This window comes from Panthera pardus, unplaced genomic scaffold, assembly GCF_024362965.1.
Source record: "Panthera pardus isolate Hobbes unplaced genomic scaffold, ASM2436296v1 HiC_scaffold_22, whole genome shotgun sequence".
Lineage (NCBI taxonomy): Eukaryota > Metazoa > Chordata > Mammalia > Carnivora > Felidae > Panthera > Panthera pardus.
Window position 1 is genome coordinate 48,817,585 of NW_026526788.1, and position 144,179 is coordinate 48,961,763.

Consider the following 144,179-nt stretch of genomic DNA (forward strand, 5'->3'; position numbering starts at 1 on the left):
TCTGTGTCTCCCTCTCTGTGACCCTCCCCCATTCATGCTCTGTCTCTCTCTGTCTCAAAAATAAATAAACGTGAAAAAAAAAGAAAAGTCTACTCTTTCCTTCAGCAAATCAAATGTCATCATTATCTTATGCCACACTATAGTGTCTCCCAAACAAAAGTTTGGGGGATTTCTTAATCTGTGCTGTTTTTCAGAAGCACAGGGCTCAGATAAACTTCAACACTCTATTAATAGGAAGCGGTTAAATAAGTTATAGTAAGTCCAAATGAAAGATTACTAGGCAACCATTAAAAATTTCAATGTGGATATAAACATATGTTACATAAATATGCTGACAAAATTGGGGGGGGCCTGGGGTTGTTTTAATTGAAGTAAAGTTGACACACAATGTTACATTCATTTCAGGTGTACAACACAGTGATTCAACAAGTCTACACATTATGCCATGCTCACCACAAGTAACTACCATCTGTCACCATACAACTATTATAATACCAATGACTATATTTCCTGTGCTGTACCTTTTACCCTCATGATTTATGGACGAAATATTGTGAGTGGAAAAAAAAAATCAGTTTCTAAAACAGCCTATGTAGCATAATCCCATTTGAGTATCACATAACAATGACATAATGCCAGAAACATGCTCAGCAAGGGCCTACTGTAAGGTATGACTCAACTCATGCCAAGAACCATGCTAAACCTTCTACTTGAATCATTTCATGTAATACTCAAAGCAACCCTATGAGGTAGGTGCTATTACTATTCTCAACAGAAAAAAACTTTTTGTTCTAGAAATTTCAAAATATGCACAACATGGGAATAATATAGCCTCCAAGTATCCATAACCCAGATTCACAAATATTGAGATCATGCCTGTTTTAGTTTATCTGTCAATCTCTCCTCGCCTTTTACTGAACTATTTAATCTATAAATAATCAAGTACATATCTTACCTAAGGGCATTTTAGTTTATTTTTTACATTGTATCATTATTACACTTAAAAAATAAATAATAATTTGAGAGATTGAATATACACATGGACAATAGAAAGACCATATATAAAAACAATCTGCGGCAACCAGCTCGGGAAACCAACCCATAATCTACGATAACGAGCCCAGGAAGCCAGTCTGCTTGTAGGCTGACTTGTAAGAAGTCAGAATATCATCTCTAGCAATCAGCCCGGGCAGCCAAACTATCAATCATCCCCAAACAGTCAGGCCTTGATTAATAACTGACAATATCCCTAAAGTTTGTCCCCACTTCCAATTTAGGACCAGAGAAAGCCAAATATGCTCCCCTAACCAATCACATAGGATGCCCTCTTCCACTTAGCCACCTCCAGTTTCCCTGCAATCAGGGCATACCCAAAGCCTTCCTTTTTTCCACTCTAAAGCGTTATCACTCCACTGCCTTTGAATCACTGCCAAAATGCAAGGGATGGTAGCTGACCACCTTGCCATAGCATGCTTATTCTCACTTGGTTGGTCTTCACTTTTTCCACAAATTCTTTATAGCTAATATCCAGTCCAAATTCAAATCTCTATAAGTGTCCCATAGATTTATTTTGTGTCTAGTTTGTTTGATTCAAACGGGAACCCTTCAAGTCAGGCCTGGGTCTTTACAACTTGATGGTAGTAGTCTTTGGAACTTTCTTGCTCTCTGGCAGACAAGTTGTTCCAGGCTTGCTCTATGCTTTGTCATGAACCAGCTGTTACTCCCAAGAGCCCTGGCTTGTTCAGCTTCCTGCAGTCTTTTGGAGTCACCTACAAACTGGAGCTTGTGAAAGAGCCTGTGGAACCTCAGGCCAGTTTCATTGGTATCCTCAGCTTCTTGCTGATGGTTCCGCTCAGAGTGGAGCTCTCTCTTGGAGGACTGTATTATTTGGTGGCATTTTCTGTGTTCTGGGTTCCAGAACTCTCACGATCTTGGAACAGCTGCTGAAGCCTGATGGTGATTCGACCCCCACTCTTCTAGGATCCGTGGGGATCCCCTGATCTTGGTTTTGTTGAAGATACTGTCCAACGGGATGTTTCTCCTGCTATCCTAGTGACTCAGTCCATTTTTGTGAGTGATTTGGGGAATTCAAAAACTGCGGCCAATAAGGATCTTGCCCTGCTCCTCGTTTAACAGATGAGAAATGTTTAGAGAAGCTAAATAATGTGGCCTCAGTGTGCTCATCTGCAAAAAACGTTAATAATCTCTGCTCGCCTACCTCCCAGGACTGTTATGAGAATTAAATGATATAAAAGAAGTGAAAAGTCAGAAATTCAAGGAGAGGGATGCCACAGAGCACAAGGGCAGAAATTCCTGGAGCAGCGCCTCCACCTGAAGGGCATGTCTCTAGTGTCTGGGGCCACCTAAAGGTCAAAACTGAGAGTAACAGTTACATTAACTTTTACCGCCTGCATTGTGATGCACACCTTCCATGCCTTATTCCATGTAGTTCTCACAACAGCCTGAAGGGGACAGGTTTCCTGAGCCTCATTTTACAGAGGAGGAAATCCGGGCTTGGTGACATTGATAAACTTGCTCGTGATGTCAGTTTTCTGGTGGCAGAGCCTGTATTTACACCCAGGCTATCTGATTCCACAGCCCCTGCCTTTAGCTACTCTGCTCTGGAGCCTGAAGGGGAGAAGGTGTGGGTTTTCACCGAAATGAGGGAAAGACAGAAGACAAAGGAGAAGGTGAGCCAGGTTATTGAGCTATTGAGAAGCCTGTGCAGCTATTCTCAATATCCTCTTTCACTGAGGTAGGTGACCAAGCTGAAAGCCAGGCTAACACATTTTTGGGGGTAGCCTCCCAGATTGCAATTGCCCCCTTAGAGTCTTTCAAGGCATTCTTGGAAATATGCCACTCTTCTAGGGTTTCCAGATAAAATTCAGGATGCCCAGCAGCGTCTGAATTTCAGACAAACATTACAAAGAACACACATCTAAACAAAAAAATAAGGCCATTCATTGTGTATCTGAAATTCAAATTGAGCTGGGCATCCTGTATTTTCATTTGCTAAATGTGGCAACCCAACTCTGCCCACCCCACACAGATTTTTTTCTTTTACATTTCTATCATCCTAATACAACATCTAAAAAGTCACAATTTTTTGGTTTAAAGATTTTTAGACCTTTAGGGATACCCTGTGATACATTTAACCTTAGTTTGGGGGGGGGGACGCTCCTTAAGATGTTATCTACTCATTAGTATCCTTAGTTGGCAGTGGCCGACATCTTAGAGAAAGTCAACGGGTAGAATCTGAAGAAAGGTGAAAGCACAGCAACAACAATCAAGATGAAGAAGCTGATGGGGGAGGAGAGAGGATTCATAATGCTGAAAACCACTAAAACCCTCACCCCCAGTGCTGGTGGAGCCCTGTGGAGAAACAGCATTGTATGTGACAAGGTACACAGAATATACTCACTGAATGCTTTTGAATGAGTAAGCGCAGGAATGATGCTGAGGTGCATCTAGTAGCAGGAACACTATAATGATAAGTGTCTACCCCTGGATCCCTAGCAAGGCAGCACCAAGAGCCCTTCAGTACTGGGCAGGACTAACTTCCCTCCTCTCCCCTCCCTGCTTGTCTGAGGGCACTTGACCAATTCTCTTCTTTTCTCTGGGCCTCAATTCCCAGTCTGAAAAGTGAAGAAGGCTGGATGAGACCCTCCTTATCACCCTCTTCATTTGTATGGTTCACATTTGAGCACATTCCAGGGACAGTCTGGGAAACAGAACTGGACATATTCTTAGAACTTGTAGGAATCTGGAAGGAGGCAGCTCTGTGTTCCCCTGTTCTAGCCAGGAGCCGACCTGGCTGGGCTCAAATCCACACAGGAGCCCTGACCTCCCTTTTCCAGCTCCTACAGTGATTTCTGCAGCTTTCCTAGGAGTCCACTATGACTGGACCTGCATCTACCACCATTTCTATGTTGGGTTGATCCCTCAGCAGGCTGAACTGGGAGGCAGGGCCCAAGGGGTCCAACAGAAGTTCCTTTCCTCATCTCTATTCTGGCCTATTCCATTTGTGATCCCCTGAAAAGATGAGGTGACAGACAAATGTGCTATAGTGAATGTGTGCCCAATTCAATATCCAAGGTGCTGAGTTTCAATCCCGGCTCTGCCATTTACCACCAGCAGGATCTTGGGCAAGTCACTGTCCCTTTCTCGCTCATCCTCTGTGCCTTCAATTTAAAAATAAGTGAGCAGGGGCACCTGAGTGGCTCAGTCAGTTGAGCATCCGACTTCGGCTCAGGTCATGATCTCACGGCTCATGAAATCGAGCCCTGCATCAGGCTCTGTGCTGACAGCTCAGAGCCTGGAGCCTGCTTCAGATTCTGTGTCTCCCTCTCTCCCTGCCTCTCCCCTGCTTGCACCGTGTCTCTGTCAAAAATAAATAAATATTAAAAATTTTTTTCTTAAATAATAAATAAAACAGGGTTGTTAACAGGCAATGATAAACATTGGGCCCTGAGCCCAGTGCAGGGCATCCTGGAGGAAATCAGTAAATGGAAGTCCCTCCACCTTTTTTTCTGTGTGTCTCCCAAGGGCTCTCCAGCTGAGGCCTACAGACTGATGTGCTCCCTGGCCAGTGCTCCTCCAGGTCCCAAGACCACAATAAGCAGAAGATGCAGACCCCAAATGAAGACCTCTCAAGTTTCTTCCCAGAGCATCTGGCCCTGGCCACATGGAGGACTTAGCTGGGCCTCAATGGCCTCAGGGGGCCATACCATAACTGCCCTTCTCTGGGGTCAGGGAAGGAATCAACTAAGAAGAGATGGCAAAAGGGTACTGGATAGGGGTGGGGCAAGACTAAAGTAAGATTGAAAAAAAAAAAAAAAAAAAAACAAGTACCATTAGATACATCCACACAGCAGATCGTTTGACTTGGAAAACAGATATGAACATTCCTGTGAGCCTCAGCCACACTATTTAGGTAAAAAAAACTCCTTACTATATTGTGAGTCCCCTAAACAGGGCTCAAGAAGGACTTCTACTAACAAGTCTGCATTCATAAATGTGACAACTTGGAAGCACTGAACAAGCTCCCTGAAAACCACAAACTACAAAAACAAAAACAAAAAAATAAAATGATCTGAAGAGTCATGTGACTATTAAAGAAACTTAACTTGTAATTTAAAATAAAAGGAAATCTCCAGGCTTACATTGTTTCACTGGAGAAGTCTATCAAACATTTAAAGAGGAATTAACATAAATTTTATGCAATCTCTTCCAAAAAATCAAACAAGAGAAACTATTATTTCCCACCTCACTTTGTGAGGCCATTATTAGCCTGATAACCAAAACCAGACAGCATCAAAACAAAACAAAACAAGGGCACCTAGGCTCAGTCAGGTAAGCATCCGACTTCGGCTAGGTCATGATCTCATGGTTTGTGAGATGATCTCATGGTCAGCACAGAGCCTCCTTTGGATCCTCTGTGTCCCTTCCTCTTTTTGCCCCTCCTCCACTTGCACTCTCTCAAAAATAAACAAACGTTAAAAAAAAAAAAACTACCAACCAATATCTCATTAATGTAGATGTAAAAATACTCAACGAAATATTATCAAATCAAATCCAGCAAAATAAAAAGAGGATTACACACCTCAGCCAAGTGGAATTTATTCTACATATGCAAGATTGGTTCAATACTTGAAAACCCATTAGTATATAATCTACCATATCAATACTAAAGAAGAAAAATATTAAGATCATATCAATTGATATAAGAAAAAGCATTACACAAAATCCAACAACTACTCATGGTAACAATGCTAAGCAAACTATGAATAGAAAGGAATTTCCTCAAATTGATAAAGACCTAAAGTAACACCAAAGTTAATGTTAAAAGTTCAAATGCTTTCTCCCTGGGCGGGGGGGTGGGGGGGGGGGTAACAAACAAGGATGTCTATTCTCATCAGCTTGTTCATCATAGTGCTGGAAATTCTAGTTCATGCAATAGGTCAGAAAAAACATAAAGGGAATATAGGTTGGAAATAAAGAAGGTAAACGATCTCTAATTGTAGATGGCATAATTCTCTATGTGAAAAATGTCAAAAAAGCATTTAAAAAAGAAAACCCTCTGGGGGCGCCTGGGTGGCTCAGTCGGTTGGGCCTCTGACTTCGGCTCAGGTCATGATCTCATGGTCCATGAGTTTGAGCCCCCTGTGGGGCTCTGTGTTGACAGCTCAGAGACTGGGGCCTGCTTGGGATTCTGTGTCTCCCTCTCTCTCTGCCCCTCCCCTGCTCACACTCTGTCTCTCTCTCTCAAAAATAAATAATGATTTAAAAAAAATTTTTTTTTAAAGAAAACCCTCTGATAACCACTAAGTTCAGCAGAGTCTTACACAAGATCAGCACACAAAAATTAATCAATTTTCTATATACTAAACAATAAATATGTGAAATCTGAAATTAAAAACACAATATCACTTATAGTACAAGAAAATTAAATATTAAGGTATAAACTTAACAAAACACATACAGGATCTATATCCTGATAATTACAAAATTTATTTACGTAAGATGCTGCCATTAGGAGAAACTAGGCGAAGGACACGGGGACTTCCCTGTACATTTTTTCCAACTTCCTGTGAATCTATAATTATTTCAAAATAAAAATTTTAAAAATACACGAACTGAAACAAATTGGGGAATAATAATGTGTTCTTGCAGACAATAATGGGTGAGTGTGAGCACATACTATGTATGAATGAGGTTGTGTGGGAACATGCTGTGAAGGGGTACAGATTGTGTGTATGCATATAGTTTGTGTGAATGAGTATGGGGTATATGTTTGTAGGCAGGCTGATCACTGTCAGCAGAATGCCGTTCAACACACATCCCAAGGTCCCAGCACCACCCTGGGAGGAAATTCTCCAGGGATCATTTCCAGGGATTCTAAACTGCACAGAACACAAGGTGAAGGTCTTTGTCCCCCTAACAACCCCACCTGAGGCCCCTCAACTCATCCCTACAAACACCTCCTGACATTTTCTAAGTATAATGCACGATAATTCGGTGATAGTTATCTTCAACCATCTAAAAGCCTGGAAAGCTTCTGAAACACTTTAACCCCCTTTGCCTTCCTGGGGGTTTCCTCGAAAAGGGCTGTGGTTACTGGGTCCCTTTCATAAATGAGAAAACCAAGTTTTCAAGGGGAAAATTATGTGGAAACACAGGGGAATAATAAAGGGAATCAAGTGTGAAGAACACGTGCTCTGGAATATTCAGAAAAAAAATCTGGACTTGAATCCATACTTTACCCTTATGATGAGACACTGAGTATGCTTCTTGAAACTTTTAAAATGTAAAAGCTGCAAAATGGGGCTACACCACCTACCCTCGACAGTTCCTGGAACATCGTAGGCCCTCATGTTTGCCATATGAATGAACTTTGGAGCCAAGACGGTGAGGCCAAATAGCATATATTCATTTCAGAATATTTTTAAGGGTAAAGACAAAATTACAGGTGATATCTTTACGTTCTTTTCACACCAGTAACACTTCAAAAACTAAGAACACTTCAATGGGTATTCCTAAAATAACTGACACACTTATAATAAAAAAATAATAATAATAAGGGGTGCCTGGGTGGCTCAGTCGGTTAGGCCTCAACTCCAGCTCAGGTTACACTCTCATCCTTTGTGAGCTGGAGCCTACGTAGGGCTCTCTGTGCTGGCAGCTCCAACCTTGGAGCCAACTTCGGATTCTTCTCTCCCTTTCTCTGTCCCTTCCCATCTCACGCTCTGTCTCTCTCTCTCTCTCAAAATAAATAAAAATTAAAAAGTTTTTTTTAAATAATAATAAGATAACTTAAACAAACTAGTCTCTGACCTCAAAGGACAGCTACCCGCTGAACCCCCGCAGCCGGGAACTGGCCCCGACCTTCGCCGGAAGTGTGCGCCGGAAGTGGGTACGACCGGCCCGCAGCTTTCTGGGATTTGTAGTTGGGGGCCCTTAGGCGCGGGCGCGGGTCAGTCTCGGGAATACTGCGCTTGCAGGTGTAGGATTCCACGTGGGAGGTGAGACGCGCAGGACAGGCGACGCTGCGGGCAGGGAGGCATTCTGTGGTTGGGATGTGGGAGTGACGCGGTGGTGGTGCAGGACCGCTGAGACCCGAAAGCCTGGCGGGGCGGCTGTGAGAGGGCTCGCGACCAAGAGGAGGTGCGGCCCGGGACCGCACGTGGGGGGGGGGGGGGGGAGTGGAGGGGTGGATGGGGGGGTGGGAGTCGCGACCGCCCCTGTGTCCGCCTGGCCGGACCGCGATCACCTGACACTAAACGGCCCCCAGCGCAGAAGCGGCTGCGGCTCCGAGGGGCCCATCTCTCTCGCCCGGCTTAGCTCTGGCATTGGCCGGCCTGGAGGCTTCGAAGTTGGCCGTACCGGCCATTTCTGTGCCGGTGACTGGCCTTATTCCAGGGTTTGCGGTGGATGTTAGGCGACCGAGAGGGGCCCCTTTCAGAGACCTAGGTTTCTGTCCCCACAGCACTGTCCTCACACCCCAGAAATGAGGCAGGTCGGGGAAAGCGCCTCGGGGAGTGGAAATCCATTCCGAGGCAAAGCATCCAAGCTGAGAGCTCCTACTGCTCTTTCTAGAACTTCAGGACAGAAATCAGAATCCCTGAGGAAAGGGACACATCCTAGTGTTGCTGGGAGCAGCGGGATTTACTTACCTTCGTGGGTTTGGGGGAGAGGCTTGGCCTGTTCAATCCAAAGCCGTGTGGAGAGAGGTGAGGGAGGGGCAGCACGGAGAGACTAGAAAGAAAGCTCGGGAGATGGCGTGGGAAGGGCTACTGAAAAGGGGTTAGTAGCAGGAGCTCAGTAACTTTTTTCCTACAGTCTTGCTGGACTGGCTGGTCTGTATCCTGCAAGGTGGACTTGATTTTCATGGCTGTTTCTCTTTCCCTGACGCCACTTTTCCAGGACGGTGACCTTCCAGAGAGGAGGAAATGACCTAGTGCCAGGTAGGTGAGTTGGGGTTTCTTCTCTGTGAAAATGCCATCTCTCTGAGAATGGACAGAACCTTTCTAGCTTGGAACAAAGAAAGAACATTAGCATGAATTGAGTGCTCATCTGGTGTCAGGTTCCTGTCTTTGTTCTGTACGATCTTTTTATTGTCAGACGTCGGTGTGAGACCTAAAATATTGTATACATATGGGTGTAAGAACATTAATATGCTAAGGGCATATAGCTACCAAATGATGTCGCCAGAGTCTGCACAGGTGGCCGCTTACTTTAAATTCCACATCAGTTTTCACTGAACCACCCTAGCTCCGTGAACTTGGCCCACTCCCCAGAGCACTGCGCTGTGCTCTCCCATTGAAAGAGTCCACACAGCGTCTTTGCCTGGTCCTCTCTCAAAGCCTCCCTTTTCCTGCCAAGGCATTTCACTCGCATTGAAAGTTATTCAGAGTTCTCACCTGTTCCAGCCAGTGCTAAGTGGGGTCAGGAGAACAAACAGAATTATAAATTGTGGTGCTTTTCTGCATGAGCACCTTCTGTGTGTGAAAGAATACACATCTTAATAATAACCATTTATTAAACATTAAAAAGTTTGCTAAATGCCAGCACCGTCATTACCAAATCACTCCCGGTAATACTTCTTAACCAAGCTGTTCATCAGAGTTACTGTGGTGGTTTTTAAGAATTCAGATTCATAGACACTACCCTCGCCCCAAACCTACTAAAAGGAGAGTTTCACTTTTTTTTTCTTTAATCTTATTGGCCTCTGTACATCCAAAGATTTGTTGGATTTGTTGTGAGATATATCTCTATAAACTTAATGTGAGCGTCATTAAGGTAGGTAAGATGGGTTATTTATCTTTTATGCTCTGGTTGTTTTGTTCCCTTCACCAACATACCTACATGTTTAATTGGTCCAATAAATTGTTAAATTACTGAGTAGTACTTTTGTAAAAACTGATTTCTCATTTGTCTCCATAAAACCATTCCTCGAAAGTTACCTCGAGGTTAACACTTAGAATCATAGAATGTTTGAAATGGAAGGGGTCCGCCAGCCCCCTCTCTGCCTTGGGACTGGCATTTTACAGAGAGCTCTAAATCTGAGGGAGCTGAAGGAAAGCACCATGTCCCCTGTTGCAGAAGCAGCAGAGGCAGAAGGAAACTCCGTGTCTTCTAACTCTATGCTCTTCCCTCTCCATAACTAAACAGGTGAATTATACCAGAAGTTACTTGAATAAAATATCAGGTTGGATTTTAAGGAAGAAGTTTTGCACCACCACCAGAAAGACCATCTTTTTGCTTGGCAAATACAGTTCTTAGATACATAGGAAGAGACCATGAGCTCTTATAAAGATCTGTTTAGAGGACAATAAGCTGCCCCAAGGTCCTAAGAGCATGCCATCTCTGTGCCTTGAAAAGGAATTGAGGGCTTCAAGGGAAATTAATGTGAATGAAACCCTGTGCTCTATATATTTTCCTTCCTTTTCCTCTACCTAGGCCCTGATGAAGATTATTTATCATGAAGTTGGGGATTGCTAATATAGTGGAATTTTGAAATTCTGGTATATATTAATAACTTTTGAATTTAAAGAAAGACTTTATTCCACCAATACTTATTGAGTGTTCTCTTATGTACCAGACATTGTCCTTGAGTCTGAAAGGCAGGAGTCCCAATTTAACCCCTCCCTCTGTGACCTTGAGTAAGTCACTTCACTATCATGAGCCTTGGTCTTCTCATCTGTAAAATTAGAGTGTTTACCTTGATGATCTCAAAGTTCACGTATACTTGTATCTTTTCATCATTCAAGTTGAATGTGAATTTGTAACTATCGTTTAGATCCCTAGTCAGTTGTGCTAGTTGCTGGGGATTTAAAGATTAGTTGAACATGGCCCCTATCCGTTAGAATCTTGTAGCCAATTTGGAAGACAGACTTTATAGCTATGGTAGAGATATGTGAAAAATACTATGAGATCTTGAAGGAAGAGGCATTTAACTTATCCTCACGCTTCAGAAAGGCAGTTGTTGATTGTCTTGAAACTGAAAGGAGTTGCAAGATGAATGGAAGAAATAAAAGTCAGGACAGAAGCAGCATGTAAAGGGCTATTCTAGATTACAGCGTGACATTTGGTTAACTGCAGGTAATCTAGTCTGACGACAGCACTTGTCTACCTCCTGACTTCTGCATTACTGTTTTCCTGCCTCTGAGTAAATTGTTGGATCCAGCAAGGATGGGCTCTGGAAAGGAAGTGGAAAGTTACATGATATAAATAGTTTTAAGGAGTTTGACATTTGTCAGGTGGGAACAGGAAACTGCTAGTCCCATGACCTTTCCCTTTGGTTAGCCTTCAGGATACTGAGTCTACCTTGGGTGTAATTCATTAGCTCCACTGATATCAGGGGAGACTGTTCATTATTCAGATTCCTTCCCCCAGCTTTGTCTTTGGCAGAACCACTATTTTCTTTACCTTTATCACACTGATACCTTTCATGTGGCCCACTGTCCTACCATTTCTTATCCCGGAATCTTTAGTCTGCTGCAGAGTTAGTAGTCCATCAACATATCCTTTCCATTCTTGGCATGGAATTCTCCCCACCACTTTATCTGTGGGATCTTAAAAAATTAGTAACTCAGTCTTTCAGTCTCTGGATTGAAAAATGACAAAACTGGTATTTTAAAGACTTGGTAAGGATTTATTGTGGTCTAGAATAAGAAACGGGGGCCTTACCTACGACGGTGGCAGTGAAATAAAGAAGAGGTAACACTTTGAAGGGAGATTTAGGAGAGAAGAGTTCACAAGATCTGAAGTGGTTTGAAATTACTGAGGTAGGGCGGGAGTCTTAGACCATCCAGATGACTGAGTGGAAGGAAGATGGTTAAAAAATGAAAGGGGAAAAAAGATAATTGATGGACTTGAATTTCAAAAGGAAGAAGATTGAATCTAGAATGCAACGAGAGAGGTTAGCCTCATACATAAAGAAACCTTGTTCTCTGAGGTTGAGAAGAAAGTCTGGTTGAAAGGAGTGGCTAATCCTAATGCTTGACGTTCCCCTGGCCCCTGTCCTCACGGGTGTATGTATGGCACCCTGAGGCAGCAACCTCCACTTCTGCCGCTTTTCTTTCCCACCTTCACGCAGGAACTTGCAGGCTTCTTGAGCCCAATCTCATCTCTCTCTCCTCAGATACAGTGGAGACCTGAGAGCTTGGGAGGAAACTGCTGCCTTCCCTCATCATTACCTTCCACTGGTGACAAGTAGGGTAGTCCTATCATTCCCGCAAGCGGCCTGGTTGTCTTCAGTTTCCTGAGGCGCGAGTGGGTAGAGCCCCTTCAGCCTCAGGCCTGAGGTGTTGGAGTTCTGAAAGTTAGCAGGTTCTTCCCTGGCCCAGAGTTGAGCTGCTTCTGTGGCTTCACTTCGTTCTCATCTTATGTATATTCTGTCAGTCTGCTTTTTAGGTGTCGCCTGTAGGCTGGTGGCAGCCCACAGACGGCTTGTTACCAGTCTGCAAAGACACAAGGAGAGACACTGAGAGTGTTTAAAATAATTCAATATTTTAATAATAATTTAATAATTTAAAAATGGCTTCGGCATTTTCTATGTCTGGGTTTTTATTTTCTAGTAACTCTTTTTTATTGTATTTTACAAAAATGTGACAAGTCTGACATATTGGAAACTTTTTAAAAGAAAGTATTCCTTCGCCAGAGGTAATTTGAGAAGTGTTGCTCCATCCACAGAACTCTGGAAGGAACCAGAGTCACTGTGAAGTTAACTAAATAAATGTTTGGACTCCTGTTAAGTGACAGGCATTGCTTGAGGATGCAAGGATCAGACACCTCTCTGTTCTTCAGTAACATATATCTTAGTGGGGAGAGATGGTAAATAAGAAAGCAAATGAATAAATAAGAAAATGAGATAAGGCATAAGTAGTGCAAAGAAATGAAAACAAAGAGAAGTGATAGTTTCTGGATGCTACTGTGGATTAGACAGGAAATTAAGACAGGAAATGCTTCCCTGACAGCGGTAGTTCAGCTGAGGCCTGAATGAAAAGGAACCAGGTGTGTGTGGGTGTGGGAAAAGAATGTTCTGGGCAGAGGGGACAGCCAGTTTAAAGGCCCTAAGTTGGGATAGGTTTGATGTTGTCAAGGACCTGCAAGGTCACTGCGGCCAAGTATGACACGTAGGGAGGAGTGACTTGAGTTGAGGTTGGAGAAGTGACAGGACCCCAGTCTGTTAAGCTTTGCAGACTAAGATGAAGGGTCTGGATTTTACTCGATGTCCGTTGCAAACCTTTGGAGGGTTTCCTGCCTGATGTGATGTTTTAAAAGATCACCCTGGCTACTATGTGGAAAATTCATTGTGTGCGGTAGCAAGTGTGGAAGCAGAGAGACAAATTGGGAGGTTGGTACAATTCAAACTTAATATGGCTGTGCTCATAATCATAATCTCCAAGGTGGAGAGAAGTGAGTAGATTCTGATGTGTTTTAGAGATAGAATCGATAGGACTTGGTATGGATAAAATGTGAGGAAGAGAGAGAATCAAAATGACTTCTAGGACTTTGACTTCAGCAACTGGGTGGGTTGTGTGGCCATTTACTAAAATGAGGACCCCTAGGCAAAAGCAGATATTGATGGAGATTTTTAGGAGCGAGAGTTCCACTGGGGCCTATTAAGTTTTAAGTGCCTTCTAGACATCCAAGTGCAGATGTTAAGTGGGATTTGGAGTGTAGAGGTAAGGGGAAACATTGCTGGAGGTAAATATTTGGGAATACCTAAGGATAGTATTTTATGGTATGTGTATATGTGCTATTTTCTTTTTTCCAGGAACGTTCAACTACTTAGTTTAGAAGTAGAAAGAACATGATTGATAGGACTAGGGAAAGACTTGAAATCAGAAGTATACTTTGGGGGGAAAAAAAGAAGTATACTTTGGCTGGGAGGGAAAAAAAAGGAGTTAGCAGGTGGTGCTCTTGATAAAAGAGGTGTGATGGAAGAGAAAGAGCAGAAAGAACAGGAAGATGTTTTTAAAGAGTAGGATAGTAAGAGATTAATATTTCAAAAGCAGGGTGGTCCATATAGCAAAATGGCCCTGGTTATGGTTATTGAGTTTGAAGAAATGAGACAGAGATGATTAGCACTAAAGTAGTTAAGAAACGTGAAGTTAGAGTGTTTAGCAAATTGTTCTCTTGGGTGTTGAGATTATCAGGATAATGATAGGAATGGGTGGAAAAGACAACTCTGCAATGTCATGAGATGACAGTGACAAGGAAAGATTAGTAACTGGACAGCTTAAGCTTGGGTGAGTTGTGGACAGGAAGGGAAGGATTTGGATAAAAATAGCAAAGTGGATGAGAAAAGAAAGTTGTTCCAACAAAATTTGACTTAAATGACTCATATCCCTGAACTATACTCTTCTGTACCCTTCTTACCTTGTCCAGTGCTACCAACCCCTCATTCCTTCCAAGGCATTTGTGCAAATGGTTGCCAGTTGAGGAGAAATGGGCTTAATGTTTCAGAAGCTAGTAACATTCAAGGATGTTTCTTGGGGCTTCACTGAGGAAGGGCAAGGCTGTCTGGACTCTGCTCAGAGGAAGCTGCACTGAGCTGTGATGCTGGAGAACCACAGTTGGTCTCCATAGGTAAGAACGTGAGCCTGGACACCTGCCTATTAGAATCTTTGTTTCTTCAAATTTAAATAGTGATGGGGCCCCAGGGGTGTAGTTTAGGAATTGATGTTTCCTTATTTATTTATTTATTTATTTATTTATTTATTTATTTTTTGGCACAAAGGATGTTTCTGATTATTCTATGCAGCCAAAGAATTTGGCTTGTTAAGAATTGGAGAATGTATGGGGCGCCTGGGTGGCTCAGTCGGTTGAGCGCCGACTTCGGCTCAGGTCACGATCTCGCGGTCCGTGAGTTCGAGCCCCGCATCGGGCCCCTGTGCTGACAGCTCAGAGCCCGGAGCCTGTTTCAGATTCTGTGTCTCCCTCTCTCTGACCCTCCCCCATTCATGCTCTGTCTCTCTCTGTGTCAAAAATGAATAAAAACGTTAAAAAAATTAAAAAAAAAAAAAAAGAATTGGAGAATGTAGGGGCGCTTGGGTGCTTCAGTTGGTTAAGCATCTGAATCTTGGCTTCAGCTCAGGTCATGATCTCACAGTTCATGAATTCGAGTCCACATTGGGCTCTCGTCTGACAGTATGGAGCCTGCTTGGGATTCTCTCCCTCTCTGCCCCTCTTCTGCTGACATGCGTGCTCGCTTGTTCTCTCTCTCTCAAAATAAATATATACACTTTAAATTAAAAAAAAGAATTGGAGAATGTAGCTTTACTGAGTCATCTTAAAAACCATATCCCTTATAAAATCATCTCTTGGGACTGAATTTGCTTTCTGTACAGTTACCCGATCCTTCTTGTCTCCCAGTTGTGATCTCTCAGACCAAGGTGAAGATCATTATATAATGGAAAATAAACTCCAAAGGAATCAGTTAGGCATCATGGCAGATTATAAGCCCAGGCTAATTCATGAAAGAGGAGTCCCTTTTTTAATATTCCCGGAGTTCTCTCTGAAGTTCTCTGGTCTGTGGAGAAAGCTAAGGCCTCAAAGGATAGTCTCCACATACTGATCTCCCTTTTTCTAGTCACTTACTCCCCCCCACTTCCTTTTCAGAAGTTTGTGGTCTTTCCCATTTACACTGACCTTCTTATCTGAACTCTTGTCTTTTCCCACGTTTTCCCCACATTGGCCTTGTACTACCTCTGCTTGACTTTATTTTCATTAAATATCCCCTGCCCTACAATGTCTAGTTTCCATTTCTTCTTTTCTTATACATTCAGGGATTTATCCATCTCCCCTTCTGAATAGAAGAAAATACTTTTGATGAGACAAAATTTCATACCATAAAGAAAAATATGGATATAACTGACAGTTCTTCTCAAAAAACATTTTGACTGCTTAAATCAAAGAAGTTAAACATTTTTGATATAATAATTCATTTTTAGGTATCTACTGTAAGGAAATAATCAGTACTCCAACCGAAAATCATGGAGAATGATAAGTCATTATAGAATTATTTAAAATACTGAAGGGGCACCTGGGTGACTCAGTCAGTTAAGCATTCATCTCTTGATTTTGGCTCAGGTCATGATCTCACGGCTCATGAGTTCAAGCCCTGCATCAGTCTCTGTGCTGGCAGTGCAGAACCTACTTGGGATTCTCTCTCTCCCTCTTTCTGTGACCCTCCCCCTCTCTCTCTCTCAAAATAAATAAATAGATAGATAGATAGATAGATAGATAACTAACTAAAATGAAATAGTGAAAAAATTACTCACCAAACGTATCAGAGGGTGTTGGTTATACAAATTATAGTGGAACATATAAGAGAAAAATGTGTACCCATTAAAAAATTCAATGATAAAAAATTTTTAGGGGTGCTTGGGTGGCTCAGTCAGTTGAGTATCTGACTCTTGATTTTGGTTCAGGTCATGGTCCTAGGGTCATGGAATTGAGTCCCATGTGGGGCTCCATGGAGCCTGCTTAGGCTTCTCTCTCCCTCTGTCCCTCTCTCCCACTTGTGTTCTGTCTCTAAAATAAAAAAAAATTTGTTTTAAATAATTTTAAATGTTTATTTATTTTGAGAGAGAGAGAGTGAGCATGGTGAGGCGGAGAGAGGGACAGAATCCCAAGCAGCCTCCACACTCAGCACTCGGTGTGGAGCCTGACACAAGGTTTGATCTCTTGAACTGCTAGATCATGACCTGAGCCAAAATCAAGAGTTGATGCTTAACTGACTGAGCCACCCAGGCGCCCCCACAAAAGGCTTTTTCACAGATGTAAGATACATATATACTTACTAGATTAAACCATGTGAAATTGCCATCCCGTAGTAAAAACAGACATTGTACAAAACCACCAAAAAGAAATAGCCTGTAATAATGGCTATCAGGGTTTTTTTCCTGCCTCTGTCCACGTGGTTCTCTTCCCTCAGTGACTATGGCTCTTGAACCATTATATTCAACTAAACCTGGGAGGTGAGGCAAGCACCACAGAGTGAAGAAGTCCCTGTAAGTAGTGAGAGGCCTGTGCTTTCATTTTCTTTATATAAACATAATGCCTGTGCTCTATGCTTCCAGTTTCAGTCTCAATGCTAGGTTTTCATTTTTCATTGATAAAACATTGAATGTGGATGTCCAACATTTTTTAATGCAAGTAAGTTATAAAAATCTCAAAAATTGGGGCACCTGGGTGGCTCAGTTAAGTGTCCAACTCTTGATCTCCGCTCAGGTCTTGATCTCAGGGCCCAGATTCAGGCTGCGCATTGGGCTCCATGGAACCCCCCTAAAAAAAGTTTCAAACTCCCTCTCTCTCTGCCCTTTCCTTCTTGCTGTTTCTCTTGCTCTCAAAAATAAATACACATTAAAAAAAAAAAAAAAAAAGTGGGGCACCTGAGTGGCTCAGTCTGTTAAGTGTCCAACTTTGGCTCAGGTCATGGTGTCATGGTTCGTGGGTTCGAGCCCTGTGTCAGGCTCTGTGCTGACAGTTCAGAGCCTGGAGTCTGCTTCGGATTCTGTGTCTCCCTCTCTCTCTGCCCCTCCCTTGCTCACACTCTGTCTCTGTCTCTCAAAAATAAATAAATGTAAGAAAAAAATTCTTTAATAAATAAGTAAATAAATTATTAAAGCTATACTACAAAAATAAAAAGGTGCACAGTGTAAACCTTCCTTCATGTCCCTAACTCCCCTCTACCCAGGTTGTGGTCATTTGCTGTCACAAGCCATCTGCAGTGACTAAATCTCCTGCAGTTATCATTTCACAAGTCTACCTGGAAATCTGAAGAATGAAACTCCCAAGCCGAAATGTGGAGTGCATACATTTGTGATTTTGATCATTGTCAAAATGTCCTTCTTGGGGGTGTTACAAATTTACACTCACAAGCAGTGTGTTTTCAGGCTTTTGGGTTTTGCCAGTGTAACAGGTGGAAAATGGTATCTCAGTATAGTTTTAATGTTTATTATAATATACTGCTAATTTTCAGTTTTTCAGTATTTTATATTTTATATTGACTTATTTAAATCATAAATGAGGATTTAGCTCTTTTACATTATTTTCCCCAACATTCATCCACGATTAATGCTTACATTGCTTTGACTTCATAATGCTTGTTCCCTGCAGGGTAAAGTAGTGTACTATAATTACAGTTCCTTTTTTTTTTTTTTTTTTCCTTTCCTAAAGCTAATGCTTGCTTTTTAAAGTATTTTATTTGGGGTGATTTTCCATGCTGTTTTATAGTGGTTTGGTTAATTATTATAGTTTTCTCTTATGTAACAACAGTCGATTCAACTTAACTATTTTATTGACTTCTTTGCTCACTGAGATTTCTTGTATTGTGTATCATCTTCTTCACAATCACTTTTCCTCCAAATGGAAGATAATGCTCAATTATTTCAGGCTTCCAGTATTGTTTATTGGTAGTTCTGTGTTAATATATTAATTCTCATTTATTTGCACACAACCTGCCATTTCTGTCTGGATGCTTTTGTGTTTTCTGGTATTTTTTTTTTTCCTTGAAGTCCTGAAGTTTCACATACAATTTTTAGCATTCAGTGAGCACTGAATTGTGAATTCTAAGAAATATTTTTATCTGTTACTGCTTTGATCATTTCTCTCCCTCCCTTCAGTCTTCACCATATTCACGGAACTACAAAATGGGCTTTTACTTTTATCTTTCCATCTGTCTCTTTTTTTTACTCTGCATCCTAGGAGAATCCCTCAATCTTCTGTCTTAGCCATGTGTTCATTTTGCTTCTTGACCCATTGAGATCGTAGACCTTAGGATCAGACAGCTTGACGGTAGCTGTGACACAAGTTACTTAACCTTTTCAACCTTGGGTTTCCTCATGTGTAGAATGGATGTCATAAGAGTTTCTCTTACATAAGATTGTGCAGCTAGTGCCTGAGTATTTCAAATGGGCATGACAGGGATAGTTGTAATCCTTTTCAGTCCTTTTATTAATTTGAAAGAATTCTGATTATTTTTCATAGCAATGTGTTTATATTTTATTAGATTATGTTGTTTTTCTAGATGCGATATCCTCTCAGATTTCTCTAGGATTTTAATTACGTACCTTTTAAATTCTGTTTCCTCTGGTCATTATTTCTTGAGTTTATGCCAGTCTTCATTTATGTTAGTTTTCTGCTTTTTTTTTTTTTTTGTCTGCTTATATTGTTTTTATTGTCTCATTTTTTTTTTCAAAAGGCTTATGTTCACAGTATGACACTGGAGTATGTATCCTCAGCTGATGCTTGGCCCTCTTTGGTGCATGCATGCTGTACTTATAGAGGACACCTCTGCTGATTGGGTTTGAGACAGATATAAGAATCCAGATGGTGGGTGGTTGTAAACCCCTTTTTTAAGGTTGCCTTTTCAGTGCAAAATTACCTGGGATGTGCCCTGCTTCTCAATCTCTAGCTCTGAGGTATCTCTCTTATCAGAAATCCCACTTCAAGGGTTACCTCGAGCCTTATTCTGGGCACATGTGGAGTCAGTTGCTTCTTTTTGTACTTTAATCAACCCTTTCATTGTGCAGGTTCAGTATTACCTCAACTTCTGCTTTTCTCTCCAGCCCAAATAATACTATTAGGAGTTTTTCTCTGGCAGACCATTTATTTTGTTCTTGAGGGTTTCTGTGGGGCCACTACCCTTAGCCACCCAATGTTTCATTTTTTTGTAGGGAAGAGGGTGCTTGGGAGAGTGGTGCTGCTAATGGCAACAACTTGTCCAGCCGTTAGAAATGCCTAACATTAGGGGCGCCTCGGTGGCTCAGTTGGTTAAGTGTCCGACTTCAGCTCAGGTCATGATCTCGCGGTCTGTGAGTTCGAGCCCCGCGTCAGGCTCTGTGCTGACATCTCAGAGCCTGGAGCCTGCTTCGGATTCTGTGTCTCCCTCTCTGGCCCTTCCCCTCTTGAACTCTGTCTCTCTCTCTCTCTCTCTGTCTCTCTCCAAAGTAGATAAACAAAACTAAAAAAAAAAAAAAGAAAAGAAAAGAAATGCCTAACATGAATTAATAAACATGTTTCCAGGGTAAACCTCTCTTTACAACTGTTGATTCTGAGTTTGGAATTTGAATTTCTAGGATTTGTTGAGATCTTAGTCTTTTGGAAGCCCTTTTCTCTGTATGTGATTTGAGCTGTGCATTTGGGTTTTGGGTTTTTTGTTTGTTTATTTGTTTTTGGTTTTTGTTTTGTTTTGCTTTGTTTTGTTTTTTGGTTTTTTTTTTTTGGATTCTCCATCAGTTCTCATTCATCTGCTCTTTATCATCTAGGAGCTTCTCAACATTTTTATTCTGCTAATTGTGGCCTATTTTTACAAGACTATTGTGGACTTCTTTTTTGTCACCTCAGTGTAATATTAAGATACTCACTCTAATTGTTTTGATGAACATACATACTAGTAAGTCTAAAATCTACATTCCTGGAACAGTTCTCTCTCAGGAGTTCCAGGCCCATATTACTGAACAGTACAAGAACAGCACCACAAATTAAACAAGGCAAAGTTTGTGTTTGTTATTGGTCCCCACTTTCCCATTCCAGCCTGTCTTACCAAGTACACCCCCATACCTGGTCAATTCAAGTAAGGAACTTAAGGATCCTGCTGGGTGCCTCCTTCCCCTCCTAAGTTTAGTCGGTCATCATGTGATTTACAATGAGTTTCTTCCTTTGTCTTGATAACCATCCTTATCACTTTGCTTCTGATTTGCTGCAGCAATTGTTTCTCTACCTAAAGTCTTGCTTATTTCTGATGGTGTTTAAAATCACAAAATCAGGTATTTTCTCCCCATTGAAGTCCTTTAAATCCCTGAGGGTTGTAATCCTAAATCCTTATAGTACACGCCAAGCCCTTTGTTCTGGCTCCTGCCTTCCTCTTCAGAGCACACTTTTTACCCCTGTCACCTGTTTTATATCCTCCACAAGGAGTTGTGTATAGTTTTCTGGAGCATGTCATATTTTCTCTGCATTTTCACTTTTTTTCCCCCCCTTCCATTTGCTCCCAGATATCTTCCCCAAGGTTTGGGTTGAATGCCTGTACTCTGCTCCCATGACTGGTTGTGCGTGCATCTGTTGTCATACTTACGGTTATCACTGTTGATACTGTCTTTCTTCCTAGTAGGCTCTAGCTTGTTAAGCAGAAGAATTTCTATTTTCTTCTTTGTATCCCCAGCACCTTTTAAAGTGGGTTACCAATTTAAATGCAAATTTAATTAAAGTACAATGAAGTAAAGTGAAATGAAATGTTATTTGTGACAAGGACACATTCATTGCCTATGCAAGGTTAGGGGAAGAACAGTTTTGTTTGTTTGTTTAAAAGCTGAGACAAGATTTCTGCCTTGTGTAGCTAAGCCTTCTCTCCTTCTGACATTAACCCAAAGGACATGACTATAAGGACAAGACTGAACCTTTTCCTAGTTACTAAATCTTCAAGCATTAGGCATTCTAGTTCCAAAATCTTGAAATCTACTCTTTGTATGTTCTTATCACTGAATTCTCTTTGTTCCCTAGGAGATTTGAATGAAAATTCTATGGAGAATCTTCAAGAAAAAAGACTTAGGGATCTATTACTTAGGGGCTTTTCTGCTGGCTAATTTTAGAAGATATGGCCAGCACAATTACAGAGTCAGGATTGTATTGTGAATCTTCCAGGAGAAGGGTACAGGAATCCTGAACTAGATTTTTCCCTTTGTCAGAAGTAGGGAAAAGCATCTTCTGTATTTCTAGAAACAAGAGCAGTATGGTGACTCTTCAAAGTGATGATTATAAAAACATGGCAAGTGAAGAATATTTGTCTTTGAAAGTCCCAAGCCAAGTGGCCACAAAGGGCTCCTCAGTGACTTTCTGCAAAAAGGAGCCCCAGGATCCTCAGAAAAGTAAAAGTCTGTTTATAACTGAAGAAGGCACTGAGAGAAAAGTCTTGGGAGGAGAAAGTCCTCCCATGGACCATTGTTCAGAGAACCTTCAAATTAAACTTTTGTCTGATGTAACAGAACTGGTCTCGCCATTGGTCAGTGGTGAGGCAACTTGCCAGAATGGCCAGTTGAGAGAATCTTTGGATCACTTTGACTGTAACTGCAAAGACATTTGTGGTTGGAAATCACAAGTGGTCGGTCGTAGTCATCGGAGAGCTCATACAGGGGAGAAACCCTGTAACCATTACAACTGCAGGAAAAGACATAACAGCTCAGGCAGTAATCCGTGTGAGAAAATCCACACTGCAGAGAAGCTACACAGATGTAGTCAGTGTGGTAAGGACTTCAGCGAGCGCTCAGAGCTGCTACTTCATCAAAGGCGCCACGCAGAAGAAAAGCCCTACAAATGTGAGCAGTGTGGGAAGGGCTTCACGAGGAGCTCCAGTCTCCTCATCCATCGAGCAGTCCACACGGATGAGAAACCCTATAAGTGTGACAAGTGCGGAAAAGGCTTCACAAGGAGTTCAAGTCTGCTCATTCATCACGCAGTCCATACAGGCGAGAAGCCTTATAAATGTGACAAGTGCGGGAAGGGCTTTAGTCAGAGCTCCAAACTGCACATTCATCAACGGGTGCACACTGGCGAGAAGCCCTATGAGTGTGGGGAGTGTGGTATGAGCTTCAGTCAGCGCTCCAACCTGCACATCCACCAGCGAGTCCACACTGGGGAGAGGCCCTACAAATGTGGGGAATGTGGGAAGGGCTTCAGTCAGAGTTCGAACCTTCACATTCACCGGTGCATACACACAGGTGAGAAGCCCTTCCAGTGCTACGAATGTGGGAAGGGCTTTAGCCAGAGCTCTGATCTCCGCATCCATCTCAGAGTCCACACTGGAGAGAAGCCCTACCACTGTGGCAAGTGTGGGAAGGGATTTAGCCAGAGCTCAAAACTCCTCATCCACCAGAGGGTGCATACTGGAGAGAAGCCCTATGAGTGCAGCAAGTGTGGGAAGGGCTTCAGCCAGAGCTCCAACCTCCACATCCACCAGCGGGTTCATAGGAAAGATCCTATTAAATAAGGTCTACAGTAAAGACTTAAACATTTTTAATATCGCTCTTCCCTTTACATTCTCAGGAGAGAGATCGTAGGTTATTCAGATATGTTCCCTCACTGAAATTTATTCATTCATTTAAAGTATTTAAGTACCAAGCACTTTGTCATGCTATACAGAGAACCGATTGTTCTGGTTCCTCGGACGGGTAGAGTGAAATACCTGTACTTTGCAGTTCAGCCGGTGTTATTAGAACTGTATATCCTACCCCGCATTTTTAAGTGCAAAAAACTTTATATTTGTGCAAGCAGAACATGTTTCCCTTTGTTCACATTCTGAGAAATTGAAACTCTGGTTTCTCTTCAAATCATGTGCCTTGTGTTTTTCCTATTTCCTTCCAGCCTTGATGAGCTGTCTCTGAACTGTGATTGCACGTGTTAGTTTTAGGTCAAGGGATGGTGGGAGATACTATGGGCATGAAATCTCTTGTGTTTATGAAAAAAATATACCAACAGGGTGTGGCCACGTGGCAGGTGGTAGAGAGGAGCTACTTGTGTGGTACACCCCATACACTGTTTTACAGAATATTGAACCCACCCCCCCTAAGGCAGCTGCCTAGGAACAGAAGTAGTTCTTTTTCCTGGGTGCGGCTGGTCTATTGGGGTTCTCCCAGATCTCACCACTTCAGATGACCCCCCGCCACCAAACTAAAGCCAAATAGGGTACATATACCATGTTGAAACATAGCAGAAATGAAATATATCTAAATGTATTTAATTCCTCACTACCTCATTTCCTTAATTTTCTTCAGCACTCATGTCTGTGCTAAGCAAAACAAAGGAGTCCAGAGAGAAAATTTCTAGTATTTTTCTCTTTGGGCTTATCTCTTGTTTTAATATTTGCTGTACCCCCCAAAAGCCATTTGTTTTCACAGAATCCCCAGCCTGTTTAGGTCTCGCTATAGATCTAGAAGTCTGATTTATAAAATTATTCTTATATTTGGCTGAAAGTACTTCACATAAAAATAGCTATATGGGGCACCTGGGTGGCTCAGTTGGTTAAGCCTCCGGCTCCACTCAGGTCATGATCTCACATTTTGTGAGTTTGAACCCCATGAGAGGCTGTGTGCTGACTGCTCAGAGCCTGGAACCTGTTTTCAGATTCTGTATCTCCCCCTCTCTCTGCCCCTCCCTGCTCACACTCTGTCTCTCTCAAAAATAAATAAATGTGAAAAAAAAAAGCTATATAAAAACATTTAACCTATTTGGAGAGTATGTTTGGGATGACCAGGCTTAAAATATGCAATGTATCACATATAATTCACTTGCAGTGTGAAGCTAGGACACTTCAAAGAGACATTTGTCCCCTAGAAGTTGATACAAGAAGCGGAAGCAACAGGTGAAAGAAAAGTGATTATGTACATAACTAAATTGAAATTTACTATACAATGAGCAGCCCTCATTTTCTCACTAATGGTTAATGATTCCTCAAGCAGTTCTCAGGTGGTTACCTAGTGTTTCATATCCCAGTTTTTCACCAATAACTAGTATCCATATATGAAAAATATGGATGCTTACTTATTAGCTTGAGAACATGGGGTTATAACTAATATATCCTGACCAAGGTAAGCTGAAGTAGTTAACTGGACATAGATAACAGGAAAAGTATACATTAATTTTGGGGAAACAGCTCATCTCTATTAAGGAATAAAGAAGAGAGATTAAGACATTTGCCTTTAAGAGATAGTTCCAGAATATTTGACTCCACCCTTGAGTAAACGTTCCATATGCAATGATTAGGGTGATGATTAAGCATCTGCCCTTTAGCCATTCCATAATGTCTCACTTGTTTGGGTACTCTAAGGCAACATCACAAATGATGTGATTCTGTTTCACCAATCTCTAGAATAATGAATGAATGCCTCTCATTCCTTCTACCCTCATAGATCATACCTGAGTATCTATTCAGGATTTCACTCTTTGTCACATATGTCTTCTAACTCCCTGATATATGGAATCTAACTGGGGTTTGGAGCCAAATATCACAAGAACCTGTGTGCTTTGAGGATAGAGGGAGGTCGGAAGTCCAAATCTCAAATGGTTATAAAATAGCTTATTTTTCCAAATTTCCTTTTATACATAACTTATGATATCAATGTTTTTAACTATGTTTAGCTTTTACTGTTTTAAGCATCATCTTCCTTAATACAATTGAAATATGATCAGAGTCCTTGGGAAGCATTTCACGGATTATGGGAAAGAAAAGAGGGATTTACACATGAAAATACAGGGGGAACAACAGGGGATATGTCACATTTCATCAGATCTTAAGAAACCATTGATTGTGAAAAAAGCACTTTGCTAAGATACATCCCAATTTCATGAAAAAAATATATGTGTGCTTTAGGATTGTTGAAGAAGAGTTTTTTCAGAGTTCAAGGGTTGCCCTAGGCTTGATACTTGATTTGAACAAAGACCTTTGGCTATTCTCAGTAATCATCAGTTATATTCAATTGATAATTCTGTCTCTATATAGGTTACAGATTATTTGTTGAGTACTTGGAACACTTTTACAATTCTTTAAATTCTTACCTATTCATTGGGTGCTGTTCCTTCTGTATGGGTTGTTTAATATCTTAAAGTCAAAATACTAGTGAATATGTGATCACTACTTGTCACATTTCCAAATTATAATCTGTTTAACTTTTTTAAGATTTTATTTTTAAGTAATCTCTACAACAAACATGAGGCTCAAATTCCCAACCCCGAGATCAAGAGTTGCATGTTCTACCAACTGAGCCAGCCAGGCACCCCTGATATTTTAATTTTTCCTTCCCACCCCCCACCCTGACAGCCAGAGTTAGGGGATAGAACGAAATATGGAAATTCCCATGGCTTTCCCATTGTACTTTCATTGATGAGAAAGCATCATGACTGGTCATGGAGTACAAGACTATACCCTAGGTAATGAAAGCAAACAAAAGTTCAAAGCAACATGCCCAAAGAAGTTGCAAGAGTAAAACTGACACCAGATTGGTACCTGAAGGCAGGTAATAACAACAAGTAGGTTCAAGAGTTAGATCTGGGAAAAGCTAATACATAGGAACATGTGGCAAGGGCCACAGAAATGTCAGTGTATGGTCAACCCGAGCAAAATGACTAGCAGAGAAAAGGCTAGAAAGTGCACTTTTTGTTAAACATCTCTCTGGACAGCATTAAAATGCTAAAAAGAAATTTTTTACATTTATAAAACCACAGCAATAAAGAGAACAGGAGGAAGACCATAACAAACAAATCTCAACAAAAATTTGAAAGATGGAAGGGGGGTGGCTATTGTATCAGAGCAGAAACAGGCACCATTTAAACTGCTTGCGTATGAAGATAAGGACAAAAAGTAACCAGTTTGGCTCCAGTCTCAGAAATGCTTAATACTGTGGAAGACAGGAGTGAGACATGAAGGGAAAGCAGTGAAATTAATGTCCAGGTGTATATGGAACATTCACTTAACCCCATACACCCATGCCCTCCTCTCCAACCCCTGTGCCCTTGCCAACCAGAGATTTACCCTCCAGCAAGAGGTGGGGAGTTCTTTGCAGAAATTGGCCCGGAGGGAGAGACCTGTATTCTGGCATTTGAGAATCCAACAGTAAAACAGTTATCTTCTCTCTCCAATACTTATAGCTTCAAAATGCATGAAATAAAAACTGATAAAATTGGGGCACGTGGGTGGCTCAGTCGGTTAAGTGTCTGACTTTGGCTCAGGTCATGATCTCACGACTCCTGAGTTCAAGCCCCGCATTGGGCTCTATGCTGACAGCTCAGAGCTTGGAGCCTGTTTTGGATTCTGTAACTCCCTCTCTCTCTGCCGCCCGCCCCCCCCCCCCCCCCCACACACACACATACTCATGCTCTGTCTCTGTCTCTCAAAAATAAAATAAAAACATTGAAAAAAAATTTTTGAATGATAAAATTGAAGGGTGCGTGGCTGACTCAGCCAGTGGAGCATGCGACACTTGATCTCAGAGTTGTGTGTTTGAGCCCTGTGTTGGGCTTAGAACCTACTTAAAAAAAAAAAAAAATCTGATAAAATTGAAATAAATGTAGACAAGTATGGTTATTTCAAGTATTTCAACACTTAAGTGATACCACAAATAGAAAATAAGTTAAGGGTGCTTAACCGAGTTACCCAGGTGAAGGGCAATCCAGTTTTAAACAAAGACATGCTGAAACTCTGCAAAATGTTCTTATGTTAGCTACTTGACTATTAAGATGCCCTTAAAGTTTTAAACTGTCAAAAAAAAAAAAAATCAGTTAAGGGTAAAAAAGACCATCAACTAATTTGATTAAATGACATACATAGAACACCACCCAACAACAGCATAATGTACATTCTTTTCAGGTGCAAATATTGTGAGCTATAAAACAAGTTTCAAATGATTTAAAAGAATGGAAACTATACAAGGTACGTATAACCAGAAAATAATTAAATTAAAAATCACTAACAGATATCTGAAGAACCCCAGATATTTGGAAATTAAATCACCCTCCTAAATGAGCCATGAAGAGGAGGTAAAAAGGAAAATTTGAAAATATTTTGAACTGAAAGTATATACCGAAATATTTGGATCTACTAAAGCAGTGTGGAATTTTAAACTTTATGCCAATAAATTCAACAACTTAGGTGAAATGTAAAAACTCCTTGACAAGCAAAAACTACCAAAACCCACTCAAGAAGAAAAGAAATGTGAGTAGCCCTAAAAGTTGAATTTGTAGCTGACAACCTTCCCCCACAAAAAAAAGTGCAGACCCAGATGGCACAAATGAATTCTAAAAATATTTAAGGGAGACAGAGCAACAATTCTATACAAATTCTCTTCTAGGAAGATACACTTAACAACCCATTTGTGAGCCAACATTACCCACGTACCAAAGCCAGGAAAAGACCTCACAAGAAAAGAAAATCATACATCAACATCTCTCATGAATACAGATGCAAAAATTCTTTTAAAAAATAGCAAATTGAAACTACTATCTATAAAAGATGGTAATACCTCATAGAGTTTATCCTAGGAATGCAAGTTTGCTGTATCATTCAGAATCAATGTATTTCATCATACTGACATACTAAAAAAAAAACCCTCTCTTATTTAAATGCAGAAAAAGTATTTGAAAAACATCAACATTCATGATTAAAAACTCTCAATTGGTAAGGAATTAAAGGGATCATCCCCAATCTAACAAAGAGTGTCTATGGAAGAACCAGCACCTGACATATTTAATGGTGAAATAAAACGCAGTTTCCTTCTAAAACTAGGAAGAAGGCAAAGATATCTACTCCCCTCTTCTAGTCATCATTGTCCCAGATGTAGCTGGTGCAACAAGGCAGTAAAGAGAAAAAGGAGGGGGGCCCACCATAAGTCTGAGCATGCACCGTATGCCAGGCTGCATTGGTTTGGGGACAATTGAGCTGGGCCTAAGTATTGGGACAGAGCACACCATTAAGGGCAGATAGAAAAGACACAGATGGGGGGGCACCTGGGTGGCTCAGTTAAACGTCTGACTGCGGCTCAGGTCACGATCTCACGGTTCGTAAGTTCGAGCCCACGTCAGGCTCTGTGCTGACAGCTCAGAGCCTGGAGCCTGCTTCGGATTCTGTGTCTCCCTCTCTCTCTACCCATCCCCCACTCATGCTCTGTGTCTCTCAAAAATAAACATTAAAAAAAAAAAAAAAAAGAGTCACAAAGACCCAGGCACATGAAGGGAGAATACCATATGACAGCAGAGACATTGGTGTACAGTTGCAAGCTAAAAAACACTGAGGACAGAGAGCCATTACCAGAAGCTAAGAGAAATGAGCAATGTAAACATAAACACTGTAAACATAAACACAAAACCCATAAAGTGCTATATAGAGAGAAAGAAAAAAATTAGATATGGTTTCAAGGAAGCCATGAGATGAGATAGTAACAAAAGAATAGTCAATAGTATTGAATCTTGCCCAAAACTGAGGGGCAAGAGAATATATTAGATTACAGAGTAAGGGGTATTGATTGGGAGGAGGAAGCATGGTCATGCAATGTGTGAAAAAGCCATACAGATGCCTCTGATAGTCCTTTCCCTTCTTCTCCCCACCCCTCCAACGTTAATCTAGGCAAATCCTAAGCAAAACCCGTTGTTAGTGTTCCTTTTTTCTATTCCCTATGCGTTATATAGATATCACTATCAAGGTTCAAGTTCAAGATGGCAACAAAGAGGGATCCTGAACTCACCTCTTTTCATGGACATACCAAATCTATAGCTACATACAGAACAATTTCCTCTGAAAAACACCAAACAGGTAAATCACTTTATTTTGTTAAGGTGTTTTTCTGAGGTTTTATTTTGTGCTTTCATTTGGAACGTATTCCTCTGTTTTTCCATTTTCCTTCACTTTGCAATGGTTTAATGCATTGTATAAAACAACCACCTCTCCCAGTCTTAAAGGAGTGTCCTTATATAGGAGATATACCTTATTGTTCAACCCAAACCTTTGTGATTGTCTAAGCATCTACCTTATTTTTAGTGGCTCCCAGTAGTTCAGGATGTGACAAGATCTGTCAGTGTCCCAAAGAGGAGAATCCCAGTCAGCATCTAAATTCAGACTGATTGAAACCCAGACCCTCAGGCAGCAGCTTTTAAAGTATGCAAATATATCTCTTCCAGAGAAAGACTGGGAAATCACTGTTTCTGTCTGCTCACTTTGCACTGGGCACTGGGGTGATAGCCAGTTAAGAACTGTTTCTTTCTTTGCTATCATCCCATAGAACCCATGAACACCAGCCCCACTGGCCACCACAGCCAGGCTATGAAGGATGTGTCCCCTGGGCAGCTAACACAAAATTGCAGGCACCAGACTTGTACACAGACTCCTCAGAGACACTGATGACCTGGGGCAGGGCAAAGAGATTGCATAAAGATGGTGCCCACTGACATCCCAAGTCTCTAGAAAGGATTGCAGTCCTTAGTACATCAGACTATATAGAGTTACATCTATTATGATGGTGACACAGCAGTGCAATGTCTTTTCAAACAAATAAAACCATGTCACTGTGATAACCATATGGTTAAGAAAAAGAATCACACTATTGAGTTGATGAATTGCAAGTCTAGATGTGAAAGTTTTTTTAAGGTTTTAGTAGAAAACAGATGAATAACTTCATGAGCTAGGAACAGGCAAAAAAATAGGACACAGCACTAACCACAAAGGAAGAGAATTGGAACACATTAAACTTAAGATTTTCTGTGCAAAAAAACAAAAAACAAAAAAAAAAAACTATTAACTAATTAAAAGGCAAGCCATGGTGGATGAAGATACTGCAATTCTTATATAGGACATGACCAAGACTTTAATTCAAGAATATATAAATAAAACCTACAAATTAATAAGACAAAAGCTGGCAACACAATAGAAAAATGAACAAAAGACTTAAGCACTTCACAAAGAGACAGCTTATCCAAATAGCCAGTGAACACATGGAAAAAATATTCTACTTTATTAGCCATCAAGGAAATGTAATAAAAACCATAAGGCAGGTTTGCCTGGCTGGCTCAGTTGGTAAAGCATGCAACTCCTGATATTAGGGTCATGAGATCAAGCCCCATGTTGGGTGTAGAGCTTACTTTAAAAAAACAAAACCCACAAGGCAGAACTACACATCCACCATAATGGCTAAAATGAAAAGGCAGACAATACCTGCATTAGTGAGGATGTGAAGAAACTGCAACTCTCATACACCTGCTGTGAAAAACTAAATTGAAGCAACCAGTTTGGAAAATGATGGCAGAATCGACTAAAGCTGACTATATGCATATCAAATGACTTAGGATTTTACTTTTGGTGTATGTTGAACAGAAATGCATTCATATATTCATCTAAAGTCACGCACTGAAATGTTAATAGCACTATTTGTCGGAGCCAAGAACTGAAAATTCTCCAGTTCTTGTAATAGAACAGGTAAAGTGTGGTATACTGACACAGGAGAATATTACACTACATTACTAATCACCAGACCCAGGGCACCTGGGTGGCTCAGTCGGTTGAGTGTACCAACTTCGGCTCCGGTCATGATCTCACCATTCATGAGTTTGAGCCCTGTATCTCTCTCTCTCTCTCTCTCTCTCTCTCTCTCTTTCTCTCTCTCTCTCTCTCAAAAATAAACAAAAAAAAAAGATTTAAAAACAATAATGAGCACACCACAATTACATGCAACTATAGGGATGAATCAAACAAAATGTTGAATGGAAGAAGTCAGACATGAAAAATGTATATTGAGTAATTTTATTTATACCAAATGAGTAGAATTAGTTCAAGATTGAAAGTAAAAAATCATCTGTTGCTTATAATATCTATTATCTGCTAATAGGCATAAAGCCAGCTGCAAAGTTAATAGAAAATATTTCTCCCAAGGTCATGCTGCAGATGTAAAATGTCCTAATGACCCCCTTCTTCAAGTCACTGCTGCCTTTTTACTAATGATGCCCCAGTCCTAACTTGCTGTTCCCATCTGCTGAGCAAACATTACTGAAATACCTAATTGCTAAGCTGCCTTATGACAGCTACCATTTTAGAGCTGATCCCAACTTCCCCTAACTCCTCAGAGTTATTCGACCTAAGCCCAGTGTTTCCCTGCTCCCTCTTCTCACCAGACGCACTCAAGTTGCTGAGATGCCCTCTCTTATTGCAGCAAGCCAATAAGCCTACACCTGAACTAAACTACCTTGCTGTTCCCATCTGCTGAACAGACATTACTGAGATACCTAATTGCTAAGCTGCCTTATGACAGCTACCAATTTAGAGCTGATCCCAACTTGCCCTAACTCCTCAGAATTATTCGACCTAAGCCCAGCCTTTCCCTGCTCCCTCTTCTTACCAGATGCACTCAAGTTGCTGAGATGCCCTCTTATTGTACCAAGCCTATAAGCCTACACCTGAACTTAGTTGTTGTTCTTGGTGGTATTTAGCTGGTTGGGCATTAAAAATACATCAAAAGCAGGAGAAAATAATGCATGAGGTTAGAAGTGAGAATAATAGCTAATACTGGAGGGGTAGGGACTACGAGGGGGCACAAGAGTGACATCTGTAGTATTGATAATACTGAATTTCTTGAACCAACTGGTGGTTATGCAAGTGTGTTCACTTTATGAAGATGAGTTGAGCTGTATACTTATAATTTGGGCACTTTTCTCTATGTTATACTTCAATAAAAAGTTTATTTTTTAAAAGAGCAGTCTCCCCATTTCTGTGTCTATCAAGTCTGTTCATAGGCTGTCCACTCACAGTCTGCCCTTTACTTCCTTACACCTACTTTTCATCTAATTATAGTCAGCAGGGTGACTAAAGGCTTCATTTCCTATGATCTAGAGAGTCTAGTCTTTGCTGTATATGCCCCTCTTGGGACTTTTGGGACTATATTGTCTGAAAACACATGGTTGGACTTTTTTATACCTAGCATTGTGTGTCCATCTATGCTAACAGTTATTCCTGTTGTTGGCACAGTTCTTAATTTTTCTGGAAAAATTCAAGTTAGTTTCCAGTGCATATCCTTCTTGACTTGCACAAGTAGAAACTGATCTATAATTTTAAGCACTGCATTTCCTTCACAATTCCTTGACAATTTCAGAGATTGCTAGTGCGACTACAAAGCCACAGCTGTGGCAGTGGGTGGAGATGCTCATGCATGGAGGTTTATGTATCTGGAGAGCAGTCTCCAAAAGGAGCACTAATTTAGGGACTATTGCTGAGGCAGCTGCGTCCCGTGCTCCAGGATCAGGCACTACTGAAGAATTGGCAGTCGCCTCTCCCCTTGTGCTTCTCCCTGGGATGGAGGTGATGGGGTTGCAGCCTCCCAAGACTGCTGGCCTTCTGAGATGAGCTGCTGCTGATTCTGGACCATGGGCAGACAGGGCCGCAGCATCTGCTCCTGCTGTTCTCTCCAGCCAGCCCACTGGCCATGGGGCGGCTGCTGATACCAGAATGGGGGCAGACCGGGCCACAGCATCTGCCCCTGCTGCTGTTGATACTGGACCATGGGCAGACAGGGCTGCAACATCTGCCTCTGTTGTTCTCTCCTGCCAGGCTGCTGGCCCAGCAGCAGCCTCTGATACCAGAATGGGGTCAGGTGGGCCTGAAGCATCTGGCCAGGCTGCTGACCCTGGGGCTGCTGCTGATACTGGACTATGGGCACACAGGGCTGTGGCATCTGCCCCTGCTGTTCTCTCCAGCCAGCCCGCTGGCTGTGGGGCTGCTGCTGATACCAGAATGGGGGCAGACACGGCCACGGCACCTGCCCCTGCCATTCTCCCCAGCCCAGCTGGGCTGCTGGCCCCAGGATGAAAGATATTGCTGAAGTATACTCTTGAGGCTCCCATCTACGAGCAAATGCCAAGAAGGAAAATCCTGAAGCATAACCTGTAACAGCTGTCTCATGTCTGATTGTGGATCTTTCATATCAAGAAGTAGCTCCTGGGGACTCTTTGGGTGTTGGAATTTCACAAAAGCTTGTAGAAGCATCTTGATCATTGGACTCAACGGTTCTTCCCTTTCTAGACATTCCTGCAATGATTTCTGCAGGAAGTGGTGGTCAAATTGCCCAGATAGCCCTAGGTCTTCCCCAGAGAAGCTAGTTAGTATCCTAAGGGACTGTCCTGGGATGGGATTTTGTCTGTGACTTCCTGATTCTCTAGACTTTCCCTTCGGAGAATATGTCAAAAGTGAGAGAGTGGTTTGAGGCCACTGTTGAGCTGCCTGTGGAAGAAGGGGAACTCTGCCAAGCCCCAGAAGGTCCTAAGCTTGCCATGACCATCACAGGGAAATGTGGGGCCACACCTACACTCCTGCCTCCACGGTTCCCGGAGTAAGACTTTTGTCCAGGAACATGCTCTGTCTTCCTAGAATCACTAGGTATAGTAAGCTTGTCATCAGGACCCTTGAGAACAGGATCTTGTCTGGGAGCCTGGTTCTGTCCCCAGTAGGCCATTGCTTCTTTCCTTGTTGGTGTCCAGCTCTTCAATTTAAGGCCAAAATCAAGTGGGAGAACAGAAAAACAGTGTTAATTCATTTATCCATTGCAGTGCCATCACTGCCTTAACATGAAATCAATATTTTCTTACTAAACTCAGTCTTAGCATTCTGGTCACCTAGCCAGTCACCTGTACTCTTAAAGAGCACATACGTAGCTCAGATCATTAGCCCAATATTCAGAGATGTTGGTGGTTCGACCCCATTCCAGCTTTCTATGATCTTTTCTTGGTATTCCCTTCCTTGTAGGCTCTCAGAATACTACTCTGTTTACCATGTTCTCATACCTGCAGGCCTTAACCAAGCCCTTCCACAGCCCAGAGAGCCCTTCCTGCACTATCTTCCCTATCTTGAAAACCCTTTTTACCTCCCAGGATGCATGGGAAGGGCAATCTTATGTTTGCTGAAATGATGACTTCTCTGATGATATGACTGCCTTCATCTAGACTTTTATCTGATTATCAGATTAGGTTGTGGGACAGCAGAGTCTAAAGCAGTGCTTCTTTAACTTGGCTTTTTATCAGAGTCAGCAGGGAGATAGCTACTGAAGCCCACAGAGCCCCAGGCTCACTGACACTGGGTAGCATTTTTAACAAGCTCCCCAGTTGATGCTGATGAAAACCAACGTTTGAGAACAGCCCAAAACCTTAAGACATTGATTAAAGTCCTGCTCTAACATTTGTCATCTATGTGGCTCTGGAGAGGTCTAGAATCTCCCAGAACCACACTTTCCTTGTAGGAAAAACTGGGGATAGCAAAACCATTTTACATTTCTTATAGACTTTCAAAGGTAAACTAAAGAGGGCTTTAGCCTGAATGGTACCATGCAAATATGTCCTTATCCAGGTGGGAGAAACTGACAAGTGTGACAGCTACAGTCAAGCCCCATGACGCTGCTCCTGCCCCAGTCAGCCATGTTCTTGTCCTCTTCCTCTCCAATATGAGATGTCCAGAAGGACTTTGCTAAGACAGCATCTAGGGCCAGAAAGAATTTGATACACACACACTGGTAAAGCTTTCTAAAATTGCCAGATGTACAATATGGTAGACAATTTCAAACAAATTCTTAAAATAATCCTGACACGGAATGTATCTTGCTAAGTATCTGATAGGTTAATTCATTGCGTACACGTCCCATGACAGTGGAGAAGTGGCAAAAACAGCCTCTCATAACCTGAGAATTGAGTGAGTATCTAATGTTTCAGGAGAGAAGGATAAGGAAGATACAAAACAGGCTACATGACACACTAAATAAATATGTGCAACAGTACTCCCATGATGCATTCCTTCTTCCCAGGGCATATGAGCCTCTCAAAGAGAACGAGGCAGCATATAAACCTAACACATTATCCCCCATGCAGGAAGCAGCACTCTGAGAATCTGGCCTCCAGGAATCCAAGCCTAGAAAATATCTGTAACTAGGCAACCAAGATGCCAGGGGTTTTCACACCTCTTTCAAAGCTACTAATATCAACCAGGGAGTCAGATGGCTTCCTTCTTAGAAGACTTGGGAATCACTGTGTCTGCTTTCCTTCCTGTAAATTTCATGACTTTTATTCACAGAGCACACATGCTTATGCCTAATCATCTTTGCATCTGATGGAGGCCCTAACTTCTCAGCACCTACCACTGACCCACCAGGGGCTGGACCAGCACCATGCTGTGGAATCTGCCTAGCTCAGAGATGCCACAACTATGCACAACACCTTATAGGGCCTTTATCTCTTCACCAGCCAGGGCTCCTCATTCCTGCTCTTATGAGAATTCCCTGGAGAACTCTTTAAACATTCAGTCTGAACTTCTAGAGATGAGTCTGATATAATATAAAAATTAAGAACACTACCTAGATGGCAATTACCCATTCTATCTGCACCCACCCTGAAGGTGCCAAATGGAGCAAGACAGAAATGTTTTCTGAAAAACACTGACCTTCAAAAAGAGTGTCTTCCTTCCTCACCACCACCAACTCCTATCTCCATGGCAAAGCCCTAGTGTTTTTATACCTTGAGTTTTAACAATAAACCATTTACATCACCTGATATTGCCTCTAGTGCATGAAGTGATATTCAAAATTGAACTATTTTCCAAATAACACCTCCTGGGGCGCCTGGGTGGCTCAGTTGGTTGAGCATCCGACGTCGGCTCAGGTCATGATCTCGCGGTCTGTGAGTTCAAGCCCCGCATCAGGCTCGTGCTGACAGCTCAGAGCCTGGAGCCTGTTTCAGATTCTGTGTCTCCCTCTCTCTCTGACCCTCCCCCGTTCATGCTGTCTCTCCCTGTCTCAAAAATAAATAAACGTTAAAAAACAAAACAAAAACAAAAACAAATAACACTTCCTGCCTATAAAATCTAAAAAATGTAAAACAACAATTATAATATATGTAAATATATTTTATAAAATATAAAAATTATGATATTGTAATTTCACAAGTGGTGAAGTAAAGCTAGTATAGTTATACATTGCTAACAATGTTATAAATTTGTGTGCCTTATCCAGAAAATAATGATTCAAGTCCTTTGTCAGAAAAATAGATACTATACCCTCTGTCCTTGTAAACTCTTGTAGGTAATCTGTCTTAAAGGAGTCATTCTCTACAAATCAATGGGGTCCACGGACCAGCAGCATCAGCATCAGCCTCACCTGGGGGCTAGTTAGAAATCACCTCCTCAAGCCTACTCCAGACCTCCTGAATCAGAAGCTCTGGGGGCAGGGCGCCACCCTGTGCTTTAATAAGCCCTCCAGGTGACTCTGATACCCACTCAAGTTTGAGAATCACTGCTGTAAAGCGACAGTTCTCAAATTTGACAGCACATTAACATCACAGCTTAAGAAAATCCCACCTGCGAGATTTTTGCTTTAATCGGCCTGGGGCGGGGCCTTGGCAAGGCTCCCCAAGTGATTCCAATGTTCAGTCATGTTTAAGAAGTAATTCAATAAAGGGGTGCCCGGGTGGCTCAGTCAGTTGAGCGTCCAGCTCTTGACTTTGGCTCAGGTCGTGATCTCACAGTTCGTGGATTTAAATCCCACATCGGCCTCTGTGCTGACAGAGCAGGGATTGGGACTCTCTCTCTCCCTCTCTGTCTGCCCCTCCTCCACCCCCCCCCCCCCATGCACACACTCTCTCTCAAAATAAATAAATAAATTTAAAAAAAAGTAATTAAAAAAAAAAAGTAATTCAATAAATCCATCACCAGCCTTCAGTGCTATATTTTGTTTTGTTTTGTCAAGTGGGAAAAATGTCAAGTGGATGTGACCTCAGTGTTCATATTTTTGAAGTTAATGTATATTCATTCAAAGTGGAAGTAATGAATATCACATATTTTTTTTTTTTTTAATTTTTTTTTTTTCCAACGTTCTTTATTTATTTTTGGGACAGAGAGAGACAGAGCATGAACGGGGGAGGGGCAGAGAGAGAGGGAGACACAGAATCGGAAACAGGCTCCAGGCTCCGAGCCATCAGCCCAGAGCCTGACGCGGGGCTCGAACTCACGGACCGCGAGATCGTGACCTGGCTGAAGTCGGACGCTTAACCGACTGCGCCACCCAGGCGCCCCGAATATCACATATTTTAAAAAGGAAAATTATTAAGATATAATTTACAAGCCAATTAATCATGCATTTTAAGAAACTGAGTATTACCTATAAAGAGAAAAAACAAAGGAACTACATGAAAATGTTAAATGTTTTTTTTATAAACAAATTTTTTTCTATTGATCTGTATTTCTCAAATGCATTTAAATGTGGAAGGGTTTTTATATAAAATTATTTTATTATTACTTTTTTTAGGGGCACCTGTGTGGCTTAGTTGGTTGAGCATCAGACTCTTGATTTTGGCTCAGGTCATGATCCCATGATTGTGGGATCGAGCCCCACATCAGGCTTTGTGCTGAGTATGGAGCCTGCTTGAGATTTTCTCTCTCCATTTGCCCCTCTCCCCCACTTGCTCTCTCTCTAAAATAAAAAAATTTTCAAAGAAAGTAGTATTTTTTTAAAAAAGTAATTGATGGATGATATCAGTGTTTTGTTGAAATAGCATGCCCTAACATATAAGCAGTAGATGAATAGGTAGAGATTTAAATCTCTTGAAAAGAGACTCAGGGACACTGAAACTCTATTAAGTTTGTTTTTCTTTTGAATGTGCCCCTTTTTAAGAAATTCTTAATTCCAATGTAGTTAACATACACTGTTATATTAGTTTCAGGTCTACATTATAGTAATTCAAGAGTTCCATATATTACTTAGTGCTCATCAAAATAAGTATACTCTTAATCCCCTTCACTTATTTCACCCATCCCCCCCACCAACCTCCCCTCTGGTAACTATCAGTTGTTCTCTATAATTAAGAGTTTGTTTCTTGATTTCTCACTTTGCTCTCTCTTATTTTTTTTTTCCTTTGCTTGTTTGTTTCTTAAATTCCACATATGAGTGAAATTATATGGTATTTTTCTTTATCTGACTTATTTCACTTAGCGTTATACACTCTAGATCCATTCATGTTGTTGTAAATGGCCAGATTTCCCTCTTTTAATGGCTGAATAATATTCCCTTGTGTGTATACACACCACATCTTCAGGATGTAAAGTATGACACCATATACCAAAAACATGAGGGGTGCCTGGGTAGCTCAGTCATTTAAGCGTCCAACTCTTGATTTCAGCTCAGGTCATGATCTCATCGTTCATGAGTTCAAGCCTTGCATCAGGCTGTGTGCTGACAGTGCGGACTCTGCTTGAGATTCTCTCTCTCTCTCTCTCTCTCTCTCTCTCTCTCTCTCTCTCTCTGCCCCTACCCTGCTCACTCTCTGTCTCTCTCAAAATAAATAAACATTAAAAAAAAAAAAACAAACATGAGCGGGGGAGGTGGGGAATAAAGAATGGGCTTAAACTTAAGCAACCATCAACTTAATATAGACTGCTGTATGTAGAAGATGTTATGCAAACCTAATGGTAACCACAAATCAAAAACCAGTAATATAGGGGCGCATGAGTGGCTTAGTTGATTAAGCATCCAAACCTTGGTTTCGGCTCAGGTCATAATCTCACAGTTTCAGAAGTTCGAGCCCCACATTGGGCTCCATGCTCACAGTGTGGACCCTGCTTGGGATGTTTCCCTCGCTCTCTGCCCCTCCCCACTCATGCTGTCTCTGTCTCTCTCAAAATAAATAAATAAACTTAAAAAAACAGTAATATATATGCAAAAAACAAAGAGGAAATCAAGTCTATCACTAAAGAAAGCCAGCAAACTATGATAGAAGAGAGCAAGAGAAGAAATGATCAGAGAAGAACTACAAAAACAACCATAAAACTAGTAACAGAATGGCAATAAATAACATACTTACCAAAAATTACTTTGAATGTAGATGGACTAAACTCTCTAATCAAAAGACATAGGGTGATGAAATGGATAAAATAACAAGACCCATCTATATGCTGCCTACAAGAGACTCACTTCAAACCTAAAAACACATGCAGATTGGAAGGGAAAGGATGGAAAAACATTTACCATACAAATAGAGATCCAAGAAAGCTGGGTGGCAACACTTATATCTGACAAAATAGACTTTAAAACAGACTGCAACAAAAGACAAAGAACACTATATAAGAATAAAGAGGACAATTGAACAAGAAGATATAACGATTGTAAATATTTATGTGCCCAACATGACAGCACCCAATATATAAAACAGTTAATAACAAACATAAAGGAATTAATCAATAGTAGTACAATAACAGCAGGAGACTTTAACATCCCACTTACATCAATGGATAGGTCATCCAAATAGAAAATCAACAAGGAAACAGTGGCTTTGAATGACACACTGGACCAGATGGATTTAACAGATATATTCAGATCATTCCATCCTAAAACTGTAGAATACACATTCTTTTCAAGTATACATGGAACATTCCCCAAAATAGATTACATATTAGGTCACAAAACAAGTCTCAACATATTCAAAAAGATCGAAGTCATACCATGCACATTTTCTGACCACAATGTTATGAAACTAGAAATGTCCCACATTTTGTGGAATGATTATGTCATTTAACTTTTTATTTTACATGGATATAAAAGAGGGAGTGGGAGAGAAGCTGCCAATAGCTAATTTAACAAGATGGACACAGAAAGTCACATGAGAGAAAAAATTAACTGACCCTTTCCTGAATATCTCGATTCTTCTTAGGTGTCTGTTCCAGAGCAAAGGGGAGAGGGGTGTGTGAATATGTGCATTGTGTGTGCATGAATGTGCATGTATGTTTTCTGATTAAGGTGACTTTTCCCAGGAGCTTTCTTTCAGAGGATGTAAGTCTGGGCACACTTGAATAATTAATTCAATAATTAAAATTAGCCACATGCAATTTTTATGAAGAATTTTTAATAATGTTTAATGATAATCTCTTCAAATTAGAGATGGTCACCACAGTGAGCTAGTTTTATTTTTTTTTAAGTTTTTATTTTAATTCCAGTTAGTTAACATACAGTGTTATATTCATTTCCGGTGTATAATATAATTCAACACTTCCATACATCACCCTGTATTCATCACAAGTGCACTCCTTAATTCCTATCACCTATTTTAGCCATCCCCGCATAACCATCAATTTGTTCTCCGTAATTAATTAAGAGGCTGTTTCCTGATTTCTCCCTCACTCTCTTATTTTTTCCCTTTGCTTGTTTCTGAAATTCTACATGTGAATGAGATCATATGATATTTGTCTTTCTCTGACTTATTTCACTTAGCATTATATTCTCAAGCTCCATCCGTATCGTTGCTAATGACCAGACTTCATTCTTTTTTATGGTTGAATAATATTCCATTGTATATATATATATATATATATTATATATTTATACCACATCTTCTTTGTCCATTCACTATTCCCCACCCCACAACCTTGCATCTATCAATGGACACTTGGACTGCTTCCATATCTTGGCTATTGTAAATAACCCTGTTATAAACATAGGGGTACATGTATCCCTTTGAATCAATGTTCTTGTATTATTTGGGTAAATACCCAGTAGTGCAAATACTGGATCCTAAGGTAGTTCTATTTTTAGTTTTTTGAGGAACTCCATACTGTTTTTTACAGTGGCTGCACCAGTTTGCATTCCCACCAAGAGTGCACGAGTGTTCCTTTTTCTCCACATTCTTGTCAACATCTACTGTTTCTTGTGTTGTTGCTTTTAGCCATTATGACAGGTGGGAAGTGATATCTCATTGTAGGTTTTTTGTGGGGGGTGGTTTTTTTAGAGAGACAGCATGAGGTGAGAAGAGGGGCAGAAGGAGAGAATCTTGAGCAGGCTCCGTGTTCAACACTCAGTGCAGAGCCCAACACAGGGCTCAATCTCACAACTGTGACATCATGATCTGAGCCCAAATCAAGAGGCAGATGCCCAACCAACTGAGCCAGCCAAGTGCCCCCCCCCCTTTTTTTTCTCATTGTAGTTTTGATTTGCATTTCCCTGGTGATAAGTGATGACGAGCATCTTTGCATGTGTCTGTTGCCATCTGTATCTCTTCTTTGGAGAAATGTCTGTTCATATCTTCTGCTCATTTTTTAATTGGATTATTTGTTTTTTGGGTGTTGAGTTTGATAAGTTCTTTATAGATTTTATATACTAACCCTTTATCAGATATGTCATTTGCAAATATCTTCCTTTCCGTAGGTTGCCTTTTGGTTTTGTTATTTCCTTCGCTGTGCAGAAGTATTTTATTTTGATGAAGTCCCAATAGGTTATTTTTGCTTTTGTTTTCCCTTACCTCAAGAGATACGTCTAGAAAAAAGTTGCTATGGTCAATGATAGAGAAGGTACTGCCTGTGCTCTCTTCTAGAATTTTTATGGTTTCAAGTCTCTAATTTATGTCTTCAATCCATTTTGAATTTATTTTTGTAGATAGCGTAAGAAAGTGACCCAGGTTCATTCTTTTGCATGTTGCTGTCCAGTTTTCCCAACACCATTTGTTGAAGAGATTGTCTTTATTCCCATTGCATATTCTTTCCTGTTTGTCAAAGATTAATTGACCATATAATTGTGGCTTTATTTCTGGGTTTTCTATTCTGTTCCAATTAACTATATGTCTGTTTTTGTGCCAGTAGCATATACAGTGAGCTAGATTTAAATTTTTTTTAATGTTTATTTTATTTTTGATAGAGAGAGACAGAGCATTAGCAAGGAGGGACAGAGAGAGAGGGAGACACAGAATCTGAAATAGGCTCCAGGCTCTGAGCTGTCAACACAGAGTCCAACACAGGGCTCAAACCCAAGAACCATGAGATCATGACCTGAGCCAAAGTCAGACGCTTAACCAACTGAGACACCCAGCGCCCCTTTTTTTAAAAAAAAATTTTTTGGGGGGCGCCTGGGTGGCCCAGTCGGTTGAGCGTCCGACTTCGGCTCAGGTCACGATCTCGAGGTCCGTGAGTTCGAGCCCCCCATCAGGCTCTGGGCTGATGGCTCAGAGCCTGGAGCCTGCTTCCGATTCTGTGTCTCCCTCTCTCTCTGCCCCTCCCCCGTTCATGCTCTGTCTCTCTCTGTCTCAAAAATAAATAAATGTTAAAAAAAATTTTTTTTAATTAAAAAAAAATTTTTTTAATATGAAATTTATTGTCAAATTGGTTTCCATACAACACCCAGTGCTCATCCCAACAGGTGCGCTCCTCAGTACCCATCACCCACCCTCCCCTCCCTCCCACCCCCCCCATCAACCCTTAGTTTATTCTTTTTTTTTTTTTTTAATTTTTTTTTAACGTTTACTTATTTTTTGAGACAGAGAGAGACAGAGCATGAACGGGGGAGGGGCAGAGAGAGAGGGAGACACAGAACTGGAAGCAGGCTCCAGGCTCTGAGCCATCAGCCCAGAGCCCGACGCGGGGCTCGAACTCACGGTCTGTGAGATCGTGACCTGAGCTGAAGTCGGACGCTCAACCGACTGAGCCACCCAGGCGCCCCTATTCTCAGTTTTTAAGAGTCTCTTATGGTTTGGCTCCCTCCCTCTCTAACTTTTTTTTTCCCCATTCCCTCCTCCATGGTCTTCTGTTAAGTTTCTCAGGATCCACATAAAAGTGAAAACATATGGTATCTGTCTTTCTCTGTGTGACTTATTTCACTTAGCATAACACTCTCCAGTTCCATCCACGTTGCTACAAAAGGCCATATTTCATTCTTTCTCATTGCCAAGTAGTATTCCATTGTGTATATAAACCATAAAAAGTAAACAAACATTAAAAATCTTTTTAATATTTATTTTTTGAGAGAGAGAGAGTGTGAGCAGGAGAGGGGCAGAGACAGAGGGAGATACAGAACTTGAAGCTGGCTCCAGGCTCCATGCTGTCAGCACAGAGCGTGACATGGGGCTCGAACTCACAAACTGAGATCATGACCTGAGTCCAAATCAGATGCTTAACTGACTGAGCCACCCAGGCGCCCCTCACAGTGAGATAGCTTTAAACATTTTACAACTATCTTACATTTGCAGCAGTTAAAGTTTGCATAAATACTCATATATCTTATTTTTCTTTCATGTATGTTAAAATTCCATGTCATGATGCAAATGGCTTTCAAATACAATCAAACTTTTTATCAGATATTAAAAAATAATGATGTTCTGGCACACCTGGGTGGCTCAGTTGGTTAAATATCGGATTCTTGATCAGCTCAGGTCACGATCTCACAATTCTCTGAGACTGAGCCCTGTGTCAGGCTGTTAGCGCAGAGCCTGCTTGGGATTCTCTGTCTGTCTGTCTGTCTGTCTCTCTCTCTCTGCTTCTCTTTCTCTCTCAAAATAAATATATAAACATTTTTTTAAGTAATAATGTTCTAATTTTCAGAACATAGATAGCAGTGTAGTATAATGGGTAAGACCATACATAGACTATGGAGACAAACTTCTTACATACAAATCCTGGTTCCACCATTTATTTACTAGCTGGAACTTGGAAAAATCCATCAAAAAAAGCACTAGGTCATGGGGTGCCTGGGTGCCTCAGTCAGTTAAGCATCTGACTTCGGCTCAGGTCATGATCCCACATCTGGGGGGTTCGAGCCCCGCATCAGGCTCTGTGCTGACAGCTCAGAGCCAGGAGCCTGCTTAAGATTCTGCGTCTCCCTCTCTCTCTCTGCCCCTCTCCTGCTCACACTCTGTGCCTCTGACTCTCAAAAATAAATAAAAACATTACAAAAAAAAATTTAAAACATATTGGAATAAAGACTGCACACAAAGGCAAAATTTTTTTAATTTAAAAAATAAATAAACTGTTCTACAGCATAAAGAAAAAGGAATACTTTCTGATTATTTTAATGAAGTAATTATTTTATTTATACAAAAATGACAAATATTGCATCACAAAGGAAAATTACAATTCCATAATTCTAATGAATTATTCATGAAGAATAAGTCTTAAAAAATATATCAACAGAGTCCAGGAACAAATTAAAAGAAGGACACCAGGGTAGCTCAGTCCGTTGGGCATCCAACTCTTGATCTTGGCTGAGGTCATGATCTTAGGGTTGTCATCTCAGGGTAGTGAATTTGGGCCCCACCTTGGGTTCCATGCTGGGCATGAAGCCTATTTAAAACAACAGCAACAAAAACAAAAAACACAAGATATCCAATTGCAGCTGACCCAAGGAAAGTGAGATGGTCCAACATTAGGAAAATATAATTACCTTCATCACAGACATGGAAAACACATTTGAAAAAAAATTTTTGCCTTTTCTTTCCTGACTTTGGTGCAAACATTTCTAGTATTTTCCTATTTATCATAACACTGTCTTTGAGGCTTATGTTAAGGAAGTATGCATCTCTTAATATTGTACAAAGGTTTTTAAAAACCAAATATCTTAAATGGAAAATGGTATGAAAACTTGCAAATATGTTATATAAAGCAGGACACAACACAGTGTTCTCTTAAACCAAAATACAGTTTCCAAAGTCTCAGGTGACTTTGCTTCTTAGGCCATTCTCAGGTATATCCTAGTGAATCAATAAGAAATTTTAAAACTTGGCCATTTTGAACTAAAACTGTTTTTCAGTGAAGCCAAACTACATGGAAGGAGACAGAAAGTAGAAATCCTCTGTTGAAATGAATCTTCCCCATTATCCAATAGCAAAAGTTCATGGTCCTATGTCAGAGATCGTCTGTCCACTATCTTGGAATTTCTGGAATAATCTCCTTTGCTTTCACTTTCTTTCCCTCCCTCAAATACCAGGGCCACTAGGATCTGGGGACTTTGCATCAATACAACTTCTGACTCCAATCTGCATTTCATATTCAGTGCAGTGATGTTATCAGGAAGGTCACGGGATTTACAGAAATACAGCAAGTTACAGAGAATGTAAAGATTCTTTATTGGCAATGTATATGGTAACTTATAAAGGCTGCTATGCAAATCAGGAAACAACAAAGAATTCCTTGAGAAGAATTTCCTAAAACCCCAAGGTTCCAGGTCCACAGGTATGAAGCTGTGAATTATACTACCCATATGAAGTAAGGACCCTTTCCATTGCAGAATCTCCCTTTGACATTCTCATTGGATTTTATATTTATACCATCTTGTCCTTCTGGCCCATTCCTGACTGTTTTGTAGATTTGGCTACATGTATCATATCAGAAGCAAATGACAAGTGAAAAGTAACTGTGACTTATTTCTAAAGATTTATTCTAAAATTGATTAAAATGAAGGTCAATTTCCCAGTACCTTCCAAGAGCAGGCATATCCCTAAGACCTTATCCAAGGCCCATGTCTGCAGAAGATTTTTATGAAATTTGACATGCTGATTCTTAAATTCATGTTTAAAAGAAAAGGGTCAAAAGCAGCTGAATTTGAAAAAAAGAATAAAGATAGCTACATTATATTGAGATTTATTTAAAAGTGATAGTTACAAAAGTGTCTAGTATTAGAGATAGGGATAGAGATAGACAAACCAGCAGAAGAAAATACAGAGCCTGAAAGTAGACCATCAAATAAATGGAATTTGGACTATAACAAAGATAGCATTAAAATAACCAGAGAGGGGCGCCTGGGTGGCTCAGTCGGTTGAGCGTCCGACTTAGGCTCAGGTCATGATCTCGCGGTCCGTGAGTTCGAACCCCATGTCAGGCTCTGTGCTGACAGCGCAGAGCCTGAAGCCTGTTTCAGATTCTGTGTCTCCCTCTCTCTCTGACCCTCCCCCATTCATGCTCTGTCTCTCTCTGTCTCAAAAACAAATAAATGTTAAAAATAATAAAAATAATAATAATAATTAATAAATAAAATAAAAATAAAATAACCAGAGAAAGCATAAGTATTTAATAAATGATATTGAGGCAACTGACTTTCCATTTGGAAGAAATCTAACATCCTAACTTATACATAACTGAAATATAAAAATAAGTTTTACATGAATTTAAGATGTAAATATGAAATGTAAAATATCCCTTCAGGGGGAAATATATACTTGTTTATAATTAGGGTTGGAAAGAATTTTATTTTTTAAAAAAGAGTTAAGAGGAAAAAACTCTAAGAAAAAATATACATTTTAATAATTTACAGTTAAAATTTTCTCAAAGAGGTGGCCCAGTCGGTTGAGCATCCAACTTTGACTCAGGTCATGATCTCGCGGTCTGTGAGTTCAAGCCCCGCATTGGGCTCTGTGCTGACAGCCCAGAGCCTGGAGCCTGCTTCAAACTCTGTGTCTCCCTCTCTCTCTGACCCTCCCATGCTCATGTTCTGTCTCTCTCTCTCTCTCAAAAATAAATAAACATTAAAAAAAATTTTTTTAACTTTCTCAATGACAAAATACCCGTAAATGAAATTAAATGCATTAGGCAGGGAATGGAAAAGCTTATTTGCAAAGCATATAGCAAACAAAGATTTTTATCCACAACATCTGTAAAGAACTCTCACAACTTCTTTCCTAGTGACTATCCTAGAAAAGCCTAAATTCTTACAATTTTTAAAAAATTTTTATTTGAGAGAGTGTGCATGCATAGGAGAGGGGCAAAGGGAAAGACACAGAATCCCAAGCATGGTCCACACTCAGTGCAGAGCGCTACATGTGGCTCAATCCCATGAGCCCCGGGACCATTACCCCAGCCAAAATCTGAAGAGTCTGATGCTCAACCTACCAAGCCACCCAGGCACCCCTCTCACAATTCTTAGAGAAAGCAATGAATGGAAGGAGAAAACAGAATGGCCTATTAACATAGGAAAAGATGCACAACATCAATACTATTCAGAAAAATGCAAATTAAAACAGCAAAAATGCCTTGCAAGAACATCAGGTAACAAAAAATCATAAGTCCAATAATTTCAAGTTTTGGCCATGATGCATGAAAACACGAATGCTCATATACTGCTTGGTAAGAACATAAAATCTGTACAATCCATTTAGAAAGCATTTTGGCATTATCCTGCAAGCTAGTGATTCCACTCCTAAGTGTGCTCCCTGGAGAAATTATCCACGATATGCAAACAGACACATGTACAAGAATGTTCATTGCAACCATTTCTGAAATTAAGGGACATTGGAAACAACAAAAATTTTCATCAATTTTGAAGCAGATAAAATATTATGATTTATGCATACACCAAAATATCACAAATAAATCATTTCTTTATGTAGCAATGTGAATGAATCACATAAAACTAATTTAAGTTTTAAAAAGCAAATTGCGGGGCAGCTGGGTGGCTCAGTCGGCTAAGCAGCCAACCCGATTTCAGCTCAGGTCATGATCTCACAGTTTGAGAGATGGAGGTCCCCAAGTGAGGCTCCGTGCTGCCAGCATGGAGCCTGCTTGTGGTTCTCTCCCTCTCTCTCTGCCCCTCCCCCCCAACACTCTTTCTGAAAATAACTTAAAAAAAAAAAGCAAACTGCATAAAGATAGACAGTTTGACAGCATTTATATAAACTTTTAAAACAGAAAACCTATGCCTTTATTTGACACACATCATTTTCTAGAGTGAACTTTTTACCATTATAAAATGTCCCTCTTTGTCTCTAGTAACATTTTTGTCTTAAAGTCTATTTTGTCTAAGAATAGTGTAGCCACTCCGCTCTTACATGATTACTGTTTTTAAAGTATATCTTTTCCATCTGTCTATGTCCAACCTATTTGTATCTTTGAATCTAAAGTGTGTTTTTTGCAGACAAACTATAGTTGGATATTAATGAGGTTTCCTTTCAGTCCAGTCTAACAATCTCTGGCTTTTTATCAGTAACATTAAATGCAAACAGATTATTAATATAGGAGAATTTATATCTGCTATTTTGCTCATTCTTTTCTCTATGTCTCATGTCTTGTTGTTGTGGTTCCTAAGTTCCTCCTCTACTACACTTTTAAAAATCAAGGAGCACCTGGGTGGCTCAGTCAGTTGAGTGCCCGACTCTTGATTTCTACTCAGGTCATGATCTCACAGTTTGTGAGATCGAGCCCCGCATCCGACTCTGTGCTGACAGCCTGGAGCCTGCTTGGGATTCTCTCTATCCCTCTCTCTCTCAAAATAAATAAAAGATGAATGACTACTCAAGTGTACATTTTAAAAAACAAATTAAAAATAAACTAACCAATACAGATTATTGGTTGATATCATCTTAGGACTTTTAAAGAAGTTAAGGGAGGGGTGCCTGGGTGGCTCAGTACACTAAGCATCCGACTTCAGCTCAGGTCATGATCTCGTGGTTTGTGGGTTCAAGCTGCACGTCAGGCTCTGTGCTGACAGCTCAGAGCCTGGAGCCTGTTTGGGATTCTGTGTCTCCCTCTCTCTCTGTCCCTCCCCCACTCATGCTCTCTCTCTCTCTATCTCAAAAATAAATAAACATTTTTAAAAATTTTTTTAATTTAAAGAAATTAAGGGGAAAAAAGGAAAGGAAAAACATTATAGACTCATATAGATTACACGTGATAAACCCAACAATCCAATTCTATAACTATTGTTAAACAACGATATTTTAAATCAACGTTAAAAACAGAAAAAATAGGAGCACCTGGGTGGCTCAGTCAGTTGAGCATCTGACTTAGGCTCAGGTCATGATCTCACTATTGATGAGTTCAAGCCTTGCATCAGGCTCTGTGGTGATGCTCAGAGTCTGGACCAGCCTGCTTCGGGTTCTGTGTCTACCACTCTCTTTCTGTCCCTTCCCCACTCGCTCTCTGTCTCTCTCTCTCTCAAAAATAAACATTAAAAAAATAGAAAAAAACATTTATACTGTCTTTTATATGTCTTTTTCCACTGTTCCTAATTTTGGGGGTAGATTCAAGTATCATCTGGTTTCACTTCCTTTCAATCCTAAGGACTTTCTTTTTTTTAAAAAAATTTTTTTTCAACGTTTTTTATTTATTTTTGGGACAGAGAGAGACAGAGCATGAACGGGGGAGGGGCAGAGAGAGAGGGAGACACAGAATCGGAAACAGGCTCCAGGCTCCGAGCCGTCAGCCCAGAGCCCGACGCGGGGCTCGAACTCACGGACCGCGAGATCGTGACCTGGCTGAAGTCGGACGCTTAACCGACTGCGCCACCCAGGCGCCCCTCCTAAGGACTTTCTTTAGTATTTTTTTGTGGAAATCTGCTAGCAACAAAAATTCTGTTTTTGTTAATCTAGAAATGTTACCTTGCCTTTATTGTTTTTAATAGACTTTACTTTTTAGAGAAGTTTTAGGTTCACAGCAGAAGTGAGCAGGAAGAAAGCTCCCAAACACCGTCCCACCCCCAACACATGCACAACCTCCCTCACTATCAACACTCTGTAGCAGAATAGTGCATTTGTTACAATTGAGTCTAATTGACACATCATTTCACCCAAAGCGCATAGTTTTTGTTAGGGTTCATTCTGTGTGTTTTATATTCTACGGATTTTGACAAATGTATAATGACATGTATCCACCATTATAGTATCATAAGAATAGTTTCACTGTTCTAAAAATCCTCTGTGCTTTTTTTTATCCCTCCCTCCCCCACCCCCTGGCAACCACTGATCTTGTTACTATATCCATAGTTTTGCCTTTTCTAGAATGTCATGTAGTTGGAACAAGCATAATGTTTGGCCTCATCAGATTAGTTTCTTTCACTTAGTATAATACGCATTTAAGGTTCCTGGGTGTCTTTTCACAGCATTTCTTTTTAGCACTAATATTACATTGTCTAGATGTACCACAGTTTATTTATCCTAATAAAAGACATTGTGATTGTTTCCAAGTTTTCACAATTACGGAAAAACCTGCTATAAACATCCATGCACATCCATACCTTTTTGTGGACCCAAGTTTCAAACCCCTTTGTGTAAATACTAATGTGACTGCTACATTGCATCGTAAGAGTATATTTCGTCACACACACTCCCCCAGTTTTATTGCAATATAATTGACATACATCACTGACATACATCACTGAACATACAAACCAAATGAGTTTCAGATGTACAGCATCATGGTTTGACTTACATACTGTGAAATGATTACCACAATAAGTTTAGTTAACATGTATCATCTAATATAGATACAATAAAAAGAATGGGGTAAAAAGAAAAAAATTCTGTTTTTAAGGAATGATTTTGTTGTTGTTTTCTTTTATTTTTTAAGTTTATTTATTTATTTTGAGAGAGAGAGAGCATGAGTGGGCTAGAGTCAGGGAGGAGGGAGAGACCATTCCAAGCAGGCTCCGCACTGTCAGCACAGAGCCTGATGTGGGGCTCAAACTCATGAGCTGTAAGATCATGACGTGAGCCGAGATGAAGAGTTGGATGCTTAACTGACTGAGCCACCCAGGTGCCCTGAAAAAATTCTCTTTGTAATAAGAACTCTTAGGATTTATACTCTTAATAATATAACACTCTTCATATATATCACACATTAGTGGTAACTATACTCATTATGTTGTACATTACATCCCTAATACCTATTATCTTGTAACTTGAAGTTTGTACCTTTTTTTTAAACTTTTGTTTTAAGGTATCACATAATCCATTTTCTTATAATAAATCAGAATATTTAATCATTTCTTTTTTTCTTACAGCATCTTTGATTTAGGCAGGAGTATTAAATCGAGCTTTTTGATATTGAGAGGTCAGTATTTTTTTTTTGTTTTAAAGGAAGCTTCATGCCCAGCGTGGAGCCCAACACAGGGCTTGAACTCAAAACCATGAGATCAAGACCTGAGTTGAGATCAAGAGTCAGATGCTTAACTGACTGAGCCACCCAGGTGCTCCAAAGTTTGTACCTTTTGACCACCTTCCTCCAATTCCCTTTCCTCCCACCCCTTCCTCCGGTAACCACAAATCTGATCTCTTTTTCTAGGAATTTAGTTTGTTGTTGTTGTTTTTAGATTTCACATATATGTACAGTATTTGTCTTTTCTCTGTCTGACCTATTTCACTTAGCATATGCCCTCAATTTCCATCTGTGTTGTCTCAAATGGAAGAATTTCGTTTTTTTATTAGTATGTTTAGTTTTATTTTAAAAAACTGCCAAAATGTGTTCGAATTGTAGTCCCACCAGCAGTGAATGAGAGTTCCCGTTGCTCCATATTCTCGCCAGCATTTAGTGTTGTCAGTGTTTTGGCTGTGTGCCATTCTAATAGGTGTGCAGGGGAATGCCATTATTTTATAACCTTCATTTTTTCATATAGTAACTTTGCTACATATAGAATTCTTGGTTTTACAGGGTAGTTTTTATCTTTCCTTTCAGCACTTCATTTTTCCTTTTTCTTCTTGAGATATAACTGATACATAACATTGCATAAGTTTAAAGTGTACAAAATATTGATATAACACTTTTATATATTACAATATGATTCCCACCACAAGGCAGACTTTCTTGACTCTTTTATTCTTCTCTGTTTGTTCTGCTCTGACTGGGTTGTTTCAAAATCCCTGTCCTCTATTCTGCCTTCCATTTGCAAATGCCCTCTACTTCTTTTTTTTTTTTTTTTTTCATTTCACGCATTGAATTCTTGAGTTCTAGAGATTCTGTTTGACTCTTTTTTATGATTTCGATCTCTTTTATAAGTACCTCATTTTGTTCATGTATGCTTTTCTTCGTTTCATTGGACTGAGTTTCCTTCTAGCTAATTGACTTTCTTCAAAAGAGCTATTTTGAATTCTTGGCCAGCTAGATCACTAAAGTCCATGCCTATTAGCTCAGTTATTAGAGAACTGTTCTCTTTTGGTGATGACATGCTTTCTTTATTCTTCATCTTCCTTGTGGTTTTGCACTGCTGCTTTCATATTTGAAGTCGCAGACACCTCAAATCACTACTAGTTGCCTTCAGATGGGGTATATTATTCATTGGTCCTGTTATATCTGGAGTTTCTCCACCTTTGTGTGGAAACTCCTGCTACACACTTCTCGTTCCCTCTTGTGGCAAAATTCTTAAGCTTTTGTGTCTTCCCTGATTTTTATAATTCACGAAGCTTGATTGCTCAAACCTCTCCTTTGATTTCCAGAAGGTGGTGCTATAGTTCAAGTTTGAGGATCATCCCACGTCCACAGACGTGGTCTGATTTTCTAATAGCACTCCATTTACTGTTTACTAGACTCACCTGGTGGCCATACTCAGGAGTGTGCACAAGGAGCCAGCCACAGAGTGGGAGATGTGGGTTTAGTGCTAAGGGTGTTCAGGGTGCTAAAGGTGTTCAGGGTCTCCAGGGAGAGATCCTTGGGTGAGGCTCTCACACAAGCTCATGGGCAGACTCCCTACAGAAGTCCTGAGGGTAGTCATCAGAAACGGTTTCCCTTTAATGCCTTTGATCATCTTAAATGCCTCTTTCCTGATCTTCTCTTTCCTTCACACCTCAGAGAAACTGGTTACTCTCTAGCAATGTCTCACAACTGGGGTAACGAGGCACTCACTCACTGCTTTCCTTTTCCCCTGCAAGAGAGGTTGCTGGAAGACAGTTCAGCTTCACTCTCGCCTTAGAGGATAGGCAGTGCTGGCAAAGCTCCTCTTACCTTCTCCACTGCATTCAATCTCATTTTTCCCCCCTCCAACGGCATGCTGGAATCTCCCCCTTAGGAAAACTGGACTTCAAAGTCTCTCTCGTCTGTGGGTATCTGCCCAGGTCAGCACTCCACATTTTCCCCAAACACAGCCAAGAGGGACTGGGGCAGGTTCATTGGCTCTCCTGGTTCTGCAGCTCCTACCAAGGTCTGTCTGCCTATTACTGAATAATTACATGTGGGCAAGACTCCTTTCGCATTCCTTAGCATATGGTACCGAATCCCACAAATCCTACACTTTTGTTCATGACACTTTTGTTCATGAATGGATGCCTAATTAAATGTAAAAGTAGAGAACGAGAAGGAAGAATGTCTGTCACACCATCATGCCGACTCTCCATTCAACTCTCCATTCAGCACTTGTAATTTCATTCTATTGCTTTTGGCCTCCATTGTTTCTGGTGAGAAATCAGCTGTTAATATTATTGTATATGGTAAATTCTTCTTTATTGCTGCTTTCAAAATGTTCTCTTTCTGCCTTGGGTATAATGTGTCTAGCTATGGGTCTGTTTGTATTTATACTACTTGGCATTTATTGGGGTTCATGAATGTGTAAATTAACATTTTCATCATATTTGGGTAGTTTTTGGACATTACTTACTATGTTTTCTATGCCTTTCTCTCCTCTCCTCCTGGGACTCCCATTATTATTTTGTTGATATGTCTGCTGGTGTTCCACAGGTCTCTGAGACTCTGTTCACTTTTCCTCATTCCTCTTGTGTTCTCTGGTGTCTAGGCTGTAAAATCCCTATTGCTTTATCTTCAAATTCACTGATTCTTTCCATTGCCGGCTCAAATCTGATTTTAAAAATCCTTCTACTGGGGTGCCTGGGTGGCCCAATTGGTTGAGCATCCAACTTCAGCTCAGGCCATAATCTCATGGTTCATGAGTTAGAGCCCCACATTGGGCTCGCTGCTGGGCAGAGCCCACTTAGGATCCTCTTTGTCCCCCTCTTCCCCTGCCCTTTCCCTGCTCTCACTCTGTCAAAAATAAATAAAACATTTTTTTTTAATTTTTTTTCAACGTTTTTTATTTATTTTTGGGACAGAGAGAGACACAGCATGAACGGGGGAGGGGCAGAGAGAGAGGGAGACACAGAATCGGAAACAGGCTCCAGGCTCCGAGCCATCAGCCCAGAGCCTGACGCGGGGCTCGAACTCACGGACCGCGAGATCGTGACCTGGCTGAAGTCGGACGCTTAACCGACTGCGCCACCCAGGCGCCCCTAAATAAAACATTTTAAAAGTGTTTTTAAATCCTTCTGCTAATTTTTTTTTTTTTTCATTTTACTTCATTGTACTTTACAAGTCTATACCTTCCATTTGGCTTTTTTAGATAATTTCTATCTTTTTATTGATGATCCCTATTTTTTTTAAGTTTTATTTATTTTTTGAGAATAAAAAGGAGATTGTGTGAGTGGGGAGGGGCAGAGAGAGAAGGAGAGAGGGAATCCCAAGTAGACTCCCTGCTGTCAGGGAGTATGTGGCTCAAGCTCACAAGCTGTGAGATCATAACCTGAACCGAAATCAAGAGTCAAACATTTAACCAACTGAGCCACTCAGGTGCCCCAGGCATTTTTTTTTTAAGATTTTATTTTTAAATAATCTATACCCAGTGTGGGGCTCGAACTCACAACCCCAAAATCAAGAGCTAAATGCTCCATCAACTGAATCAGCCAGGTGCCCCTCATTCAGCCATTTAAAAAAGTTACGTTTAAAGGGGGGCTTGGGTGGCTCAGTCAGTTAAGCATCCAACTTCAGCTCTGGTCATGATCTCGCAGTTCATGAGTTTAAGCCCCGCATCAGGCTCTGTGCTAACAACTCAGAGCCTGGAGCCTGCTTCAGATTCTGTGTCTCCCTCTCTCTCTCTGCCTCTCCCCTGCTCACAATCTGTCTCCCTCTCTCTCTCTCTCAAAATTAAACATTAAAAAAAATTTTTTTTCAAAGTTATGTTTAAAGACTTTTCAATCATAAGTGAAAGTACTCACTTACCAGCTGTTGAGCCTGGGATGAGTTACTTAACCTCTTTGTTGAAGTAATATTATTTATAACAGGGGGTTTGGGTGAAGATTAAATGAAATGACACAGCAGTTCTCAAAGTGTGGTCTCTGGACCAGCATTATCAGCATCAGTTGGAACTTGTCAGAAATGCAAATTATCTAGCCACCCCCCCAAATGACTTTGATGCATCATGCTAAAGTTTGTGAACCACTGGGATAAAGTATTCAAAACATCTAGCACATTGGGGCACCTGGGTGGCTTAGTCGCTTAAGTGTCTGACTTTGGCTCAGGTCATGATCTCATGGTTCATGACTTCAAGCCCCATGTCAGGCTCTATGTGGACAGCTCAGAGCCTGGAGCCTACTGTGGATTCTGTGTCTCCCTCTCTCTCTGCCATCCTCCACTCATGCTTTGTCTCTCTCTCTCAACAATAAATGAACATTAAATAAAAATAAAAATAAACATTTAAATAAACATCCAGCACATGGTAATAATCATAGCTATTAACTTGTAATATGTAGCATGTGAAAAGCATTATGCTAGGGTTTTACATGACTAATATTACTTAACCACCATAACAATCCAGTAAGGTTTCACTATATCCCTTTTATAAATGAGGAAACTGAGGCCCAGGGAAGATAAGGAGCTTAGAGTTGTTCTGTATTCAGGTTTCTTGTTTTGAAACATCAATGTGGTAAGCCACAGATTCACTCACCTCACTCAATCACATGCTTATCAGTCTTATTTATCACCCATTTTACAGATTTTTTTTTTTAAAAAGTGATGCCCAGGGGTGCCTGGGTGGCTCAGTTGTTTCAGCCTCCACCTCTGGATTTCTGCTCAGGTCACAATTTGTGAGTTTGAGCCCCATGTCGGGTTCTGTGTTGACAGTGCAGAGCCTGCTTGGGATTCTCTTCCTCCCTCTCTCTCTGCCCCTCCCTTGCTCATTCTCATACTCTCTCTCTCTCCGTCTCTCTCTCTCCCTCTCAAAATAAATAAATAAACTTTAAAAAAAAAAAGTGATTCTCAGAGAAGAAAAGTGACTTTCCGGGAGTCAAACAGTTAAAGGAAGAACCAAATAATAATAATAAATTTTTTAAATAAAAAAGAATACCTTATTAAAATAGCTAAAGAAATATATCCAGAGAAAATAAATTTGTGTATGACTATTAGCTTCTTGGTGAGAAGAGTTGCTCACAGAGTTGAGGATACTGGAAGCAACATCAATAGCCAACTAAAATACAAGGCATATAATCAAGTGGTTTTCTTTGCTCTGGATGAGCCAAAAGATGTTACTACTCAGTTATTATTATTTATTCAGAATGTCAGTAAAAAGTTTGACAAAGCAAAATCAGATCTATAAATACAGAGAACTGATGGCTGTCAGAGGGGAGGAAGGTGGGGGGATGGACAAAATAGGTGAAGCAGGATGGGAAATACTGGCTTCCAGTTATGTAATGAATTAGTTACAAGAATAAAAGGCACAGCGTAAGGAATGTAGTCAATAACACTGTCAATGATAGCACTGTATGGTGACAGATAGATGGCAGCTGCGCTTGTGGTGAGCAAGGCATTATGTATAAACTTGTCGAATCACTGTGTTGTACACCTGAAACTAAAGTAACATTGCATATCGGCTATACTCAAAAAAAAATTTTTTTTAATTTTTTTTAATGTTTATTTATTTTTGAGAGAAAGAGAGCACGAGCGAGGGAGGGGCAGAGAGAGAGGGAAACACAGAATCTGAAGCAGGCTCCAGGCTCCAAGCCATCAGCACAGAGCCCGACGTGGGGCTTGAACCCAGGAACCGTGAGATCATGACCTGAGCCAAAGTCAGATGCTTAACCGACTGAGCCACCCAAGTGCCCCTATACTCAAAAAAATTTTAACTAATAAGTTTGAAATCATTGGAGAATTAGTTCCTATGAAATACAGAAGAGAGTATTTTCAAATAGTTTGTGAAAACACTAATTCAGTACAACTTGATGTAAAATCTGCTAACATGTGTTACAACTGATAATAATGAAAATATAAAGCAGAAAAAGGTTGGCCGAAGTAAGAGAGAGGTCTTGGGCATGTTGTGTGTGCCTGAAGTATCTGTGGAACAAGCAGACAGACATCTTCAGGAGGCCGCTGGATGTATGGTTCTGAACTCAGGAGGGAAGCCCGAGATGAAAATTAATTTCACTTGTTTTTATCTTTTTATCTTTGGGTGCCTGTGGCTCAGTCAGTTAAGCATCCAACTCTCGATTTAGGCTCAGGTCATGATCTCATAGTTCGTGAGTTAGAGCTGCACATTGGGCTCTGCGGTGACTGTGCAGAGCCTGCTTGGGATTTTCTCTCTCCCTCTCTCTCTCCCTCTGAAAAATAAACATTAAAAAAAAAAGGGGGGCATAATGGTAAGAACTAAGATAATCAAAACCACAACATGGATAAAACAAAATCACAGCAAGAAATGGAAGAAAATCTGCTTTTAGTTCCAAATGGTGCTTTTACAGATTTTAGAAAACTGCCTAAGAACTGACTTCAATAACAAAGAACCATCAAACCTCAAGAAATAATTCTCGAAAATTGAAAAATTTGACTACTGAATTGTGAAAAACAAAATCAAAACTCTTAACGGGAGGCCTGAAATAGAATGGATAGACATAAATGACTAATTCTGCAAATATCCTAGAATGTAGACTAAAAGAGAGACTGCCAAATGCATATGGGAGGGAGGTCGAGCGTTCCTTCTTGATAATATGAAAAAGTAAGTTTTCCAGCTTATTAGTCATCACAAAAGTAGAAACTGACTTGCCCTCTACTATCTATTGAGTAGAGAGACATAACAGCCTGTCAAATTACTCAAGAAATACACAACCTAGATCAAGAAAAGGAAAATGACCACCCCATATAAGAGGAACCAGAATCCTGAGCAAAGAAGTCTAAGCAAAGTAATTTGTAGACAAAGACAATGATATTGGCTGACATATCCAGAAAAGTTAACATGTAAACAATAAGGATTCCAGTAAATGAAAGGAACAGATGGAAGAGAATTAATCATAAATAAGATACTTTCATAGTGAAAGCCTTTTTTTATGTTTCCTTTTTTTTAATTTAATTTTTTTTTAATTTACATCCAAATTAGTTAGCATATAGTGCAACAATGATTTCAGGAGTAGATTCCTTAGTGCCCCTGACCCATTTAGCCCATCCCCCTCTCACAACCCCTCCAGCAGCCCTCTGTTTGTTCTCCATATTTAAGAGTCTCTTCTGTTTTGTCCTCCTCCCTGTTTTTATATGATTTTTGTTTCCCTTCCCTTATGTTCATCTGTTTTATCTCTTAAAGTCCTCATATGAGTGAAGTCATATGATATTTGTCTTTCTCTGATTGACTAATTTCACTTAGCATAGTACTCTCCAGTTCCATCCATGTAGTTGCAAATGGCAAGATTTCATTTGTTTTGATTGCCCAGTAATACTCCATTGTATATATATACCACATCTTCTTTATCCATTCATCCATCAATGGACATTTGGGCTCTTTCCATACTTTAGCTATTACTGATAGTGCTGCTATAAACATTGGGGTGCATGTGTCCCTTTGAAACAGCACACCTGTATCCCTTGGATAGATACCTAGTAGAGCAATTGCTGGGTCTAGGGTAGTTCTATTTTTAGTTTTTTGAGGAATCTCCATACTGTTTTCCAGAGTGGCTGCACCAGCTTGCATTCCCACCAACAATGCAAAAGAGATCCTCTTTCTCTGCATCCTCGCCAACATCTATTGTTTCCTGAGTTGTTAATGTTAGCCATTCTGACAGTGTAAGGTGGTATCTCATTGTGGTTTTGATTTGTATTTCCCTGATGATGAGTGACGTTGAGCATTTTTTCATGTGTCGGTTGGCCATCTGGATGTCTTCTTTGGAGAAGTGTCTATTCATGTCTTTTGCCCATTTCTTCACTGGATTATTTATTTTTGGGGTGTTTAGTTTGATAAGTTCTTTATAGATTTTGGATACTAATCCTTCATCTGATATGTCATTTGCAAATATCTTCTCCCATTCTGTCGGTTGCATTTTAGTTTTGCTGATTGTTTCCTTCTCTGTGCAGAAAGCTTTTATTTTGATGAGGTCTCAGTAGTTCATTTTTGCTTTTGTTTCCCTTGCCTCCAAAGACGTGTTGAGTAAAAAGTTGCTGTGGCCAAGATCAAAGAGGTTTTTGCCTGCTTTCTCCTCAAGGATTTTGATGGCTTCCTGTTTACATTTAGGTCTTTCATCCATTTTGAGTTTATTTTTGTGTATGGTGTAAGAAAGTGGCCCAAGTTCAGTCTTCTGCATCTCACTGTCCAGTTTTCCCAGCACCACTTGCTGAAGAGACTGTCTTTATTCCATTGGATATTCTTTCCTGCTTTGTCAAAGATTAGTTGGTCATACATTTGAGGGTCCATTTCTTGGTTCTCTATTCTGTTCCATTGATCTGAGTGTCTGTTCTTGTGCCAGTACCATACTGTCTTGATTACAGCTTTGTAGTATAGCTTGAAGTCTGAGATGGTGATGCCTCCTGCTTTGGTTTTCTTTTTCAAGATCGCTTTGGCTATTCTGGGTCTTTTCTGGTTCCATAAAAATTTTAGGATTATTTTTTCTATCTCTGTGAAGAATGCTGGTGTTATTTTGATAGGGATTGCATTGAATATGTAGACTGCTTTGGGTAATATCGACATCTTAACAATATTTGTTCCTCCTATCCAGGAGCATGGAATCTTTTTCCATTTTTTTTGTGTCTTCTTCAATTTATTTCATAAGCTTTCTATAGTTTTCAGTGTATAGATTTTTCACCTCCTTGGTTAGATTTATTCCTAGGTATTTTATAGTTTTTTGTGCAACTGTAAATGGGATCGATTCCTTGATTTCTCTTTCTGTCGCTTCATTGTTGGTGTATAGGAATGCAACCGATTTCTGTGCATTGATTTTATATCCTGCAACTTTGCTGAATTCATGAATCAATTCCAGCAGGGTTTTTTTTGTGGAATCTTTTGGGTTTTCCATATAGAGTATCATGTTATCTGCGAAGAGTGTAAGTTTGACCTCCTGCTGGCTGATTTGGATGCCTTTTATTTCTTTGTGTTGTCTGATTGCAGAGGCTAAGACTTCCGATACTATGTTGAACAACAGTGGTGAACGTGGACATCCCTGTCTTGTTCCTGACCTTAGGGGGAAAGCTCTCAGTTTTTCCCCATTGAGGATGATATTAGTGTTGGGTCATTCATATATGGCTTTTATGATCTCGAGGTATGCTCCTTCTATCCCTACCTTCTTGAGACTTTTTATCAAGAAAGGATGCTGTATTTTGTCAAATGCTTTCTCTGCATCTATTGAGAGGATCATATGGTTCTTGTCCTTTCTTTTATTGATGTGATGAATCACGTTAATTGTTTTGCAGATATTGAACCAGCCCTGCATCTGAGGTATAAATCCCACTTGGTCGTGGTGAATAATTTTTGTAATGTACTGTTGGATCCGGTTGGCTAATATCTTGTTAGGGTTTTTTCATCCATGTTCATCAGGGAAATTGATCTATAGTTCTCCTTTTTAATGGGGTCCCTGTCTGGTTTTGGAATCAAGGTAATACTGGCCTCATAGAATGAGTTTGGAAGTTTTCCTTCCATTTCTATTTTTTGGAACAGCTTCAAGAGAATAGGTGTTAACTCTTCCTTAAATGTTTGGTAGAATTCCCCTGGAAAGCCTTTGTCCCTGGACCCTCGTTTTTTGGGAGACTTTTGATTACTTATTCGATTTCCTTACTGGTTATGGGTCTGTTCAAATATTCTATTCTTCCTGTTTCAGTTTTGGTAGTGTATATGTTTCTAGGAATTTGTCCATTTCTTCCAGATTGCCCCTTTTATTGGCATATAATTGCTCATAATATTCTCTTATTATTGCTTTTATTTCTGCTGTGTTGGTTGTGATCTCTCCTCTTTCATTCTTGATTTTATTTATTTAGGTCCTTTCCTTTTTCTTTTTGATCAAACTGGCTAGTGGTTTATCAATTTTGTTAATTCTTTCAAAGAACCAGCTTCTGGTTTCATTGATCTGTTCTACTGGTTTTGTTTTGTTCTTGGTTTTGTTTTTGTTTTTTTGGTTCCGATAGCATTAATTTCTGCTCTAATCTTTATTATTTCCTGTCTTCTGCTGGTTTCAGGTTTTATTTGCTGTTCTTTTTCCAGCTCCTCAAGGCGTAAGGTTAGGTTGTGTATCTGAGACCTTTCTTCCTTCTTTAGGAAGGCCTGGATTGCTATATACTTTCCTCTTATGACTGCCTTTGCTGCGTCCCAGAGGTTTGGGGTTGTGGTGTTATCATTTTCATTGACTTCCATATACTTTTTAGCTTCCTCTTTAACTGCTTGGTTAGCCCATTCATTCTTTAGTAGGATGTTCTTCAGTCTCCAAGTATTTGTTACCTTTCCAAATTTTTTCTTGTGGTCGATTTCGAGTTTCATCGTGTTGTGGTCTGAAAATATGCACGGTATGATCTCAATCTTTTTGCACTTGCTGAGGGCTGATTTGTGTCCCAGTATGTGGTCTATTCTGGAGAACATTCCATGTGCACTGGAGAAGAATGTGTATTCCGCTGCTTTAGGATGAAATGTTCTGAAAATATCTGTTAAGTCCATCTGGTCCAGTGTGTCATTCAAAGCCATTGTTTCCTTGTTGATTTCTTGATTAGATTATCTGTCCATTGCTGTGAATGGCATGTTGAAGTCTCCTACTATTATGGTATTATTATCGATGAGTTTCTTTATGTTTGTGGTTAATCGATTTATATTTGGGTGCTCTCACATTTGGAGCATAAATGTTTACAATTGTAGGGTCTTCTTGGTGGATAGACCCCTTAACTATGATATAATGCCTTTGTTCATCTCTTGATACAGTTTTCATTTTAAAGTCTACATTGTTAGATATATGGAGTATGGCTACTCCAGCTTTCTTTTGTTGACCATTAGCATGACAGATGGTTCTCCTTACTTTCTTTTTTAAATTTTTTAAAATGTTTTATTTTTTTGAAGAAGAGAGAGACAGAGCATGAGCGGGGGAGGAGCAAAGAGAGAGGGAGACATAGAATTTGAAGCAGGCTCCGGGCTCTAAGCTGTCAGCACAGAGCCCGATGCAGGGCTCAAACTCACAAACTGTGAGATCATCACCTGAGCCGAATCAGACACTTAACTGACTGAGGTACCCAGGCACCCCATCTATCGCCTTACTTTCAATCTGAAGGTGTCTTTAGGTCTAAAGTTGGTCTCTTGTAAACAGCATATAGATGAATCTTGTTTTCTTATCCATTCCGTTACCCTATGTCTTTTGATTGGAACATTGAGTCTATTGACATTTAGAGTGAGTACTGAAAGATACAAATTTATTGCCATTATGATGCTTGTAGAGTTGGAATTTCTTGTGGTGTCCTCTGGTCCTTTCTAATCTTTGTTGCTTTTGGTATTTCTCTTTCTTTCTTTCTTTCTTTCTTTCTTTCTTTCTTTCCTTCTTTCTTTCTTCCTTTCTATTTTCATCTTTTCTCCCCTCAGAGAGTCCCCCTTAAAATTTCTTGCAGGGCTGGTTTAGCGGTCACAAACTCCTTTAATTTTTGTCTGGGAAACTTTTTATCTCTCCTTCTATTTTGAATGACAGCCTTGCTGGATAAAGAATTCTTGGCTGCATATTTTTCTGATTCAGCACGTTGAATATATCCTGCCACTCCTTTCTGGCATGCCAAGTTTCTGTGGATAGGTCTGCTGCAAACCTGATCTGTCTTCCCTTGTAGGTTAAGGACTTTTTTTTCCCTTGCTGCTTTCATGATTCTCTCCTTGCCTGAGTATTTTGTGAATTTGACTATGATACACCTTGTTGATGGTTGGTTTTTGTTGAATCTAATGGGGGTCCTCTGTGCTTCCTGGATTTTGATGTCTGTGTCTTTCCCCAGGTTAGGAAAGTTTTCTGCTATGATTTGCTCACATAACCCTTCTACCCCTATTTCTCTCTTCCTCTTCTGGGAACCCTATGATTCTGATGTTTCTTTTTAATGAGTCACTGATTTCTCTAATTCTTAAATTGTACTCTTTTGCCTTAATCTCCCTCTTTTTTTCTGCTTCATTATTCTCCATAAGTTTGTCCTCTATTATTGCTGATTCTCTGTTCTGCCTCATCCATCCTTGCAGCTGCAGCATCCATCCGTGATTGCAGCTGAGTTATAGCATTTTTTATTTCATCCTGACTAGTTTTTACTTCTTTTATCTCCCATAGTCGAAAGCCTTTGAGTTTTCACATTGAAAGAGATATACTAAGAGAGTTAAGAAATAAAAAAAGACACACAAGCCTTTGGTTTCAACTCTGATATTTAAAGAGCTTGCAGGTTGTCACTCCCATCCTAAAATCCCCTAAAAATCAATGACTTTCCTTGAAACCATCAGAGAACTGAAGTCACAAGGCAAACTGTCACCCTGAAATCTAGACAGGTAGACACATGCAGAGTCACAGCTGCTCACAGCTGCTCCAAGTGAGCAGAAGCTGGCAGAGCCATAAGCTGGTAAATTTGCTAACTGCTGGGGGCTATGTTTAGAGAAGCATCAGAGTAAACCAGAGGGTACAGCAGTGGGGCTGCCACACTTTCATGGGCTTTCTGTCTCACAACTTCACCAGGTTCTCATGAAGAACATCCAGGAAAGATCCACTTAGACCTGGCAAGAGTAGGGCAACAGTAACTATTGTGGAAATATGTTCAGTATCTTCTTCATAACAAAGGCTTACTCTCTGAAATCTAATCCCAGCTGAAGGAAGGGAATTCTTCTCCACACTATCCATCTCTAGCCTTCCTGTCCCATTTAAGGCTGGAGGGCAGGGAACAGTTTTTGAAGGTTATTGTTTCAGGGGCGCCTGGGTGGCTCGGTCAGTTAAGTGTCCAACTCTTGATTCCAGCTCAGGTTATGATCTCATGGTTCATGAGGTCCGTGAGATCTCTCTCTCTCAAAATAAATGAATAAACATTTAAAAACAAATTTTTTTAAAGAATGAAATCTTGCCATTTGCAACTACATGGATGGAACTGGAGGGTATTATGCTAAGTGAAATTCGTCAGTCAGAGAAAGACAAAAATCATATGACTTCACTCATATGAGGACTTTAAGACACAAAACAGATTAACATAAGGGAAGGGAAACAAAAAAATATATAAAAACAAGGAGGGGGACAAGCAGAAGAGACTCATAAATATGGAGAACAAACAGAGGGTTACTGGAGGGTGTGTGGGAGGGGGGACGGGCTAAATGAGTAAGGGGCACTAAGGAATCTACTCCTGAAATCATTGTTGCACTATATGCTAACTAATTTGGATGTAAATTTCAAATAAATAAATAAATAAATAAATAAATAAATAAAACAAGTTAATAAAATAAATAAATAAATAAAGCATCATGTCACAGTGGGAGAGGAATGGTGGGATATCCGAGGAGTAAGAACAAGGTTAACAGGAATGATGTAAAACAGAAAGTTCTTGACACTGTGCTTATAATGTGCCAAATAAACACATGATTATGGAAAAAACAAAACAAAAAAAACAAACAAAAAATAAATAAATAAAAACAAAATTTTTAAAAAGTTATTGTTTCAAGGAATTGAGGAGAAACTCGGCCAAGAAAGGAAATAGAAGGCGGGAGGAGGGGTAGTTATACCACTGAAGAAACACTTGTGAAAATCGCAGCCCAGGGACACAGACCCACTAAAAGACTGAGATTTAATCATGAGATTTTAGAATGCTTTCCCTCCACACTTTATCGCCACACCAACAGGATTCCAGCATAACATCAATAGATTATAGCTAAAAAAGCTACAAGACACAGACTCTCCACTGAGGCAGAGTTCTTAAGGAATCTCAAAGTCTTCAAAGAAGGGAGACAAAAATAAGGACACCAGAGGAAGTGAAGCCCCGAAACCTACAACAAACATTAAACAAAGCTCATCTGCTAGCCAGAATAACACAAGTCCTCACACTAAAGGTCTACTTACCTCAGTTTCTATTACCAGATACCTGTTCAACTTTGAACAACAACAACAACAAAACTATGACGTAAGCCAATAAAAGAGAAAATACACCTAAAGAAAAAAGGAATAAGAACCACACTCAGCTATGAAACAGATGTTGGTATTATCACACAGATAGTTTAAAATAACTATGATTAATACGTAAGGACTCCCCTTCAGAGTTTTGTCAAAGGCAAATGGTTTTATTTTTTATGTTTTTCATTTTGTTTTGTTTTTTTAGTAATCTCTAACCCAACATGGGGCTCGAACTCACAGCCCTGAGATCAAGAGTAGCATGCTCTTCCGACTGAGCCAGCTAGGCACCCCCAAGCAAACGGTTTGAAAGACATTTTAAAAAATCCACTCAGTACATCACAATTGAGAATTTTATTAATAAATTTTTAGGAGTAAAATTATTAAATTTTATTAAAAATTTCTTTCGGGGCGCCTGGGTGGCGCAGTCGGTTAAGCGTCCGACTTCAGCCAGGTCACGATCTCGCGGTCCGTGAGTTTGAGCCCCGCGTCAGGCTCTGGGCTGATGGCTCAGAGCCTGGAGCCTGTTTCCGATTCTGTGTCTGCCTCTCTCTCTGCCCCTCCCCCGTTCATGCTCTGTCTCTCTCTGTCCCAAAAATAAATTAAAAAAAAAAAAAAAAAAAAAAAATTTCTTTCAAAGAAAGAAGTGAAAAAAAGTATTTGCAAGAAATAAATAAGAGAAAAACCTGCTTCAAATTCTGTGTCTCCCTCTCTCTCTGCCCCTCCCCCACTCTCTCTCTCTCTCTCTCTCTCTCTCTCAAAAATAAATAAATGTTCAAAAACAATTTTTTTAAGAAATAAATAAGAGAAAAAGGATTACTGTCCAAATTACATAAAGGATTTTTACAAGGTCATAAAAAATAGAGGAAAATGGGCAAATACATAGACAAGGCAATCCATTATCATATCATATATGAAACATCACAGTTAATCAATAATTCACGGTAAATAGTAGACCAGCCATGGCAGGTATTCAACAATAGGAAATAGGAAGTCACTGTATCAGCAGGGGCCTCCTGTGTCACAGGATCCTGGACTCTACCCTATTGATGGCTAGCAGCCAAGAAAGTAGAAGAAATACTAACTGATTAACATTTTAGACAAATTACTGAAAACAAACTTGAGATCTAGAAAAGAAGCATAAAGTCTAGAACAAAGAAGAGAAAATGAAACTGTGGTAGGCTACAAGGATAAGACAGAAAAGACAAATTTAAGAAATATTAACAATTTAAAAGAAACAAGAATGGGATAACTAACTAGAATGACAGGAGAACTGAGACAGAAAGTGGTTTAGGACTTCTATCACATGGATGACTGGCTAAGCAGTGTTAATATGTGACAGAGAATAAAGAAACACGAGTACTTTAATTATGGATCTGTTATTTTTGGATGCTCTTGAACAAGTTACACACAGGGGACTAGCAGAGAGGTACGCTGGAAAGACAGACTCCTACAGGTGCCCATCAGCTATGAACACAGAGAAGATGAATCTGTGAGGGCAATGAGAATAACAAGAAGCAGAGAGATGGGACATGCTCCTGAGGATGATAACGTTTAAGGGCAAAAGGATGGAAGAAAGCACCACAAAATACAAAATACAGACAAAGGCACATCCAGTGGGATGGTGTCAGAGAAACAAACAAGAAACTCTCAGGAGAGAACAGTCAACAGTGTCCATGAGACAGCAGGTACTGGTAATAGCCATCATTTTATTGTAATTAGATCACTGTGACCTTTACGAAAAGACGTTAAGACAACTGGAAAGGAAGAAGCAAGAATGGTCTGAAACGTAAAATAGAATTATGGACATAAGAGCCAGAGAGTATAACCCTGAACTATCTGTGCCACCACTAAATACGGCCTGATGGGGGCAAAAATCATTTACTGGAATAATCAGTAAAGAACATACACTTGATTCCTTCTTCCAAATACTCTACATTTTATCCCTGGATCATACAGGAACATCAGAAAATGGTCTAGAGCACTGCTGTCCAGTTTGGTAGCCACAAGCCACATGTGGCAACTAAGCACTTAAAAGTGTTGATATGTGAGTCGATACTACTGAAAGCAATCTACGTATTCAATGCAATCCCTATCAAAATAACACCAGCATTCTTCACAGAGCTAAACCAAAGAATCCTAAAATTTGTATGGAGCCAGAAAAGACCCTGAATAGCCAAAGCAAGCCTGAAAAAGAAAACCAAAGCTGGAGGTATCACAATCTCAGACTTCAAGCTGTATTACAAAGCTGTAATCATCAAGACAGTATGGTACTGGCACAGAAACAGACACATAGATCAATGGAACAGAATAGAAAAACCAGAAATGGACCCACAAACATATGGCCAACTAATCTTTGACAAAGCAGGAAAGAATATCCAATGGAATAAAGACAGACTCTTCAGCAAGTGGTGCTGGGAAAACTGGACAGCGACATGCAGAAGAATGAACCTGGACCACTTTCTTATGCCATACATAAAAATAAACTCAAAATGTATTAAAGACCTAAATATAAGACAGGAAGCAACCAAAATCCTAGAGGAGAAAACAGGCAACAACCTCTTTGACCTCAACAGCAGCAACTTACCTGACATGTCTCTGGAGTCAAGGGAAACAAAAGCAAAAATGAACTATTGGGACCTCATCAAGATAAAAAAAACAAAACAAAACAAAACTTCTGTACAGTGAAGGAAACAATCAGTAAAACTAAAAGGCAACCAATGGAATTGGAAAAGATATTTGCAAATGACATATCAGATAAAAGGTTAATATCCAGGGGCACCTGGGTGGCTCAGTCGGTTAAGTGGCCGACTTCGGCTCAGGTCACGATCTCGCAGTCTGTGAGTTCGAGCCCCGCATCGGGCTCCGTGCTGACGGTCAGAGCCTGGAGCCTGTTTCAGATTCTGTGTCTCCCTCTCTCTGACCCTCCCCCGTTCATGCTCTGTCTCTCTCTGTCTCAAAAATAAATAAACGTTAAAAAAATTAAAAAAAAAAAAAAAAAAAGGTTAATATCCAAAATCTATAAAGAACTTTTCAAACTCAACACCCCCAAAAAACAGTGAAGAAATGGGCAAAAGACATGAATAGACACTTTTCCAAAGAAGACATCCAGATGGCTAACAGACAGACACATGAAAAGATGCTCAACATCACTATCATCAGGGAAATACAGATCAAAACCACAATGGATATGACCTCACATCTGTCAGAATGGCTAAAATTAACAACTCAGGCAACAATAGATGTTGGCAAGGATGCAGAAAAAGAGGAACTCTTTTGCACTACTGGTAGGAATGCAAACTGGTGCAGCCACTCTGGATAACAGTATAGAGGTTCCTCAAAAAATTAAAAAATAGAACTACCCTATGACCCAATAATTGCACTACTAGGTATTTATGCAAAGAATACAGGAGTGCTGTTTTGAATGGGCACATTCACCCCAATGTTTATAGCAGCATTATCAACAAGAGCCGAAGTATGGAAAGAGCCCACATGTCTATCAACCAATGAGTGGATAAAGAAGATGTGGTACACACACACACACACACACACACACACACACACACACACACAATGGAATATTACTTGGTGGTCAAAAAGAATGAAATTTTGCTATTTGCAACAACGTGGATGGAACTAGAATGTATTATACCAAGCAAAATAAGTTAGTCAGAGAAAGACAAACATCATATAACTTCACTCATATGTGGAATTTAAGATTCAAAACAGATGAACATAAGGGAAGAGAAGCAAAAATAATATAAAAACAGAGAGGGAGATAAACCATAAGAGATTCTTTTTTTTTTTTTTTTTTTTTTTTTTAAGAGATTCTTAAATACAGAGAACAAACTGAGGGTTGCTGGAGAGTGTAGGGAGGGGGTGGCTAAATGGGCAAGGGGCATTAGGAGGGCACTTGTTGGGATGAGCACTGGGTGTTATACGTAAGTGATGAATCACTAAATTCTATTCCTGAAATCATTATTACACTATATGTTAACTTGGATTTAAATGAAAAAAAAAAAAGCTAATTAGAAAACAACAAGAACTAGCTAATTAGTAATTTTGCTAAGTCCAAATTAGAGTTATCATTGGGATATTAAAAAAAAAAAAAGACCAAAAAAGATGTTGATTTGTTATAGGAACCACATTGTAATTGCTTTAAATGAACTATCTACATGGGGCTAGTGGTTACTATACTGTACAGCATCCAGTACCAGACACGATATTCTGATTCTCTGAAAATCTATATCCACTGAGTTCTCCCTTAGCTCTAGAGTCCTCTGTTCCCATTGAAGAACTGCTCAGTGAAAGAGGCTGCATTTCTTCTAGGGAAGTTGTTAGAAGGTTGTACACTTCATCATCCATACAGAGTGCAAGAAAGGAACTTCTTTTAGACTTTAATGCTAGCAAGTCTTCATGCCCCATAAATAATCAATATGGTTTCTGTTTATGGAAAATGTAAATCATGTAACAGATTCTGCATGACTATCAGAAAGATTAGGAACAAATTTGCAGCTTATCTTTGATAACTCTGTAAGATCATAAGATCTGTCCATATCTATATATTACATACTTCTGTTCTTGATCTGCTACTGTATATTTTCCCTATTGTTGATTTATAATTTCTATATTTCCACTCTAATCTACTAACTCTTAAAAGTCTCACACAAGGCATTAGAAATAAACTGGGAATAACAAATAAACAACTCACCTGGGATCTGTTCATTTTCTGGTTTGGAAAAGTGTAGAGAAGTGTAAAGGTAGAGCTGGGAAGAAGGAAGCAAGAATAAAGTCAGGAAAATATGGCCTGCCTTGCAGTTCCTGGATTCACCTTTCTATTTATTTCTTTTTAATGTTTACTTATTTTTGAGAGAGAGAGAGAGAGAGAGTGAGAGAGCGAGCATGAGTGGGGGAGGGGCAGAGAGAGAGGGAGACACAGAATCCGAAGCAGGCTCCAGGTTCTGAGCTGTTAGCACAGAACCCTATTTGGGGCTCGAACTCACAAGCCATGAGATCATGACCTGAGCCTAAGTCTGCCACTTAACCAAATGAGCCACCCAGGTGGCCCTGGATTCACCTTTCTAAAATGCACCACAAAAGAGGCAATCTAAACAACATGGAAACATATCAGTGACTAGATCATATTCAGCTTTGACATGTAGTTTTTGAGTAGGTGAAAGTAAACATACACATCCCATTGATTATATTGATCATTTGCCTATGATTTAAGCACACAAAAAAACTTAAAATACAACCAATTCATACATTCAGAATACTAATATAGGAGTGTGTTCTTTAAACTCATGTGGTTAGAAATACTAAGATTGCATTATCTATTTTCCTACCAACATGATCCTGGAAGTATTGTTGAACAATTCACAGAAACTCTGAAAAAGAGAATCAGTATTCTAATAAGTTTTTTTTTTAAACTGTCCAAGTTAGTTGCAATTTCATAACCTTTTGATAAGAAACTTGTTTTAGCTGTGCAAAGGAGGCATCTTGGGAATCAAGAAACCAAGAAACTCTAATGTCTTGATCAGTAACACAGGAGTGATCTGAAACAATTCATTTACTTTCTCAGGCTCTATGTTTCCTTTCAAATGGGGCAGAAATAGATAATCTCGAATACCCTTCTTGCACTACTATTATGTGATTCTAAGTTCAGAATAAAAAAATAAAAATACCTAGATACTAAAAATACATGGATATACATCACATACAGGCTTAGGGTTTGGGAAAAGGAGAACAAAAGAAATGTGGGCTGTGTAAGGAGTTAAATAAAACTTCCTTGCTGGTGACCCTTCTCCCATGCTAATCATCCATAAGGAGGTGATGTTTCCATGCAGCTTGCCCCACTCATCACTTAAGACAGCACACCTCTCCAGTGAAACCTGGTCTCTGAAATCACAGAGCTGTGATGGTTTCAGTTGTGACACCTGAAGTTATGTTTATTTAGAGCAGGGAGATCAAAAATTGCTTCTGGCCTTGGATATCTAGAGTCTGTTCCTTTGGGGGGTCTCCTTCACTTCTGTTCTGAAGCTCTGGTGAGAGGTCTGAGGAGGGTCTCAGGATGTTTTCTTTGGATGTTTTTGTGCAGTTCCTTCCCTTTTATCTTCCTAGAATTGCTTTGTTGCGAGGGAAATGGAACTGAGCCCAGAGGACAAAATCATTCAACTTGAATTTTCGTACAAGACCCCCAATCTGACTCTCTGGACGGTTGCTCCCCAGACTAGACCTTCTACAGGCTCAAATCAGGACTGCTGGGCGCACAAAGCTGAGAAAGATGGGAGGGGCCCATATCCTGGATTATGGACTCTGACTTCAGAGTCCTTCTTGAGAGCCAGGAGGGCACCTGTGCCACTTAGGGACCGTGAAAGAACCCAATGGTGGTTTCCAGGTAGAGTGGCCTATTAATAACAGGAGGTTCGGACAACGGATCCGACCTTGAACCCAACCCCCTCACCTGCCGGCTGAGTGAACTTGGGTAAATAATTCACCTCTCCAAGACTGGTTCTCATTTGCTAAAACAAACGTTTGTGAAAATTCAAAGAAATAACAAACGAAAACAGCTGCTTTATCATTAACCACCACACACTAGGCTCAAAGCTTCACATGCCTTCGCTCTCAGCGCAGAGAAGCCCGCTGAAGAGCCGGGCCTCCCCCAGGGGGCGCTGCTGGGAGCCGACCTGGGCCGCTTTCCCAGGCTAGGTGCACAAGGCTGCAACCCTCAGAGGACGTGGCCAGGCGGCCGGCCACAGGGCTCCAGCGTCTGGACGCCGGGCCCCGCTCTCCCCGCGTTGGGATCGGGAGCCGATCCAACACGCACGGTCTCCGCCCACCACACACAGCCGCGGGCCTCACAGCCGTGTGGGTGCGCGGCTCCGCAAGACCATGCGGACGGAGACCATCTACCCCACGTATCAGAGTGGTGAGGCGGCCACCGCCGAACGCACATGCGTACCGGAGCCGCGCGGGTGTGTAACTTCCCATCAGCCCCGGCGGGGAACGTGTGCGCCTCTGCGGCGGGCCGGGCGGGGCGCGCAGGGTAAGTATGCGCCGGACAAGTTCCGGGAAACGCTGAGCTGTCCCGGAGACGGGCGGGGCCGGGGCAACAACGGAAGCGGGGGGCCAGAGACTCGCCCTTGTTGTGAAATACACCCGAACGGCAGGGTTCTCCCAATACAGGAAAATAATGATGAATGTTTCATTATCATGCTTTTTACAACGCTAGCCTCCAAAGACTACACGGTAATACATGAAAATTTTAGGAAAATCAGAAAATACGCACAAACAAATGAAAGAAAGGAACAGTGGACATAGCTTCACCTCCCGCTCCCTGAAATTTACCTGCTTAACCGTTAGACGCAGCCTTCTTACAGTTTGCAGAAATCTGATCATAACACGCATTTTTACCACTATCCTTGCAGAAAACAATTTCTTGTAATATATAACACCAATTCTTTTTTTTTTCCAATAATAAGTTCCACTCACAACAGCATCAAAAATTGTGCAAAATAATTGAGTTAATAACCTATTTTTAAAAAAGATATTTTGTGGTATATCACATTTAAAAGACCTGGATGAGTAGATATTCCTATGATTTTCCTAGAAAGGTTCAATCTTCAACAATACTCCAAACAGAATCTCAACAATTTTCTGTTTTTCTTTTTGCTTTTTATTTTGTATATCTTACTTGACTGGGCATTGTAACCCTACTCTAAGAGAAAAATAAGAAGAAAAAAAAGAAGAAAACCCCAGTACTGCTTAACATATATTAAAAGTATTCTATTATAACTTTTTTTTTAATTTGGAATTGGCACAAAAAGAAAAAGAATATTTAAGAATTCAGAGGCACCTGGGTGATTCAGTGAATTATGAATCCGACTTCAGCTCAGGTCCCTTCCTGGGTTTGAGCCCTGGGTCATGCTTTGTGCTGGCAGCTCAGAGCCTGGGGCCTGTTTCAGATTCTAGGTCTCCCTCTCTCTCTGCCCCTCCCCCACTCATGCTCTGTCTCTGTCTCTCTCAAAAAATGAATAAACATTTAAAAAATTATTTTAAAAAAATTTTTTAAAAAGAATTCATTACATGGTTACATGAGGAAAGAACTGAGTATTCAATTCATTTTGGACAAATAGATCCTTCAAACTGAATGAACTTGTACACCAGTTCAAGGCTCGTGCTCTGTCTCTCTCTGTCTCTCAAAAATAAATAGACATTAAAATAATTTTTTTAATTTTATATGTAAATCATTATATTCTTTTCATAATTTTTTTTAACAATGTGCCTCCCACCTCTGACCTGTCAAAGAGCCTAGATACAATGATCTCCCAGTAGCAATGAACACAGTTAGTACTCAGAAATTATCTGTGAAAAGTACATAATGACCTTTGGAAAAGTGATTGCAAGTCTGGCCAAGAAAAGCACAAGGTAAAACTAACAAAGCTTACTGTGCTAAAGAACAAAGAAGAACTTGCAGATCAATGGGGGTAAAAAACAGAAGCAAGTTTGAGGAGGTACTCATAGCAAAATCATGGGGTCAATTAAAGCACCTAAAAGCATAATTTTTAAAATTTTTTTAATGTTTATTTTTGAGAGAAACAGAACATGAGTGGGGGGAGGGGCAGAGAGAGAAGAAGACACAGAATCCGAAGCAGGCTCCAGGCCCTGAGCTGTCAACACAGAGCCTAATGTGGGATTCAAACCCATGAGCCCAGAAATCATGATCTGAGCTGAACACTTAACCGACTAAGCCAACCAGGTGCCCTAAAAGCATAATTTTTTTAAAGGGGAGAGGGAATATTCTCAGAAAGGCCAAGAAGGGAACTGGGACATTTGGCTCCATCCATTAGTAATGAGGCTGTTCCTACCTTAGTGTCAGTGGAGACCAACTGGGGTGCCAGAACTCCCAATCTCCCTCGAGAGTAACAAAGAGCCCCCAAGTCAGGTTTCAAACAAGGATGAATGGGAAACCTCGAATTCTACCTCCATCTATCAGTAAAGGGACACTGCCCCCAATTCTCCTGCTGGAGCAGTGTTAGAGAAAGCCGGTTAAAACAGATGTAAGTAAGATCTAGCATCTTCTAAGATAATATGAAAATATCCAGGTTCTAAGCAAAATTCACTCATAACACAAAGCAGGAAGATCTCAAACTGAATTAAAAAACAATAGATGCCAAGAGGACAGGATGTTAGAATTATCTGACAAAGACTTTAAAGCTGCCATGATGAAAATGCTTCAACAAGCAATTACAAAAGCACGCGAACCCCATTTCAAAACTGAAGAATAGCAGCAAAGAAATAGAAGATACAAAAAACCTTAAATGGAAATTTTTGTAATGAAAAATACACTAAGTGAAATTAAAAACAAAGTGGATGGGCTCAAAATAAAAAATAATGAAGAGGACAAAGGAAAGAATAGTGAACTGAAAGAGAAAACCATAGACACTGCTCAATGTGAAGAACAGAGAGAACAGACTAAAGAAAAAAAGCCCCAGGAACCTGACAGACTAAGTGTGAAAAAATTAACATTCACCTTCTCAGAGTCACAGGAGAGGATAAAGAGAGTAACACTGGACACGTACTTCAACAAATAATAGCTAAAAACTCTCCAAATTTGGTAAAAGACATAAACATTCAATAAAAGGAGTAAACCCAAACCAGATAAAGCCAAGGAAATTCCGTATTAAGACACACCTGATCAAACTTAGGAAAACTAAAGATTTTTTAAATCTTGAAAGCAGCAAGTCAGCAATGACATCTTACTTCTAGGAGCAAAATCTTCTGAATGACAGTGCATTTCTCTTTAGAAACTAGAGAGGCCAGAAATAAGTGGCACAAGATTTTTCATGTGCTGAAAGAAAAGAAATGTCAACCCCAAATGCTACATCTAGCCAAAATATCCTACAGTAATGAAGGGGAAATACAGTCAGTCTGAGGTGAATTCTCAGATAACAGAATTTGTCACCCTTAAACCTACCCTAATAAACGACTAGATAAAGTTCTTTAAACAGAATGGAAATGTCTAAGGAAGAAACCATGGAACACAGTAAACAAAAATATGAGTCAAAATTTTAGACTTTCCTTCTCTTAAATTTTCTAAGTTGTATTTTATCGTTGAAGCACAAATTATAATGTTGTCTGATAAGAATCTGAATGCATGTAAATTATGAATGTATGTGTGTAAACTATGAATGTATGTAAAATCTAAATATGTAAATGTAGGCACCTGGCTACCTCAGTCCTTAGAGCATGCAACTCTTGATCTCAGGGTTGTAAGTTCAAGCCCCACAGTGGGTATAGAGATTACTTAAAAATAAAAAAATCTTTATAAGCAGTAGAAGGATGGGGGCGCCTGGGTGGCTCAGTCGGTTAAGCGTCAGACTTCAGTTCAGGTCATGATCTCACAGTCCGTGAGTTCGAGGCCTGCGTCAGGCTCTGTGCTGACAGCTCAGAGCCTGGAGCCTGCTTCAGATTCTGTGTTTCCTCTCTCTCTGCCCCTCTCCTGCTCATGCTTGGTCTCTCTCTCTCTCAAAAATAAATAAACATTAAAAAAAAATTTTTTTTTAAGCAGTAGAAGGAAAAGGGATGTAAAGGGAGGTAAGATTTCTATTCTTCACTCAAATAAAATGAGAACACAGTTAATGGGTTACATATATATCAGAGAAACCACTAAAATAGCTACACAAAAAATATACTCAAAATCCTAGATACACTGGGGTGCCTAGGTGCCTCAGTCGGTTAAGCATCCGATTATTAATCTTGGTTCAGGTCACGATCTCACGGTTTGTGAGCTGGAGCCCCGCATCAGGCCCTGTACTGATAGTGCAGACCCTGCTTGGGATTTTCTTTCTCCCTCTCTCTCTGCCCCTCCCCGCTCTCAAAATAAACAAACTTTTATGTTTTTAATTTATTTTGACATTTATTTTTGAGAGACAGAGTGACAGAGCACTAATGGGGTGTGGGGGGGGGAGGGCAGGGGAGGCAGGGGACACAGAATCCAAAGCAGGCTCCAGGTTCTGAGCTGTAGGCACAGAGCCTGATGTGGGGCTGGAACTCACGGACCACGAGATCATGACCTGAGCCAAAGTCAGACACCTAACCGACTGAGCCAACCAGGCTCCCCAATAAACAAACTTAAAAAAAAAAAAACTATAAATACATCAAAATGGAATTCTAAGAAATGTGCAAGTAATCCACAGAGAGACAATACAAAGAAATAAGAAACAAAATCAACAAATATAAAACACAAACCAAAATGGCAAACTTAAATCCTAATATATCAATAATTACACTAAATCTAAGTGGTCTAAAAATGCCAATGAAAACCCAGAGGTTGGCAAAAAAAATTTTTTTTAAGATATATTCATTTATTTATTCTGGGAGAGACAGAGACAGCAAGTGGAGGAAGGGCAGAGAGAGAGGGAGAGAGAAAATCACAAGCAGTCTCCATGCTGTCAGTGCAGAGCCCAATGTGGGAGTCAAACTCACAAATCCATAAGATCATGACCTGAGCTGAAACCATGAGTCAGAGCTTAACCAGCTGGGCCACCCCGGCGCCCCAGCAAGTTGGATTTTTAAAATATAACCCAACTATGTACTGTCTAGAAGAAATTTAATTCAAATACAATCCTATAAGTAGGATGAAAGTAACAGAATAGAAAAATATATATCAAGCCAACATTAATTTTTAAAAACTTAATGTAAAAAAAAAAGCAAGAGTGGCTATATAAATATCAAATAAGGTAGACTTCAGAACATTGAAAATCACCAACAAACAGAATGACATTATATAATGAGAAAAGGGTTACTCCAAGAAGGCACAGCAGTCCTAAATGCGTATGTACCAGACAGAAGAGCCATATAATACGTGAAGCAAAAAACCAACTGAAAGGATACATAAATCCACACTTATAGCTAGTGACATCAACATACCTCTCTCAATAATTGATACAATAGCTACACAGAAAATTAGGAAGAATATAAAAGAACTCAGTAGCAACATCAACAAAATCTAACCGACATTTATAGAACACTTCACCCAACAACAGCAAATACACATTCTTTTCAAGTACCCAGGGAATGTGTACCATAATACAAACTTCAACAAATACAAAAGAACTGAAAACATACATAGTTCGTTCTCCAACCACAATAACCAAACTATAAATCAATTAAGAGAAAGAGAACAAGAAATTTTCCTAACCCTTGTAAACTCAACAATACACTTGTAGAAACATCTATGGGTCAAGGGGAGTCTCAGTGGAAATTTTTAAAAATACATCAAACCAAATTAAAGTGAAAATAAAACATATCAAAAATTGTGAGATACCAGCTAAAGGAAATATATAACACTACGTGCCCAACGCAAGGTTAACACAAATTAGGTATATACAGGCATTTATTGCTTTATTATGATATTTACTTTATTATGGTGTTCTGGAACTGAACCTGCAATATCTCTGAGGTATGCCTATAGTGGTAATGATTGCATAACTCTGTGAATATACTAAAAATCACTAATTTGCACACTTCAAAGTGGTACATTTTATACTAATTATATCTCAATAAATTTGTTCTAAGAAATGAGCACATAAAGTTTCCAAGAGGAATGAAGTATAACCAGTAAGTTAAAAAAAATATTAAACCAGGGGTACCTGGCTGGCTCAGTCAGTAGAACACATGAGTCTTGATCTTGGGGTTGTAAGTTCGAGCCTCACATTGGGTACAGAGTTTACTTAAAATAATAATAATAATGGGGCGCCTGGGTGGCCCAGTCAGTTAAGCATCCAACTCTTGATTTCAGCTCAGGTCATGATCTCACAGTTTGTGGGATGGAGCCCCACATTGGGCTCTCTGCTGACAGTGCAGAGCCTGGTTGGGATTCTCTCGCTCCCTCTCTCTCTCTGCCCCTCCCCTGCTTGCACTGGTGCTTGCTCTCTCTCTCTCTCTCTCAAAATAAATAAACATTCTTTACAAATTAATTATAATAACAATAATAATTAAAGCAGAGAAAGAATATAGTGACAACACCAAGTGCTGGTTGTGAGGGCAACACAGAAGAACACTACCATAAACACAGCTCCCAGTTCACTGGGCCCAGCAGTTTCTGAATGTGTACAATTCCTGACAACTTTGAAAATATGAGAAGGAATTGCATTGTTTTGAATTTAGTGCATTATGTAAAAATTTATTAGTATTATACAGTACTACTTATAATATGTAAAAATATTTAATGCTATAGTACTCTCTTATGCAAGACTCACACACACAGAGACAGACAGATATGCACAGTAAAAAGGTCAGAAAGGAGGGGCACCTGGGTGGCTCAGTCTGTCGAGCATCTGACTTCGGCTCAGGTCATGATTTCACAGTTCTTGAGTTCCAGCCCCACATCAAGCTCATTTGCTGTCGGCACAGAGCCTGCTTTGGATCCTCTGTCTGCCCCTCTCTCTGCCCCTCCCCTACTCTGACCCTCTCTCTCAAAAATAAACCAAACATTAAAAAATTATTTTTAAAAAAGTCAGAAAGGATAAACACTAAAATAATAACAAAAATAACCGCTATGTCAGTGACTAATATCAGTAGTGGTGCTGAAAGCAAACATTGCTCTGACGTATAAATCAGGGGTTCTCACACAAGGGCTTGTGGGCCAAATCCAGCCTGTTTTTACCTGGCCTGTGAGCTAAGAATGTTTTTATCTTTCTAAAGGGCCATTAAAAAATATGTTCTAGAAATATTATATGGCCCAGAAACCTAAAATATTTACTGTATGGGTTTTCAGAGAAAAAGGTTGCTGACCCTTGATCTAAACAGTTATTTTCTTGAGGCACCTGGTGGCTCAGTCGTCGGTTGAACGTCTGACTCTTAGATTTCATCTCTGCTCATGATGCCAGGGTCATGGGATCCAGCCCCACATCGGGCTCCAAGTGAAGCCTGCTGAAGATTCTCTCCCTCTTCCCCTCTCTCCCCGCTTGTGCGCTCTCTCTAAAAAAAATAATAAAGTAAAATAAATTTTAATAGAGAGAGAGCTGCCAGGGTAGTTTAGTCAGTTAAGCAGTTGACTTCGGCTCAGGTCATGATCTCATTGTTCATGAGTTCAAGCCCCACATTGTCTGCACTGACAGTGTGGAGCCTACTTGGGATTCTCTTGCTCTCCCTTTCTCTCTGCCCCTCCCCCATCTCTCTCAAAATAAAAAAATAAACTTTAAAAAATAAAAATAATTGGGAATGCAAGCTGTTGCAGCCACTCTGGAAAACACTATGGAGGTTCCTCAAAAAACTAAAAATAGAACTACCCTTCGGCCCAGCAATTGAACTACTAGGCATTTATCCACAGGATACAGGTGTGCTGTTTCGAAGGGACACATGCACCCCCATGTTTATAGCAGCACTATCCACAATAGCGAAAGCATGGAAAGAGCCCAAATGTCCGTCCATGGATGAATGGATAAAGAAGATGTGGTATATATCTATACAATGGAGTGTTACTCGGCAATCAAAAAGAATGAATTCTTGCCATTTGCAACTATGTGGATGGAACTGGAGGGTACTATGCTAAGTGAAATTAGTCAGTCAGAGAAAGACAAATATCATATGACTTCACTCATATGAGGACTTTAAGAGACAAAACAGATGAACATAAGGAAGGGAAACAAATATATAAAAACAGGGAGGGGGACAAAACAGAAGAGACTCTCAAATATGGAAAACAAACAGAGGGTTGCTGGAGGGATTGTGGGAGGGGGGATGGGCTAAATGGCTAAGGGGCCCTAAGGAATCTACTCCTGAAATCATTGTTGCACTATATGCTAACTAATTTGGATGTAAATTTATTTATTTTTTTTTAATTTTTTTTATTTTTTTTTTAAATTTTTTTTTAACATTTATTTATTTTTGAGACAGAGAGAGACAGAGCATGAACAGGGGAGGGGCAGAGAGAGAGGGAGACACAGAATCTGAAACAGGCTCCAGGCTCTGAGCTGTCAGCACAGAGCCCGACGCGGGGCTCGAACTCACGGACCGCAAGATCGTGACCTGAGCCGAAGTCGGCCGCTTAACCGACTGAGCCACCCAGGTGCCCCATAATTTGGATGTAAATTTAAAAAAAATAAAAAATAAAACAAGTTAAAAAAATACATCTTCTAGCTAAAAAAAAAATAAATAATAAATAAAAATAATAAAAATAAAAAATAAATAAAGAGAAGCCAGAATGTATGTAAAATCTTCTGGCTTAAAAAAAATAATTTTAAAAAGTTATTTTCTTAACAAAGATTATATTGTTAATTCTCTGTAAAATTAAAAACTAATAATATTTTATATACAGTATTAGTTTGCAGCAGCAACAGATTGTTTTACCTTAGTGTGAAAGGTTGTATGCCTAGATTTAGGGGCAGCTTTCGGAGGAAAGAGAATTTTGGGTAACAGGCTCAGAGATCAGAAAATTCAGGACTCCCTCAAATCTCATGGATATGAGGCAGGAGGTCCCTCTGGATTATCTGCCCTTTGGGCTATCCACTCACTTTCTCCATAAAAGGAAAATCATATGGGAAAGTCACCTTTTTCAGCAAGAGACAGGCTGCTTGGAGTGGGGTCAGCAAGATAACTCTGCAACCTTGGGGGAGTCTGCATTGACCTGGATTCCAAGCCAGCATTTTCTAGGGAAGTTCAAAAAAACACCACAAAAAAATAAACAAAAAACAAGCCTGACCAAAACAATATAAGCCTGACCAGCTATATATTTATTTAAAACTAAACACACACACACACACACACACCTCTTCATGGTAGGATGTATTACATAGCTGTAGGCCAATACTCCTTCGCCCATATAAACAACAAAAATATATTTAAAGGTATCCAACAGTTGTGAAAGCAACAAGGATAAGGGAAAACAAAACTTCAGAACAGAAAGAATCAGGAGGAGGTACAAAGCAACAGTACTTTAAGCAGTGGTATACTATCGCTGGAATCACAAATTCAAGAGCCTCTACTAAGAGGCTAATGAGATGAGGCCAAAAGGCAGAATGAAGTTTTTCTCAGTCTTGCAGTGCTTAGAAAATAAAGACTTTCTGGATGAGGTTACCTAAAAACAAAACAGGCAAGATATGAAAACCCTAGAGAAGGTAGTGAATTGTTCTTTGGGATCTAAACCCACTTTTAATCCAGGACCACTTACCAATTCTGGCACAAAGGTTGAAAATAAGGCTTGAGCCCCTGCAGAAAGCAGTTGTTGAGGACAGAGATTTAGCATTCATGAAGGGCTGGAGTTAAAAGCATGTCTTTAAATATATAAAATGTCTCAAGGTAAGTACCAAGTTTGAAACTCTATGAGAAGACTTAAAATGTGTTAAGGGCAAAATTGAATAATTAAACAAGACCACAAATAGGCACCAGAGGTTAGGACTTTATCATATCTCTTAGGGTAACTTTATTCAACCCATAACAATTGTAAATGACAAGAATCAGTCACTTGAGGACAGAGCAACAGAATTTGCCCATCTGAACCAGAGAGAAAATAGGCTGAAAGGGGGGAAAAAAAAAAAGAACAAAGCCTTAGGGCCCTCAGCTGTGTGTTTAAAAAAATAATGGCTAAAAACTTCCCCAAACTGACAAAGACAAATCTAAATGGAAGATGCTAATCAACCCCCCCAAAAATCTATGCTTGGACACATCACAATTAAACTTCTGAAAGGTAAAGAAAGAACCCTGAAAGCAGCCAGAAACAGTACTTCACCCACAGAACACCAATTTGAATGATGGTGGATTTCTTATCTGAGATCATGGAGGCCAGAAGGAATTGTCACATTATTCAAAAGTTCATAGGAAAATACATCGTAAATTCTTTATCTGCTTTGAAACCCTCCTTCAGGAACAAAAAAGAAATAAAGAAATTCTCACATGAAAGAAAACTGATAGAATTTGTTGTAAGGAGACCTACCATTAAAGAATGACTAAAGAAGGGGCACCTGGATGGCTCAGTCGGTTAAGTGTCCGACTTCGGCTCAAGTCATGATTTCACGGTTTGTGAGTTCAAGCCCCACATTGGGCTCCGTGCTGACAACTCAGAGCCTGGAGCCTGCTCCAGACTCCATGTCTCCTCTCTCTCTTCCCCTCCCATTTTCACACTCTGTCTCTCCCTCTCAAAAATAAACATTAAAAAAATTTTTTTTTTAAGAATGGCTAAAGAATAAACTATCCTTTACTCATAAGCTTTATAATTCATATCTCATGGTTGAAACAAGTTTAAATACCATGTTGAGGCAGGGAAATTGAAAAGATCACATGAAGGACTACATTTTGCTGCTTTTCCTGCTTCTATTCTTGCTAGGACCTGCACCTTTGCCCTACACATGCCTTATTGTACAATGTATGTCCTTATAAGGTCAAGGAGTTAATGATTTCTTTGGAGTCTTCCAGCACTATAGATAACATCTAAGGAGTGACCAGGAAGGGTCCTCATGTAGTTTTCCAGACCACTGACTCACGGAGACCCCTGGCCCCAGGGCATAAGTGACCTATGGAGAACATCTACACACTGTTTTAACCAGTTCCTGGAAGCCTGAGGAAGACAAGTACTACAGTCCTCAGCAAAAATCCCAGACCCCAAGCAAAGAAGAGATTCACTCTCCTTTCAATGTCTCCCAGACACTCTATCTGCTCTCTTTCTAGGTCTTCAATAAACTCTGTTCTCATCTCTTCTCAGCTCATGTTTGATTTCTATCCTGTGCAAAGCCAAGGACTGTCTTGGCTGGTCCATGTGAGATCCTCCTCTGGGTCCTTGGACTCAGCCTGCCTGCATCAAAGTGATCCTCAAGATAATAATATTTAAAAGTAGGGAAGGTAAAAAACAACTAAATGGAAGTAAGGTTTCCATATTTAACACTAAATGGTAAAATGCTGACATCAGTCAATGGTGATAAACATTCAGTTATGTATATATTGATATCAGGAGCAACTACTACAAAAATTGACACCTACAGCTGTTAGAAGCAGTTAGTTGGGTTCTAACAGGATGCCTGGAGCCCAGTGAAAAGGAAGTCATGGTCAGCCATCATGAAAGTCAGAGGCCTGTCCCTGCAGGGCCACAAGGCCACAAGAAGCTGGAGCAAACCAGACAGGCCTAAGATGGCAGGTGCCATGACAGTATGAGAAGTAAATGAGATGATTCATTTTCAGAAATACCAAATAAAAGCTGTGCTGTCTACTTTACAACAGGTTTACAACCTATTAGAAATATATACCAATCATCGCCCCCCAAAATGGAGTCCCAAACCCTTAGACACTTCACTTCCTGATTCTTCTTCCCTACCCATTTCTGGGGCTTATTTTCATAGGCTTTGCAATGAGCATGTGCCAGAGAACTGAAGTCTCTGCATCACCTCAAAGAATGTATTTTTTGCCTTACATGGTCATAGGCAAATTCCGGGTAAGGCTGTAACCTCTATAGTACTCAGCCAATGAGGAATCAGGGGAGGGATGTGCATGCTAGGAGATAAATTGCCTGCTGTAACTGCACACACACACATCCCCCACCGCCGCGCCCTGCAATGTGCCTGTCCATCAGACGCCCGCTCTTGCAAGAACATTGATTAAAGCCTTGCTTCACTGTGCTCTGAATCTCCGTTTCTCTCCTTTGATAGGGTCAGTGGGCTTCTCACAACAGGAACCCCTGATCAAATAAGGAAGAAAAGTGCAAAACCTTGTTTCCAAAATATCCCTACCTCAGGTAATGAATATTCCATCCCTTGTTGACAACTGTCAATAAAAGATAGAAACCCAAACCCCAGGGCGCACAGCTCTGTCTGTCTTGAACTTAGGTGCTCTCACATCTCAAGACTGTACTTTCACTTTAATAAACTTTTCCATTTGTGCCCCCTTGTCTGCTGTGTTGTGTCTGTCCTTGAATTCTTTCTCATGAGGAGACCAAGAGGATTTGGTGACATCTTTGGGATGGGCTGGGTTGGGGTCTCAGGACCCAGGATCTCCCCAGTTCACCCAGCAACACAGCTACAGCAAAGAGTAAATGCAACCTAACCCCTAGACAGATAAATGTTAAGACCATACACTAAAGGCCTATTTCCCTCAGCTCCTCAGTTGTGATGATTTTATGAAAACTTGACTCAGCTAAAGGATGCCCACACATATGGCAAAACATTATTTGTGGGTGTGTCTGTAAGAGTGTTCCAGAAGAGGGGCGCCTGGGTGGCTCCATCGGTTGGACTTCTGACTTTGGCTCAGGTCATGATCTCATGGTTCGTGAGTTTGAGCCCCGCATCGGGCTCTGTGCTGACAGCTTGGAGCCTGGAGCCTGCTTTGGATTCTGTGACTCCCTCTCTCTCTGCCCCTCCCCCGTTTGCACTCTGTCTCTGTCTCAAAAATAAATAAAACGTTTAAAAAAAATTTTTTTTAACTAAAAAAAAAAAAAAAAAAAATGTTCCAGAAGAGATTGTCATTTGAATAGGCAGACTGAGTAAAAGATCACCCTCACCAATGCAGGTGGGTATCACCCAATCCATTGAAGGCCTGAACAGAACAAAAAGGTGGAGGAAGGGTGCTCTTTTTGACTGAGCTGGGATATCCATCCTCTTCCCACCCTCAGACATCAGCACTCCCAGCTCTTAGGCCTTCAGACTTGGACAGAAATACACCACTGGCTTTCCTGATTCTCCAGCTTATAGATAGCAGATCATAGGACTTCTTGCCTCTGTAATTGTATGAGTCAACTCCTATAATAGATCTCCTCTTATATATACCTACCTATATCCTATTGGTTCTGTTTCTCTGGATAACTCTAATATACCAGTACATCATGTTCATATTTCAATAAAAAGAAGGTGGGGATAGCAGAGTCACTGGCATTTTGGTGGTAACTGAAACCAGCAATGAATCAGATGGCTTAAAGGAAAGACACTGAGGAGGTCAAAGGGCAAATACAAGATCTGAGAGAACTTCACTCAGAAGCCTGGAAGAACAGGTCATGAAAAATGAAAAAGAATTATCTGGAAGGTAAAAATAAAACTAGCAACCCACATTGAACACACAGTTCTTCACTTGTGGAAAATAAACACAAAATGAAAAAGCAGAGATATTTTATGGAAACCAAAGGCACAATAGTAAGAATTAAGATAATCTAAACAACTAAACATGAAAAAACCAAAATCACAACAAAAGGGGTGCCTGGGTGGCTCAGTCAGTTAAGCGTCCAACTTCAGCTCAGGTCATGATCTCACAGTCTGTGGGTTCAAGCCCCCCATTGGGCCCGGTGCTGACAGCTCAGACCCTGGAGCTTGCTTTGGATTCTGTCTCCCTCTCTCTCTGCCCCTGCCCTGCTCATTCTCTCTCTCTCTCAAAAATAAATAAACATTTAAAAAATCATGAAAAATGGAAGAAAATCTGCTTTTAATTCCAATGGCACTCAATATGATATAGATAGATACAAAAAAACCCTGTTTAAAGTAAGAATTGATTTCAATTACATGGAGTCATCAAAGAATGAGTTATCAAAAGTTAAAAATTGACAGGTAAATTATGAAAACTAAAACTCTCAACTGAAGGCTTGAAACAGTAAACATAACTGACCAGTCATACAAATCTCCTAGAGCATATGACAAAGGAAAGTGACTGCCAAGTACACATGGGAGGTCCTAAGAAGACTGAGCCTTCTTTCCCGGGCATTTAAAATAGTAACAGACTCTGGTCCAAATGGCGACATAGAAGGCTCCTGAAGTCACCTGCTCCAATCAACATGCTGAATCTACAGCAACGTACAATTCCTCTGAAAGAAATTCAGAACCTAGCTGAGTGACTCCTTCATAAGCAGTGAACAAGAAAATACCCACATCGAATTGGATAGGAAACACTCATACATAGCTCACCATAAACCCCATTCATGGTATGGTGCTAATATAATCAAGAGTGAACTCCCAACTCCAAGCTTTTCCATGAGGAGCAAAGGTTTAGACCCCACATCTAGTGCCTCAACTCTTAAGATTCCTACCTGGACAGGCCCCCAAAACACCAAGCTCTGAAAGCCAACAGTGCTTGCTTCCATAAGAGCTACAAAACTATAGGGATGCCTGAGTGGCTCAGTCAGTTGAGCGTCCAGCTTTGACTCATGTCATGATCTCACGGTTCGTGTGTTCGAGCCCCACATGGGCTTGCTGCTGGCAGTGCAAGGCCTGCTTCGGATCCTCTGTCCCTCTCTCTGTGTCCCTCCTCCGCTCATGCTCTCTCTCTCTCTCTCAAAAATAAATAAAAACGTTTAAAAAAAAGATTTTAAAAAAGAACCACAAGACTATAAAGCAAACAAAGAACAGTTCTTAACAGACTCCTGAGATGCTAAAGCTATCATCCCACGTCTCCATGCAGAAAGAACAAGATCTCCCAGTCTTTTTCCAAAAGAGGCCCATTTGCATACTTTTGCTACTTGAAGGCCAGGCATCTACTTTAGCAGGCAGTTAACTGGATCCTCCCAGAAAGCCAGAGAAACCATGACACCACCTCCACCTTCTCCCTAAAACCCACCACAAAGAGCCAGTATCTGCCTGGCAGGACCCTGGATATTATCTGGCACCCAAGCTTTCATGGTTACTGCCCAAGTGACAAGCCCCCAGATCACCTGGCTCTGACAGTCACCGGGACTTACATTCATGAGACTCACAGGACTATAGCAAACAAACAGCTCTAAACAGGTGTAGGACAATCCCATCCCCATGAGTATATACCCAAGCCTGGCACAGAGGGAGCATTAAAAAAAGCCCATCTCCAATTTCTCCCTGGAAAGGGCCTAACTACATATTTTCCCAGCTGCTGCCTGATGGTTCAGCTTCCAATAAGCCTGCATCTAGGTGCCAACTGAGATCCTTGCCTTTGGTACACTGACAGTTCTTGGCACGCCCTTAACTACCAGGAGCCACTGAAAACAAAGGCAGCTTAGACAACACAAAGGTCTAAGATACCTGAGTGCTGGTGAGGCTGCGGAGGAAAGGGAATCCTTGTGTACTATTGGTAGAAATATTAATTGGTGCAGCCTCTATGGAAAACAGCATGGAAGATGCTCAAAAAATTAAAAATATGGGAGCGCCTGGGTGACTCGGTCAGTTAAGCCTCCCAACTTCGGCTCAGGTCATGATCTCACGGCTTGTGAGTTTGAGTCCCGCGTCAGGTTTTGTGCAGACAGCTTGGAGCCGGGAACCTGCCTCAGATTCTTTGTCTCCCTTCCTCTGCCCCTCCATCGCTCGTGCTCTGTCTCTCTCTCAAAAATAAACATTAAAAAAACTTTTTTAAAAATTAAAAATATGATCCAGCAATCCCACTTCTGGGTACATATCCAAAGGGAAAGAACACAGGATATTGTAGAGATACCTATACTCCCATATCCACTGCAGCATTACCCACAATGGCCAAGATACAGAAACAACCTAAGTTGTCCATCAACAGATGAACGGACAAAGATGTGGGGTATACATACATACACTAAGGACTATGATTCAGCCATGAGAAAGAAGGAACTCTTCCTATTTGGGACAACATGGATAGATTCTGAAATCATTATCATGCTGGATGAAGTAAGTCAGACAGAGAAAGACAAATAAATATAGCCCAGCATCATGTATACGTGGAATCTTAAAAAAGTCAAACTCCAGAACAAAAGGTAGAAAAGTGACTGCCAGGGGCTGGCCGGTAGTGGAAACAGGGAGAGTTTGGTAAAAGGTTACAAATTTTCAGCTGTAAGATGAATGAAGTGAGGATCTAATGTACAACATGGTAACTATAGCTGGTAACACTATCCCATGTAATTGAAATTTGCTAAGAGAGGAAAACTTAAATGTTTTCACCAGAAAGTAAAACCAAATAAGTATGTGAGGGAACAGATGTAACAAACAATTAACTAGATGGGGGAATACTTTCACAATGTACATGTACATCGAATCACATTTTTTGTTGTTGTTAAAGTTTCTATTTTTCGGTAATCTCCACACCCAACATGGGGCTTGAACTCACAATCCTTGAGATCAAGAGTTTCACGCTCTTCCAACCAGGTGCCCCTCCACTTTAAATATCTTACAATTGTATTTGTCAATTATACCTCAAAAAAACAGAACACATTTAAACATAAAATAAATACAATTAAATAGTAACAGTGTTCCAGCTTATAAGAATACCAGGACCCTGGCCCAATACAAGACTGAAAGTTAATCGTAAGATTACAAAATGCTTCCCTCTCTACAACTTCCCACCACATCAACAGGCTCCAGGGCAGTAACAACAGATAACAGATGAAAAAGCTATACAGTTTCAAGACAGAGAAGGCCAAAGTCAAGAGGGGAATCAAAAACAAGGGCACTTAGGGGTGCCTGGGTGGCTTAGTTGGTTAAGCATCGGACTCTTGATTTTGACTCAGGCTATGATCTTATGAGAACAAGCCCCATGATGGCTCCTCGCTGTCAGCTTGGGATACTCTCTCCCTCTGTCTCTGGCCTTCCCTGCCCATGTATGTTCGTATGCACGTGTGCTCCAGGGCAAGCTCTTTCTCAAAATAAATAAATAAAAATTAAAAAAAAAAAAAAAAAAAAAGGACAGTAAAGACATTTGAAGACTCTGGTACCTACAGCTGTTTAAAAAACATTAAACATTGCCCATCTCCTAGCCAAATTAACATAAATCCTCACATTATAAACCCATTTATCTCAGTTCTGTTACAGGATACATGTCCAGCGTTCAAAAAAAATTGCAAAGCATATCAAAAAGCAACAAAAAAAGCACACAGAAGAGACAAAGTAGTCATCAGAACCAGACTCAGATACAACACAGATGTTGGAAGTACGACACAGGGAGTTTAAAATAACTATGATTAATATGTTAGAGAGTTGAATGAAAAAATTAGACAATATTCAAGAACAAACGAGTAATATAAGCAGAGAAATAGAAATTCCAAGAAAAAAAAGGAAATGCTAGAATTCAAAGCCACAGTAATAGAATTGAGGAATGCCTTTGATGGGCACATCACAAGGAAAAAACCAGTGAACTTAAAAATAGGTCAATAAAAACTACACAAACTGAAATGTGAACAGAAAGAGGATGAAAAAAATAGCACATCCAAGAACTGTGGGTCAACATCAAAAGGTATAATATATGCATAAGTAGAGTGCCAGAAGCAGAACAGAGGCAGTATCTGAAGTAACAATGACCAAAAAATTCCAAAATTAATGACAGATTCAGGAAGTTCAGACAATACCAAGTGGGAAAAATACCAAGAAAACCACATCTAGTCACATCATATTTAAACTGCAGAAAATCAAAGACAAAGGGGAAAATCCTGAAAGAAGCAAAGAAGTGGGAGGTGGGGGAAGGCTGGGGGGAGGGGGGTGCACCTTACCTACAAAGGAACAATGATAAGAATTACAATAGACTTCTCAGAATCCATGCAAGCAAGAAGAATGGAGTGAAATATCTAAAGCTTTGAAAGCAGATACAGCCAGGCACACCTGGGTGGCTCAGTTGGTTAAATGGTTAAGCATCTGACTCTTGATTTTGGCTCAGGTCCTGATCCCAGGGTCCTGAGATTGAGCCATCTGTGGAGCCTGCTTAAGATTCTCTCTCTCTTTCCCTCTGCCCCTCCCCCTGCTCATGTTCCCACGGGGCACACATATCCGAAGGAAGGAAGGAAGGAAGGAAGGAAGGAAGGAAGGAAGGAAGGAAGGAAGGAAGACAGCCACCAACCTAGAATAAAAAAGATGCACCGAGGCATACATTTATATAACACTGAATGACAAAGATAAACTCTTATAAGCTTCCAGATGAAAGAACACTGACTCACAAAGTAAAGAGATACATCCTAACTTTAGATTTCTCCTCTGCAGTGGTGAAAGCAAAAACACAATTAGATTATGAGAAAGAATTTCAATGCAGAAATGCTATACACAAATAAATTGCTTTTCATATGACAGGCCCCAAATCGGATATGTTCAAATGGGCAGGGCCTCAAAGAATAAATCACCTACGGGATCTCTGCAGAGAAAATGCTGAGGAGGTACAAATAAGATGCCAAACAAGTCTCAAGCAAGGGGAAGGTGAAGAGGAGGGGAAGGAGTGGGAAACAACAGATCTTTTGGTGATACACAGCTACAACTAGATGGATAATATTAACGTGATGTGAAATGTACCACGTAATGTTAAAGACCTGTTGAAACAGAAGAGACTCTCCGTAAGGAAGGACCAATGATACACTGATAAGTTAGCAAAATGTAGGAGTCTGGGTATGGGGTGCAGGAGACCAAAGCTTTCTAAGATCGTCTAAGAGGGGCTGGAGGAGGAAGGGTAGCAGTTGCTACACCACGGAGCAGCAGAAGAGCCATGAAGCTTAATCCTGATGTGTCAGTAGATATGCGCTCAGTTATAATATTCAGCAGTAAGTTGGTAACTGTGAGAATTAAGAATCAGAAGTCTACCAGATTAACAAAGAAGAAAAATTAAACATTAAGAAGTTTGAACAAGCCAGAAAAAGTAAAGTTTCTGAAAATGTACAATTAGTAGCATAAAATTGTGGTATATATTTGTGTTATGCTAAAATATAATATTTAGCAAACTAAGATGGATATATAAAACCAAATATATGGATTATTGCAGAAAATGTGAATGGATATATTTCTTATCCAAGACGGATTGACATGGTGATCAAAAAAACCAAAATGCTGACATTTGTTGTTTATAAAAAAATAAATCTGAAAGTGGTAAGGAATGGTGAAAAATGAAGGAATGAACAAAATGTTACCAAAAAATGCAAATAAAAGGGAGGCAAGCATGGCTTTATTTATATCAGATTAACTACAATTTACAGCCTTTACTTTCAGTAGGGCAAAGACAGACATCATGTAATGATGATAAATGACAAAAATTAATCAACATTTAAGTTAAATCTACATGCATCCAAACAGGTTTTTAAAAATTGCCATAATTACAGAATAATTTGGTTAAAGAAAACAAACAAACCACAATTACAGTGAGAGACAATGTATCTCTATCAATAAGAAAGGACAAGTATCAGGGCGCCTGGGTGGCTCAGTCAGTTAAGCGTCCGACCAGCTCAGGTCACGATCTCACAGTTTGTGAGTTCGAGCCCCGCATCGGGCTCTGTGCTGACAGCTCAGAGCCTGGAGCCTGCTTCACATTCTGTGTCTCCCTCTCTCTCTGCCCCTTCCGTGCTCATGCTGTGTCTCTCTCTGTCTCAAAATTAAATAAACATTAAAAAAAATTAAAAAAAAAAAAAAAGGACAAGTATCAAGTGGAGTTTATTTAACCCTTGTGTCAGGTAATAAATGACAGCTAAAATTCAACAGGCACTTACTTGGAAGAGTACCTTTCACAGAATATTTTAAATATATATTATTTCATATTCAGGGCAAACCTATAACATAGGTATTATTTCCCCCCAATTAACAGATAGGAACATTGAGACAGAAAAAAGTTATTGACTTTCTAAGGTCATCCTTAACTGGAATCGGGTCATCTGACGATAAAGATCCGCTTATAATTGTTCTGTTATACTGTGGTTTCAGAGAAAATATTATTAAATTCTATAAATTCTATAAAAGAGGTTTTATAACCTACTTTGTCTGATTATGACATATAAAACCGAAATGAAAAATATAATCTCTACCAAAAAGTCATTAACTCATGAGATGGTCTCCAAATTAAAAACTAGGTCAAAGAAAAGTAACCAACATCCAAATTACTAATTTCCTAGAAAAGAACAAAGTGGGCACTTCTTGTTTTGTTTAATGTTTATGTATTTATTTTGAGAGAGAGCACAGGAGCACAAGCAAGGAAGAGTGTGGGGCGGGGAGGGGTGGAGACAGAGAATCCCAAGCAGGCTCCATGCTGTCAGTGCAAAGCTCTGCATGGGGCTTGAACTCACAAACTGTCAGATCATGACCTGAGCTGAAAACAAAAATTGGACACTTAACCAACTGAGCCACACAGGTGGCTCACCCCATTTAATGATTTTCAACACTATGTGCCACTGTCCTAGGTACTTGGGATACAACAGTGAAAAACAAAATTCACCTCCTCTAGCCTTCAGGGGTTGGTGGGGGGGGGGGGGGTTACATTGATTCAGAAAGGGGAAAACAGAGGGTAAACTATATAATAATAAAGAAACCGTAGAGTAGGTTAGACGAAAAGTGCTATGTTAAAAATACAAAGTAGACCAGGGCACCTGGGTGGCTCAGTTGGTTAAACAACTGACTTCCCCTCAGGTCATGATCTCACAGTTTGTGAGTTCGAGACCCACGTAAAGCTCTGTGCTGACAGCTCAGAGCCTGGAGCCTACCTCAGATTCTGTGTCTTCCCCTCTCTATACCCCTCCCCTGCTCACAATCTGTGTCTCTCTGTCTCCCAATAATAAATAAATGTTAAAAAAAAAAAAAAGTGTTTTTTTAATTAAAAAAAACAAAAAACAAAGTAGACCAAAATTAGGCGATGCGAACACTGGGGGTTAGCGTAGCAATTTTAAGCTGGGAGTTTGCCTAGACCTCACTGAGCAGTGACCTTTGAGCCAAGCCCTGAGGAGGAATGGGAGTGCACCACCAGGCTCCCTGAGTAAAGCACATTTGGAAGTACATTTGGTACAAGGATGAAGGTGGCATTGCGCATGGTATGTTTCCAGAACAGCAAGAAAGCAAGCAGGGCTAGAGCACAGTGATCAAGGGGCTAAGGAAGTGAGATCAAAATGGATCAAAAATGAGCCACATAAGCCACTATAAGAACTTGGGCTTTTACTCAGAAAAATGTAGATGCTGAACAGAGGAGCGACCTAAAAGAACCTGACTCATATTCTACAAAGAGCACTGTGGATGCTGTGTGGAGGGGCCAGGATTGAGAAGCAGCAAGACCTGCTCTGCTCTGTAACTATTTCTATAATCTAGACAACAGCAGATCAATTATTCTGGCCTGGTGAGGGTAGCTGCAGCAGAGAAGATCAGAAGAGGTCACACTTTCGATACATGTTAGATACAGGGCCCAGTGGTTGTGCTGACAAAGAAGATATGGAGCACAAGAAAAATTAAAAAAAAAATTTTTAAAAGGTCAAGGATGATTCCAAAGAGTCTGCTATTAAACAAGGAGAAGGCACCAGAGGGGGCTGGTTTGGGAGGGGAAGCCCAGGAAGTCAATTTTAGTTACACTGACCTTGAGTCTATAAAACATTCAAGTGGAGACAGAGAGCAGTTAGATACATGCATCTCAAGTGCAGGAAGAGATCTGCAGGCCAGAGATTATCAGCAGATGAGAACAGACGAGACCGTCAAGGAGAGGGGGTGCTCAGACAGAGGAAGGACCAGGACCAAGGACTGAGCTCTAGGGCACACCAACATTCAGAGGTAGGAAGAAAAGGAGGAACGAGCAAATGAGAGAGAAGGAATATTAACAGAGTGTGAAAGCCAAGTGAATCAAGTGAAATCAGAAGGAAAAAGTAGCCAGTGGTGTCAAAAGTGACTAAAAGAGCACGTAAGAAGAAGCCTTTTACCACTGGATTCAGCAATGGAGGGCACTGCTGAGTTTGACTAAAAAAAAACGAAGGGAGAAGATAGGGTTTTAAGGTTTTTAGTTCATAGCAGGATGCTAAATTAACACCATTGTTGGCTCCCTCCCAGAAGATCAGTCCAGGGAGAAAGAGCTGGAAAGCAAAGCAAACTGTGAGTAACCCTTTGTGGGACTCTGGTTAACTGAACTGGTGTGTGTGAGCCATGCTTTTCGCTGGAACAAAAAGCACCTACTCCCACTTGGGGATGACAAGTGACAAACTGGGAAGAATCAACCACAACTTTTATCGTGTTCTAAAGGAAGATTTCCTTAATATAAAGAAGTTAAATCTATACTTTAAAATTTTCCAGAAAGAAGGGAGCCTGGGTGGCTCAGTCAGTTAAGTGTCTGACTTCAGCTCAGGTCATGATCTCACGGTTCATGAGTTCCAGCCCCATCAAACTCTGTGCTGACAGCTCTGAACCTGGAGCCTGCTTTGGATTCTGTGACTCCCTCTCTCTCTCTCTGCCCTTCTCCCACTTGCACTCTGTGTCTCTCTCTTAAAAATAAATATTTTTTCAAATTTCCATAAAGAAAATCCAGACCCTAGATAAATTCACTTAATTTTATAAATAAAAAATAAATAATACCAATCTTACGCAAACACTTCCAGAGATGAGGTAGTGAGGAAATCAGTAACAAGTTTTTTGAGGCCAGTATAAAATTGACATAAAACCTGACAAAGACATTATAAGAAAGGAAAATAACAGTCTCTCTCATGAACAAAGACAAAGACAAAAACTGTAGACAACTTATCATGAAACATATTTAAAGGTGATAGAATAAAAAGGCCAGGGGGGATTTTTTTCCTGGTTTAACATCTGAAAATCAAGCACTAATAGATTTACCTCAACCAACATGCTAATATCAATCATTAAAAGAACACAGGAGAAAACCGTATATAATCACCTCAGTAATCAACACCCATTGGATGATAAAAACGCTCAGCAAACTAGGAGCAGAAGGAAACTTCCCAAAGAATATCTACCAAAAAAACATACAGCACACATCAAACAAAGTGATAAAATATTAAAAACTTTCCCTTGAGACTGGAAAGAAAGCAAGGATGGACTAGTTCTATTCCATAGTACTTTATAGCTCCTAGCCACAGAAATAAAGAGACAAAATAAAAAAATATAAATTTTTAAATGAACAAAAATCTATTAAATGGGGGCACCCCAGTGGCTCAGTTAGTTGAGCATCCAACTCTTGATTTTGGCCCTAGTCATGATCTCAGAGACATGGGAGAGAGCCCCACATTGGGCTCTGTGCCGAGCATGGAGCCTGCTTAAGATTCTCTCTGTCTTTCTGTCTCTCTCTCTCCCTCGGCCCCTCTCCCCCCACTCGCAAGCTCTCTCTAAAATTTTTTTTTTTAATTTTAAAAAAAGACAAAAGAAAAAGTAAAAAATGTCCATACAACATAGTTGTGTAGGTAGAAAATCCAAAATAATTTACAGATGAAATATGAGTTAATAAATGGTAAGTGTAGAGGCCACATTTAGGCAACAGCCTTGAACAATGAATATAGAAAGGGCCCAGGGGGACCCCAATCCCCTGGCTGAATACAAACAGTCTCATTAGATGACACGCCTCAAAATATCCATAGGCCTTAACTAATCAGTGGGCTAGTTACAACCACGCAGAGTTACCAAGAAAGGGAAAATTCCATTTGTCCCCTACCTTCTCACTTTTCCCCTTTAAATACAGCCCCCACCACTGCCTTATTGCAGACAACCTCTGCTTTGCTGTCCTGCCCTCTACTCCCTTGGGGTGTATTTGATAAACTTCTATCTCCTTTGTTCTGCCTCTGGTGAATTCTTTCACCTCCATCCTATTGGGAGAGACATCACAGTAAGGTCACTAAAAAAAGTTCAATATACAAAAATTCACTATATTTCTATATATCAGCAGCACCCAAATAAGGAGAAAAATATTCAACTAAGGATAATTCTAATAAAAAAAAGGACAAGACGTATATATAGAATTTATCAAACAGTGCTGAGAAAAAGAGAGCCTAAATGAAGAAAAATGTCATGTTCATGAATTGAAAATTCAAGTCTTGGGGCACCTGGGTGGCTCAGTTGGTTGAGCATCTGACTTCAGCTCAGGTCATGATCTTGCAGTTTGTGAGCTTGAGCCCCGCGTCAGGCTCTGTGCTGACAACTCAGAGCCTGGAGCCTGCTTCCGAGTCTGTGTCTCCATCTCTCTCTGCCTCTCCCTTGTTCATTCTCTGCCTCTCTCTCTGTCAAAAATAAATAAACTTAAAAAAAAAAAAAAAAAAGAAAATTCAAGTCTTTATTAATATGACCAGTCTGCCAAATCAATCTATAGATTCAATGTCATACCAAATTCCAACAGATTGGCGCGGGGGGGGGGGGGGGGGGAGTTGACAAAGATTATTATAAAGTTTATATGGAAATACAAAGGACTTAAAGTAGCCAAGACAAATCTTGAAGAATGAAAGTAAAAAACATATTCCCACAGATATGAATACTTTTTATAAAGCTACAATAATAAGGGCAGGGTAGTATTGGCATGAGGCTAGATAAAGAGACAACTGAAGAGAAATAAGAATCCAAAAAGAGACACACACATACATGGTCACCTGATTTTCAACAAAATTCTCGTGGGAAAGGAAGTCTTTTTCATAAAAGGTACTACAGGAACGGGATAGCCATAGCTCATGACAAAAAAAGAGACAGGGAAAGATACATGTGTATGCATTTATATATAATAATTCAAAATGGATCATACACTTAAATGTGAAAGTAAAACAATTCGAGCTTTTAGAAGAAAGCACAGATGGATTCCCTTATGACTTCTGGACAGGCAAAGATTTTTTAAGCAGGACACAAAGAGCACTAACAATTAAAGATCGACAAACTGGACTTGATTAAATTCAGACAAAGTCTCAAAGAAGATATTTGCAGTACATGTATCCAACAAAGGACTCCTATAAAGAACATACAAGGAATTCCTACAAGTTAACACAGCAAAGACAAGCTACCAAAATTTTTAATGGACAAGACTGAAACACACTTCAACAAAAAGATATCAGAATGGTCAGTTAATATGGAAAGATGCTCAACATCATCAGCCTTCAGAGAAGTGCAAATTAAAATCACAATGAGATACCACTACATTCACTCACCAAATACTGAAAAGAAAAGAAAGAAAATGAAAACAAAAGAAACCTCACAAACAATATCAAATGCTGTCAAGGGTCAAGGATACAGTGCAACAGGACTGGGGGATGGCTGGTGGGAAGGTAGAGTAGTACAACTATTTTGTCGAACCACTGGCAAAATCTGTCAAAGCCAAACAGACATATGTTCTATGACCCATCAATTCCACTTCTAGGTTTATATTCCTCAGAATCAAGTGCATATGTACACCAAAAGACATATACAAAAGCCAGAATTAAAAACAGCCCAAATATCCATCTAGAGCAGAATGGATGAACTGTGGTAGAGTCATACAGTGGGAAAAAAACAAAACTAGTGCTACCCGCGGATGATGTTACAGACGTAACACTCAGTAAAAGAAGTCAGATGAGACACAAAAGAACATATATTGCATGATTCTATTTATATGAAGTTTAAAATAAGACAAAACTAATAAATGTTAATAGAAATCAAAATAATGGTTCCCCTCGAGTGAGAGTGGGCAAGTACTGTCTTGGAAAGAACACAAAGGAATTCTTCTGCATTGCAGAAAATGACCCTTATTCTGACCTGGGTGATAGCCACCCAGATGCATAGTGTACGAAAAATTCAAGTTGTACCCTTCCGATTTGTGCACTTAATTTCAATTTCAAAAAAAAAAAAAGAAGAAAGAAAGAAACATTAACAACTTGAAAGTAACAAAATTTATTTACCAACTGGATGTGTAGGTTGCAGGCAAAGGCCAGCACTTAGAACAAAAGCTATGTTTGTTACCTGGATGATGAGCTGGCTGGTAATAACATTTAGTAGGAAATAAAGAAGGGTGGCAGGGCAGCGGGGGGGATCTATAGAGTTTGAAGGGCCTTTAGACGAGCCATTCACAGTTGGCCATTAAGGTCTAAGATAGGGGAGAGGGCTGGACCAGAGAGCCAGATTCAAGCATCCCAGCAAATGGTACATCTCCAGAGAGAACAGATTAGTCAGCAAGACCAGGAGAGTGAGGACAATCACTGGAGAGTGAGGAGATCAATAACAGACACTGTGGGAGAAACAATAAGAGGCAAAAAGAGGAAGAAGACTCTACTGAGAGGACAGAAAAGAATTACAGAAGGAGGAATAGACCAGAAAACAACCAACAAGACTTTCTAGGAGAGACTGGACATGAACGTAAAAACTGGACAGAATGCTCAATTCACTGAGCATTACCTTAATTAAAGTAACTTCAGTACTAAAGTATCCATGACATTTGCCATAATAAGATCACTAATGTCCCTTACCAGACAGATCCAACAGTGATTTGGTTTGAAATACGGAAATGGGGAAACATTTGCCAGAAAATACCTTTAACCCATCTGTTGCACACTCTATACATAGCATTAAAGATTATCTGAAGGTGGTATAATCCATTCTTTTTGGAGACATCCCTGGTTCTATGCCTGGATTAGGCAGAAAAAGGTCGATGGGGGTGGGAGCATACCTGGGTGGCTCAGTGGGTCAGGCATCAAACTCTTGATTTCAGCTCAGGTCACCATCTCACAGTTCATGGGATCAAGTCCCGCGCTTTCCAGCCTACTTTGGATCCTCTCTCTCCCTCCCCTACTTGCGCATGCTCTATCAAAATAAATAAACAAACATTTTTTAAAAAAAGAAAGAGGTCTATGGCACCATGGTGTTTTGGCCTTTAGAAACCTGGACTGACTGAGTTCTCCTTTAGCACAAGTGTCCTGCTTCCCTTGAGGAGCAATTATAGGCAGCAGACTGCATTACTTCTCATAGTAACTGAAAGATTATTTACTATGTTACACAGGAAGAACAAGACAGGAACATTTTTAAGAACTCTTATGTCTTCTGAGGAATTAGCATGACAGTTTCTTCAGGGGCCAATTCAAACCATGCAACAGAAAATGTCTGCATTTTTGCTACGACTATCAGAAGAATCGGACAGATTTGGCTGTAATATAAAACCTGCACATTTCTGCACACCACTTTGTCCTCATATTGATGCGCTCCTGGCTATTTTCCCTGAAGCTGATTTTCATCTATTTCTATATTTCCATTCTAACCTATTGACCCTTAAAAGCCTCATACAGTCACAGTAAACAAAATAGGGAAAATAAACAACTCACCTGAGATCTATTCATTTTCTACGGAACTAGGAAACATGTAGGGAACTACAAAGGTGGAGCTAGGGGAGAAGAAAGAAAAAATAATCACAAGAGATCTGACCTACTTTGCACCTCCCTGGATTCTCTCACCTATAAAACTCCACTCACTAGCTGGATAAAATGTCCTCCTGTAGGAGAACATCCTTTGGTCCTTAACTACCTCGACAGTAGTTTCTGTCTTTTGATGGAAGCCCGTTTTGACTTAACTGTATCTGAAAATCCGACTATTGGTTAGACCGCACATGAACAGGAGGACCCTGACATTTACCCTCTCTGGCTCAGTGTTTTTCATCTTTCATTGTAGGCAGAAACAGGTAACCCAGAAGTTCTTTCCTGCACTACCTTCTGAGTCTGCGAAGTCAGAGGAGAGGATGCAACACATCTGTCAATGCCGCATGTGGCATAAGGGCCCCTCAGGATCTGAAAAGGGTGGAGCATTTGAAAGACATCAAAGTCTGTTAGAGAGGTCTCAGAATTTTCTTGGTGGGTTGAAAACCAGTGTCACCCACAGAGGGTAACTACACCTGCCGTGGTGAGAATTTTGTACCGTACACAATTGTCAAATTACTATATTGTACGCCTGAAACCAATATAATGTATGTCAACTATACTTCAATAAAAGAAAAATGCCGTCACCAACCCCCCCGCAAAAAAAAAAAAAAGAATTTTCTTGGTGGTAGGTGGTATTTCTTTCTCCCAGACCATCCTCTCTCAAACCTGCAAATGAAGTGACCTTTCCTTGGCAGGCTTGCCCTTTGGCCTTAGCCCTTACTCACCTCTCCTAAAACCTGGCTCAGACCTCAGATTGTCAAGGTTGAAGGGTGGCTTGCACAACACAAGGATCACATACTGCTACTAGCCCTGCAAATCTACAGTCTGCTCTTTCTCTGCCTCGCCCTCCTCTGCTCTGCAGCCCTGGTCCGGGATCGCCATTCAGACTGGCGATCTTACAGGTGGGATTCCTCTTTACAAGAGCTTGGTTCCTAGGAATCAGGACACGAATGTCAGGGACAAAATCATTTTAGTTGTAACCTACCATTAGGGTCTCAAATCTTGGAGCTCCCTGGGCCCCAGAATCTTGGGCTGGTCCTTCAAAAACCCCAAACTAGGACCACAGGCTGGACAGTTCGTTCAGACCAGGCCCAGAACTAACCATTATGAAGAGTGACCCAGGAAACCTCACGACACCAAGAATCCCCAAAATACCAGTGCCCCACAATAAAGCGGAGTCTACGTTATACTTGACAGCGATACCCTCTGGCTCAGTACTGGGTCGGACACAAAGCCGGATTTAGGCAGAATCATTTCTTAGGGAGGAGGCAGTTGTGGACGCGCCTCCTAGCGCCACCTCCCGCGGGGCTGCACGATCCGAGGCACTCGCGGGCCTGAGACTCCATTTCCTAATCTGTTACAGCAGAAGGGTGAGGATTCCCTGCATCGCCGAGCGCGCGGCGGCCTCAGAACAGGAGGGCCAACGCCATCGCGGCCTTTTTGAAAACCATCAGGCTCCGGTAAGCGTACAAAGATCTGATCCGGATCCGCCTGCACGGCCACTCCCGCGGGCACGGATCCGAGGCCCACGCCCCGCCCTTCCGCAGCCGCCGCTCCCCAACTGCGCTCCAGCCCCTGCCTCGCCCAGGGGCAGGCCGCGCGCGGGCGACGCATGCGCCAGAACTCCCGCCCTCCCCACCCCTTCCCCCCGGCTCCCGCGCGGTGCAAACCGCAGACCCGGAAAACGCTTCCCATCAGGCCCCGCGGCAGGAACCGCCCCCCCCGCCCGGCCCTAGAGGGGGAGGGGGGTGCCGAGCCGCGTAGGCTATAACCGCGAGGGGGCGTGAGGCCGACCTTCGGCCAGCCCAGACTCGTGGGCTAAAGTCTCGAGACGTTTCGAGCCGAGCGAGCGTTGCGGAGGAAAACAAGCCCTTGGCCGCAGAGTTTCCCACAGGAAGGCACGGCAGCTTGGAGCTGGGCGTGTTGGTTGTAGTAGTAATGATAAAATATGATGGTGCCAGCTTCTCAAAATTACTTGCAATACGCAAAAATTGTAGATGAATAAAAATACAAACCGAAAGAAAACGACTATCACACACAGCCTGATCTCCGTTAGATGGCTGTGCACCATCTTCTGACATTTTACAAAAATGGCATTTTAAGGACGTGACTATTCTAGCATGTTTTCGGTAAAGAAGGTAAACATTTTCTTGGTCAGTTTATGTCCCGGCTCTTTCTTATTGATACTTCCAAATAAATAGGACATTCGAAAGAATTTAATGAGCGGACACAATACAACTCTCATAGAGTCAACAGCTGTTAATATTTTGCCATGTTTGCTTTATCTAGATGTGTAGTCATTTATGATGACACCAGCCCTGAATATGTCATCATGTATCATCTAAGATTAAGGGCATATTCCTGCGAGATCACAATAACATTATCACACCTATACTATTTAACACTAATTCCATAAAAACCATTTAATATCAAGTCCATATTCAAATTTCCCCAACTGTTCCAAAATGTCTCTTATAAAAGTTTTGTTAAGTTTTTTTGAAACTATTTTTTTTAAACCAGGATTCAACAAAACCCAAAACAATGGAACCCACATATTGTGGGTGGTGTATTAGAATGTGTAAGTGAAAATAAGACAAGATTTACTCTCTAGATAATTGAGTACTAATTTTCCCATTGGAATAAGTGTAGTGAGTGCATTCTGAAAGAGCATAAATCTACCAATAGGATACAGAAATTTTGTTTTAATTCTACTTCATATTTTCTGAGCATTTAACAGAATTCAGCTACCAATTCAACTGCATAATCCATCAAACTTGAATTGTATTAAAATTCAAAATTTGGAGCAGCTGGGTGGCTCAGTGGGTTAAGCTCTGACTTGGTCTCTGGTCATGAACTCGCAATTTGTGAGTTCAAGCCCCGTGTGAGGCTCTGTGCTGACAGCTCAGAGCCCGGAGCCTGCTTTAGAGTCTGTGTCTCCCTCTCTCTTTGTTCCTCCCCTGCTCGAACTCTCTCTCCCTCTCTCTCTCTCTCTCAAAAATAAAGATTTAAACAAAAATTTTTTAATCAAAATTTTATTCCAAAGCTATCAATTTTCAGGCATGTTTTACAGCACAAGGTCGAATACTACTCCTAAGTAAATATTAGTTGGTTAAAAAAAGAAAGATTTTTAATTTTAACAACACTGAATATTAAAGTAGCGACACAAGTCTGGAGATCACAAAATGAATGTTTCAAAACACATACGCAACATTTACAGGAGACTTGACATGTGATAGAGTTAAATTTTGTGTGTTTAAGGTAAAGGGGATTTTGTATAGTAGTAAAACAAATATTGACCTCAATTTGCTGCTCAAGAGTTTTAAAAATCTATGACTCCCAACAATTTTTTTAAAATATTAAGAGAATTTCATTATTTTAAACTTTGTATATAACATATAACTTTGAAATATTTATTCACATTATTTTAAATTTGCAGAACTTAAATTCCCGTATGTGACAGCAATATCCTTAACCGGCAGTCTTTTGCACAGTTCAGGTATGTGTGAATTTCAGTCACTATGGTTTAGTTAAATAACACTGGCCCCACAACAATATGATTCCAATTTCAGCTACCACTTTATATTAACTGAGGAATTGCATGAAGTAGAATCTCAGCTGCTAGGTCTTCAGTCTACAAATCACTAATAACGGCTGCACATCATGATCAGTGACAAGTCACATCCCTTCTTTCAAAGTCTGCCGGTAATCCGTCACTAAATCTGTTACTCAGTTCACACTGAGAGAGCAACAGTTGGAGTTGTGTGGGCTCTTTGACTCCCATTGGTAAACTGTTTTGGTTACTGAGAATTGCAGAACTCTCAGCACATAGTAATTCCATCCGGACCTCTGCTGGGAGACAAACTCTAGTATGGCATCTACCGGCATCAGGCTGTGTCCCTGGGATGACCCCAGCCACTCCCATGCCCACCTCCCTACCCTGCCTGCCAGTCACACACACACACACACACACACACACACACACACACACACACACACACCATTAAAATGTTGGGCCAAAAAACTCAACTCTGCCAGAATTTGCTGTTTGTGCCAGCCAATAGCGATAGGCCCCTAACTTCCTTTTCTTAGAACATTTACTGATTAGGAATTCTTCCTCTGTCCCTTTGAGATGTACATGTACCACCAACTCAGAAGTGTCTCTTCAAGAACCTGAAAGCCATTTCCTTGAAGTGTATCCATCAGGAAGGATAGGGCCTCTGTCTCCCAGTCTCTGTGCGAGGATAGAATTCTAAATTAAATAATTACAGCTGCAGCTGACCTAATCGCATTTATACTTTTTAATATTTCACTTCTCTGACTCTACTTGAGCCTCTGCTTTCCCCCACCACATTCTCCTTTTAAAATATTCTATTACCTCCTGGCACATAGGTGGCTCTGTCAGTTAAGCATTCAACTCTTGATTTTGGCTTAGGTCATGATCTCACGGTTCATGAGATTGAGCCCCACATAGGGAGCTGCTCAGAGTCTGCTTGGGATGTTCTCTTTCCTCCCTCTCTGCCACTCCCAACTCTCTCCCTCTCTCTTTCAAAATAAATAAACTTTACAAAAATCCTATCACTTCTGCACAAATTAGAATAGAGCTCAACCCTTTCCTCTACTGTCAGTAACTACTGGATAAAGTCTATTTTCACCACCTTAACTAATGTCTGGCTGTATTTATCTTTTTTTTTTTAATGTTTGTTTTTTTTTTATTTTATTTTTGAGAGAGACAGAGCACGAGTGGGTTAGGGGCAGAGAGAGAGAGGGAGACACAGAATCTGAAGCAGGCTCCTGGCTCCGAGCCATCATCACAGAGCCCGTTGCAGGGCTCGAACTCATGAACCGTGAGATCATGACCTGAGCAGAAGTCAGACACTTAACCGACTGAGCCACCCAGGCACCCCAGCTGGGTTTATCTTTGACATTACCCAGAAGAAAGGAGATGGACTTCCCATTCAAAATTGGGTTTGGGTGTCAAAAGTGATGGCACCCCACATGCACAAAGAGGGTTTATCACTCATCTAATGAGGCTTTCTGGAGCGAACAGGGATAGTTTCCATGCAAGTCCCAAAACGGCTTAAGAGAGCCCTGAAAAGACTGGCTTAAGGGTTTTATTGGGCTTAAGGGGTGGGACTGACATGTGGGCTCATGGGCTTGTGTGACTTGAAATTCCCTCCAGAGTCAAAGGGGGGGGGGGATTACCTGGGCTTTCACATCAGCTTGCCCAGACGTAGGGCAGGAGGAGAAGGAAGACTGGTGGAGCTTAAAAGCTGTCATTGTTGCATCCACACGACTCCTGAAACAGAATGCTACGGGCACCGGTGACAGTCACAACAAAGTTTATTGCAATGAGAGGCAAGGCAAACCGATCAGTCGGGACCGACACTCTTGACCAGAGTGCAGTCTCGAACAGCCGGAGTGCAGAAATTTTTTTTTTTTTAACATTTATTTATTTTTGAGACAGAGAGAGACAGAGCATGAATGGGGGAGGGGCAGAGAGAGAGGGAGACACAGAATCGGAAGCAGGCTCCAGGCTCCGAGCCATCAGCCCGGAGCCCGACGCGGGGCTCGAACTCACGGACTCACAGACCGTGAGATCGTGACCTGAGCTGAAGTCGGACGCTCAACCGACTGAGCCACCCAGGAGCCCCAGAGTACAGAATTTTTATAGCCTACCACATCATCTTATTATCACCTGGGAACAGAACAAAGGAATAGTTCCCAGGTGGAAACAGTTCAAACAGGCCCTTGCCCCAATCCAATCAAGCGCTAATCCATCCCTTGATTGATAGGATAAGGCTGTTATCTCTTAACCTATGGTGTTAAAACAAAGATGTTATCTCTTAAGGCTACCGGTTAGCCCTACCCTTACAGTCATCAGTCAAAGGTCAAAAATGGGTCGGACTATTACACCAACCCGTGGCATTAAAAAAAATAATAGTAATTAAGAGGAAATTGGACAACAAGGATGAAATTGCAGCAAAGACAGCAAAAGTTATAATGCTGGAATGAAATTCAAGTTGAACATAGAGTTACAGAAGGAAGAGCTGGCCAGGGGGGCACCTGGGTGGCTCAGTCAGTTAAGTGTCTGACTTCGACTCAGGTCACAATCTTGCGGTTTGTGGGTCCGAGCCCTGCATTGGGCTCTCTGCTGTCAATGCAGAGCCTGCTTCGGATCCTCGGTCTCCCTGTCTCCCTGCCTCTCTGCCCTTCTCCCGCTCACACTCTCACTCTCTCTCTCTCTCTCAAAATAAATAAATAAACATTTAAAAAAAGAAAAGAAAGAGCTGCCAGGGAAATTTCGACACTGTCACCATTTAAGAGGCTCTAGATTTACAGCCAGAGGAACTTGCGGAAGGGGAACGCATCCACATAAATGAGGGAAGTGATAAAAGGGATGAAAATGTCCCAAGGAAGTGATGCTGTTTTTCTGGGTTTGTTTTTTCTAAGTAACTGTGTTAGACTTCTGTCTGCTCAATATGTGGATGTCCAGAATTTCAGAGGGTATCCAGCAAACTGCTTGTGCATAAATGAAAATAGTGGGACCAGTGCCCCTTCCCAATTCAGTTCTTCGGAAATTGCTACAGAGTCACACGCTTGCAGGCAGTTTATTATTTAGTGTTGCCTAGCAAATAACCCACAATTTGGTGGCTTCGAACAACAAATGTTTACTATCTCACACCATTTCTGAGCGTCAGGAGCAGCTCATGTGTGCACTTCTGGCTCAGGTTCTCTCTTGAGGTGGCACAGCAACTCTCAGCCAGGCCTCAGGCACCTGAAGGCTTGGCCAGGCCTGAAGCATCTGCTCCCAGGCAGACACACTCACATGGCTATTGGCAGGCGCCTCAATTCCTTGCAGGGTGAGCCTCTCAATGTGGCGACTGGCTTCCCTCAGGGCAACCAATCCAAGAGAGAGAGGCGGAAGCCACAGTGTCCTTTAGAACCTTGCCTCAGAAGTGACATGCCACTTTGTCTGCATCCTGTTGATCACATAGGCAACCCTCACTCGATGTGGGAGGGGACTATACAAAGATGTGAATATGGGGGCAGGATCACTGAAGGTGACAAATCACCCAGAAGGAAGATGACGGTGTGAGGGTGTCCTCTGTAGAATGCAATCAGGGCTCTGTGTGTGTGTGTGTGTGTGTGTGTGTGTGTGTGTGTGTGTTTGTGAAATCCTTTACTCCCATCCATGTTTCTCTTCTAGATGTTTTGCTGCATTTCTCTTTCATTTTTCAACTCTTCCCTTGAATTTTGGTTTTATTCTTTATAGTTTAAAAAACGGCCCAGATACATTTTTATGGTTGAATGTATATTTTATACAAGTTCAAGTTCCAGGCTTGGTGAGTTTTCCTAATTTTTTTCCCTCTTCCAGTGTGAGGGTTGCATTTTGTGAGAGATGGACTCAGGGAATGCTGCTTTTTTTTTTTTTTTTAATGTTTATTTATTTATTTTTTTTTTAACGTTTATTTTTATTTTTGAGACAGAGAGAGACAGAGCATGAACGGGGGAGGGTCAGAGAGAGGGAGACGCAGAATCTGAAACAGGCTCCAGGCTCTGAGCTGTCAGCACAGAGCCTGACGCGGAGCTTGAACTCACGGACCGCGAGATCGTGACCTGAGCCGAACTCGGCCGCTTAACCGACTGAGCCACCCAGGCGCCCCTAAATGTTTATTTTTGAGAGAGGGAGCAATTGGGGTAGGAGCAGAGAGAGAGGGAGACCGAGGATCAGAAGCAGGCTCCAGCTGACAGCAGAGAGCCCAATGCAGGGCTGGACCTCACAAACTTCAAGATCATGACCTGAGTCAAAGTTGGACACTTAACCAACTGAACCACCCAGGCGCCCAGTAAATTCTGCTTTTGAACTTGGTGGAGAGAAACACTGACATGTCACTGTGGGCAAAAGGGATGCGGGAGGAGAGAGGAAGGAATTACTTTTCCCAGTCACAGGATAAGAGACCACATGTTCCCTGCCCTCTGCTTTTAGAGGTCTTTTAAGGGACCATATGTTTTGGCTGGACAGCTGACTGGTAAACATGGATATTACTGCCTGACACAGCACAGAAGCCCATGCTTTCTATTATTTGAGATAATGGCCTCTAGTATATATTGAAGCAAATGCTTAAAATGGGAGGCTATGGTCCCTCGTCATCTGTAACTTGCATCTATTGAGAATCTGTACATTTCAGGCACTTTCCAAATGCCTCGTCCTGAATATGACTGAAAAAGATGAAGTTCAGGAGCAGGAAGGCCAATTGGGAGGCCATTACAATAATTCATGTACAAAATGATGATGGTTGCTCGAATCAGTACAGAGAGAAGTGGAGTGAAATATGTATTTTAGGGTACAGCTGATAGGATTTTCTGACAGTGTATGATGTGAGAGAAAGAGAGGAGTCAAAAATGACTTTGACCTTTTTGGGCCTGAGTAATTGGGCAGATGGAATTGTCATCATTATGGGGAAACTCTAAAGGTTTGGTTACCTGCTGAGAGTAGGATGATTTTGAACTTATCATCTAAATATGAACGCTTTTGAGAATGAATATGACTGCTATTAGTCACTAGGCCTAGATGATAGGAGCGGACTGAGACTGTCCCTTTCAGACCAGGGAGGATGGTTTCCTTACTCACAGGACAGGAGAAGGTACTGGATGTTGAAATAACTGATATATGAGATAAGTATAAATTAAAGCATCTGGAAGAATGGAAGATCTTTTTATTTCATTTTTTTTTAATTTTTTTTTTAACGTTTATTTATTTTTGAGACAGAGAGAGACAGAGCATGAACGGGGGAGGGGCAGAGAGAGAGGGAGACACAGAATCGGACGCGGGGCTCGAACTCACGGACTCACAGACCGTGAGATCGTGACCTGAGCTGAAGTCGGACGCTTAACCGACTGAGCCACCCAGGCGCCCCTGGAAGATCTTTTTAAATATTTATTTATTTCTTTAGAGAGAGTGGGGCAGTGTGAGCAGGGAGGAGCACAGAGAGAGGGAGAGAGAGAATCCCAAGCAGGCTCTGTGCTGTCAGTGCTGAGTCCCAAATGGGGCTCGATCCCACAAACTGTGAGATCATGACTTGAGCCAAAATCAAGAGTCAGACATTTAGCTGACTGAGCCCCCAGGCGCCCCCTGGAAGGATGGAAGATAAACTAGACTATAGTCACATGGTATGGTTGCTGAACACATGAAGAAATCAGGAAGATTAGTTGTTTCTGAATCTGAAGTGATCTGAATGACAGAATGGTCACCCAGGTCCAGCTACATGAGTGGAGGTACATGATAGGCAAAGTTAGCCAGGTACGGGGTTTGACCAAATGGTAAAGCAAGAATGGAGGGACTAATAATGATTGAGAATCAACATTAAGCTGGACAAGTAGGGAAGGGGGACACCACTGGGTGAGGGACATCTAGAAATGACAAAGTCTCAGACATGATCAGGTTCTGATTGTTCTCCATGCCCGACGGTGGAGATTACCAATGAGACTGTATGTAAATACTCTTCCTTCTTACCCTTTCACACTCTTGGTTATTTTTTAAAGGTGAGGGAGGGGGGTCTAACAAGAATAGGACATTGGCGGGGCACCTGGGTGGCTCAGTTGGTTGAGCAACTAACTTCAGTTCAGGTCATGATCTTGTGGTTCGTGAGTTTGAGCCCCGCGTCGGGCTCCATGCTGACAGCTCAGAGCCTGGAGCCTGCTTCGGATTCTGTGTCTCCCTCTCTCTCTACCCCTCCCCGGCTCATGCTCTGTCTCTCCCTCTCTCTCAAAGATAAACATTAAAAAAAAAAAATTAAAAAAAAAAAAAAGAATATGACATCGGGGTAAAACTAAATCTATACATTTATTCAGTAAACTAATTATCATATCAAGAATACCTCTTTCTCTTCTGTGAAATATTTTTTTCTTCCCTGATCTGATTCCCTTTCACCTAAAATGGTGAAATGGTCTAAAATGACCTGGCAGTGCTATCCAATAGAAATATAATGTGAACCATATATGTAATTTTAAATTTTGTAGGGGCCATGTTAAAAATGTAACAATAAACAGTTGAAATTTGGGGCACCTAGCTGGCTCAGTCAGAGGAACGTGAGACTCTTGATCTCGGGGTCATGAGCTCGAGCCCCATGTGGGGAGTAGAGATTACTTAAATAAATAAAACCCATTTTAAAAAAAGAAACAGGTGAAATTAACTTTAATAACAGATTTTATTTTTTTAAATATTCAAAATATTATTCCAATATATAACCAATATAAAAATTACCAAGATACTTCACATTTTTTATTGCAGTGTCATACTTCTAATATTTATTTCACATACTTTCTTCACTTTGGATTTCACAAGCCACTAACTCTTTGAGTCTCAGTTTCTTAATCTGTAAAATGGGAACACTAATATCCATTTTATCAGGCTGACCTGGGGTTTAAAAACAATATATGCAAATCAATTGCAGCAATGCATGCCCAGTAGAAGATGCTTATAAACAATAGTCGCCCCTTCTTCCATTAATCCTCTCATCTAGGCTGAGAGAAGAGTAATCATCCCTTACTTGCGAATGGGAAAACCGAAATGCAAGAATGATTGACAGACGTGTCCATATTACCACGGTGAGAAAGGATTGGAACCCAGTTACTCTGCTCCCGGCCCAATCTATTCACTCATTTACATCCAAACATTGTAGCTTCTGGGGATGAAGCAATAAACAAGACAAACTTTCTGCTCTCATAGAGCTTCCATTTTAATGGACAGAAAATCAACAATAAATATGCCGTGTGGTAGTGATGCAAAATAAAGCAGAGGGATGAAGGTTGATGTGTGGTGAGTGGCGGAGCCTTTTACGTAGGACTCAGAGGAAAGCCCATGTGATGAAGTCGCATTTGGGTAGAACTCTGAAGGAGGCAGGGGAGTGAAGCGTGTTGGCATCTGCGATCAGATCATTGTAAGCATGACTGGTGTGATCTGGAGACAGCAAGGAAGCCAGAGGGGCTGGAGGAAGGTAAAGTAGGAAGAAGAGATCAGACGGTGGGGTTGAGAAGTAGATCCTGTAGTGCCCCCGTAGTCCCTTGTTCTTAGCACACTGCTGTCCTGCTCCTCAGAGAACTCGTCCAGTTTTTACTCCGTGACCCAGGAATTCTTCTCTAGTACTCTACTCCCCTTCCATCCTACCATTCGTTAGTAGGCATCGTAAACGCTCTGATAATAAAAGGATGTAAAATTGAAAATTTGACAATTCTCCTCCAGATAGATTGCTGGTAGGATCATCACAGGGAAGGTGTTGTCAATCAGGTATCATAGATGAGGAAATGGACACAATACAATGAAGCTTTTTTTTGGTCCTGGGTCTTCAATATCTGCTGTGTATATGACACTTAAGAGCATCTGAATTCAGATGCTAAATTTTCATCAGAAAGACTTAAGGGGCAAAATACATACATACATACATACATACATACATACATACATACGAGAAATACTTGAGGGGCACCTGGGTGGCACATTGATTAAGGGTTCCACTCTTGGTTTTGGCTCAGGTCATGATCTCACAATTCATGGGTTCAAGCCCCACTTCGAGCTCAGTGCTGCTGGTGTGAGGCCTGCTTAGGATTCTCTCTCTCTCTCCCTCTCTCTGTGCCTCTCCCCTGCTCTCTCTCTCAAAATAAATAAACTTAAAAAAAAAAAAAAAGAAATGCTTGATCTATATTTAGATTTCATAAAATTTACTATTGAAAAAATAATTATATACCAAGTTATTCCAGGCCCACTTAAAAGCTTTCCAGTAACTGAATCAAATATCTGTGTTTAAACTTACATTAAAATTGAAAGGAGGGGCACCAGGGCGGCTCAGTCGGTTAAGCTTAAGCATCTGACTTTTGACCTCAGCTCAGGTTTTGGTCTCAGGTTTGTGAGTTCAAGCCTTGCATTGGGGAGTGACACACCCAGGATGGACATTACTTAAAAAGATAAAAAAAGAAGAAAGAAAGGAAAAGGAAAAGTTCCATTCTTTCGTCACAGTAGTCACATTTCAAGTGCTCAACAGCTCCATGTGGCTTTGTATCAGATAGGGCAGTTTTAGGCAGACACGATCTTTTTAAAAAAATTTTTTTTTCTTAATGTTTTTATTTATTTTTGAGACAGAGAGAGACAGAGCATGAGCAGGGAAGGGGCAGAGAGAGAGGGAGACACAGAATCCGAAGCAGGCTCCAGGCTCTGAGCCATCAGCACAGAGCCCGATATGGGGCTCGAACCCACAGACTGTGAGATCATGACCCGAGCTGAAGTCAGACGCCCAACTGACTGAGCCATCCAGGCGCCCAGACACGATCTTTTTAAGGAGTACCTTTGTGAGTTTCCTAATTTGTGTTTCCACAGGGTTTGTATTTATCTCTTCATTATACTTACATCTCATTATAAGGGCCTGAGGGTTTTTATATCTTTTCTTGGAATTATACTCTGTGATATTTAAAAAGGTATTCCTTAGTCATCTTTCTAGCTCCAGTGCCTGGCACCATTCCTGGCCAAAACCGGGGCTTGGGCAAGTTATTATATTTAGTAAACACATTGGTAGTATAGTGAGTTAAATAGCGGCCTCCCAAGAAGATATGCCCAAGTCCTAACTAATCCCTGGAACCTGTGAAGGTGACCTCATTTGGAATAAGGGTTTTTGTAGGCATAATTAAAGGATCTCAAGATGAGATCATCCTGGCTTAAGATGGGCCCTAAATCCAACGACAGGTGTCCTTATAAGACATAGGAAAGGAGAAGACACACAGAGAGCTTATGACATACAGAAGAGCTTACAGACATCCAGAGACACACAGAAGACATGCATACAGAGAGACAGGGAGAAAAGGCCATGTGAAGATGGTGGCAGAGACTGTAGGGCAGTCACGAGCCGAGGAATACCAAGGATTGCCAGCAGCCACCAGAAGGACAGAGGACTGGGATGGGCCCCTTTTCAGAACTTCCGGAAGGAGCCAATTCTGCCAACAGCTTGATGTCAGACTTCTGGCCTCTAGACCTGTGAGAGAATTTTCGTCTTAAGCCACCAGGGTTATGGCAATTTGTACAGCAGCCTTGGAAAGACAAGTAGCCTGTCTCCTTGCCACAGATCATGATCATGTCAGGAGGCAGAAAGTCTCAGAGGAGTGACTGAGATGGTAAATCACCTCCCTGGATTTTACTTTTTTTTTTTTTTTCAGTTTATATATTTATTTTGAGAGAGAGAGAGAGTACAAGCAGGGAAGGGGCAGAGAGAGGGAGAGACAGAATCCCAAGCAGGCTCATGAACCGAAATCATGACCTGAGCCAAGATCAAGAGTTGGACACTTCACTGACGGAGCCACCCAAATGCCCCATCCTGGATTTTATTAATAACCAAAAGAGGGCTGGAGTGGTGCCTGGGCGGCTTAGGCGGTTAAACCTCTGACTTCAGCTCAGGTCATGATCTCGCAGTTCGTGGGTTCGAGCCCCACATGGGGCTCTGTGCGGACAGCTCAGAGCCAGGAGCCTGCTTCAGATTCTCCCTCTCTCTCTGCCCCTTCCCTGCTCGTGCGCTCTCTCTCTCTCAAAATAAACAAACGTTAAAAAAATTAATAACCAAAAGAGGGATCTTGTGACTGGAATATAGATAAGATGCCATGAGACTCTGAAGGTGATTTTAGAAAAGGAGCATGGAGAGAATACAATCTTGTAACAGAACTAAAGGTTTCTGATAGCCCCCTGCAACATTTTAGCTAATGATGGAACACCAAAAGAACTCCAATTAAATCTGGTAACCAATCAAGGCTATTTACTATCACTATTGCTGATATTGTCCACAAATTTTTATCAATGCAATAATTCAAGAAACAAAAGTAGATTATCTATTTAAAAAGAATTAAGTTTTAGGGGCGCCTGGGTGGCTCAGTCGGTTAAGCGTCCGACTTCAGCTCAGGTCACGATCTCGCGGTCCGTGAGTTCGAGCCCCGCGTCGGGCTCTGGGCCGATGGCTCAGAGCCTGGAGCCTGCTTCCAATTCTGTGTCTCCCTCTCTCTCTGCCTCTCCCCCGTTCATGCTCTGTCTCTCTCTGTCTCAAAAATAAATAAACGTTAAAAAAAATTTTTTTAAAACAAATGAGGGGTGCCTGGCTGGCTCAGTCAGTAGGGCACCCGACTCTTAATCTTGGGGTGGTGAGTCTGAGCCCCATGTTGGGTGTAAAGATTACTTAAAAAAAAATAAAATATTTAAAAACAAATTGAAAACCAAACTAAGAAAAAAAAAAAAAAAACTACTGAAATACTAGCAAGATATTTGAACTATTTAATTACCCAAAAACTTTCCTATTCCCCAGTAATCTGATAAAATGTGACTAAATTCTAGTCGTATTGTAATAAATATAGAAGCATCGAGGTATTTGCTGAGAAGAGCATGACATTTATAAGGACAAACTCAAAACGGTGTGGAGAGATACAAAATAGAACTTGGTAAACGGGGTAAGGCAAGGACGTGGGTCGGGGTGGGGGTGCATCTGAGCACTGGACAGTCTAGCTGGGTCCAATCCCAGGACAGCTGACACAGGCCAGCAGAGGGTGAACCGCTTCACCTTTCCAGCCCATGGATCATGGTGTTTCCTTTGAGGCAGTAAGGCCAAGGAACAGAATAGGTAACACCATACAGATGCGCAGTTGTATGATTTATTAACAGAATCGGCAGGAAAAGCAACAAGTTTCCAATGTCCAGAGACGCTCTTCTCGAGAGCCTTCTAAGCCATTGCTTCCTACCTGTTTCTCCACCATCTTCACTTGTCACACAAATCCCTCATAAAACATTACTGCAAAACACATCTACGAGTTGGGTACCCTTAAGTTACTGATATTCCATTTGCTTCTGTTTCCCCATTTATAAAACAATAGCGGTGATATTACCATTACACAGACCATAAGGGAGGTGCTCATAGAATATATTTTAATTGCTGTTACTTCAACAGGGTCCCTAAGGAGGTTAAACTATAAATCATTTTATAGTTTTATATTTGGATCTGTGATCTGAGTTAAAATATAAGGCGTGAAGTTTCAATTAGGGTTTATTTTATCCATATATGGATATCCAATCATTCGGCACTGAATTATTAATTATTAATTAATTCACTGAATTAATTCACTGAATTATTAAAGACTATCCATTTTCCACTGAATTTCTGAAACTTTGTCAAAAATCAGTTGGCCATATTTGTGTCAATTTCTGGACTCTATTTTGTTCTACTAATCTATCCCTTCACTAATACCGTGCTATCTTAATTCTTATGGCTTTATAGGAAGCCTTAAAATTAGGTAGTATGATTCCTCCAACTTTATTCTTCTTTTTCAAAACAGTTTTGGCAAGGGGGTGCCTGGGTTGCTCAGTCGGTTAAGCACCTGACTTAATTTCAGCTGAGGTCATATCTCATAATTCCTGAGATCGAGCTCCAGGTCTGGCTCTGCACTGACAGCACAGAGCCTGCTTGGGATTCTCCCTGCCTTTCCCCTGCTCATCCTCTCTCTCTCTCAAAACAAATAAATAAACATTAAAAACAAAAGTTTTGGTGAGGCCCCTGGCTGGCTCAGTTGGTGGGGTGTGTGACCCTTGATCTCTGGGTCATCAGTTTGAGCCCCATGCTGGGCATAGAGCTCACTTAAAATAGTTTTGGCTATTCAGTTCTTTTTTCATTATATACTGTTTCTCTTTATCCCTGGTAATTTTCATTGTTCAGAAGTCTACTTTGTCTGATATTAATACAGTCACTTCAGATTTTTGTTTACTGTTCCATGTTATATCTTTTCCTATCCCTTTATCTAAAACTCCCTATACAGATTTTCTTGTAGATACTGGGTCTTTTTTAAAGCCATTCCAACAATTGCTGTTGTTTAATTGGTTTGTTTATGCCATTTATATTTCATGCCAAAGAGTTAACACAGCAGGCCTGAGCCTGCTAACTTTATCAAGGCCTGCTTGCAAGGCCAGCCCTTGGCTGGTATCTGAGAACATGCCTGGTAAATGGCTGCCTACACTCATAAAAAACTTTCCCTAAATGGTAAGAGTAGCTCACTGCACCTAAACAAACGTGTATGCTGACCACCTGCTTTCCTTCTGGACGTCTGGGATTTCACTGACTGCCCCGAGTAACACTGGTACTTTGTGCCTCCGTGATTGACTTCTGAGAAAGATCCCGAATTCCTAGCTCTGGTGAGCTTCCCTCATAACAACACTTCACACAACTTGTTGCTGGGAGAATTCAGAGCATCCTGCGTGACTCCACTAAGAGGACTCTGGGAAGCTCAGGCCTGGTTTCTTCCAGACGTCACCCCATGAACTTTTGCTGATTCTGTTTTGCATCCTCATAATGTAAATATATCTTAGCCACAAGTACGACTATATCCTGAGTCCTATGAACCTTTCTGTGAAAAATCGTTTATTTTAATTTGGTAATAGAAATTTTAGTTAAGTGTTTCACTCAGCAAAACACACCTAAGATAAACTAACAGTAAAAAGAAAGTTTTAAATTGAGGCTTCACAATTTCATATAATCACAAAGACCAAAACCCTACAGTATGAATATTATGTTTCAATTTTCAAATTTAATGTTATAAAACCTTAACTTACCTTAGAAGAAAAGATTAGGGGGCACCTGGCTGGCTCAGCTGGAAGGGCATGCGGCTCTTGATCTTGGGGTCATGAGTTTAAGCCCCGCGTTGGGTATAGAGATTACTTAAATAAAAATAAAACTTAAAATATATATATTAGAATGAAAAAAATCAAAATCTTAAAAGATTATGACTCTAATAGCTATAATTGAATTTTTCAAAAGCATGTCTCTTGACTGTGTCTAGAGCATCATGGCATAAAAGTTTTATTTCACATAATCATTTTAATATGCATATATAATTGCTGACTTACACTACCACAATATAAATTGAAATAAGCTCAAAATGCAAGAGACATTTTGAGGCATTACAAAATATTAAAAAAAAAATTTTTTTTAATGTTTTATTTATTTTTGAGACAGAGAGAGACAGAGCATGAGCAGGGGAGGGGCAGAGAGAGAGGGAGACACAGAATCCGAAGCAGGCTCCGGGCTCTGAGATAGCAGCACAGAGCCCGACGCGGGGCTCGAACTCACGGACCCTGAGATCATGACCTGAGCTGAAGTCGGACGCTTAACCGACTGAGCCACCCAGGCGCCCCGGCATTACAAAATATTAAAAAGGCAATTTTTAAAAAATACTGATTTCACAAGTTCATGGTGCAAATCTGTTACACAGCTTCCACTTCTGTAATAACAGCTGCTCATTGTATAAGCTTAGACTTCAGTCAGTGGAGATTTCCTATAAAACTAGCTATCTCAGGGGCAGCTGGGTGGCTCATTCAGTTGAGTGTCTGACTTCGGCTCAGGTCATGATTTCACAGTGCGCAGGTTCGAGCCCAGTGTTGGACCCTGTGCTGACACCCCAGAGCCTGGAGCCTGCTTTAGATTTTGTGTCTCCCTCTCTCTACCTCCCCCCCCCCCCCCCCCGCTTGCACTCTGTCTCTCAAAAACAAATAAACACTAATTTTTTTTTAAAGAATGCAGTGCATTTGAAAAATGAATTGTATTTTTTATACTAGCAATAAAATATGTGGAAATCTAATTAAAAAATATAATACTATTGGGACACCTGGGTGGCTCAGTCAGTTGAGCAGCCGACTCTCAGTTTCAGCTCCAGCCATGATCCCAGGGTGGTGAGACCGAACCTCCTATAGGGCTCCATGCTCTGCTTAGGATTCTCTCTCTCTGTCCCTCTACCCCTCTCCCCTGCTCACACTCTCTCTCTCAAATTAACAAAAATTGTTTTAAATAACAATACCATTTATGATAGCTCAGCAAAATCAAAATTACTTAGGTATTTAACAAACATAACAAAACATATGGAGGACTGGTATGCTAAAAACTACAAAAAACTTATGAAAGAAATCTAAGATCTAAGTAAATGAACAGACGTACTATGCTCAGAGATTGGAAGACTCAACATAGCAAAGACAGATGTCAATTCTCTCCCAAAATGATATATAGGTTTAACATATTTCCTATCAAAATCCCAGCAATATTTTTTATAAAATATAAACAACTGTTCTAAAATGTATATGAGGAGAGCCTGGGTGGCTCAGTCAGCCAAGCATCTGACTCTTGATTTCTGCTCAGGTCATGATCTCGCAAACCTTGGGATCAGTCTGAGTTGGGCTCCCCACTGATAGCCTGATAGCATGGGTCCTGTTCAGGATTCTCTCTCTCCTCTCTTTCTGTCCCTCCCCCTGCTCATGCGCAGTCTCTAAATACATGAACAAACAAATAAACATTTAAAAGGTGGGGGGGTGGCTCCTGTAAGTCAGCAGAACAGAGAAAAGAGTCCAGATCTAGACCCACACAGACAGGGCCATTTGATTTCTTACAATGGAGCAAAGGCAATTCAGTAGAGAAATAGTCTTTTCAACAATGGTGCTGGAACAATTGTATAGCCATTTTTCTGCATACCCATATCTATAAAGAAAAAAAAAAGATGGGGTGCCCAGCTGACTCAGTCAGTAGAGCAAGCAACTTTTGATCTTGGGATCCTGAGTTTGAGCCCCACGTGTAGGGTACAGTTTACTTAAAATTTAAAAAAGTGGTTTTTAATTAAAAAAAAAAAAAAAAAAACAGAGAGAACCTTGAACTAAATCTCACACCTCGTTAAAAACAAAAACAAAAAACTCAGAATGAAACTTAAATGTAAAATGTAAAGGTATAAAACTTTTAAAAGAAAATATAGGTGAAAAAATCAAGACCTAGTGTTATGCAAATAGATATAATACCAAAAGCAAGATCCATAAAAGAAAAAGTTGACAGACTTGACTTCATCAAAATTAAAAATTTTTTTGCTCTGGGGGCGCCTGGGTGGCTCAGTCGGTTAAACAACTACTTCTGCTTAGGTCATGATCTCGCGGTTTGTGGGTTGGAGCCCCATGTGGAGCCTGCTTTGGATTCTGTGTCTCCCTCTCTCTGCCCCTTCCCCAGTCGCACTATGTCTCTCTTTCAAAAATAAATAAACATTTAAAAAAAAAGACAACTTTTCTGCTCTGCAATACTGTGGGGGAGGAGCAGAGAGAGAGGGTGACAGAAAATCCCCATCAGGCTCCACACTGTCAGCGCAGAGCCCAATGTGGGACTCAAACCCACAAATCATGAGTTCATAACCTGAGCTGATATCAAGAGTTGGACACTTAACCAACAGCCACTCAGGCACCCCATACAATATTAAGAGAAGATGAACTATAAACTGGAAGAATTTTTTTTTTTTTTAAATTAGGCTTCATGCCCAGCACAGAGCCCAACATGGGGCTTGAACTCACAACCCTGAAATCAAGACCTGAGCTGAAATCAAGAGTCGGTTGCTTAACCAACTGATCCACCCAGGGGCCTCTGGAAGAAAATTTTGTAAATCACTCATCTGGACCTGTATTTAGAAAGTATAAGGAACTGTCAGATCTCAACAGGAAGGAAACAACCCAATTTTTTTTTTAATTTTTTTTTTTAACGTTTATTTATTTTTGAGACAGAGAGAGACAGAGCATGAACAGGGGAGGGGCAGAGAGAGAGGGAGACACAGAATCTGAAACAGGCTCCGGGCTCTGAGCTGTCAGCACAGAGCCCGATATGGGGCTCGAACTCACGGACCGTGAGATCATGACCTGAGCCGAAGTCGGACGCTTAACCGACCAAGCCACCCAGGTGCCCCTTCAACCCAATTTTTAAAAATGGGAAAAACACTTATTCAGATACATACAAAGGGATATGGGGATGACAAGTAAGTTCATGAAAAGATAATCATTAGCCATTAGTGAAATGCAAATTAAAGCCATGATAAAATATGGCCATATAGCCCATTAGAATGGCTAGAACAAATATTTTAAGTTTCTAAAATGACAATATCAAGTACTAGTGAAGATGTAAAGCAACTGGAACTCTCATGCATTGCTAATGGGAATGCAAAATGGTACACACACTGGAAAAGTTTAGTAATTGCTCATAAAGTTAAATACTTTATAATCTAGCAATCCCACTGGGGTTAGGGAGGTAAATTGGTACGACTATTTTAGAAAGTATCTTTATGGGGGTGCCTGACTGGCTCAGTCATTAAGCGACCGACCGACTCTTGATTTCAGCTCAGGTCATGATCTCAGGGTCGTGAGATTGAGCCCCGAGTCCAGATCTGTTTATAGCATGGAGCCTGCTTGGGATTCTCTCTCTCCCTCCCTCTCTGCTCCTCCCTGCGTACACACACACTCTCTCTCAAAAATAAACACACTAAAAAAAAAATAAAATAAAATGATAGTATCTTTATGTGACGAAGTTGAATGTGGGCAAACCCTATAACCCAGGAATTCCACTGCAGGTATAATCTAAAGTAAATCTGGCACATGTGCTCCAGAAGACATATGCTGGTTCAAAGTACCATTGTTTATCATATCCCAAAATGGAAATAACTTATATGTCCTTTAACAGAATAGTGAAGAAATAAGTTGTTGCCTGCTTATTAAACAGAATATCATAGGGCACCTGGGTGGCTCAGTTGGTTAAGCTTCCGACTCCAGCTCAGGTCATGATCCTGAGGTTCCTGAGTTTGAGCCCCTCACAGGGCTCTGTGCTGACAGCTCAAAATCTGGAGCCTGCTTCAGATTCTGTGTCTCCCCCTTTCTCTGCCCCTCCCTAACACCCCTGCCCTAAGGAAGGGATTCCTCACACTTGGTCCCTCTGGATCCTCCTGTCTCCATCTCCCCAGACAGAATAGCGATTCCCCCACTGGAGCCAAGAACCTTGGCTCGCTCTACAACGACCCCCCCCCCCCCCCACTCCAAACCCCAGTCCCATTGTCCCCACCCCCAGAGGGCCCAATTCTCTGCAGGTCTCCCTTGTACGACCCTCAGCCTCGGACCCGCCGCCCGTCCCGCCCCTCACATCGGACTCCGAGTCTCCACGCTCTCGCTCTTCTTCACATTCCGCACCTTGGTCGTCCCTCTGAGCACCCAGGGGAGGATGGAACACTGGGGACTAGGCATCTGTAGCTAAGGCAGTTGGCGCTTGTTTATTATCACCATGGAAACCCCTGGCATTGCTCCCCTGGCGGGGCCTCCGAAGGGTGGGGTCTGGCGTGCGGTAGCGCCCCCCCCCCCCCCCCGCCCTTCGGGCACACGCAGCGCTTCCGGCAGCCCCGCTGTTCTGGGCTTGCCGGGTCTCCGCTCCACCCTGCACGCCCAGCACCCGGGAGCACCAGCCCCGGGAGCCCGCGCCCCCGCTCCGCTTCCATATTCTCGCCAAACCCCACCTTCTTCCCCAGGAAGATGGAGCGGGAAGGACTTAGCGCGGCGGGGCAGGCCCTCAGTGGCTGGCTCCGGGGGCGGGGCCGCGAGGGCGCCATTGTGACGCGCCTGAAACGGAGCGGGGATTGGTCTGCCAAGCGTGGGCGGAGGCAGGGCCTGTGGGTGCGGACAGTGAGGTAGGGGAGTGGCGCCGCAGAACATTCCTGAGTCGCTGAGGCTGCCCACTGAGAAGCACTTCAAAGGGCGGGCCCCAAAGACGTCTAGATAGAAGACCACCGTGAGAGGAGATATGGAGTCGTTTCCTGTCGAGGGAGAAAGAGGGAACCAGGAACACCAGAGACATAAAGGCTGCTCAGAGGGCAGAGCATGAGGAGTGGGTGCAGGTTGTGCTCCCAGCTCTTGGGTTCCTACTCCGCCCTGTCAGGTAGCTTCACCTGGCTCTAGGTTCCTCTGGAGAACAGGGCTTTGGCTTCTGGCCCGGTTCTCAGAGACAAAGCGCTGGGGTAGAGGATGTCATCGCTAAGATCTTCATTGCTGGAGAAAAGCGCCAGTTCGATGTCATTTGAGTTCCTCCTACATCCAGGCCACCAGTGTTTTTGCTCTCAAGACAGACTGAATTTGTACACAGTCGTAATTAGCAGTATGGGGGGCCAAAAGTTGTCATATTTCTGTAGCAAAAGCTGCTAAGCAGTCTTCTTTTGCTTTCCATCTTTAAAAAAGATTTTTCTTCAATGTTTATTTTTGAGAGAGAGTGTGAGTGGGGGAGGGGCAGAGAGCGAGAAGGAGACAGGGAATCTGAAGCAGGCTCCAGGCTTTGAACTGTTAGCACAGAGCCGGACTTGGGGCTCGAACTCAGGAACCATGAGAACATGACCTGAGCCAAAGTTCAGGCTTAACCCACTGAGCCACCCAGGTGCCCCTGTTTTGTTTTGTTTTGTTTTGTTTTGTTTTGTTTTGTTTTAATCCTTCATTGTTTGATCATAACTATGCGTAGTCTTTGGTGGGCATCACCAATATGAATAAACTCCTATTTCAGAATTACACGTAAGCAGGGGCGCCTGAGTGGCTCAGTCGGTTGAGCCTCCGACTTCGACTTAGGTCATGATCTCACAATTCGTGGATTTGAGCCCTGCCTCAGGCTCTGTGCTGAGAGTCTAGAGCCTGGAACCTGCCTCAGATTCTGTGCCTCCCTTTCTCTCTGCCCCTCCCCTGCTTGCACTCTCTCAAAAGTGAATAAACGTTTCAAAAATGAAAAAAATTTAAAAAAAGAATTATACGTAAGCATACACAAAAAATAAAACCTTACAGGCTATAATGAGAAATCAAAACATTAAGGTGAATGGTAAAATGGGGCAAGGTCTTTGTATATAAAAAGCTTGCATGTGAAATGCAATGTGGCTTGTGTGTTGGGTTCTAGAATCATTGAAAGACATTAATGGTAAAACCAAATTAAAGTCTATAGATTAAGAGTATTCTACCAATGTGAATTTCTTAGTTTTGACAAAGGTGCCATGGTTATATCAGACATTAAATATAAGAGAAATAGTAAAGGGTATGCAGGAATTCCCTATACTATCTTTGCACCTTTTCTGTAGATTTAAAATTATCCCAGGGGTGCCTGGGTGGCTCAGTCGGCTAAGTGTCCTACTCTGGATTTCGGCTCAGGTCATGATCTTCACAGATTGTGAGTTCGAGCCTGACGTTGGGCTCTGCGCTGACAGTGCTGAGCCTGCTTGGGATTCTCCCTCTCGCTCTCTCTGCCCCTCTCCCGCTTGAATGTTTATTCATTCTTACTCTGTCTCCCTCTCTCAAAATAAATAAATAAGCTTTAAATAACCAAACTCTATCTTTGAAAAATAAAGTAATCCCATAATAAAAATTTTATTTTAAAAAAAGTATGAACAATTATCCTCCAGGAAAAGAGTTTTATTTTTGCACTCAGAGCGCTGGTGATAGTTATTATAACTTGAGTGATCTAGGTATGAGGGACAAAAATACAGTCAACAACTCTTTTGCCTCAATTCCGGCTTTTGGTTCTTCCCTACCCAACATTTCAGAGTTCCTTCCTCGGTCCCCACACACCCCTCTGGCGTGTAGCCATCAGTCACTGCAAGTGACCATACCTGGTCCAGGTACTGCCCCACTACTTTGCTGTGACATGGAAATAAGTCATTCCAGCATTCCTGACTGCTTCCTGAATGGAAACTGTAAGTGGTAAGAACCACAAAGTTATGGGAGAAGTTGTGTCAAGGCATTTTCAAATTAAAGAAGAAGGAAACTGCCGCTTTTACTCTGAAAACACATTAGCCTATCTCCTGAGCTTTCCTCAGTGAAGTGTTTATCATGTGGCCCCCAGCCTTCACCCCAGGCACAGGAGTTAATTGACACTGTAATGGAAGGCATAAGACTGTAATACACCAACAAAACATGGAAACCAGATAGTCACTGGGGAACTAGGTAGAACAGCCGAGCTTTTCGCTGTAAAGGTGACTAGAAGTTTTCATTCAGGGAATCCTCCCATAGTAAAAGAAAGATAGATATAAATATTAAGAGCAGAAGGTGTAAATATTAAAACAACCGGGACTCAGAGATAAGTTTATCTTCTGGAATCTGGCGATTTTCATTATGCTGTAGGAGTGGAGGCTCCCAGTATAGCAGTACTGTCCAATAGAAACATAATGTGAGCCACATATGTAATTTAAAATTTTTCTAGGAGGCGCATTTACAAAAGTAAGAAGAAACAAGTAAAATTAATTGTTTAATGTTTGTTTATTTTAAGAGAGATAATCCCAGGCAGGCTCCACACTGTCATCACAGAGGCTGATGTGGGACTCGAACTCACAAACTGTGAGATATGAACTGAGCCAAAATCAAGAGTCGGATACTCAGCCAACTGAGCCACCCAGGTGCCCCTCAGGTAAAATTAATATTAATGTTTTTATTTGTTTCAGTATATCTAAAATATTATATATTTTAGTCAATATATTTAGTCAATATATTTAGTCAATATATAAAATTATCAATGAGACATCTTATATTATTTTTTACTGGATTAGACCTTTGAAACCTGATGTGTTTTTTCCACTTACAGCACATGTCAATACAGATGTTAAATTTTTATTGGTAAAATTTACATTTATGGGGCGCCTGGGTGGCTCAGTGGGTTGAGCGACTGACTCCGTCTCAGGTCATGATCTCGTGGTCTGTGAGTTCCAGCCCCGCGTAGGGCTCTGTGCTGACAGCTCAGAGCCTGGAGCCTGCTTCGGACTCTGTGTCTCCCCCTCTCTCTGCCCCTCCCCCACTCATGCTCTGTCTCTCTCTGCCTCAGAAATAAATAAACATAAAAAATTTTTTAAAAATTTACATTTAAAAAAGTAGATTCGCATATCCATGTTGTTCCAAACATAGTTAAAAGTTTTCCACTAACTGAATTGAGTATCAGTATTTAAATTTATTTTTTAAATCAGTATTTAAATTTGAAATAAGGCAAGGATGTGAAAAAATTGGAACTCTTGTGTGTTGCCAACAGGAATGCAAAATGGTATAGCCACTATGGAAAGCAATATGGAAAATCCTCAACCATATAATCCCGCAATTACATTTCTGGATATACACTCAAAATAATTGAAAGCAAGGTCTGAAAGAGATATCTGTACACCAATGTTCATAGAAGCATTACTTAACAATAGTCAGAAGGTGATAGCAACCCAATTTATTGATAGATGAATGAATAAACAAAATTTGCTATATCCATACAATAGAATATTATCCCACTTCAAAAGAGAAGGAGATTCTGAGACATGCTACTATGTGGATGAAACTTTAGGACATCATACTACATGAAATAAGCCATCACAAGTTGAGTACTGCATGATTCCACTTACATCAGGTATCAAGAGTACTCAGATTTATACACCAGAAAGAAGAGCGGTGATGTTGCAAGGAACCGTGGGGAGGCAGGAAATGGGGGAATTGTTTAATATGTGTAGAGTTCCAGACTTTCAAGATGAAAAGAGTTATGGAGATTGGTTGCTCAACTTTATTACTATTTTTTTTTTAAGTTTTATTTTATTTTTGAGAGAAAGAGCATGAGCAGAGAAGGGGCAAAGAGAGAGGGAGAGAGAGGATCCCAAGCAGGCTCCGAGCTGCCAGCGCAGAGCCCAACAGGGGGTTCGATCTCACAAACAGCAAGATCATGACCTGAGCCAAACTGGACGCTCAACCAACTGAGCCACCCAGCCGCCCATGCACGACGTTAAATGTATTTAACAACACAGATCTTAGAAAATGGTTAAGATGGCCAAATTTTGATTGTATTTATTTAGAGACAGAGAGCACACATACACAGGAGGGGCAGAGAGGGAGAGAGAGAGAATCCCAGGCAGGCTCTGCTCTGTGAGCAAAGATCCCAATGCACGGCTCAGCTCACGAACCATGAGATCATGACCTAAGCCAAAGTCAGACGCTTAGCCAACTAAGCCACCCAGGAACTCCATAAGATGGCCAATTTTATGTTGTGTATTTTACCACAGCTAAAAAGTTAGAAGGGCGCTCTGTGCTGACAGCATGGAGCCTGCCTGGGATTCTCTGTCTCCCTCTCTCTCTGCCCCTCCCCTGTTCTTTCTCTCTTAAAATAATTAAAATAAAGTAAACATTAAAATAAAAAGTCAGGGGCATCTGGCTGGCTTAGTCAGTAGAGCATGTGACTCTTGATCTTGGGGTCATGAGTTGGAGCCCTATGTTGAGTGTAGAGATTACTTTTAAACATAAAAAATAAAAATATTAAAATATTAAAATAAAAAGTCATGTCGTCACACTAGCCACATTTCACATGCTCAATAGCCTTGTGTGGCTAAATGCCCCCCTTATCACACAGTGCAGCTTTAGACTAAGAAAGGAGGAACTGAAATGCTACTATCTTCAACTGCCACTTTGAAAGGGTTTCTCCAAGGCTGGCTCTGCTCTAAGCCACCGCCTTTCTCCCCTGTGCCTGGAGGGCTAGAACCTGTTACTTAAGTCTTGCCTGTGTTAAATACTCACACTAATTACTGCAGAATAAGCTTCGGTTTCCTTTAGGGAGTCTCACTTGAATACAGAGGGCAGGGCAGCCTTCTAATTATTGGCTATCCACTTTGACTCTGTGGGTGTAATATTTCTCAAAGAGAGGTGCAAGAGACTTCTGCTAACTCCAGTTGTCACCCTGTGAAATTGTATCCCAAAGTGGATTATTTAACACTGAAATCACTGTGATCCAACGAATAAGATTTGAGAGCAACTTGTATTAAGTCTCATTTGTGAATAGCACAGAGATTTGACCCCTTAGGGACAGAAAGAAGGGTGAAGGAGATATGAGATTTGCTCTCGACTTTCTCTCTAGGGCTTAAATGTGGTTGACTTTTATTTACAGTTGTTAATATACTTTAAGTTTCCTATCAGGTGCTTATATTTTAGACAAGGATTGATTAGAGTTGTTTTTATAGTAATTTTTGTATTTTATTACCATGTGATCTAATCACATTTTACAATTTCAAGGTCTTTTTAGTTAACTTGTAGCTCCTGAGAATTTTTATTTTCTGAAAGGGCATAATATGTGATAAGCCTGATAAGACACACATTGTGCCTTTTCAGAAAAGAATGAAAATCCCTTGGCTTGGTGATAAGCTCTCTAAATGCAAGGACAGAACAATTTAATTCTTTTTGTCTTCCATACCATTAAGCACAGGGCTCAAGTTCTCAGTAAGTATTTGCTAATGGCTAGACATACTTTTTCTGCAGGTGTTCATGTGTGTTTTAAATGAAAATACCTAGTTTTATTTAACAAGGTTTAAATGTCTTTGTTGCTCACCAGTAATCAAAGGCAGGCGCCAAGTTTAGCTTAGTTACTGAGTATCCAGGGCAGTTGGAATGGTCTCCAGCTTGAAGGAAGGGCCCAAGTAGTATTGAATAGATAAATAAATGAAACTAACTGCTTTTTAAAGTGAACTGCTCTAAAATGAGTCGAGGTGGTGCCTGCCTGACTCAGTCTGTAGAGCATGGGACTATTGGTCTCAGGGTTGTAAATTTAAGCCCCTTGTTGGGTGGAGAGATTACTTAAAAATAAAATCTTTTTTTTTTTTTAATTTTTTTTTTTTTTTTTTTTTTACGTTTATTTATTTTTGAGACAGAGAGAGACAGAGCATGAACAGGGGAGGGGCAGAGAGAGAGGGAGACACAGAATCTGAAACAGGCTCCAGCTCTGAGCTGTCAGCACAGAGCCCGATGCGGGGCTCGAACTCACGACTGCGAGATCATGACCTGAGCCGAAGTCGGTCGCCCAACCGACTGAGCCACCCAGGCGCCCCAAAAATAAAATCTTAAAAGAAAGAAAGATGTACATTATGGGGCACCTGGTTGACTCAGTGGGTAGAGCATGCAACTCTTGATCTCGGGGTTGTAAGTTCAAGCCCCATGTTGTGTGTAGAGGTTACTTAAAAACAAAATCTTTAACCAAATAAAAATAAATAAAATGAGCAGATAATCGCATGTATTAATCCTTAGGAAGAACTCTCCTATAAATATTTTAAGTGTTAAAAAGTACAGCAAAAGTGAGGTTTTTGACATCCTCTCGGATTTTATAAACATAAAGTCACATTTAAGGGGCACAATTGTCTGAGTACATTCAGCACCCAGAAGAGCCATGCTCACAGGAGCTCAGCCACGGAAATAGGGGCCTCTCTGTCAGCTGTGGTGAAGATGAATGAAAACCAACTTTGTGACTCAGCCAACGTCCCAATAGGAAATGAGGAGTTTATAGTTCACATTCTCAGGAAATACCAAAACGTTTTTCATTGTACTTACAGAATTCAGTAGATTTATTTATAGATTCAATATTCATGACTGCATTGTAAATTGAGTCAGGTTGCCCTCTCACTTAGAAGATAATACGAAGGCCTTTACCAATAGTAACTTGTTGGTTGTCAATTAACAGAAGTCAGACTGGCCAGGACAGAAGAGAGTCACTGGTAAGACCCCTTATTTCACTGTTCAGATTCAGCCCAGGGAAGTTAAATGACTTTTGCAAAGTCACCCAAATAGTAAATTATTGCACAGAACCCGGAAGGCTTGGGACCCATTCTAGCGATGTTCCTCTTAAGCCAGACTGATTCTTTGCTCTATGTGTAAGTGTGCTTGTGTGTTCCTCACTTTGTACAGTAGTGTGGGACTGTCAAGGTGGCCATGCAAGCTGAAATGATGCAAAGCGATCTTAGTGCTCAATGGGGAAAAATTATTATTATAAATTATTATAAATATTCTTATTTCTGTGATAAAAATTTTTGCCAAAACATTAAAAACTCTGACAGTAATAAGTGTACTGGAAAATGAAAACAACACTAAAACTAATATTTATTTTGTATTCTGGAACCTATTAGAAATATTGAGAATTAAAGTGTTTTATATGTAAAAACTTACCACGAGTAGTCTGAACAATGCTCGCTTCTTATGTTCATTGTATAGCTTATGACAGAAAGAGCATCTTTTTAATCCCTTGGCCAACTGTCATACTCCTTTATAGATTTGGATCACCTTCCAACATCTTATCATTTGCACTTTTAATGTCAAGAAATATCTCCAAGAATCCTCTAGCACAAAGTTATTTTTGCCAGCATCACTTCCTCTAGGACACCTTTAACCTTTTCATCACAAATACTTTTTTTTATGTTAACTTCTCTTTCAACAAGTCCCCCTGGCTGCAGATCTGGAGTCTCTTGAACACCAGCAATGTCAACATTCCCCCTGTCAGCTCTTTTGGCTATAACTCCATTTACACTCAGTTCCAATTTCACTCCCAGCATTATCATTTTTCACTTATTTGCTGCACTTTTGTCTTTGTTGGTCAATTCTCTCTTTTGATCATCCATTTTTTTTTTTTTTTGAAATGTCACATAGTTTTATTTTGGGAGACAAGAGGTGACCCAGTCACATGCTTTTCTGTCCATATGTGCTGTACAACAGACTCACAGTGATGATCACTGACAGAGAACTTACATGCCTTGTCACTTATCATAATACACATCTGTTACGTATGTAGTGATTTATGGCCTGAAGAGCTAGCAGCCAAAGTTTATATTTTATGCAATTACAGTTAATACACTGTGGTAACTAAAATTTGAACCATCTTGTTGAGGGACTAATATGTAACTAAACCATGGTAAGTGTAATTTGTGCATAAGGGAACCCTACAAAGTGAGGGCTGGCTGTGTCCAGGTGCAATTAGTAGAGAGTTTAAGAGGAATATAGACTTGAAGCTTTGACAGACTGGTTTAAATCCAGGATAACCGTCGTCGTCAACCTTTTAAAAGAAAAAGGTAAGCAATTCAGCCAGCAAAATTGAGGTCATTGGGAATGGCAGAGGAATTGCAATTCAGAACAAGCACGCTATGGCAAACCATAAGGAAGTACGGAGAACAATGGAGGAGAGCATCCTTTTATAGAGGAAAGGAGGAAGTTGGGAAGGGGTGTTTTGAACAAAGTTCATTGGAGGAAAATGAGAAGTCATTGGCTGCAGGTGAAAATGAAAGGCACCTTTCATTGGTGGCTGAGACGAGAGGAAGTCTTCCTTCCTGCTGGATTATGCAAACTGTGAGGAGTGGCTTGTGTGACAGCCTTCCCTTCATGGCTTCCTGACTAATTTTGAGTTAGTTTTCCTTAACACCTTTTCACACCCTTAGGCAAGTCCTTCACCTGTAAAATTAGACAAAACTATCCCATCTCTCAGGGTTACTGTGAGAAGTAGTGATCATATCAAGATTTGATTTCACTTAGCATTGGGCAGATGCCTGCCAGGCTTAGCAGCAGAAATGGAATCTTAATTTTCCATAGACAATTCCAAAATTACTTTTACATTCTTAATGTAATTAAACAGGGAGATAAAATACTTTATGGAAGCATATCACTCCCTTTCTTGCAGTCCAAAACCTCTTAACACTACTTAACGTGTCTGTCTAGTTTTGAGGAGGTAGGGAAGGAAGAATATCTAAAGGAAGGTATGCTGTAGCTGTCTTAAGAGGACTGCCTTATTCTGGGGAGGGAGGAGATGGAACTAGGGTGTTAGATGAAGAAAGGGATGGGATTTTGTGCACTGATCTGTGTTTCTCTGAGTCATATCTACATGGTATCTTTATTATTTGGTTTGCAATAATGTCCAGAACATGAGTCAGTCTATTAACAAGTGCAAGAATAAATACATTCCAGGGGCCCCTGGCGGGCTCAGTCGGTAAATCATGCGACTCTCAATCTTGAGTAGTGAGTTCCAGCCCCATGTTGGGGTGTAGAGATTACTTAAAAAACAAACAAACAAACAAACAAACAAACAAAAAACATTCCAGTAACAAGTAACATAGTAACATTACCTTTTTTCACACCTATAATTTTAGTTTACCACTGTTCTTTCTCAGTGTGTGTGTGTGTGTGTGTCATAGGCATTAAGGATAACAAGGTAGATGACTCATAGTCTTTATTAACACTTTATTCCCAGTGCATATAAGATGGTCATTGAGAAAGCGTAAGAACTTTTTCTCTAATGAGGGGCTTGCTCCTCAGGTTCTGGTGATAGCCAATGAAATTAACATTGATAATAGGCAGTTAAGACCTGTAAGAGCAAAGAGAGACAACTTATTGCACGAGGACCCCCAGATGACCTACAAGTGAGGTTGCTACAATGAAGCCCCTAAGTTTGGATTGTGATGCTTGCTCAGCGCTTTGAGATGATCTCCAGTGCTTACAACCTTGACAAAATATAGACTTTGGATAAGAAATGCCTGAGAGTTCTCCCTACACTTTTTTTTTTTTTTTTGTTACTGAGATGTGGCCTCAAGTGTTTTGGGTCCATGCACTCTCCCTCTGACATGGGAAACAATAATCAGGGATGGTCCTTCCTTGAAATTAGGGAAAAAAGGCTACTGAATTTGGAAAACCTAAGTCTTGATCAGTGATGCTTTCAGAGACCAATCTTGACCAAAAAAGAGAATGTGAAAATTAATAAAGGAAACCTGAACTAAAATTGGAGTTGGGAAGACTTCTAGAGGAAACCCTTACCCCCTATCACTGGTCAGTTACCCCAAAGAAAAGGAGAGATACCTTGCATCTCCAACTGGAAGATGTCACTACTTTACTACCCTAGCAAGAGAAAAGAAGATGTTCTCCTGCCCAGCAACAAGCCCAGCCAACAGAAAATGCTGTAGCTCAGCCAATGAGAAGCCTTGTCACCCTGAACTCTTTCCTACCAGAACTTTCATTTTTCCTTTGCCAATGACTTTCTTGCCCAACCCTCCTTTCTATAATAGCCTTCCATTTTGTAGAACTCCTTGAAGTTCTCTCCCTGCTTGCTGCCCAATTCATGACTCACTTGATAAAGCCAATCCATCTTCAAGTTTACTCAGTTATATTTTGGTTTTCTTAACACGAGAAACCAGGAAGAAAGGACAAAGGGCGGGAATAATTGCAGTTGGTGGTTATCTGAATATTCAGAAGAGTGTGAGCATGAAGAAAACCTTGTTAACACTTTTAGGTACATCCTTGTAGAGCTTTTTAATGTATGTAGATATATATTGTACATTTGATGACAATAGCAAAATATATCATTTTAGGAAAATGTTCACAGGACTACTTTTTTTAAAAAAAGATTTCTACTGTGGCACCTGGGTGGCTCAGTCAGTTAAGCAGCCAACTCTTCATTTCCTCTCAGGTCATGATCTCACGAGCCCTGCATTGGGCTCCATACTGACAGCTCGGAGCCTGCCTGGGGATTCTCTCTCTGCCCCTCCCCTGCTCGTGCTCTCTCTCTCAAAATAAATAAACTTAAAAAAAATGTCTGCTGCCACATGTCTGGAAAGCAGCAGAATCAACTGCTTATCAGATCAGGTGATTTATCTCTTCCAGTGTATTAAGCAGGAGGGCACTAAGAACTCAGCTATGTCATTAAATACCCATCTATTGTATAAGTGCAACTAAAAATTTTGGGCGGCTTTCCATATCTATCAAGGTTCAAAGACAAGAAGAGTACCACCAGAGAATGTGTATATATATAACTTTTTACAGGGATTTGAAAATTATACTACTGTGGGAGCTGGTTAAGCAGTCTCTGTCTGCAAGGGAAGGTGGATATGAAGTCGGCAACAGCCAGAATGGCTGGAACTCACAAGTCAGAGATGAAGCTAAAATTCACCTTAGCTCTCCTTGTTCTTGCCTCTGACCTTGGTAGTGTGGGTATCCAGTAGAAGACCCTTCCTTCCTGAGCTAAACACACACCTGGCCCGGGAGTGGGGAAGTAAACAGAGGCCGCAGGGGAAGGACAGCAGCTATAAGGCTAGGTGCTGCCACCCACCTAGGATGATAAGGAACCGCAGGTCCTACTGCCTGAAAGCTCACACAAGGATCTCTCTTGAAATCCCTACCCCAAATGGAAATACACAGGGAAGGGAATTCTGGGCAATATCCTCCAGCTTAACCAGGCGGCTATTGACCCTGATTTCTTTATTGTGCCCCACGTGGCCTGCCCCTGGTATGCCCTGACAAGAGCAAGAGTTTAGGACATGTTAGTGATTCTTCATTTGAGGCTGTGATACAGGTTTTTTTGTTTTTTTGTTTTTTTTGTTTGTTTTTTTGATAGGAAGAGAGCGCAAGCGGGGAAGGAGTGGGTGAAAGAGAATCTTATTAAGCAGACTCCATGGGACACTCAACTGACTGAGCCACCCAGGCACCCCAGTACAATTAATTTTTGTTTTTTTCTTCCTTGTACAGAAGAGTAAGCCCTATCCTTTCTATGTTTTTTCTGTCTCTTTCATTGCCACTCACATACTAAACCACTTTACTCAACTGATCTTTAACTTACAACTGTCCCCCCCCCTTTTTTCTGTTGTAGATCAAAAACTTTCAAAGTTAACATTATTTAAAAAAAATTTTTTTTAATGTTTATTATTTTTGAAGGAGAGAGATACAGAACATGAGTGGGTGAGGGGCAGAGAGAGAGGGAAACACAGAATCCGAAGCAGGGTCCAGGCTCTGTCACAGAGCCCAATGAAGGGCTCAAACTCATGAGCCATGAGATCATGACTGGAGCTGAAGTCGGATGCTTAACCAACTGAGCCACGCAGGTGCCCCTCAAAGTCAACATTATTAACAACTTCCATTGTGAAGATAAAGATCTGAAATTTGTTCCAATTTTGCACGATAAAATTTGGGGTTTATTTTTTTCATAAAGTAGTCAAAATGTACATGTTAACAGGATGCCATTGCTGCTTAATAACTCTCAAGTGATTAAAGAAAAGAGAGAGAGAGAACTTCTAACAAAAGCATAGATCATGAAAATGCTTAGCATATATTCAGCCCTCACAGGGAGTGGAGCTCCCATGGCCTGTGCCCACACTTCTGTCCTATCACCTCTGCCCCACATGCAATGAGGCTCAGGAGTCATTGGCCAACTCTGGCCTCCTTTCTCACTTGCCCTTGGGGAGCACAAAGTCTGCCGTGAAGAACCGGAGGTAGGAGAGGCTGCTCCCTAATAAGGCACTAGTCCCCCAGAGGGGTGGGGATTGTGGGGCTGATGCAGTGACCTCAATTCAGGCTCCCTCCTACCCATCCAACCATGATGGTTTTGAAATAGAAGCCGCACTGAGAAGGAACTGTTTTCACCATATTACCTTGGGTGAGGTCAGATGCTGATCATAAGAGAGAAAAATGGGGCGCCTGGGTGGCTGAGTCAAGTTGAGCATCCGACTTTGGCTCAGGTCACGATCTCACTGTTCGTGAGTTCAAGACCTGCATCAGGCTTGCTGCTGTCTTCCTGTCATCCTGTCAGCCTTGCCAGCCTGTCAGCGCAGAACCCGCTTGGGATCTTCTGTTCCCCCTCTCTCTGCCCCTCCCCCACTTGTGCACTCTCAAAAATAAATAAACATTGAAACACAGAGAGAAAACAGCTTTATAGTTTTCTGTATTCAGCTCTCAAGGGAGAACACATGCCACCCAAGGACACTCAGGGGAAGCACCAGGTTGGTCATGAGGCAAAGCACGGGGAAACTCCTCAAGGGCAAGCACCTTTATTGTGGCTTTTGCTGGAAGGAAAGGGTTAGACAGGGCAAACAGGTTTAAGATTGGCTAATTTGAATAATTTCAGTGGGCTCTGGGGCACAGGGGCTGTCCCAGGATGCCTGGTACTTGGCACTGGGGTAATTAGGGTGGGTGTTTTGTGGTCCAGAGTATATAAGTCAGATAAGCGAGATGTTTAGTGTTGCAGACTTAATGGGTTGTTTAGGAAGAGGAACTGACCAGCCTCTAGCCAGGGCCCCAAAACTGGATCAAGAGAGCACACAAGGACCCATACAAGCTTCTATCACAGCAAGCAATATTCTTTTTAAAAAGTTATGTAAATGAACACACATTTTGTTACTTCTCTGATACCAAAACTTTAATACTCCCTGCTGACTATATTATTTTCAAATTTTTTTCAAATTTTGAAATATTCCATCATTAAAAAATTGTATTATAGAAATTGTTTTTTAAAGAGTTGAAAACACCTTACAGCACTGGTTTAGCTGTAATTTTTTGTCCCCAAACAATGAAATAGTCAATATGTCAAAGTGTCAACATCTCTTACATCTGTACAATATCTAATTTTCTGCACGTTTTAAATATTCCATTTTTTTAAAAAAATGAAAGTTACTGGGGCACCTCAGTCGGTTAAGTGTCCAACTTCCGCTCAGGTCATGATCTCACGGTTTGTGAGTTTGAGCCCTGTGTCGGGCTTTCTGCTGACAGCCCAGAGCCTGGAGCCTGCTTTGGGATTCTGTGTCTCCCTCTTTCTCTGACCCTTCCCCACTCGTGCTGTATCTCCCTCTCTCTCTCTCAAAAATAAATATTAAAAAAAATTTTTTTTTAAATGAAAGTTTCTAGGGCACCTGGGTGACTCAGTCAGTTAAGCATCTGACTTCAGCTCAGGTCATGATCTCACAGTTCGTGAGTTTGAGCCCTGCATTGGGCTCTCTGCTGTGAGCACAGAGCCTGCTTCTGATCCTTCTCTGCCCCTCCCCAGTTTGCACTCTCTCAAAAATAAGCATTAAAAAAAATTTTTTAAAAATGAAAGTTGCTGAGAGAAAAGGAGGCAGAGAGGAGCTGCAAGCTGTCTTGCATCTAGCACATCTTTTTTCTTTCCACTTTTTGAGATATAATTGACATCTTGATGTCAATCTTGACATACATCTTGATCCAAATGAAATTTTCTGACTCTCCTGAGGCCCCATAGAAATGAAGGCATCTAACTGTACATACTTTTGGATGGGAAAAGTCATAATCAAGCTAAACGCTTACAACTCAGAATGAAGACAGATAGACCTTAGGTCACTCACGTCCAAACCAGGGCTTTTTCCTGGCTAGCCCCGTTGAAGAAACGGTCAAAGGGCAGCCACACGATATTGCCCAGTATCACTCAGTCCACCTGCAATCCTTTGCTAGGCAAAAAAACCCCAAAAAACAAAAAACAATTCAAGCAAGTAACTATCAAGCTAAGAGGGGTACTGTAATCCCTCTTGTACTACTTAATACAGAGTGCTATTTGAAGTAACTGCAAAGTAATCCCTGAACTGCAAATAACCCAGGGATCCAGCCTGCTGTAGTGGTGACTGACTTCGCCATTAGGTTAGCATTAGTGCTGCCTCAAAGGTGCATGTTTCTTTTTCTTTTTTATTGATGTAAAGTTGGTATATAACATTATATTCGTTTCAGGTGTACCACATAATTCAACATTTGCATGTACTACAAAGTGATCACCACAGTAAGTCTAGTTACCATCGGATACCATACAACTGACCTCCTCCACAAAGACGCATTTTTCTGTATTGGTCAAGAAAATTATCCAGATGGGGCTATGACTGCTGAGCCAGCCTGCATCCCACCTGGGTTATGTCATCCCTCATCTCTGCCTACTAGAGCACCCGGCCGTAAAAAGAAACATTACATTTGGACAGGATCTATGCTGCTGCTGGACAATTCAATTTACTTTTTACTTCATTCTCTTCTCTCAATAGGAAATAGAGACAGAAACAGGGCTTGTGAGCCAGCCTGGACGATCTCTCTCTGTTGGGTTCAAGAGTGCAGCAGTTAAGAGTGCATACCATAGATTCAGAGCACCTCAGAGTGCCAGCGTTTAGACCTGCCATCCACAAGCTGAGTGACCTTAGGGACCCTGTACCTCAGTCTCCTTCCACTACATGGTGATGATGATAATAACATCTACCGCTGGGTTGCTATGATGGTTAAATGAGATTGAGTATTCAGATTGTCCCAGTGAAGGTACAATACATGTAAGCTATTGTTATTATCATTGCTTTTTGACAGATACTATGGCTTGGAGTAAAAGTCTTCTCTGAGCCTTGGGATTCTGCCTACCCATTGGCACTCTCGTGGGGAAGGGGGGGAGGCAAAGCTTCATGGGTAAAGTGTTCTTTGGAGAGATAGTAGTAACTAGAAAATTTTAATGGACTCCAGGCAATGCAAACTTTTGCACCATTTGTTATGGACCAGTGGCTTCCACAAAGGAGCTTATTTTTTATTTTCCAGAGGGAGTGTGAGCGGGGGAGAGGAACAGAGAAAGAGAAATGTTTTAATGTTATTTTTGAGAGAGACAGAGTGCTAGTGGGGGGAGGGGCGGCGAGAGGGAGACACAGAATCCACAACAGGCTCCAGGCTTCAAGCTGTCAGCACAGAGCTGACACGGGTCTCAAGCTCACAAACTGCGAGATCATGACCTAAGCTGAAGTTGGATGCTTGACTGAGCCACCCAGGCGCCTTGAGAAAGAGAGAATCTTAAGCAGGCTCCATGCAGGCTCTGTGGAGCCTGCCGCAGGGCTTGTTCCCACAACCCTGGGATCATGACCTGAGCCAAAATCAAGAGTTGGACACTCAACAGACTGAGCCACCCAGGTGTCCCAAGAAGCTTATTTTTAAAACTTAGGGCGCTTATTTTGAAAACTGAGAGGCACCTGGGTGGCTCAGTCCGTTGAGTGTTCAACTTCAGTTCAGGTCATGATTTCAAGGTTGGAGGGTTTGAGCTATTGTCAGCATGGAGCCCACTTTGGATCCTTTGTTCCCCTCTGCCCCTCCCTGCTTGTGAATGCTTGCTCTCTCTCTCAAAAAAACAAAAACAAAAACAAAAACAAAAACAAAAAACCAAGACCTTAAAATATTTGTTGAAAGGTATTAAATTTGTGATAATCTATTTACATAAACAACAGAAATAAAAAGGTCAGTCTGTGAGAGGATACATCTTGGGATGATCTTCATTTGTGGTGAATTCAATTGTTTTTATTTTTTATTATTTTTTAAATGTTTGTTTATTTTTGACAGCATGAGCTGGGAAGGGGCAGAGAGAGAGGGAGACAGAGTATCCGAAGCCGGCTCTGCACTAACAATGGAGAGCCGGATGCGGGCCTCAAACTCATGAACCAAGAGATCGTGACCTGCGCCAGAGTCGGGACACTTAACCAACCTTGCTACCCAGGCGCCCCTCAATCGTTTTTAAACCACAAACCTTAAAGGTGCATCTCTGTGCATGTACTCTCAACAATGAAAAAACAGGTCTCTTTGTAGATTTCAGAGCTTAGTTGAGACACTTTTGTGGACACGGAGGTGAAAACAATGGAGACCCCTAAGACTCCACAGCTGAGGTGATCCAAGTAGACCAGGTGTGGGCAAGCGTTTTCCAATTGGAGAGATGAACCGGACATTTGTGGAAAAGGCCTGGATCAGTGGGCACTCGTATGAGCAATTCCAGCACTCGCTGTGAAAGGGGGTCTACATGTGACTGTGCTGGCTCTCATCTCTGAAAAAAATATAGTGGACACCTGGGATGACTCCTAGGGGCCAGAGGGAGACTCAAAATCAGTCCAAGGCCCTAGTCTTTTCATTCAGAGAAGCCCTCAAAGACTATTAAAGGGTCAAGCAGCCGATCTGGCACAGAGTCAATGAACTGTGTACATAAACACATCTTCTTGGATCTGGTTTCACAGTCCCTTCATTCTGAAGAACTGTTTTTTGGTAAAATTTTAATATTTGCCCCAGAGTGGCTGCTTACATTTTCTCTCCAGAAACAGACTACTCTACAGCGTGAGCTGTGACAGTCATTGCGGGGTTTCCCAAGAATACCCACCTGATTTTTGTAGGACCCTTTCTCCTCAATTTTTGCCTTAATTTTCTCCTTGTACATTTTCATCTCTTCTGACGGCTTTTTTACTGTTTTCATTTTCCCTGGAATCAACTTTTGTTTTTTGACAAACAGCTCCTTCCTCTAATATTGTCATCCACTCATCATCTGCCACTATTCCAAGCATTCTCTTAATTTAACCAGTTATTTTTTTTAATGTACTGTTTTTTGTTTGTTTATTTATTTACTTTTGAGAAAAGAAACGGCCGAGAAAGCGGGAGACAGAGAATCTCACGCAGGATCTGCAATAACCAGAACCAGTTGTGGGACTTGAACTCACGAACCTTGAGATCCTGACCTGAGCTGATATCGAGTCGGAGCCTTAACCGACTGACCCACCCAAGAGCCCCTAACCAGTGATTTTAAAATAATCTGCCCTGCTTAACCTATGATGATGAATGTCTTGATCTCTTCCTCTTGTATGAAGAGTCTCCAAAAATAAAATGGTAGTAATAATTAACCCCAGAACACATCAAGAAAATCTCCACTGACTCAAGCTGGGTCGCCATATCCACCCAGCCTGTAGTCTCAGGTGTTCTGACTGAAACCCTTGCATTCTCCGTGGGTCTTCTGGGTCACCTTCAGAGAATAGAGGTTTTTCAGCCCAAGTGATAATTACGTGAGCAACCTCGGTAAACCTGTTAATCCTTCCCTAAATCCTCCAATCGGGCCGCCTTTATCCCTCTCGGTGTTCTCAGTTCCCTATTTTTTCTCTCGACAGGAAGTAACTCTTTTTCTTTTCTCATGCTTGTCTTCAATCCAGAAGTTCTTTGGGCTCACTGTTTGGTGGGGGTACTCTCTGAGTCAGTATCCTGGTACCTTCAGCAGCTTAATATGGCTCAACAGCCTCCCCCCCCCCCCCGCCTCTAAGAAGGGCTCACGGAGATCCTGCCGCTCTCCTCCCCGCATTGCCCCCCTCCGCGGGCCCGTCCCTGCCCTGGGCCCGGCCAACCAATCCCTGGCTCCACTACATTCGCGTCACAATGGCGCCCTCGTGGCCCCGCCTCCGGACGCCAGCCGCGGAGGCCCCGCCCCGCAGCGCTCATTGCGTCTTTCCGGCTCCGTGTTGGAAGTAGCACTGCGCCGTGTCTTCCTGGAGAAGAAGGTGGGGTTCCGTGGGGAAACCGACTGGCGGTCACGCCGGCAGCCGGAAGTGGGGCGGGGGGACGGGCTCCCGGGGCTGCTGCTCCTGGGTGCTGGGGTACAGGGTCGAGCGGGGACCGGGCAAGCCTAGAACGGCGGGGCTGCTGGAAGCGCCGCGTGCGCCCCACGGGCGGGAGTTGTGCACTCGGGCCTACCGCGCGCCAGACCCCGCCTCTCGGAGGCTCCGCCCAGGGCGCGCTGCCAGGGGTTTCCATGGTGATGGTAAACAAGCCTCAACTGCCTCCGCTACAACTGCCAAGTTCCCCGCGTTCCACCCTCTAGGTGCTCGGAGGGACGACCGTGGTGCCGGATGTGAAGAAGAGCGGGAGCGTGGAGACTCGGAGCCCGAGGTGAGGGGCGGGACGGGCGGTGGGTCCGAGGCTGAAGGGCCTCACAGCTGGGACCAACAGGGAACTGGGCCCTCTGGGGGTGGGGACAGTGGGGCTGAGATTTGGGGTTGGGGGAGGTTAGGTCTGAAGTCAAGGGCTCACATGCAGGGACCGAATGGAGACTGGACACACGGGCTGGGAACGGCGGAGCTGAGAATTGGGGTCGGGGGGAGTGGGGTCAGAGGTCAAGGGCTTTACACTGGGGGAGTGGACCACGGGGCTGAGATCAAGGACTTTACACTCGAAGACTGGACAGCTGGATTGAGATTTAGGACCAGGGGAAGCAGGGCCCGCGGTGAAGAAGGGAGAAAAGGCCTTGTACGGAGGACTGCAGGGGAAGCGGAGCTTGAGCGCCCCTGCCAGGAATACCTTGAGGGCATCCGGCGACCGTGGGAGAGGGGCTTCATTTAAAAATGAAAGCAGTACTTTCACGTGGTTGAGTTGCACCGGACTGGTTGGGAGTTGACTCCTCCCCCCTCCCACGTTCCCGCTCGCTGAGCCTCCACTTTCGATCTTTGCGGCCTTTTCTTCCTCTCCGGGCGGCGTGTGTGCCCTGATCGCCGGTGTGCGTTTGTCTCCTGTCCTTGGAGGTATAGTGTTTGCATTTTGGGTGAAACTCTTTGGTTCTCGTTATCTTTGCCTGGTGGCCACATTTCAGCCGAGCGAGATTAATCGGCCATTTCTTTCTCCTTGTGCTTTATTTCTTTGTATCCTTGAATATATTTTTTGCTGATTCTTGACTGCGCCTGAGAAACTTCTGGACTCTCCCGGCGCCCGCGCTGCGCCCTCTACCTTCAGTGTACCCGCGTGGTTCACTGAAAGTGGCTCTGGGCGGCCTGGTGACGCCGAGCGAGTCGCGCGGGGACTCGACGGACCCTGGTCTTTCATAGAAACGGTTGGGAGGCCACGGGCCCCTCCCCGTTGATCTGTACCTTTAAGGGGCTCTCAGGACCCCCTCCCCCCCCCCCCCCCCCAGCTGCCTGCCAGACAAATCCCCAGGCCTGGGAGGCCCCCTTCCCCCCCCAGCGCCCCACGCCGCCCTCCAGCTCCTGCAGGACCCCCTCCCGGCGTGTCTTCGGTCCCGGCCCGCCTGCCCGCGGGACTCCTTTCTCAGTAGCTTCCTTCCCCGGAGGCCCTAGGACGAAAGAACGTGCTTCCTTCTCTAGTTTTCGCAACTATTTGTGGGGGCGTCCGGGCTCTTGCCTGCCACTGCGGGCCGCGTGCGTGGCGGGAGAGGAGCCCGCGAGCTGCAGCGCGCTAAGGGGGGAACCGCCGGATGGGGGTGGGGGGTGGGGAGCGCCGAGGGGTCCGGAGCCTAGTGGAGCTGGGAGAGGTTTGAAGACTGCAAATAATACTCCTTTCAATTCAAAACAACGTCGAAATCACCTATCTTAGTGTAATTCTCACTATTACACGTTTTTAAAGGTTAACTGTTTATTTCTGAATTTCTAGTGAGAATGAAAATACCTCGGGTTCTCCGGTTAGATAAAAATATAGTAGGATATGTCAGTGAAAAGTGATGTGATGTTTTCAGTGTTAATGTCTAGAGAAGATTCGTCATTTTAAAATATGTGAGTAATTTTCTACTTTAAATAAATATTGGGAGAGTGCTGATGTTACTAATTAATATTTAAGCGAGTCCATCTTTAGTTATCTCTGGTGCCCGTATGCATTTCTGTAAATTGATTCGGCTCATTGTGTATTATGGTGTTTTTATTTTTTCTCTTTTAACATTCTTTTTGTGGTATTGCTTTTTTTAAATTGACAAGTGACTGGCATTCACTTGAGTATTGTTACAAAGCTCCCTTTAAACATAAAATATTGAAGTAAAAATGTGAATTGATTTGAGTGAAAAGATTAATTAAATAAATAGGTTAGTCCTCCGATGTGGCCAAAATTGTGAAGGAGATTGTGGAGACCTATGGTGCCCATCGAGGGTAGTAAGTTCATGGAGGGGTTACAAAAACGGGAGGAGGGCTCCTCAGTCTGAGCTCTGGTTTTCAGACTCTTGTCGGAGCACATTAATTGACCCTTACTAGGTCTAGGCACAAAGCTAGGAGTTTCACCATGTTTTTAAGTCACATGCTCGTGAGTAGTCTCGTAAGGGGGGCGTATTGCTGTTCTCCCTGTTACAGATGAGAAAATGGAGGCCAAGGGGAAAATGAAGTCACTTCCCCCGGGGGGAGGGATACAGCTGGGAATTGGGACTCACGTCTGTCAGACGGGAACAGCCCTACTCGGTCAAGGACCCTGCCCCCCAGTTTATTGCCCTGAATTGCTGTTCTTGGGGAAAACAAGAGGCTGGTCAGAGGGAGAATCAGGCCTCACCTGAGACCAGTCTGGCTTATTTTACAACTAATTCCAGATATAATAAGGGTCTTACTCATAAATATTTCAGCTTACATTTCTACGAATCTTTAAAAAATATAACTGCAATACTATTATCACACCTGAAGAAATGCTAATTCTTTGAGATCATTAAGTACCCCGTGTTCAAGTGTACCTGACTGTACAATAAATATTTTTTTACAGCTGGCTTGAATTGGAATCTAGACAAGGTCACACCTTGTATCTGGGAGATCTATCTCACTCTTTTAATTCAGAGCAGTGCTGTCCAACGGAAATACAATGCGAGCCACATGTAATTTCACATTTTTTAATAGTAAAAAGAAATTGGTGTAGTTCATTGTAATTTAGTTTAATGTAATATATATACAAAAAATTTGCTCATGTAATTTTAAATTATATTTTCACTTTTTTCAAAATCCAGTGCATACGGCACCTCTCAGTTTGTACCAGCCACATTTTAAGTGTGGCAAGTAGCTTCCTTATTAGTGCAATCTAGAGGTATTTTTTTCTTCTTTGTTAAACGAATTGGGTACAGTGTCAGAGTTCCTTCCTCAGGCTTTGGCTTTTTCTGATTACATTCAATGGCGTTTGAATCTCTGACCTCTGCATTTCCTGTGAAATGGCAGTTAGGGTTCTGTTGAGATTTTCTTTTTGGAAAGACTTCACTGGAGGTGTTGTGTACTCCTGCCTGAGGCACTTCTTGGCACTCCCCCTTTGTGAAGTTAGCAGCCATTGATGGTCTTTTCCCTAGATCTTTTGTTTTGTTGATGTTTCCAAAATAGTGATAACTTAAAATATTGCTTCTCATTTATTTGCAGGAATACTTCTCTAGGGAGGTAATTTTCTTTGTTAATCATTTGATTACTGTAAGTTGTATGTTATTAATGGCAGGTTAAGTTTTTGATTCATTCCTTATGTTTATCAATATCTAACAATTTATTGAGTCTCTAGCAGGTGCCAAAGACCCTTTTTCTGGTGTCTTTATGATGTGCTTTAATCCACTGTGGCTTTTAGTCTCTTTGGTGCACAAATTATCCAATCTCTGGCCAGTGGGAGCCTTTCAAATTGGTTCCTGACTTAGACAGGAAAGACCTCCGCGGTCTTTGATACCTTCCTTATTAAATGGGTCCACTTCCTTATTAAGTGGGTCCACTTCCTTATTAAGTGGGTCCATTTATTCAACTGGACTTATAGTGATAGGCAGTTGGGTTGTTTCTAGCCTTTTCCTATTAGAAGTAGAACCGAGATGAATAGCCTTTGCAGGTGTCTTTGCTTTTTTTGGCCATTTAATATTTCCACAAATGGTATTTAAAAGTGCCTGCTTATCTATAGCCTTGCCAAGGTAATGCATTTTCAAAATTCTGTATTTTTTGCCAATATGGTAGGTATTTTATTTTATTTTATTTTATTTTATTTTTTTTTATGGTAGGTATTTTAAATGTTATTTCATATCAGATTTTATCTTAAATGGGTAAAGTTGAGCATCTTCTCATGTTTAAGGCAATTTCTTTTTCTGTCTACTATACCTCTAGTCCATTTTCCTTTTTGGGTAGTTGGATTTTGTCTCTTTTTAGATGCTCTTTATATGTTAGGGATATTAATGCTTTGGGAAAAAATTGCAAATATCGTTCCCACTTTAGCATTGGTATTTTTGTTTAGCTTAGTATTTTTTAGCTATTCATAAGAGGTTTGGAGGTTTTTGTTTTGGGTTTTGTTTGTATTTATGTAGTTTTTCAGTATTTTCCCATATTCTGGGTTTGGGGTCATGGTTAGGAAAGTTTTCCCTACTTCCAGTTTATGGAATTCATCTATTTTCTTTCTTTTCTTTTTTCCGTGTGTAGGATATTTCTTAGCATTTCTCATAAAACGTGAAAAATTCTTAGTTAACTCATTCCCCTTCATTAATATGTCAGTGTGACAGACTGTAGGGATTGACTTTGAAATGATGAGCTACAATTGCATTCCAAGAATAAACCCAACTTGGTCATGATTATTTCTTTGTGTATTGCTGGATTTGGTTGCTGATAATTTCTTTAGGAGCTTTTTATCTGAGTTCATGAGGAAAATAAGCCTGTGAATCTTGGTAAACTAATTCTAACACTCTTGGGAATGGAAAATCAAATCAGGTTGATTGTTGATCAAAACAAAAATGCAGATGGAAACAAAGCTTTATAAGTTTAAAAAAACATCCATATGGACTTGGGCTAAGAAAAAGATCTCTTAAAATGGTACAAAAAGTGATAATGATGAATGGGTTAAAAAAGAAAAGACTAGAATGGAAAGTTCTGAATTCCCATTAAGTTTCTCAGACAGTTATGCCTCTTTTACAGAAATCCTCACCTAGTGTGAATATTAAAAATTTCTGTTGCACTCTCTCCTGCTAAGTCCATCTGCATTGCAAAGATGTTCCATTATTGACGTCTCCACAGGTCTTTGTTCTGCTTTACACAATATTTAGTTAGAATTACGCTGTCCAATAGAATATGAATGACATGTAATTTCATTTTTAATTGAGATATAATTCACATACCATACAGTTCACCTAGTACAAATGAGAGGTTTTTAGTAAATTCACAGCATTGTAAAAACCACCATTACCTAATTCAGGAATATTTTACATTGAAACACCCTTAAGCATTCTTGGGGTACATCCTGCTTGGGCATGGTGTATAACCTTTC

General features: G+C 41.2%; 2 protein-coding genes and 2 long non-coding RNA genes across 32 annotated transcripts in view; 2 read left to right on the forward strand and 2 right to left on the reverse strand.

Moving 5' to 3' along the window:
* The first annotated feature begins 7,873 nt into the window (after positions 1 to 7,873).
* On the forward strand, positions 7,874 to 103,802 carry ZNF239 (zinc finger protein 239). 14 transcript variants are annotated; one of them, XR_008424870.1, is made up of 5 exons: positions 7,874 to 8,021; positions 8,839 to 8,963; positions 99,297 to 99,945; positions 100,410 to 100,503; positions 102,480 to 103,802. XR_008424870.1 is itself a non-coding variant. In XM_019444971.2 (3 exons), the coding sequence occupies exon 3, from the start codon at positions 21,743 to 21,745 to the stop codon at positions 22,994 to 22,996; it is 1,254 nt and encodes a 417-aa protein (XP_019300516.2). In that variant the 5' UTR covers positions 7,919 to 8,021; positions 8,839 to 8,967; positions 21,514 to 21,742; the 3' UTR covers positions 22,997 to 24,223. The 14 variants fall into 14 exon arrangements, 9 of the variants coding, with proteins under 9 accessions (XP_019300516.2, XP_019300514.2, XP_053765691.1 ...); XR_008424872.1 differs by lacking the exon at positions 99,297 to 99,945; XR_008424873.1 differs by lacking the exons at positions 99,297 to 99,945; positions 100,410 to 100,503; positions 102,480 to 103,802 and adding an exon at positions 10,171 to 10,452 and having other exon boundaries at positions 7,878 to 8,021.
* LOC109264603 (uncharacterized) lies at positions 12,124 to 99,446 on the reverse strand. 9 transcript variants are annotated; one of them, XR_008424880.1, is made up of 5 exons: positions 99,261 to 99,372; positions 98,954 to 99,012; positions 98,305 to 98,438; positions 69,797 to 69,851; positions 12,124 to 12,461 (listed from the first exon to the last, which is right to left on the reverse strand). It is a non-coding gene; the product is annotated as an uncharacterized LOC109264603 (long non-coding RNA). The 9 variants fall into 9 exon arrangements; XR_008424881.1 differs by lacking the exons at positions 12,124 to 12,461; positions 69,797 to 69,851 and adding exons at positions 44,326 to 44,596; positions 65,038 to 65,124; XR_008424877.1 differs by lacking the exon at positions 12,124 to 12,461 and adding an exon at positions 44,326 to 44,596.
* Positions 103,803 to 109,231: 5,429 nt separating the features above from the next.
* On the reverse strand, positions 109,232 to 115,943 carry LOC109264607 (uncharacterized). The gene is made up of 2 exons (XR_002078797.2): positions 115,662 to 115,943; positions 109,232 to 110,237 (listed from the first exon to the last, which is right to left on the reverse strand). It is a non-coding gene; the product is annotated as an uncharacterized LOC109264607 (long non-coding RNA).
* Positions 115,944 to 138,672: 22,729 nt separating this feature from the next.
* The window catches only part of HNRNPF (heterogeneous nuclear ribonucleoprotein F), an 18,670-nt gene continuing 13,163 nt past the window's right edge, over positions 138,673 to 144,179 (forward strand). For 2 of the 8 annotated variants that reach the window (XM_019444976.2, XM_053909718.1), the window contains exon 1: positions 138,831 to 139,112. The gene's annotated coding sequence lies outside the window, so the exon portion shown is untranslated. Of the gene's footprint in view, positions 138,725 to 138,829; positions 139,113 to 139,520; positions 139,742 to 144,179 lie in introns of those variants that run through there. The other 6 variants (XM_019444983.2, XM_019444980.2, XM_019444978.2 and 3 more) reach the window with 6 other exon arrangements.

Excerpts from the sequence above, each read along its gene's own strand:
- ZNF239 (XM_019444971.2), top strand. The coding sequence starts at position 21,743 with ATGGTGACTCTTCAAAGTGATGATTATAAAAACATGGCAAGTGAAGAA.